At 41.6% G+C, this 144,179-nt stretch overlaps 2 protein-coding genes across 2 annotated transcripts in view; one reads left to right on the top strand and one right to left on the bottom strand.

Moving 5' to 3' along the window:
* TXLNB (taxilin beta) overlaps nt 1–53,507 on the top strand; it is a 57,761-nt gene extending 4,254 nt beyond the window's left edge. Inside the window, exons 3-10 of the mRNA XM_055432961.2 lie at nt 9,612–9,703; nt 15,052–15,222; nt 23,178–23,372; nt 25,199–25,318; nt 31,463–31,537; nt 43,471–43,563; nt 48,080–48,175; nt 49,773–53,507. Of these exons, the coding sequence (XP_055288936.2) occupies nt 9,612–9,703; nt 15,052–15,222; nt 23,178–23,372; nt 25,199–25,318; nt 31,463–31,537; nt 43,471–43,563; nt 48,080–48,175; nt 49,773–50,711 (1,781 nt within the window). The 3' untranslated portion in view covers nt 50,712–53,507. The remainder of the gene's footprint in view (nt 1–9,611; nt 9,704–15,051; nt 15,223–23,177; nt 23,373–25,198; nt 25,319–31,462; nt 31,538–43,470; nt 43,564–48,079; nt 48,176–49,772) is intronic.
* Nucleotides 53,508–78,387: 24,880 nt separating this feature from the next.
* On the bottom strand, nt 78,388–121,321 carry HECA (HECA ribonucleoprotein granule regulator). The gene is made up of 4 exons (XM_055433072.2): nt 120,906–121,321; nt 92,415–93,458; nt 84,660–84,814; nt 78,388–81,870 (listed from the first exon to the last, which is right to left on the bottom strand). Exons 1-4 carry the CDS (start codon nt 121,174–121,176, stop codon nt 81,706–81,708), a joined length of 1,635 nt encoding a protein of 544 aa, XP_055289047.1. The 5' UTR covers nt 121,177–121,321; the 3' UTR covers nt 78,388–81,705.
* Between the last annotated feature and the right edge of the window lie 22,858 nt (nt 121,322–144,179).

The following is a 144,179-nucleotide window of genomic DNA, read 5'->3' as shown; positions in this document are numbered from 1 at the left end:
ATATATAAAATATTTTTTATTTTAATAAAACTTCAGAAATATATTAATTATAGAATGTTGAAAATTGCAGAAAATACTTTCACTCTCATTAGTTCACTGGTTCAGCAAATATTTACTAATGCCTAGTCTTTATGAGCTTCAGTTCAGTTCAGTCGCTCAGTCGTCTCCGACTCTTTGCAACCCCATGAATCACAGCATGCTGGCCTCCCTGTCCATCACCAACTCCCGGTGTTCATTCAAACTCACGTCCATCGAGTCAGTGATGCCATACAGCCATCTCATTCTCTGTCATCCCCTTCTCCTCCTGCCCCCAATCCCTCCCAGCATCAGACTCTTTTCCAGTGAGTCAACTCTTTGCATGAGGTGGCCAAAGTATTGGAGTTTCAGCTTTAGCATCAGTCCTTGCAATGAACACTCAGGATTGATCTCCTTTAGAATGGACTGGTTGGATCTCCTTGCAGTACAAGGTACTAGCAAGAGTCTTCTCCAACATCACAGTTCAAAAGCATCAATTCTTCAGCAATCAGCTTTCTTCACAGTCCAACTCTCACATCCATACATGACCACGGGAAAAACCATAGCCTTGACTAGACGGACCTTGGTTGGCAAAGTAATGTCTCTGCTTTTTAACATGCTATCTAGGTTGGTCATAACTTTCCTTCCAAGGAGTAAGCGTCTTTTAATTTCATGGCTGCAATCAGCATCTGCAATGATTTTGGAGCCCCCAAAAATAAAGTCTGACACTGTTTCCACTGTTTCCCCATCTATTTCCCATGAAGTGATGGGACCAGATGCCATGATCTTAGTTTTCTGAATGTTGAGCTTTAAGCCAACTTTTTCACTCTCCTCTTTCACTTTCATCAAGAGGCTTTTTAGTTCCTCTTCACTTTCTGCCATCAGGGTGGTGTCATCTGCATATCTGAGGTTATTGATATTTCTCCCAGCAATCTTAATTCCAGCTTGTGCTTCTTCCAGCCCAGCATTTCTCATGATGTACACAAAGATTAAAAAAAAGATCTTTGGTTAAGGACTCTAAGTCTAGAGAGAAAGTAGACATGTACACTAATTGCTATATAGGATAAGTGCTAGAACTGGCACAGGAAATTGTTAGGAGAGCAGGGGGTAGGGGGGTTGGTAAGACCAAAAATGGCTATACAAGAAGGGTGAGAGAGTTAATTTTTTAGCTATGAGTGAGGGCATGTTACTACACATGAGTGTCCTCTGCCTGTCTTCCTTGGTGAAATTTCACTAATACACTCACTACAATCACCACCTCCTATGTGATACATTCCCTAACATGCCCAGGTAGAGTTAGCATCATCTTCTGTACTTTTCCATTAAATTTTCTGCAGCAATTATCTGTTTATATACCTATATCCCAAGCTGGAGGGAGAATCTATTGAGACAGTGCTAATTGAGACATCTTGCTAATTCTGGAAGCCAGTGTGGCGAAGTGAAAGATCAAGGGCACTGGAGTCAGAACTGGGTTCAGGTTATGTGCAAACCCCAAAGTATGTCTGTGCTGACACAGGACCTCACTATGAGGCCTGAAACCACTGCTGGCAATGCTTTCAAGAAGGGCTAAAAGACACATTCAAACAGCTACTTTACCTACTCAGCATAAAGACTAACTCAGATAATACCAAGTGGAATCACTCTAGTGTTTTGGAACTTTGGGAAAGAGAATAAAGTTGCTCTGTGTTATAGAGGTATTTTTTGTTCTCTATCCAAGGCATCTCAGAAATAAGCTTTTGCATTAGTCATTGTTAAATTTTCCATAAGATAATTTAAAATCACATTGCAAAGGTGAATGATTTCAAGCATTACTAACCAGGAAAGATCTTTGGCTTTATCACTCTAAAACTACTTCTACATAGGAATTTGTATGTGTTATAATGGGCGATAGGTATGAGGAAAGTAGGGGTAAAGTTAAAGATAACCAATTTTGGTTTCTACTCTGTCTTCCACGAGTTATTTAAAAATCTTTATTAACCTCATGTGCTGCTGTGTTCAGTAGCTCAGTCGTGTCCAATTCTGCAACCCCATGGACTGTAGCCCTGCCAGACTCCTGTGTCCATGGCATTTTCCAGGTAAGAATACTGGAGTGGGTTGCCATTTCCTACTCCAGGGGATCTTTCCGACCCAGGCATTGAACCTGGGTCTCCCGTACTAGCAGGATTCTTTACCTAATTCTTTACTGCACAGATGCACCTGGGAAGCGTATTAACCACATACTTTCTTCCCTGGTGGCTCAGAGGGTAAAGCGTCTGCCTTCAATGCAGGAGAACTGGGTTCAATCCCTGGGTTGGGAAGATCTCCTGGAAAAGGAAATGGCAACCCACTCCAGTATTCGTCCCTGGAAAATCCCATGGACGGAGGAGCCTAGCAGGGTTACAGTCCACGGGGTCGCAAAGAGTCGGACATGACTGAGTGACTTCACACTTTCCTTTACCAAATAATCAAAAAATTTTAGAGAAAGAAAAAAATGTCACAACTAATTCTGCCATTATATATAAATTAACAAAATTCAATTGAATATGTTCATCAGGATCAATGTTTGTGATCAGAGTGCCCACATGGGTGCACTCTAATTACATGTGTATAAGCCGCTGATACTTTCAAGCTGTTCCTCTGAAGACTGTTGGTATATTCTCTAAACATTGTACTATTTCAGCTACATTATGAGTTAAACAATATTTTTAGGCTAATTTAAATATGCAACCACCTTTTTAAACATCATTTCAATTGCCTGCAAGTGGCTTCAACAAACCGCTTGACTATTTATCAATTAAATGACATTACTATGTTATTTAAACTATGATATAGACCAATGATTTCAAACTTAACTGTGCATTGGAATCAAATACAGAATTTGTCAAAATTGCCATTCCTGAGCAAAGAGATTCAGAATTGGTAGGTCTGGATTGGGGCCACGGCACTCTGGGTAATTTTGACACAAACAGATCATGGAAGCAATGGTTTTATGTTTCAGAAAATGCTTCCTCTACCTTTCTGGAAAAAATATAAAGTGCCAGCTGTGGTCTTCTTTTATAAACTACTCAGAACTTTTACAGAATTTTAGTATGTCATTCAATCCATATCTAAGACATAGCCTTAGTCTTTGCTTATATATTTGATTAAAGACCAATCTTTAATTATTGTATGTTTGTCAGATAACATTTGCTTTATTGATATTTTTGATATACTGAAATGTTCTGACTCTCTAACTCAAAATTTTCCAAAGTATATGCTTTGGGATGTTTGAAATTTCAGACCAAGATAGTTTCCCAACTGCCAGAATTCTCTGACCTTTAACATACACAACAGTGAAAATCTCCAATAGTAATGGGCATAGTTTACAATGTTTCCTAAATTTACTGGACCAAAAACATCCATCTTTCACAGAGCACTGATTAATATCTGGGAAATGTCTCTACAATCCAAGCACCCAGGACTTGTTTTTCCTTTACAGGCTGCATATCCTCTCACAAGTAACACACTGTATGCCAGAGCAGTTGAGGGAACACTAAAATCTCTTTAGTTGGTGGAGTCACTTTCTCCTTGGCACTGAACAAAATTCAAACAGATTCCCCACTAGACAGCACCATGACCTGTCCTGTTAATGTCTAAGTACGTCCCTTCCTCCCCTCACCCCATCCTCCAGCTCACAGGTCTTATTCATCTCTTCTCTATCAACATTATGTAAGTGGCACAAGTACCACATAGTAAGAAGCACAAAACAATGATAAATGTAATATCCCTTTTGATATTCATGTTGATAACCGATTGAGTAGGAAATCATGGGTCTGAAGCATAAATCTGGGAGAAAAACAAAGCTGACCCACAGGTCTATTATGAGCTCAGAATTTGTCAATGTATCAATTTCTAGATAGGAAAATTAAAGCCTAGAGAGATTTAAAGTCTGCCCCAAAAAAGTTACTCAACTAATTGATGTGATTGTGCGATTAGTCATAAAGAAAGCAAAGTGCAGACCTAAAGTCACTGATGTTCAGGGCCAAAGATAGACAAAAATCATTGGCATGTCAGTTGAAAAGCATTTAGCTGAGCCATAGTTCAGTTTAATGGGTTTCATCTTTCCAGTTACAGGGGAGTTTCAGTTCTACCTTCTGAGTAGCATCTTGACTAGGACACTGGTTTTCTAAAGTCTTTTCAGCTATTGACTTACTCTGCCTTAGAACGGTCACCTTCCCAGGTGGTCTATTTTATAAGATTTTAGCTTGATTTCTAGTTTCACTCTGAGAAGGAAACAAACTGTAGCTTTGAAACACATGCTAAATTTTCTGGAAGAAATGGTAGAAGACCAGATGAATTTAGGGGAGAGAGGAATCCACAGAGACTGAAGGGTTCATGAATAGATTCGTTGGGATGCTCAAACTTAGGTCAGATGCTGAAAAGAGAGGAGGGTTTAGAGGAGTAAGTGAAGTAAGGGAAAAATAATTGTTTGGAGTAAAATGATTAGTACTTTCTTCTGACCCAAGTTGGAAATGGATATATTTATTTCTTACTGCTTTTTCTGATATTTTTCTTTTTTATTGTAAGGTTCCGTTTTATTTTGTTTTCCCTGGAATAATCTCATTATTCAGTTCAGTCACTCAGTTGTGTCCAAATCTTTGCAACCCCATGGACTGCAGCATGCCAGCCCTCCCTGTCCATCACCAACTCCCAGAGATTTCTCAAACTCATGTCCATTGAGTCAGTGATGCTATCCAATCATCCCATCCTTTGTCATCCCCATCTCCTCCTGCCTTCAACCTTTCCCAGCATCAGGGTCTTCCAATGAGTCAGTTCTTCACATCAGGTGGCCAAACTACTGGAGCTTCAGCTTCAGCATCAGTCCCTCCAATGAATATTTAGGACATATTTCCTTTAGGATGGACTGGTTGTATCTCCTTTAAGTCCAAGGGACTCTCAAGAGTCTTCAACACCACAGTTCAAAAGCATAGTACTTTGGTGTTCAGCTTTCTTTATGGTCCAACTCTCACATCGACACATAATTACTGGAAAAACCACAGCTTTGACTACATGGACTTTTCTCGGCAGAGTAAGGCCTCTGCTTTTTAATATGCTGTCTAGGTTGGTCATAGCTTTTCTTCCAAGGAACAAGCATCTTTTAATTTCATGGCTACAGCCACCATCTACAGTGATTTTGGAGCCCAAGAAAATAAAGTCTATCACTGTTTTCATTGTTTCCCCATCTATTTGCCATGAAGTGATGGGACTGGATGCCATGATCTTAGTTTTTTGAATGTTGAGGTTTTTTAATATTTATTTTTATTTATTTGGCTGCACAGGGTCTTAGTTTTGGCATGTGGGATCTAGCTCCCCAACCAGGGATCAAACTCAGGGCCCCAGCACTGAGAGCGCAGAGTCTTAGCCACTGGACCACCAGGGGAGTCCCGAATGTTGAGTTGTAAGCCAGTTTTTTCACTCTCCTCTTTCGCTTTCAAGAGGCTCTTTAGTTCCTCATTGCTTTCTGCAATAAGGGTGGTGTCATATGCATATCTGAGGTTATTGATATTTCTCCAAGCAATCTTGATTCCAACTTGTGCCAGCATTTCGCACACCCTGCATATAAGTTAAATAAGCAGGGAGACAATATACAGCCTTGATGTACTCCTTTCCTGATTTGGAGCCAGTCTCTTGTGCCATGTTCAGTTCTAACTCTTGTTTCTTGACCTGCATACAGATTTCTCAAGAAGGAGGTCAGGTGGTCTGGTATGCCCATCTCTTTAAGAATTTTCCACAGTTTCTTGTGATCCATGATCAACACGATCAAAGGCTTTGGCATAGTCAATAAAGCAGCATTTTTTCTGGAACTCTCTCCCTTTTTCAATGATGCAACAGATGTTGGCAATTTGATCTCTGGTTCCTCTGCCTTTTCTAAATCCAGTTTGAACATCTGGAAGTTCACAGTTCATATCCTGTTGAAGCCTGGCTTGGAGAATTTTGAGCATTACTTTGCTAGCATGTGAAATGAGTGCAATTGTGCAATAGTTTCAGCATTCTTTGGCATTGACTTTCTTTGGGATTGGAATGAAAACTGACCTTTTCCAGTCCTGTGGCCACTGCTGAGTTTTCCAAATTTGCTGGCATACTGAGTGCAACACTTTCACAGCATCATCTTTTAGGATTTGTAACAGCTCAGCTGGAATTCCATCACCTCAAGCTTTGTTTTTAGTGATGCTAAGGCCCACTTGATTTCGCATTCCAGGATGTCTGGCTCTACGTCAGTGATCATACCGTCGTGATTATCTGAGTCATAAAGATCTTTTTTGTACAGTTCTTCTGTGTATTCTTGCCTCCTCTTCTTAATATCTTCTGCTTCTGTTGCATCCATACCGTTTCTTCCTTTACTGTGCCCATCTTTGAATGAAATGTTTCCTTGGTGTCTCTAATTTTCTTGAAGAGATCTGTAGCCTTTCCCATTCTATTGTTTTCCTCTATTTGCACTGATCACTGAGGAAGACTTTCTTATCTCTTCTTGCTAATCTCATTATTAGGCTCAGTGTTTTTTTTTTCTTTTTAGGAAAGCTTTCTTTATAGTTAGAGCTAAGAAACTGCTAGTAGTTTAAACACATAAAGCTGATTTTTCTTCTTGTGTCTGACACTGTCACCTAATGACCCCATTTCCTGAAATTGTAATCACAGCCTTTCTTACAAGATGATTGGTCTAATCTCTCTTCCACACGATCGCACACAGCACTTTAATCCAGCAAAATTTTAATGGACGTGTAAAAACTAAGCTCTCTCATGTTACAAAGTTATGGATTATATACATGTTTTTCTCCAATTTCTTGGATTTTTTTTGTAGAAATCATTTTTGAAGGGTGGATTGATGCATCTGAGTGTTAAACTTCTATACAATATAAGAGAATATGAGAGCAGAAAAAGACCTCAGCAAGTGTGACAATTAAAAAAAAAACAACTGTTCTCATTGTTAGAAAAACTAAAGGGAGAGAAGATACTGAACATAGAAAAAGAGACCCACTGGCCTCACTCAAGCGTTTCTATCTTTCCCAAGAGAAACATGATATGGTTTTCTGGTTGATACTCACATTGAGAGCTATGCTAAGCATACATTAAAGGTCACAAGTTAGAGGAAGACCTGTCTTTCCTCCAGTTGATCACAAAGTTGTTTTCTAGACAGTGTTTATTTGATTTACATGATATTAGTGTATACAGGTTGGCTCTGTTTAGTTCTATTATTACCAAGATTCACTAAACACTTACCATGGACCAAACACTATACGGGGTTCTGGGCCAGACATGATCAACAGTACAGTCTCCTGCCTTTAATGGAGGAGATCCTCCATTTAATGATCCTCTTGAATCCCTGGGTAGGGAAGATCCCCTGGAGAAGGAAACAGTAACCCACTCCAGTATTCTTGCCTGGAGAATCCCATGGATGGAGAAGCCTGGTAGGCTACAGTCCACGGGGTCGCATAGAGTCAGACACGACTGAGCGACGGAACAGAACAGAACAGAATCCAGGACAGCAGTCATCATGTGACCACCTTCCACAAACTGAAGACAAGGGTGAAGGGATGGCCAGACCAACACAAGCCATCCCTGCTGCTACAGAAATCACTCAAAGCCAGGCCTAGTTGGGGTGGTTCAGCAGAATTATCAGTTTAAAGGCAGTGTTATGCCATAAGCCATAATTGGGTTGCTGGTCGGGCACCATTCACCCCCATCCTCTCCCCCCGTCTCAGACCATGTCTCTGAACTGACTCACTCAGCAAAGATAGATGAAACAAGCTGTTAGGAATGAGGTCATTCTTTTTTTTTTCTTTTTTCAAAAGAAGTTTCTTTTTTATTTCTCTAGGTTTCCCTGGCATCAAAATTCCACATGGGAGTGGAGTGATTTAGAACAAATAGACAAACCCTGGATCCAAGCCTTGGCTCTGCCAGTGCTAATTACATAACTTTGGGCTTCTCTGGGCTTTCTGTTCTTAATCTATAAAATTAACCAGTTGTCTGGGTGTTCTTTGAAGTTCCTTCTAAACCTAAAATTCTTTGATGCCATTAGAGTTACCAGATTTAGCAAGTATGAAAATACAAGCCACCCAAGGAACACTAAATTTCAGAGACACCATTATTTTTAGTATAAGAGTGTCCCATGTCCTATATTTCACCTGGAAATCCTAATTCCATGATATATTTGCCTCTCCAGGATGAAAGCAAAAATTCCAGCAAAGGAGAAAAGCCTGTTCTTGTGGGAAAGGTTGTCAAAATTGTTAACATTCTCAAGCAGGTTGGAAACATAGGCTCCACTGGGTGGCTTGACCTCTCTACTCAGATTAGACAGGTAGGTGAGGATGAGGGAGCTGCTCCACCTTGACCCTACTGTTGGCAAAGATACGTTCAGTGGTATGTGTGTGTAAGCCTCAGGGTCCAGCTCCTGCCTGCAACCCTCAACCCTGTGGCTACTGAAAGATCTACAGGTATCCCTGTGGATACCAAAGATTCAGGCGTCTCAGGAAGGCTAACTGGGAGGCTGAGCTCAAAAGACAAAAGGAAGAACAATGGGGAAAGAAAAGAAAGAATCTAAGGCTCACTATCAAATAATCATGAACAGATGAGTTTTTAAACATAACACAAACTCCAACTGGGAACAGAAAACAAAACTGACAACAGAGATTAAGACCTAGTGGGAGAAGGGAAGACCCAGAGAGGCTAAACTTGTAACCAAAGAGACACAAAAAGGCCTGGGGAAAAGGCCCTGCATGTCTTGGGTCCATTTTCTCTATATACTGACTTTATTTTCTGATAGGGAATACGATCAGAGTCATTCCCACCCAAACTGCATGAAATAGGCTCACACACAGAAACAAGACAATTGGTTTCCCTCCCCAAAATAGAGGCACTAAAAGAACAAAACCAAAAACATGGGCAGACTAAACTGTCAAGTTTCTCTGCTTTGGGCTGAAATTTTTTACAGTTCCAGGTGTTAATGCCGGCTATTTCATCGTATTCAGATATAGGCTGGTTTGCTTCTTTTTTTTTTTTAATAATTAACATGGGGAAGTAGATGATTTACTCTTCCATAAAGTCAGTGTTTTTTTATTCTTTTGAATATTTTCAGAATGTTCACAATTCCCTGGAACATTTAGAATATAAGGGGAAGTAACTAAGAACGAATTTGGGGACTACTCTTATAGTCAACATTTATTGAGAATCTACCATGAACCTGACACTGTACCACACATTTTTATAAACTTCTCAATTAATCACTGATTTTCCAAAGTAGGTGTCATTCCTTTTCAAAGGGGAAAAAAAAAATTACATCTGCATCTCAGACAGGTTAAGTGACTTGCCCAAGGCTGGATAGCAGCTAACAAGTAGACATAGGTTCAATCCCTGGGTTGGAAAGATCCCATGAAGAAGGGCATAGCAACCCACTCCACCATTCTTGCCTTAAGAATCCCATGGACAGAGGAGCCTGGCAGTTCACAGTTCATAGGGTCACAAAGAGTCGGACATGACCAAAGCAACTTAGCACAAGGAGACCACCTGAGATTCCAGTCCTTATCATCTGACTTCAACTCTTAATTTTTAAAATGTCTTTATGGTTTTTGTTTTCTTTTAAGGCAAAGAAGCCAACCTGCTAATGCAAAATCTGAACAAGTTGCAAACTCCTGAGGAAAAGTTTGATTTTTTATTCAAGAAATATGCTGAATTGGTAAGTTCTTTGATTAGCCCTTTTGCCAGAAAGATTTAAGCTCTGGTTAGAGCTGAGAAAAGGAGGCTGTTAGCTTTTCAGGTACATCATTATAGACTATGGCTGGTTACCTCAGGCAAGTCAAAATCAGAATTCACAAAGGCAGAGTTTTTAAAAAGGAAAGAAAGAAACACAAAAACTGAGGAATAAAAGCAAAAGGAAGAAAGAGAACAGAGTTGGAATCACTCCACCTTCAATTATGTGCATAATTTGAGAGATGGAAGAGCGAATCAGAGATAATTAAAAGTTGTGAAAATTTAAAAGTTCTTTTTGGCTTTGCAATGAAACAGAAGTACACTAGAAATAAAAAGTACTTTCAACTGTTTCTTAAGCACAGGTTTTTTGAGGGAATGGTCTTCTCAAATTAGGCAGCTGCCTGGAGAATCCCAGGGACGGGACAGCCTGGTGGGCTGCGGTCTATGGGGTCGCACAGAGTCGGACACGACTAAAGCGACTTAGCAGCAGCAGCAGCAGCAGCAAGTCACTTCAGTCTTGTCCGACTCTGTGTGACCCCATAGACGGCAGCCCACCAGGCTTCCCCGACCCTGGGATTCTCCAGGCAAGAACACTGGAGTGGGTTGCCATTTCCTTCTCCAATGTGTGAAAGTGAAAAGTGAAAGTGAAGTCGCTCAGTCGTGTCCGACCCTTAGCGACCCCACGGATTGCAGCCCACCAGGCTTCTCCATCCATGGGATTTTCTAGGCAAGAGTACTGGAGTGGCTTGCCATTGCCTTCTCCGCAAATAAGGCAGAGGTTTACTTAATGTTTGTGAAACATTCTCATTTATTCCTGATGAATACATTCATTCATTCTCCATGGTCTACATTCTTCTCCTGTCCCCCACAATGGCAAAGCACTTGACATGGATTTTGTTTCCAGTTATAGATCCTCCACATGCAGTCTCCCTCTCAACAAGTTAGGGCCAGTGGCAGGAAGAGAAGCCACTCCCAGACTTCCGAGAATCTGTGAAGTGGATGGTCTCCTCACCAGTACTCTTACAATAGTCCACTTGGAAGAAAAAAAGGGCTCAGCAAAGGCAGCACCGCTAGTTTCAGTGAGGCCTCACAAAACCTGACTAAAGGTCCATGCACCAGCCTCGAGGCGTACAAGACCCACTGTGGAGATGAGGCTGGGCAATACGCCACCTCGCTCTCATTTCTGCTTCTTTTCCTCATTTTTTTTCACTTACTTATTTCTTTCAGAGAAGGAGTGACAACCCCTCCACCCAACAAAACAATTCCTCCTGGCAGTAGCTTGGACTGCCCCTGAAGGCAGACTTCCATTCCGTTCCATCACTCAGTCGTGTCCGACTCTTTGCGACCCCGTGGACTGTAGCCTACCAGGCTTCTCTGTCCATGGGATTCTCCAGGCAAGAATACTGGAGTGGGTTACCGTTTCCTTCTCCAGGGGATCTTCCCAACCCAGGGATTGAACCCAGGTCTCCCGCATTGGAGGCAGAAGCTTTAACGTCTCACATCAAAAAAGCTTAAGAATTAGGGCCTCTCACTTGCATCGGCCCCTGTGAAGCCCTGAAGATAATTCTTTTTTTTTAATCTTCTTTTTTTAAAGAAGGTATCCAAAACTGAGACCCACAAACCACTCAGGTCTCTGGTTGCATCTTAGCCCTATTGATGGAGTAGTTTATGAGTGGCTTGTTTACCTTCTTTTTCACTCTGATTTTAGTCCTGTGATCCCTGTGTAGTTTTTCCTTTCTTCCTTGTACATTCATGTACACCGTTATGCTGAATTGTCATACATCAGATCCAAAGAAGGGGCTTTCCAGGTGGCGCTACTGGTAAAGAACCCACCTGCCAATGCAGAAGACATAAGAGACTCAGGTTCAATCCTTGGGTCAGCAAGATTCCCTTAAGCAGGGCACAGCAATCCACTCCAGTATTCTTGCCTGGAGAATCCAATGGACAGAAGAGCCTGGCAGGCTACAGTCCATAGGGTCACAAAGAGTCAGATACAACTGAATCGACTTAGCACAGCACAGCACAGCCTCAAAGAAATTCTGAAACCCTGAATGACTAGTGACTGTTTAACTCTGCCAATGATGCTTTTATTTTTTAATCACATAAACTACATCACAATGATATAAGGAAAATGTTGAATACACAAGTAAAAATATCTCTAATCCTACAATCTAAAACATGAATGGTGACTTATCTGTCTTCCTTTTCAGTTCTACTATACAAAGATACCTTTTGTATAGCTATCATCATTAGGTGCATAGAATTTAGTATCTGTTTTTTGGCTCATGTGACAATCATTTTCACATGTATTCTTCATAATTATATTTTGTCAAAGCTATGAAATTTTCCATTAATTGACTCTATTCTACTGGTTCTCTAGTTTGGGGACATTTATATTCCTTCCACTGTTTGTTTTACCAAATATTGGTGCAGTGAACATCATCATGCATGAGATTTGTTCCTTCTCGAATTTTATGATCCTAGGGAAAAGTTCCAGAATTGGGATTACTAAATCAAGCAGTATAAATGTTTTTAATGGTCATATTGTTTTCCAAAAGAATGGTATAAATTTCTAAAGCAAATATTACTGTATCAATTTTATTGCAACTTGTTTAATATTGGCTGTTAACCACGCATGAACAGTTGCTGCGTCATAAAATAGTAGGTGTCAAAAATAATATTTTTCCCCCAAATCTGACCCCATCCTCACTGGTCCATCCCTGCTCTTTTCAATAATTACTACATTGATTTCCCTTTAATTTACCCTTCAATTTACTTATTCACACCAAGGCCTTTCATATTTAGTTTCTAGCACCATGTCCCATGCTTAGATGAACTGGGCATCTTTCAGACTACTACTCTTTATGTTGCTGTAATCACTTATCCAGTCTGCCCAAGATCTTTCTTATGAGCCAGGGCTGTTCACCCTGGTCTCCAAGAATTCCCAAACCCACTCACCCTACTAGCTAAGCAGTCAATCCCACGGAGGTTATTTTTTCCAGAAATTCTACTCAGCTCAGTCTTACTATACTTTGGCATTTGTATCATATCCTGTAATAAACTTTTAAGCTCAAAAGATCATTCTAGAAAAAATAAATAGGAGAAAATTGACCTCAAAACCTATTATATATCCTTTTCAGAAAGTAAAAATTATGAAGAATTTCAATCTTTTATTTGGAGACTAAAAGCTATTTCCCTACTCACTGATTCAGAAATTAATATAGAGAATGTCTGGAATTTAAGTGTTAACATAGAATAAATTGTTAAATTCAAAAGCTGTGAATCACATTGCTACTCAAGATCACTCACCCTTACAGATTCAAAATCCTGTAATATCAACAACTGTATTTTATTAATAAATAAGAATAAGTTCATAAATAAATAAGGACACCTCATGACTAAAAATGACCTGGAAGAAATATTTTTGCAAATTTCCTCAATTTATAAGTAGTTACAACATCACAAACTACTTGGCATTAATTTCACTTTTTTTCCAATACTTTGGCCACCTCATGCGACGAGTTGACTCACTGGAAAAGACTCTGATGCTAGGAGGAATTGGGGGTGGGAGGAGACGGGGATGACAGAGAATGAGATGGCTGGATGGCATCACCGACTCGATGGACATGAGTTTGAGTGAACTCCGGGAGTTGGTGATGGACAGGGAGGCCTGGCGTGCTGTGATTCATGGGGTCGCAAAGAGTTGGACACGACTGAGCGACTGAACTGAACTGAACTTAATAATAAAAAAAAGAGAGAACGAGAAACTGCAGATAAAAATCCTATATACCTGATAGAATTGGACAGAAGGCATACATCTAAATGGATTATTAAATCACAAAGCCAGCATCTGACTGAAGTTGACTCAGTTGTAATGTTTGCTTTCATCCATTATGAAACACCATATGCAATCACATAAACTTGAAGTAGTTGAACAAAATTAGTCACACTCTAAAAAAAATTGTCAGAAAGTTAAGCGGTTTTATTTAGAGCAAAGCAAGATAGACTTAGCTATGTGTCAAATGTGTATGATCCTTCCGTAAAACTAGAACATTTAAATGGTCAGTGAGCAAGCACAAATCATCTCTTCCAACTTATGAAACAAGCAAAGTATCTTCTCCTGATGCTCAGATAAATCCACATAGGGCAGTGTTTGGGACAACATGCAATGTCTCTGGAGATATTTTGGATATCACAGTTGGGGATGCTACTGGTCTCCAGTGGGTAGGGGTCATCCGCTAAATAGCCTACAACGCACAGGACAACCCCCCCAACAAAGAACTGTCACCAAATATCGATGGTGCTAAGGCTGAGAAACCGTGACAAACTGTTTAATCTTCCAAAGGAAAAGTATAAACCAAAATGGCAATAGCAGCAGTAATAATAACATATAAATTTCAAGAAAGGACAACAGTTCATTTAAAGTCCACACACAAGGACAAGAAGTTTCATCCATATCTAAAAACTATGGTGCAAAATGAAGTTAGCATGATAAATATATTATAAAATATCATTGATTTTCCAATTGAACCTCAAGAAAGATACCAATTTCAATTAATATTTATAATAATATGGATAATATGGACCTAGTTTTTCCTGATGCTAACGCTCACTAGTAAGTAAAAACATACGTAAGTATGAAGATAGAATATCATGAATGAATATCCCCAGCTTAATCTGGCAAAGATTTATCATGGACATTTCAGTGTAATGGGGGGAGGGGGGGAAGAAAGGATTAAAATAAGATGTGAACTGAAGAAAGTGTGACAATCCTGTTCATCTAGCTCAGAAAGAAAAAATGCTTTTTCAAGATAAGGTAACTAAGACACATATCAGGGCTTACAGTGTGTGTGTGTGTGTATCCATTTGTATCTGGCTCTAAGAGGCACCAGGGACACCTGCAATCCAAAGAACCTAGGAGCTTCCAAGCCTTTTCCTCATTAGCCAACAAGATAATTATCACAGCGAGTACCTACCATTTTCCTAAGGTAAGGCATTATCATGAATTCTGAAACATGCCTTTCTATACTGACTGGCTTCATTAGACTAAAAAAAGATAAAACTGTTTCTAGACTACTGAAAAGATCAAAGTAAAAGAGGTCAATAATAATAATAATGAAGGAAAAACCTATAAACGTTATGCTTTTAAATCATATCTACAAGTATTGCCATGGTAACACTCATGAAGTTCATTTGACTCCAGAGGGGGCAGTGATGATAGCAACAAATTTTCCAAACAACCAGAGGGTGGTCTTTAGGCATTTCCTCTTCTGCTCCTATCAACTCAACAGAGATTCCTGCCATTTTCTTTCACATTTGCACCCCCACATCTAGCTGGATGAACATCGCACTGAGCAAAGGAAGTTAAAACTCCTACAAAAGAAACAGGCACAGATCCAAAAAGAAAAGGACCAGCTACAAAGCGAACACAGCAGAGCTATCCTCGCGAGAAGCAAACTGGAGAGTCTGTGCCGGGAGCTGCAGAGACACAACAAGACACTTAAGGTATGTGTCACCAAGGCCCCAAATAACACAGTTTCTTGCACGCTTTGTAGGCAAAGGCTTCTGCCATTCGTGGTATGAGTTTTAGAATCAGAGAGATTTGGGTTCAAATATTAGCCCTGCCACTTGCTCACTTGTGACCTGCAATAAATTATTTTACCACCCAAGCCTGTTACCTCATCCATAAAATGGGGATTAACCACCAGTCCAGGTTCAATGCATGATACAGGATGCTCGGAGTTGGTACACTGGGATGAACCAGAGGGATGGGATAGGGAGGGAGGTGGGAGAGGGGGTTCAAGATGGGGAACAAATGAACACCCGGGGCAGATTCATGTCAATGTATGGAAAACCATACAATAATGTAAAGTAATTAGCCTCCAATTAAAATAAATAAATTAAAAAAAATTTAAATGGGGATTATACCAATGTCACTGTGTGGTCAGGAAAAAATTAAATGAGACCACATGTGTAAGGTGCTCATGTAGTATTCAATGAATAGTAGAATTTTAGTAAAATGTGTGTTATTCCTCTTTATGTTGAGTTTGCTCTGTTTTGTTTTTTAAGGTAGGCCTTAGTTCCACTCTTTAAAATACAAATTTATAAAAATTCAACATTTTTTGTCTGAAAATGAAATCTGCGTGACATGAAACAAGTTGACACAAAGCTAACTGACAGAAAAAGGGAAGATTGAGAGCTAAAACGTCAACAGTCATCTGAAAAAAGAAGTTACTCGAAAAAACACTGAAGCTCTTTAAGCTTAATTATTCAATCTAAAAATAATAGACTGATCACTTCAGTCAGTTTGCATGGGCTTCATTAATCACAGCGGAAGCCTCTAGCAGTGTGGTTAATCTGATTACACACAGACTAGCTCCATTCAATGACACAAAATGCAGAGTTCTCCAAGATAGTACTGCATGCAGCCACAATCCCCCTTCCAGCTGAAGACCCTAAAGCTTTTGACAAACTAGAATTAGACAGCAATATTCCTGTGATATAGTTATTATTACCTGTGTTTAAAAGGAGATACTTTAAGAAACAGAGAGATTAATATCATTGCTGAGTTTGTACAATGGAATTAGGAAGAAAAATAGAGTTGTATAATGGCTCCTCATATTCCAAAATTGGGGGCTTTCTGAAGTAGAAAAAGAAAATTATTCATTTTGATATCAGCTTTCAGAGGTGCAGTCTCCCTGCCTCCAGTCTTGCTTTCTTCAATCCATCTGCCACAATGATCCTTCTAAAATGCCAATCTAGCCATCTTCCTGCGTAAACATTTCAGTGGCTCTTCATTATCCTTAGTGTGGTGTATGAGGTCCTATGTGGCCCTTGATTACCTCTCTGACTTTAGCTCTTACCACCTCCACTGCTTTCTCTGCTTTGGTCACTAAAAGTTTGCTGCTGCTGCTGCTGCTGCTAAGTCACTTCAGTCGTGTCCGACTCTGTGTGACCCCATAGACGGAAGCCCACCAGGTTCCCCCGTCCCTGGGATTCTCCAGGCAAGAACACTGGAGTGGGTTGCCATTTCCTTCTCCAATGTGTGAAAGTGAAAAGTGAAAGTGAATTTGCTCAGTCGTGTCCGACCCTTAGCAACCCCACGGACTGCAGCCCACCAGGCTCCTCCATCCATGGGATTTTCTAGGCAAGAGTACTGGAGTGGCTTGCCACACTAAAAGCTTAGGTCACTAAAATTTCAAACAGTTCTTGACATAGTCCATTAATCTCTCACATTTTTTTAATTGGAGGATAATTGCTTTACAATGTTGTGTTGGTTTCTGCCATATAACATCATGAATCAGTCTTAACTGATCACAGCCTCATCGTGATAAAGGGGTTTGCATAACTTAATGAAGCTATGAGCCATGCCATGCAGGGCCACCCAAGATGGACGGGACACAGTGGAGAGTTCTGACAAAACCAGCTCAGTGGACATGAATCTGAGCAAACTCCAGGAGATAGTGAAGGACAGGGAAGCCTGATGTGCTACAGTCCATGGGGTTGCAAAGAGTTGGACACGACTTAGGAACTGAACACACACACACACACACACACACACACACACATATATCCCCTCCTTCTTGAGCCTCTTCCCACCCCCACAGTCAGTTTTTTATATTTGGGAAATGAAATGCTAGGGTGCTTTAACTCTCAAATTAAAAGTTGTAGAAGATGGACTTCTGGCATCTCTTTAATCATTGCTCTGGGACCATCAAAACCCAGGTTAGATGGGAATGCGGGCATTATCCTCAACTTCAGATATGTAATCAAGTAATAGCACTCTGTACCTACATAAATCTCCCAGCTTTCAGTAGTGTTGTAGCATAAGGAGGTAAAAGTTAAATCTCCTTTGATGATGTGGATGGAATGATGTGGTGTAGTTTCTTTGGATAGCATTCAAAGACAGAATGATGGAAGTGGCAGGAGACCCTGTACATATATCTGCACACCCTCAGTAATGACTTCCAGTTGGGGACAATGGAATTAAGTAGTATTACTATGACAGGACTTGTGCTGAGTGCTTTATATATGTTATTTTGTCCAATCGTTACAAAAACCATGAATTAGTATCTCCATTTTATTCAAGAAACTGAGACTGAGCAATCAAAATCAGTTGTCTAAGGTCATGAATATTTTGTCAAAATCAGAACTCAAATTCAAAACATTTTATGATTTCCCTCCTGATTGTTTCTTTGACCCATGGGTTACTTAGAAGCATTGTTTAATTTTTATGGTCCCTTTATATGGTCTATCTTGATGAACATACTAAATGCACTTGGAAAGAATGTCTGTTTTTCAGAAGTTAGGTGTAATGCTACATAAGTAATAATTAACTCTAGAGTATTTATGTCTTTACTGGATTTTTGACTTGTTCCTCTATCAATTGCTGAGGGATGGGTGTAAAAAATCTCCAACTTTAATTGTGAAATTGCCTACTTCTTTCAAGTATGTCAATTTTTGATTCATGTATTAATATTTTGAAACATTAGTACAACATGTGTATACTATTGTGATTTCTAAGTCTCCTTGATAAAGTGACTTTCATCAATACAAATGTCTACATTATCTGATATCAATCTAGCCACTGTAGCTTTCTTACTCATTGCTTGCATGGTATATCTTTTTCCATCCACTTATTTTCAACCTGGGTTTTTCTATGTTTTTCTATTTAAAATGCATCTTTTAGAGTTAGGCCTTCTTTCTTTTGATTCTTACAATATCTGCCACTAACTGGAGTGATCACTGTTGTTGTTTAGTTGCTAAATCATATCTGACTCTTTTGCAACCTTATGGACTGTAGCCCACCAAGCTCCTCTGTCCACGGGATTTCCCAGGCAAGAATACTGGAGTTGGTTGCCAGTTCCTTCTCCAGGGGGGTCTTCCTGACCCAGGGATGGAATCTAGGACTCCTGCATTGACAGGTGGATTCTTTATCACTGAGCCACCAGGGAAGCCCCTTAACTGGAGTAGTAGTAGTACATTAATATAATGTAATTATTGGAGTGGTTGGATATGTCTTCCATTTTACTATTTACTGTTTGTCATATCTGTTTTTTCTTCCTCTGCTCTTATGCTGCCTTATTTGGATTACTGGAAATTTAACTTTTTTATTTTATCTCATCTCTTGGATTTTAAATTATATCTCTTTCCATTTTTAGTGGTTGTTCTGATTGCTATAGATATTTTTGTCACAGTCTACCTGGAGTTAAAACTGTATCACTTCATATAATATGTAGAAACATTACAAATAGAAGGTCCCTTTCTTGCTCCCTATCTTTATATTTATATAATTTATAAAACTCTTGAGGCAATGCCATAATTTTTACTTTAAACAATTTCATACAGTCCTTTAAAAATTCAAGCAAAACTGTCTTTTTTCAAACCCAGATTTTAGCATTTCTGATGCATTTTATTTCTTCTGAAGCTTTACATTTCCTTTTGGTGTCACTCCCTTCAGCCTGAAGAACTTCCTTTAGTATTTCTTATAGTATAGGTCAATTCTCTTATTTTCTTTTTATCTTTAAAATGTCTTTATTTTGCTTTATGATTTAAGGCTATATTCATTGGACAAAGAATTCTGGCTTGACAAGAATTTTTTTCCTTTTCTTTCTCTTACTCAGTCTTCTATAGATTCTGTATTCTGGCCTCCACAATTTCTGATGAAAATCAATAATAATTTGAATTATTGTTCTCCTGATGTGATATGTCATTTATCTCTGACTACTTTGAAGATTTTTCTATGGATTTTTGGCTTTTGGAATTTTGTTTTATGCCCAAGTATGGCTTTCTTCATATTTATCCTACTTAGGATTTGTTGAGCTTCTTATACCTGTATCCCTGATAGCTCAGTTGGTAAAGAATCCGCCTACAATGCAGGAGACCCCAGTTCAATTCCTGGGTTGGGAAGATCCACTGGAGAAGGGATAGGCTACCCATTCCAGTATTCTGGCCTAGAGAATTCCAAGGACTGTATAGTTCATGGGGTCACAAAGAATTGGATGCGACTGAGCATCTTTCACTTTATATCTGTAATTTATGTCTTTCACCAAGTTTCAGGAAGTTTCAGTCATTATTTCTTCAAATATTTTTTTCTGCCCCATTCTCTCTCTCTCTCTCCCATTCCCCTTCTAAGATTTTAACTCCATGTGGGTTAGACCTTTTGATATTGTCCCACAGGTCCTTGAGTCTCATTTCATATTCGTCATCAATCTTTCTTCTCCTTGATCTTTAAATTAGCTACTTCACACTGACCTATCTTCATATTCACTGACTCTGTCCTCTGTCATCTCTATTCTACCGTAGCCCACCCAGTGGTTTTTGCATTTCATATTTTGTAAGTTTTAACTCTAGAATTTCTACTTTGTTCTTTCTTATAGATTATTTTTCTCTTGACAGTGCCTATCTTTTTATTGAGATATTTTTCTTTTTATCAACAAACATAGTATTTTGAGCCTCAAATTATACCAAAAGACCCACCTTGTAGGAAATTAGTGTCTCAGGCAATATGACTTTAGTAAAGAAATAAGCAAGTTTTTTTTTATCAGAATATCACTGAATTTTAATGTGGAAAAGACTATAGGAATCATCTAGTCCAATCTATTCATATGTCTATATGTAAATAAATGAAACTTTTTGACTCGTTAAATAAACATTTACGGAATACCTGTGGATTGTGTGCCAGGCACAGCACTGGTTTTAAGATGCACAGTGATTCCTGAAAAGTTGTTTTCTTAGTTATTTCAGATTTTGTCCCTCAATTTTCTTTTTGCATTATTAATTTTCACTTTGAATTTTGTGCATGATAAAGAAAATTTTACCTCAGACATTGCCCAAATGATTGTGTTTTCTTTATTAGTGGAATCAAATTTTATGATTTCAGTAGACTTATTTTTCTCTCATTGAAAAACAGTGGAATGTAAAATCCAAGATGCCATTCTATGGGCCAGGATTGGGTGCTATGATGGTTTGACATGTGTTTAATGCCATGTTAACAGCTATACCCTCTTCTTCTAGCCAGTGAAAAACCCAGACTTTCTGGGTAGCATGGGATGGTCCTTTCATTTACTCTTTCATTCATGGATGGAATAGTTATAAATGCAAATAATGTCCAAATCATGGACTATAATTCTAACTAGGAGGTTTTTGACTTCTAAGTTAATCAGGAACAATAAGGAGAGAATCACTATCATATTATATTCAACAGCTCTTTAACAGATGGCTGTAATCACTTCTAGTGAAATACATATAGTAAGTGTTAGCATTCAAAGTTCAAGGAAATAACATCTCCAATATTTAATTTCTCCAGATTAGGAAGTGTAGATTTCTTCTAAGTATCCCTAAGAAATTTCCTAAGAAATATACCTCAGAAAGTGAAGAAGCACTAAAGAGCCTCTTGATGAAAGTGAAAGAGGAGAGTGAAAAAGTTGGCTTAAAACCCACCATTCAAAAAACTAAGATCATGGGATCTGGTCCCATGACTTATAGCAAATAGATGGGAAAACAGTGGAAACAGTGACAGATTTTATTTTCTTGGGCTCCAAAATCACTGCAGATGGTGACTGCAGCCATGAAATCAAAAGACATTTGCTCCTTGGAAGAAAAGCTATGACAAACCTAGACAGCATATTAAAAAGCAGAGACATTACTTTGTCAACAAAGGTCTGTCTAGTCAAAGCTATGGTTTTCCCAGTAGTCATGTATGGATGTGAGAGTGGACCATAAAGAAAGCTGAGCACTGAAGAATTGATGATTTTGAACTATGGTGTTGGAGAAGACTCTTGAGAGTCCCTTGGACTGCAAGGAGATCAAACCAGTCAATCCTAAAGGAAATCAGTCCCGAATATTCATCGGAAGGACTGATGCTGAAGCTGAAGCCAATACTTTGGCCACCTGATGTGAAGCGCTGACTCGTTTGAAAAGACTCCAATGCTGGGAAAGATTGAGGGCAGGAGGAGAAGGGGATAACAAAAGATGAGATGGTTGGATGGCATCACTGACTCGACGGACATGAGTTTGAGCAAGCTCCAGGAGTTGGAGATGGACAGGGAAGCCTGGCATGCTGCAGTCCATGGGGTCTCAAAGAGTCGGATACAACTGAGCGACTGAACTAAAGAAATTTCCACTCAATAAATGTTTATACCATGAATAAATTGTGATTCTGATATCAGAAGTCAGAGTTAGAAAATATATCAATATTGTAGAAGAAAGGGGATATCTAATGATAAATTAAAATATTTCCAGAGCATGTATTTCTAGCATCAGCTTTTATTTTGATCACATTATTCTACTATGATAATAAAGACTTGCACAATTACTTGTTTCAATCAGTATTTCTTTTTAAAAATCCTGTTACATAATTTGATCATGATAGGCAACTAAATGCAGTATAATTTTACTTGCCAACAATGAAGAAAGCTTTCATAATAAAATTAATCAGAACTAAAGGGATCCTAAAATGTCTGTATCACTTGTCAGCAGAGTCTCTATCTTTGGTGTATGTAGAAGATTAAACCCTTTTATTCTAAAAGAATGACAGGAATAAGCACAAAGCAAATAATTCTCAATATAGATATGGGGGAAATTTGGGTACATTGTAAGTAGCTAGCAATGAAAGGGGAATTTTGATTTAGGAGAAAAGAGAACAGAAATGATATAAAAGTTAATTTTCAATTCTTCAGTGTTAACAAAGTGGAAGAGGGGAAAATTAGATGTTTCATTTTAGAGTTAAAGAAGATTTGAAACGTCATATTGCTTTCAGATTTAAAATTTACACTGAATATTTCAATTACTCTGTGTGACTTATGGGATGATTGTTCCTTCGAAAAATACCCAGCATATTTTCTAAAATTTTTTGATACTTTTGAATTGCTATAATTCATATATGGCAATCTTAGTTTTCTTTACAAGCTTTTAGATGACGTTTATTTTTAATAAGAAAAATATATATATTGTAATCACTTATAGTTTTGTATTCTTACAAAACTTTGAGAATACAATTACATGATCAATATGCCATCCTTTTTACAGAGGAACATAAGATCTGCTGTTCCTCTTTCTGTACCAAACTAAGGGAACATGTGATCTATCCCATCAATCAGTAAGACTGAGTATCCTTTTTTCTAGGCCACAACCAAGAGATAGAACCTTCAGGCCGCATGTTTGTTAGGAAACACTGCCGTTTATTCACTCAGCAGGGGACCTGTTGTCTTTAAAACAAGTCTATTTATCACCAGCTATCAAATTCAAGGCCCCTGCTGCACCTGCTCTGAGTGACCGTGTATTCACAGTTGAAATCTTTGCTCATTTATGTTGGGGCTGAGCAATGTTACCTCTAGAGAACGGAGGAAATGTATCCTACTTACCCTGCACACTGTTCTCCCTTCATCGACCAAACTCTGAGTTCTGTAAACCTAGGGGCTTATAAACCAGCATAACGAGAGCGCGCATTCTCTCTACAGGAGGAAACACTTCAGCGGGCACGTGAGGAAGAGGAGAAGAGGAAGGAGATCACGAGTCATTTCCAGAACACCCTGACGGACATCCAGGCCCAGATCGAGCAGCAGAGTGAGCGAAACATGAAGCTCTGTCAGGAGAACACAGAGCTCGCAGAGAAACTAAAAAGCATCATTGATCAGTACGAGCTCAGAGAGGAGGTAAGAACCACATCGGACAACTGACAAACACTGCATATAGATCTGGGTCTGGTTTGTGAAGGTTGGGAAGTCGGTTAATAACAAAGTTATGGCCAGCCTTCTCAACTGATTAATATTTAGGTTTGGACTTCTTTTACTAGCCAAAATTAAAACAGATGATATTACAAAATACCTGGCTGAAAGTCATAGAGGATTTCTTCAAAACTAGAATCACTGCAAAGCAGAGGCAATAAACAATCGGTGGGACATGAATGGATTTATCCTTGAAAATAAAAAAATAATATTTCTCAGCCTTTTTTAAACTCTCTCTACAGAACCAAGAAATACCTCATAAGAAATACCCTCTTAAGAATTACCATGTCATTGAAATTAAAAGTCTGCATTGTATATACCCCACAAATAATAATATATATACTATTATTATATAGTATATATATAATAGTTATAGTAATAATGGTATTGTTATTTATACTTAGTTTGTGCCAGTAAATGTGCTAAGTATTATACTTTACATACAGCATGTCATTTAACTGTCTCAACAATCTTATGTACTAGATAATAATGTATTATCCACATTTTATAGATGTGAAGCAGAAGCTACAAGATTAAATCACATATTCACAGTCACAATAGCCAAAAGAGTTTGCTATCGATAGTGTCCATTGGGGGACTATAAAGACTTTTCATTATTCCAAGATTATACTTTAATATTTAACATGTTTTGAAGATTCCAGATGACCCCCTCTGAATTTTGATATGTCCTATCCCTTTCCCCATCTCACTTAAAATTTTAAATCTCTGCCTTAAAATGTAATATAACATAGTCAAAGTAGCTCTGCTGGCAACATGCTAAGCTTTAATCAAGAAAAACAAAAAACTGACATAGCAGTTTGGTAAATCAAGAAACTTCTCTCAGTCGGCCATAATTCCATGCTACCATTTTATCTTGTCACAAAGATCAATCCTGCTCCAAAGTGGAGGTTCAAGAAAAAACAAAAGGGAAGGAGCTTAAAAAAAAAAAAAAAAGATACCCAAACTCTGCCGAGAGATCATGTATGGGAATGACCTGGTAGACCAGTTGTATATTCCTAGGATTGGTTCTAGATAAGGCCCAAAGATATAATTCTATATGTCCTCTTGCTAATGGGACTCTCTAATGACCAAGAAATTCTCCACACTGAGGTGGAGTTGGAAGCTTCATTTTCCCAAGGTAGTCAACAGGTCAAAAGGTGTGGAGGAGGCAGTAGCACATTTGCATATCAATTCATGTGCAAACCTGAGCCTTGCTTGCCCACCCGAACAGAGTTGATGTCAGGGGGCTCGTGCCTCAGTCCCAGACAAAGGGCCACAGGCTGTTACCTCAGGGCTTCCCCACACCCTTGAGGCAAGCATGTGGAGAATTCACCATGATAAACTGAATTAATATTGTGATTAAATGTGATTTTGTATTCACAGAAAGAGCCGAAATACCAAATGATAGTGCTACAGCCCTTGTGATATACATCACTGTCTTTGGAGCCTAGCATAATAACTAGTGCCATATCTAATAGTTGTCATATTTAGAAAAGTACTGTTGGGACCTTTTGGTGTTGCATTGCTGAACTCTGGCACCTCCACCTTTTGTAGCCACTTTCATGTAGTGCAAAATGCAGGAGACTCCACCAATTTATGACTTTCATATAAAACCATAAGTGACACCAATGCATTTATTCCCCCTCTTTTTAACTCTTAAAACCTAGAGAACACGTTTATATCAATATTACTTTTTTATACACGTTTTTCAGCACAATAACTCAACTTGATACGTGTACTTTATTTTTCCTCAGCACCTCGACAAAATATTTAAACACAGAGAACTGCAGCAGAAGCTAGTGGATGCAAAACTTGAGCAGGCACAAGAAATGATGAAGGAAGCAGAGGAGCGACACAAACGCGAAAAGGAATATGTATTTATCATATGCATCTATGTGCTTGTCTGGTCTGCCTTGGGGTCAGCGAACCCCTGAGAATGTTTTTGGTAACTGCCATAGAGTACTAGACTGATGGAGGAAGAGCCTAAGCTTCCCTGGAGAATGACACTGGCCAGCCCAGGAGGAAACACTACCTATCACTGTAACACTGTATCATGCATCCATTCACCAAACCTTTGGCAAGCACCTTTCATGAGCTATGCTCCATTCTAGGTGCTGGCATGTAGTGGTGAGCAAGATAGAGAAGCCCACATCCCAGAATGGAGACTAGAGTCTAACTTGGAAGAGAAAGGCAAGAAATAAGCAAGCAAACAAAGAAGGATAATTTCAGATAATAAGTGCTACTAGGGAAATAAGGAGGAACCTCAAAGGGGCAGAAGGAGGAGGCCTTATTTAGACTGGGTGACTAGGAGACTCCACCAATTTATGCTGCTGCTGCTGCTGCTGCTAAGTCACGTCAGTCGTGTCCAACTCTGTGTGACCCCATAGACGGAAGCCCACCAGGCTCCCCCGTCCCTGGGATTCTCCAAGCAAGAACACTGGAGTGGGTTGCCATTTCCTTCTCCAATGTGTGAAAGTGAAGTTGCTCAGTCGTGTCCGACCCTTAGCGACCCCACGGACTGCAGCCTACCATGCTCCTCCATCCATGGGATTTTCTAGGCAATAGTACTGACTTTCATATAAAACCATAAGTGACACAGATAAGTGGAACAGAGGATGCTTTAGCTGCTCTCTTCCTGATGACCAGGGAGTCAGAGAGGAGGTCCCCAGAAGCAGTGTCTGTAGCAGAGACAAAGGTCCTAATGCTGGAACCAGCTTGGCATCCTCCAGAAACAGAAGAAGGTCAGGGCAGCAAGAGTAGGTGCCCCAATGGGAGAAAATTTCAAAATGAAACCGTAGACGTAAGCAAGGGGCAAACTGCATTTCTTTGTAAGCTTGAAATGTACTTTGAATTTTATTCTAAATATAATGGGAAAGTACTGGGTAGTTTTAGCAAAGGAAGTGGCAGGATCTGCTTTGCATCTGTAAAAGGTGACTTTGGCTCATAGGTGGAAAGTGAACTAGAGAGGGGCAAGAGAGCTAGGCAGCAATCTGGGAAAGATCTGATGATGGCTTTGACTAGGGAGGTGGCAGTGGAGAAGGAGAGCTGGACATGGATAAAAGTTACGTTTTTAACATAAAACCAACAAGCCATGCTTTGAACTGGAAGATGGTGACAGTGAAGAAACGGAAGAATCAAGGATGACTCCTGATGTTGGTTTAAGAGACCAAGCGGCATCTTTTACTGATGTCTTATCAACCCTAAACAATCCAAAACAGATGAGAGAACTGAGGCCCATATAAGGATATGTGACTTGCTTAAGGTCACACATTGCTAAGTGACCGGGGTATACTGGCCACATCTCCAGTACATCTGTCCCCAAATCCCAAGCTCTGTGATAGTATATCACACTCAGAGGTGTGTTTCAGAGGCATGAGTTAAAGCATGTGTCTGCTGCTGGGGAGAGATAACAGACCAGTCATTCAGATTTGGCCATTTAACAACTGATCACGAGCTTTGCATTTACCTAAAATCAGACTGGAATCACTTCAGTTAGTCAGAATAGTAATTTTTAAAAAAAAAACTTTGGTTTTCAAACATGACAACAAAAGAATGAATTTTGGAAAACATAACCTGGTGGACACTGCATAATTTCAATCAGATGTCCATGTGCTCTTAAAGATTAATTTATTAAATCCATTTACAACCAGGCTCTCAAAGTAAGAAATAAAGCATTTATGTATTATTTAGATGTAATTATCCTCAGGTAAACTATGCTTCCTATAGAATATCAATACCTTTGGATTTAATATATGAGGCACAACAGAGGAACAACCAGGCAAAGATTCTTGTGAGAGAGACTAGGAGCCAGACATGGAGTAACTCAATCTTAGCAAGAAACTAAAAAGATGCCCTCTTTTCCTTCAGTGATTTAGCAGAACAGCAAATATAAGTCAAAGAAAGGTTCAGTTCAGACACTCAGTCGTGTCTGACTCTTTGTGACACCATGAACTGCAGCATGCCAGGCCTCCCTGTCCATCACCAACTCCTGGAGTTTATGCAAACTCATGTCCATTGAGTCAGTGATACCATCCAACCATCTCATCCTCTGTCATCCCCTTCTCCTCCTGCCCTCAATCTTTCCCAGCATCAGGGTCTTTTCAAATGAGTCATCTCTTCGCATCTGGTGGCCCAAGTATTGGCGTTTCAGCTTCAGCATCAGTCCTTCCAATGAACACCCAGCGCTGATCTCCTTTAGGATGGATTGGTTGGATCTCCTTGCAGTCCAAGGGACTCTCAAGAGTCTTCTCCAGCACCACACTTCAAAAGCATCAATTCTTTGGCTCTCAGCTTTCTTCACAGCCCAATTCTCACATCCATACATGACCACTGGAAAAACCATAGCCTTGAATAGATGGACCTTTGCTGACAAAGTAATGTCTCTACTTTTTAATATGCTATCTAGGTTGGTCATAACTTTCCTTCCAAGGAATAAGCGTCTTTTAATTTCATGGCTGCTATCACCATCTGCAGTGATTTTGGAGCCCCCCAAAAATAAAGTCTGACACTGTTTCCCCATCTATTTCCCACGAAGAGATGGGACCAGATGCCATGATCTTAGTTTTCTGAATGTTGAGCTTTAAGCCAACATTTTCACTCTCCTCTTTCGCTTTCATCAAGAGGCTTTTTAGTTCCTCTTCACTTTTTGCCATAAGGGTGGTGTCATCTGCATATCTGAGGTTATTGATATTTCTCCTGGCAATCTTGATTCCAGCTTGTGCTTCTTCCAGCCCAGCGTTTCTCATGATGTACTCTGCACATAAGTTAAATAAGCAGGGTGACAATATACAGCCTTGATGTACTCCTTTTCCTATTTGGAACCAGTCTATTATTCCATATCCAGTTCTAACTGTTGCTTCCTGACCTGCATACAGATTTCTCAAGAGGCAGGTCAGGTAGTCTGGTATTGCCATCTCTTTCAGAATTTTCCACAGTTTGTTGTGATCCACACAGTCAAGGCTTTGGCATAGTCAATAAAGCAGAAATAGATGTTTTTCTGAAACTCTCTTGCTTTTTCCATGATCCAGAGGATGTTGGCAATTTGATCTCTGGTTCCTCTGCCTTTTCTAAAACCAGCTTGAACATCTGGAAGTTCACGGTTCATGTATTGCTGAAGCCTGGCTTGGAGAATTTTGAGCATTACTTTACTAGCATGTAAGATGAGTGCAATTGTGCGGTAGTTTGAGCATTCTTTGGCATTGCCTTTCTTTGGGATTGGGATGAAGACTGACCTTTTCCAGTCCTGTGGCCACTGCTGAGTTTTCCAAATCTGCTGGCATGTTGAGTGCAGCACTTTCACAGCATCATCTTTCAGGATTTGAAATAGCTCAACTGGAATTCCATCACCTCCACTAGCTTTGTTCATAGTGATGCTTCCTAAGGCCCACTTGACTTCACATTCCAGGATGTCTGGCTGTAGGTGAGTGATCACACCATCATGATTATCTTGGTCGTGAAGATCTTTTTCGTACAGTTCTTCTGTGTATTCTTGCCACCTCTTCTTAATATCTTCTGCTTCTGTTATAAAAGAAAGGTAGTCCCCCTCAGTTCTTCCAAGCTGGTCATCTTCCTGGGTTCCGGCTCTGACATTTTGAAAGTGCTGAAACAACACGTCAGAGCTGGGGTGTGGGCTTCTTCATCCCAAGAACAGGCAGCCTCCTTCCTCCCTCTTCATCATAACTCATAGTAACAGGGCCACTGTGGGTCAAGCAGAGGCCCACCATGTATGTTGCTGCCACACAGCTCAGATGACCAGAAGGGATGCTGTGCAGGGCTTCTGCACTGCAGCTGCCTCAGCCGTCACTTACAGTGCACTTCTAGACTAACTAATCTTCACTGCTCACTAAGAGGCATGGAGAAACACATACAACCCCCTTTTATAAATGGAGAGGTCAAGACTAACTTGAATAAGGAAAAAGATGCCTCCAAGTTTTTTAAAATAATGATTTTATTATTTTTGGTTCTAATAACAAAAATGGACATTTTTTAAAAAAATATGGATTAACAAAAAGGAAAAAATTTCTATCAGCCTATCTTGAAATAAAATATCTATCTATCTTGAAATAAAATAGAAACTTCTTAACTGACATCCACCTGACTGACTGACTGGGTTATCCATGATGTTCACCATTCTCTGTAAGCATACTGACAGAGGCCCACAGCATGTTGGATCCTGGGGCAAGTTAGTCACTCTGCAGTATATAAACATGGCTGCCCAAGCTAAGACCAAGAGTCAGATCTTTGCTCCCAACTCTTTTCCCAGTTATCCTTGGTTTTGCATTATGTAAACCAACAGAATAACATATCAGCTCATGAAATAAGTGTCAAAAAGTTGTTTCTATAAAAACTATGCTTTAATGCTTCAAAAGCCTGCTGCTGCTGCTGCTGCTGCTAAGTCGCTTCAGTCGTGTCCGACTCTGTGCGACCCCATAGATGGCAGCCCACCAGGCTCCCCCGTCCCTGGGATTCTCCAGGCAAGAACACTGGAGTGGATTTCCATTTCCTTCTCCAATGTGTGAAAGTGAAAAGTAAAAATGAAGTTGCTCAGTCTTGTCCGACTAGTAGCGACCCCATGGACTGTAGCCCCCCAGGCTCCTCTGTCCATGGGATTTTCTAGGCAAGAGTACCGGAGTTGTTTGCCATTGCCTTCTCTGTTCAAAAGCCTAGATGTAGGCAAATAGGGGGAAAAAATGATTGTCAAGTTGGATGCAAGCAGATATAAAAGACTGGAAGAAATTTGTAAACCTAAGAGGATTATCCAATCAAGCTGCTTTACAAATTAAATATCTTAGGTCTTCTGGTTCTAGCACTATTGTTTTTTTTAAAAAAACTATAACTCTTATATGGCATATTAAGGATATAATTTTTGTAAAAAACAAAACCCCTCTGAATTCCAACTGGGAGATCCATATCCAAAACAAAGATTGAAGACCTACATCAAAATTGAGACATGAATATACATCTTACATTAAAATAACATGTCTTACATATGTGTGTGTCATTTTTATGCCAAAACAACTTTTTCAATTTAACCCATGAGTTCCAGTTCTGATCGTGTTTGACATAGTTGTATTTGAAGGGCTGCCTTACTGAAGAGGCATGAGACTTCTTTTGTAAACTTTATACAGAATTTGGACCAATAGGTCAAATTTCTAACCTAGTGTTTCTCAAAACAAAATCCATGGACTACCAGTATCCAAACCATCTTGGGTATTTGCTCCCTGTGCAGATTCTAAACACACCCTACACTTCCTATCTTATTCTCTGAGAAGGATCTGCATTTTAACATGCCCCTGAGGAGCTTCTGATGCATACAATGATGGGGCTGCTGCTGCTAAGTCACTTCAGTCCTGTCCGACTCTGTGTGACCCCATAGACGGCAGCCCACCAGGCTCCCCCGACCCTGGGATTCTCCAGGCAAGAACACTGGAATGGGTTGCCATTTCCTTCTCCAATGTGTGAAAGTGAAAAGTGAAAGTGAAGTCGCTCAGTCGTGTCCGACCCTTAGCGACCCCATGGACTGCAGCCCACCAGGCTCCTCCATCCATGGGATTTTCTAGGCAAGAGTAATGGAGTGGCTTGCCATTGCCTTCTCCGCAATGATGGGGAATAGTGTTCTAATATAAAGGAACAGTTAGGTTTAATACAAAGGAACAGTAGCTCACAACAATGCCACAGGTAGGGATAATCTGAAAATGTTCAAGCAGAGACTGAATGATAGCTGGGCAGAATTGCTACAGAGGGGTCCAGAATTTGGTGGGGGGTTGAATTTTGTGTGATTCATGCTTGAGTTGGAGACTTCCTTTCCTCTTTTTTTTCCCCATTAGAATCACTAAGTTTTAGCTGAGAATAAGACCTTTAAAACTAGTTTGTTTTGTTTTTTGAGATTCTTTATAAAGTTCCCCAAAAATTACTTAAGAAGATTATTTAGCAAGCAATTAAGTTTACACACAAGTTACAATAAATGGTAATTTAAAAGACAATTTGACAGTCTTTTCATGCATTCTCTCTCTTTACAGCTGCTGAACCAGGCAGCAGAGTGGAAACTTCAGGCTAAAGTGCTGAAGGAACAAGAGACAGTCCTGCAGGCTCAGGTGAAGGAGGGGTACAACAATGCATGCAGTGTGTCTTCCTTGCTGTGAACCAAAGGTAGTCTCCACAAGGCCTTCTACGTGGGAGGGGAAGTGGGGACAGGAGTTCGAAATAATGAATAACTTCATATTTACTATTTTTAAGTAAAAATAAAGGCACAATGTTATAATATACCTAAGAAAAATAAATGCTCTGCACCAACAACATCTGGTCAAAAGGTCTGCGGACATACAAATGAGGGTCAACCAGAATAGGCTGGTGACCGGGTCCTCACCCATCTGTTCACAGGTCCTCTCTCCCTCCTCCCCCATTAACCTATCAAGGTAAGGATTGATGGAACCTGTTCAAATGCTCCATCTATAATTCCCAATACTGAAAATGTCCTTGTTTGATATTATTGACAATAAAAGTAAATTAGAAAACTAGAGTCAGCAAAATAGAGTCATGCTGGCCTTGCCAGTGCTGAATGATTGGAAATGGTAGATAAGTCAGAAACCATTTTTATTTGGTTTCATGTTGTTATGAGTGTATTTTGATTAGACTGCAGGAATTCGTATTGCAGGCTCAAAAATAAAGCTTCATGCAACAGCTGGCTCTGGAGGAAAGCCAGACTTCTCCCATCTTTCTGGGGCCCTTGGGGTTCTGCTCATTGTGCCACAGGCTGGGCCACAGAGTCCTAGTTCCCCAGCTGAGAGAAACGCCCATGAGCTAAAGAGACTGTAAAATCACACAGTGAAAATTCACCAAAAGCGAGAAAATCAGAAGCCTTCCAAAACTGGGCAGCATTAAGATTTGAATAATTCACTTATAAATGATTATGTGCTGACTGTTGAATACTTGTCCATTGTAAATATTAAAAAATTATTCATTGTATGAGTGAACAAGTTCAATGAATATTTGTTCATTTTTTTAAAAGAAAATTTAAAAAATAAGCAAAATCACAAATTACATCACTGCATAGACAAAAACAAAAATAACATTTTGATTTCTAACCTTCCTAAAGAACACTTTTCCAATGTGTTTACCAAACACAATGATGACTTATTTACCCACTAATATACCAAAACAGTGTTTAAATATTAATTACATAGAAATTTGAACAATATATTTTTTCACTATTAATAGATTCAAAGGACTCAGAATTAAAAGATCAAACTATAAAGTTACAAACTCAAGACCATCCTTTAGGCAGTCACGGAGCACATCATTTCATGGTGTGGGGTGGGTGGCAGGTGGCGGCAGTTCCCGAGCCAGAAGTAGGCAGGGGGAAGGAGGTGTGACCTGACTCTGATGGGGCAGGGGTTGGTAGGAGGGGAGAATCCAGAGCATCAGGTCAGGGCTTCAGGCTCTATCTCTGTCCCATTCACAGCACAAAGCCTTGAGGTACACAACAGACAGTACTTGAAGCTATTCAGTGTTCACAACATCTGTTATAAGCAATCTCTACTCTTCTATGCTAAATGAAGAATACATTAATACCATTAGACTCTGGGCTAGAGAGTGGTTCATTCAGCTGGTATCAGAAAACAGGCCTTTAATAACCTGAAAGGTATGATTTAATTTCCCACCTATACTCCCTCAAGTTTGAAAAAGAAGAAACCAGGGTCTAGACTTGCCAGTGTTCCTTGTTCAATCCTCAAAACTGGGCTGAGTCCAGGGACCAGATGGCTCTTCTGCTGAGAACCTGTCTGATTCTATACAATTCAACTAAACCTCCCTGGACCTAAACATCCTGGTCCATAAAACAAGGATGCTGCAATGTATCTAAGATCCCAAGCTGGAGTCCTTTGACCTCTTGGAGGCCCATTACTTTTCAGTATTTCCAAAACATAACAGCATATGAGGCAGCAGCTGCTATCTAAGATGTAGTTGTTTTTGACATTATAACAGCTTCACTTAGTGGCATGGATGGTAGCTATTCGTATACTTGATTCAGTTTATAAAAGGAAAATGAGTTTATGTAATATATGCAGTTTGTTTTCAAGTTATGCATGCAAAGCACTTAATTCAGTGCCTGCTCCATAATAAGCATAATTAATTCAACTAATATTTAGTGAGCATCTAAGTGCTTAGCATGGCTCTACATGTTAGAGATATACTACTCAAGAAAAGAACAAAAAATGCCTGTCTAATTAAACTCACAATCTAGTGATAACAATGGTTTTAATTAAAATGCTAACGACTGATTAGTGTATGAGTTAATACTAGTGGTATCTCATGGGTTCAGTCCAGTTGAGTTCAGTCACTCAGTCGTGTCTGACTCTTTGTGAACCATGAATCACAGCACGCCAGGCCTTCCTGTCCATCACCAACTCCCGGAGTTCACCCAAACTCATGTGCATTGAGTCAGTGATGCCATCCAGCCATTTCATCCTCTGTCGTCCCCTTCTCCTCCTGCCCTTAATACCTCCAGCCATCAGAGTCTTTTCCAGTGAGTCAACTCTTTGCATGAGGTGGCCAAAGTATTGGAGTTTCAGCCTCAGCATCAGTCCTTCCAATGAACACCCAGGACTGATCCTTTAGGATGGACTGGTTGGATCTCCTTGCAGTCCAAGGGACTCAAGAGTCTTCTCCAACACCACAGTTCAAAAGCATCAATTCTTCGACGCTCAGCTTTCTTCACAGTCCAACTCTCACATGCATACATGACCACGGGAAAAACCATAGCCTTGACTAGACGGACCTTTGTTGGCAAAGCAATATCTCTGCTTTTTAATATGCTGTCTAGGTTGGCCATAACTTTCCTTCCAAGGAGTAAGTGTCTTTTAATTTCATGGCTGCAATCACCATGTGCTGTGATTTTGGAGCCCCCCAAAAATAAAGTCTGACACTGCTTCCCCATCTATTTGCCATGAAGTGATGGGACCAGATGCCATGATCTTAGTTTTCTGAATGTTGAACTTTAAGCCAACTTTTTCACTTTCCTCTTTCACTTTCATCAAGAGGCTTTTTAGTTCCTCTTCACTTTTTGCCCTAAGGGTGGTGTCATCTGCATATCTGAGGTTATTGATATTTCTCCTGGCAATCTTGATTCCAGCTTGTGCTTCCTCCAGCCCAGCATTTCTCATGATGTACTCTGCATATAAGTTAAATAAGCAGGGTGACAATATACACCCTTGATGTACTCCTTTTCCTATTTGGAACCAGTCTGTTGCTCCATGTCCACTTCTAACTGTTGCTTCCTGAGCTGCATACAGGTTTCTCAAGAGGCAAGTCAGGTGGTCTGATATTCCCATCTCTTTCAGAATTTTCCACAGTTTATTGTGATCCACACAGTCAAAGGCTTTGGCATAGTCAATAAAGCAGAAACAGCTGTTTTTCTGGAACTCTCTTGCTTTTTTGATGATCCAGCAGATGTTGGCAATTTGATCACTGGTTCCTCTGCCTTTTCTAAAACCATCTTGAACATCTGGAACTTCACAGTTCATATATTGCTGAAGCCTGGCTCGAAGAATTTTGAGCATTACTTTACTAGTGTGTGAGATGAGTGCAATTGTGCGGTAGTTTGAGCATTCTTTGGCATTGCCTTTCTTTGGGATTGGAATGAAGACTGACTTTTTCCAGTCCTGTAGCCACTGCTGAGTTTTCCAAATTTGCTGGCATATTGAGTGCAGCACTTTCACAGCATCATCTTTCAGGATTTGAAATAGCTCAACTGGAATTCCATCACCTCCACTAGCTTTGTTCATAGTGATGCTTTCTAAGGCCCACTTGACTTCACATTCCAGGATGTCTGGCTCTAGGTGAGTGATCACACCATCGTGATTATCTTGGTCGTGAAGATCTTTTTCGTACAGTTCTTCTGTGTATTCTTGCCACCTCTTATTAATAGCTTCTGCTTCTATTAGGTCCATACCATTTCTGTCCATTATCGAGCCCATCTTTGCATGAAATGTTCCCTTGGTATCTCTAATTTTCTTGAAGAGATCTCTAGTCTTTCCCATTCTGTTGTTTTCCTCTATTTCTTTGCACTGATCACTGAGGAAGGCTTTCTTATCTCATGAGTAAGGACACACATAGTTTTAGATGAGACAAAGAAGTACTTCAGTTGCCAAAAAGCTTCAGAACCACTGGAAAAGAGGATCCCAGGACCCTGTTCAGCTCTAGCTCATGAACATAGAGAATTTCCAGGGCTGTAGAAGCGTGGTACGAAACTGAGTTAACCCTGCCTCCTCCATCACTTTGCTTTCCATGGTGCTTGGCTCTCTCTGCAAGGACCCTCTCTTGTCTATCTCTTTTGTCTTCAAGGCATTCTCAAAACTTCAATAATTACCTAAACATCAAGAAGAATATGGAGGCCCCGAATCCCTACATGTAATAATGCTTAAACAAACTTCTATTGAAAAGTATCAGCACTCTATTTTTTAAAAGTTTAAACCTTGAAAAACAAAGTCTGTGTTGTTCAGTCACTAAGTTATATCCAGTTATTTGCCACCTCATGAACTGCAGCACCCCAAGCTTCCCTGTTGTTCACCATCTCCAGGAGTTTGCTCAAACTCATGTCCATTGAGTCCGTGATGCCATACAAACATCCCATCCTCTGTCATCCCCTTCTCCTCTTGTCCTCAATCTTTCCCAGCATCAGGGTCTTTTCCAGTAAGTTGGCTCTTCACATCAGTGGCCAAAGTACTAGAGCTCCAACTTCAGCATCAGTCATTCCAATGAATCTTCAGGATTGATTTCCTTTAGGATTGACTGGTTTGGTCTTCTTGCTGTCCAAGGAACTCTGAAGAGTCTGCTCCAGAACCACAGTTCCAAAGCACCAATTCTTCAGCACTCTTCTATGGGCTTCCCAGGTGGCACAGTGGTAAAGAATTACCTGCTAATGTAGAAGATGCAAGAGACACGGGTTCCATCCCTGGGTCGGGAAGATCCCCTCGAAGAGGAAATGGCAACCCATTCCAGTATTCTTGCCTGGAAAATTCCATGGAGAGAGGAGCCTGGCAGGCTACAGTCTATGGGGTCACAAAGAATTGGACACGATTGAGCTCACACATATGCATGCATGCATGCAGCCTTCTTTATGGTCCAACTCTTACATCCATACATGACTACTGGAAAAACAATAGTTTGACTAGATGGACCTTTGTCAGCAAAGTGATGTCTCTGCTTTTTAATACGCTGTCTAGGTTGGTCATAGCTTTTCTTCCAAGGAGCAAGCATCCTTTAATTTCATGCCTGGAGTCACCATCTGCAGTGATTTTGGATCCAAGAAAATAAAATCTACCACTGATTCCACTTTTTCCCCTTCTATTTGCTATGAAGTGATGGGACTGGATACCATGATTTTAGTTTTTAGAAATTGAGTTTTAAGCCAGCTTAAACAAAGTCCATCACAGGTGATTTTTCAAAGCACTGAAACACTTCCTTTGGTTTGACAATTAAAAGAGTGGGTTAGTAGGAGGGAGACGTCTTAGTCCCCATTTCTATGGTCTGAGCAAAGAAAATATAAAGGACAGATTGTGTTTTCCTAACTGGAAGTCACTTTTCAGTCCTAAAACAATAGCTTGCCAGTCTGGGGCATGATTCTCACTTAGGGAAGAGACGTCTGGCTTTCAATTATACAAAGCAAGGCAATAGAGTAAATGTCAGAGATGATCAATGGAATACAACTGTGGCTACAAATAGAGTGTTCATTGGATCAATAAGGCTGAAGATGGTGGTAGATGTGGAAAGTCAGCAATATCAACACAACACAGGATTGCAGACACAAAATACTACCCAAGGGGAAAGATCAGTGAGTCAACTCTTAAAGACAGGTAATCACAGTCTTTAATCTCAGAAGACCTCACTGTATCTATTTAAGATGAGAGGAGATTTCTCTGCAACTATAATAATAATTGGATTAGTTTCCAAGCCAAATCACCTAAGTTGGCAAAGACAATTCCTAGACAATTTTATGTTTCATATATGCTATGAATGTTTGTAATTAAAATTTCAGTCAGTTCAATTCAGTTGCTCAGTCATGTCCGACTCCTTGTGACCCCATGGACTGCAGCACACCAGGCTTCCCTGTCCATCACCAACTCCTGGAGCCTACTCAAACTCATGTCCATCGCGTCGGTGATGCCATCCAACCATCTCATCCTCTGTTGTCCCCTTCTCCTCCTGCCTTCAATTTTTCCCAGAATCAGGGTCTTTTCCAATGAGTCGTTGGCATTAAACGGCCAAAGTATTGGAGGTTCAGCTTCAGCATCTGTCCTTCCAATGAACACCCAGGACTGATCTCCTTTAGGATGGAATGGTTGGATCTCCTTGCAGTCCAAGGGACTCTCAAGAGTCTTCTCCAACACCACAGTTCAAAACCATCAATTCTTTCGCACTCAGCCTTCTTTATACTCCAACAATCACATCCATACATAACTACTGGAAAAATCATAGCCTTGACTAGACGGACCTTTGTTGGTAAAGTAATGTCTGCTTTTTAATATGCTGTCTAGGTTTGTCATAGTTTTTCTTCCAAGGAGCAAATGTCTTTTAATTTCATGGCTGCATTTACCATCTGCAGTGATTTTGGAGCCCCCAAAAATAAAGCCTCTCACTGCTTCCATTGTTTCCCCATCTATGTGCCATGAAGTGATAGGACTGTATGCCATAATCTCAATTTTTGGAATGTTGAATTTTAAGCCAACTTTTTCACTGTCCTCTTTCACTTTCATTAAGAGGCTCTTTAGTTCTTCACTTTCTGTCATAAGGATGGTGTCATCTGCATGTCTGAGGTTATTGATATTTCTCCCAGCAATCTTGATTCCAGCTTGTGCTTCATCCAGCCTGACATTTCACATGAGTACTCTGCACAGAAGTTAAATAAACAGGGTGACAATATACAGCCTTGACGTACTCCTTTCCAGATTTCGAACCAGTTTGTTGTTCCATGTCCAGTTCTAACTGTTGCTTCTTCACCTGCATACAGATTTCTCAAGAGGCAAGTCAAGTGGTCTGGGATTCCCATCTCCTGAAGAATTTTCCACAGTTTCTTGTGATCAACACAGTCAAAGGCTTTGGCATAGTCAATAAAGCAGATGTTTTTCTGGAACTCTCTTGCTTTTTCGATAATCCAGCGGATGTTGTCAATTTGATTTCTGGGTCCTCTGCCTTTTCTAAATCCAGCTTGAACATCTGGAAGTTCACAGTTCATGTACTATTGAAGCCTAGCTTGGAGAATTTTGAGCATGACTTTGCTAGCGTGTGAGATGAATGCAATTGTGGCAGTAGTTTGAACATTCTTTGGCATTACCTTTCTTTGGGATTAGAATGAAAACTGACCTTTTCCAGTCCTGTGACCACTGCTGAGTTTTTCAAATTTTCTGGCATTTTGAGTGCAGCATTTTCACAGCATCATCTTTCAGGATTTGAAATAGCTCAACTGGAATCCCATCACCTTCATTAGCTTTGTTTGTAGTGATGCTTCCTAAAGACCACTTGACTTCGCATTCCAGGATGTCTGGCTCCAGGTGAGTGATCACACCATCATGGCTATCTGAGTCATTAAGATCTCTTTTGTATAGTTCTTCAGTGTATCATTGCCACCTCTTCTTAAATATCTTCTGCTTCTGTTAGGTCCATACCATTTCTGTCCTTTATTGTGCCCATCTTTACATGAAATGTCTCTAATTTTCTTAAAGAGATCTCTAGTCTTTCCCATTCTATTATTTTCCTCTATTTCTTTGCACTGATCACTAAGGAAGGCTTTCTTATCTCTGCTTACTATTCTTTCAAACTCTGCATTCAGATAGTTATATCTTTCCTTTTCTCCTTTGCCTTTAGTTTCTCCTCTCTTCTCAGGTATTTGTAAGGCCTTCTCAGACAGCCATTTTGTCTTTTTGCGTTTCTTTTTCTTGTGGATGATCTTGATCACTGCCTCCTGTACAATGTCACGTACCTCCGTCCATAGTGCTTCAGGCACTTTACCCAATTTAATCCCTTGGATCTATTTCTCACTTCCACTGAATAATCGTAAGGGATTTGATTTAGGTCATACCTGAATGGTCTAGTGGTTTTCCCTACTTTCTTCAATTTAAGTCTGAATTTGGCAATAAGGAGTTCATGATCTGAGCCACAGTCAGCTCCCTGTCTTGTTTTTGCTGACTGTATAGAGCTTCTCCATCTTTGGCTGCAAAATATAATCAATCTGATTTCAGTATTGACCATCTGGTGATGTCCATGTGTAGAGTCTTCTCTTAAGCTGTTGGAATTAAAATTTGTGCTCAGTTAAAAGAATGCGTGTGCCACCCAGCCCATTTAAAAGTGAAATATTGGAGCAGGAGTTGTTGTTACTAACCCTAGAGTAGTTGGTTTCTATTTCTGCCTCTGGTAAGAATCCTGAGGATGACCTCTGGATGTTCTTTCCATGCTTCTCTGATATACCAAAGTGAAAGAGGGAATATGACACATCAGATACATATCATGTCAACATAATAGTGAGAAGGAAAATACAACCAAATATCCATGAAGGAAACAGGAAGGGTACATTTTTAGTTAGTATATAAGTAAAGGGTGTCAGAGTTGGTTACCTGAGAAAAGTATAGTTCACACAGATTTTACCACCTATGACAAAAAGGTCAAACAGGAAAAAAAGCAGAATATTAAAAAAAAACTCACTAGAAGGAAAGGAAGAAATGAAGAGCTATCGTTTAATGGGTTACAGAGTTTCAGTTTTGCATGTTGAAAAATTCTGGAAATCCATTTGCACAACAATGTGAATTTACTTAACAATATTGAACTGTATACTTAAAATGGTTAAGACAGTGAATGTTATGTGTATTTTACCCAATTTAAAAGATAAGAAAATTGAGGGTCACTAGAAAAAGGCCAAAGTGGTGAAAAAATGAGACACTAAACCCTCGAATTCTGGTGTATCTGTCTTCTCCATGACACAAGAAAACATAGAGGAGGAAAACAAAATCCGCCCAGTTTATACATCAAAACACTTAGCCCAAAGAATAAGATTGCTGCCCAGGAGGGTGTGGTTGCTCCCGCTGATCTTGTCAAGGTTGCATGCATGCATGGATGTTCAGTCACTTCAGTCATGTCCAACTCTTTGCGACCCCATGGACTGTATCCCACCAGGCTCCTCTGTCCATGGAATTCTCCAGGCAAGAATACTTGAGTGGGTTGCCATTCCCTTCTCCAGGGGATCTTTCTGACCCAGGGATCTCACTTATGTGTCCTGCGTCTCCTGTATTGCAGGCAGATTCTTTACTGCTGAGTCACCAGGGAAGTCCCGTCAAGGTTGCGCAGGTGAAATGGATCACACACATGGCCCCGCCTTCCCCTCTTGTCTGCAGCCTGCAGCTATATGACTGCAAGAGAGGGTTTGGGAGGATCAGCTCAGGAGACCATATCTATACAACCACTGTTATTCTAATGGAATTACTGAAAAGCTGGGAAGAGAAAGAGGAGAGTAAGGAAAAGAAGTTAACAGGAGACTTGGTCCAAAATGCAAATGAATGGATTTTGTGATAGGTGAAGATCAGCTAGGATTGTTGTTCCCACAGGCAGGCAGTCCCACAGGGGCTTATCCTCAAACTGAGGGACTTGACCTATTCATGCACCCTGAAATCAATTCAGTGAATCCTAGCCACTTGTCTGTGGAAAAAATGAAACAGATTCATTAAATTAAACAATATGTCGAGTGCATTGCACATAATGAGTTAGTTAATTTTGACCCTTGAACAACACACATTTGAACTGTGAAGATCTAATCATGCATGAATTTTTTTTTTTCCAATAGCAAATACTATAGTATTGCAGTATCTGACATTGGTTGAATCTATGGTTAGGGAACTGCGGAGATGAGGAACTTGGTATGCAGAGGGTTGACTATATATTATACACAGATTTTGCACTTCATGGAGGGTCAATGCCCCTAACCCCCTGCTTTGTTCAAGGGTTAACTGTGTTGTCCTTTGAACTATGTGATTAAAAGCTTTCCTGGCCGTGAATTCCCTGATGACACTGTACCCAGTCTTTTTCAGTCTGAATGGCAAGGAATCATGAGAAAACTTTTAAGCCACTAGAGTTACCCCAAATTTATCACCTATTCACATTGTTAATGACTGATTTCAAAATGTTGCTGAGCTGTTGTTTTGACTTTTCTTTGGAAAAGTCTGTTTCTTATGAAAGAATTAATGTTATTTTACTGTTCTTGTGTACTGCAGTAAAGTGAAAGTTGCTCAGCTCTTTGCAACCCCATGGACTGTATAGTCCATGGAATTCTCCAGGCCAGAATACTGGAGTGCCTTTTCCCTTCTCCAGGGGATCTTCCCAACGCAGGGATCGAACCCAGGTCTCCCACATTGAAGGCAGATTCTTTACCAGCTGAGCCACAAGGGAAGCCCATGTACTACAGTAAAACCTCTGCTATTCTGAATCATGTAAGAATAAACCATTCTAGATGAGCTAATTTTCTTGTTTCTAGGAGGTGTTTGATTCCCACACAATCCCTCTGAAGTCCCATTCCCAAGACTGGGAACTCTCCAACCTACTGACTGTGACTATCACTCTTATATACTTTTGAAAAGACAGTCCTACAGGTCCTACCAGTCAGTTGGTGCCCAACTGAGGACTTCAGGCTATTTCAGACATTCAAGAATACCAAAGTCTCATTTGAATATGGAAGAGTTCCATGTCAGTAAACTAGAATCATCCATATTAAATCTCCACTCATTCCAAACATGCTATCCTAAAATCATTTTCAAAAGTAAGATTTTATTATTACATCACTGTCAATAACCATCAAGTATTTATACAATCTCCTTCCCAATCTTGCCCTACTCCTACCCCAAATACAAGCCTTGAAATGTGGAAGTACAGAGGCTCTTCTCAATACCTGCATGCTAACCCATAAGATATTTTTTGGTGCAAATGAGAAAAAGGCACTTCTTCCTCATTATTTCCATTAAAATTGGTATTGTCATCATCATTGTTCAGCTGCTAAATCGTGTCTGACTCTGCAATCCCATGGACTGCAGCATGCCAGACTTTCCTGAACTTCACTATCTCCAGGAGTTTGCTCAGATTCAATGTCCATTGACTCGGTGATGCTATCTAACCATGTCATTCTCTGCTGCCTTCTTCTCCTTTTGCCTTCAATCTTCCCCAGCATCAGGGTCTTTTCCAATGAGCTGGTTCTTTGCATTGGGTGGCCAAACTCTTGGAGTTTCAGCTTTAGCATCAGTCCTTCCAATGAACTGGTATAATTTCTATTAAAAATTGGTATAATAAACTCATTTCCTTGAAAAGGAACATTTAACTGCTATTGGCTAGAACACTGTATTCAAAAACACATAAAACCACAATGTCAAAAAGGGAAATGACAAGTGCTTATAATGGCACAACCACATAATGGCAGTATCCCTAGACCATATCTGGTCCATACTTGTCTGCATTCTCCCTTCCCTCAAGACCAAGCCCAAGGCTCACCTTCTCTACAAAAATGTGGCTTATATGATCACCTGCCACATTCATCTCATTCTTTGATCAGTACTTAACTAATTTGGTACTTTGTGTTCACTGTTCTGTAATCAAGTTGTCTTTGGGATTATCTTCCTATCAGGAGTACAGGTCCCTCAAAAACAGGAGATACAGGTTAAATGCTTCTGTACATAACAGTCCTTTCTATGTTCAGTCAGAGCTCAATAAATGTTTGTTGGTAAAAGTTATGATAGAATGAAATGGTGATGATATATTTTATTATGTCAGTTTTCTTTAAAGAAGTACTTCAGTCATACTCACTGACCTAGGCTGATCTCAAAGTAAAAAGAATTGATTTCAAAGTAAAAAGAATTGAACATATCACTAACATTGTATTGAGAATTCTTTTAAATCATTTTCCTTTTCAAATAACAAACAATGACAGGTGGTTTTGTTTTGAAAGCATTCCTAAAACAGGAAAGCAGGCCTAAAACAGATCTACTCTTTCCCCTGTTTACAGCTAACTCTCTACTCTGGAAGGTTTGAAGAGTTTCAGAGCACCCTGACAAAAAGCAATGAGGTGTTTGCCACTTTCAAACAAGAAATGGATAAAGTGAGTATTGCTTATCTCCCACGAAATACTGACATTTTCTATTTTGACAGGCAATTTTCCTTTGGGTTCATTTTCCTCTTGCTAAGATATTTCAGTGCATTTCGTGAAGTAATGAAACATTTATACATGCAAATGAGATCTGGGCTGTATTTTATCAGTTAAATAGCTGGTGGATTAATTTTAGGAAGAATCCAAAAACACCAGGATACATTTTCACCCTGAGGAAGAATATTTTCTTTTTCTAGTCCATGGAGAGGTCTAAAAAGAAAAGAGCTAGCAATATAATATTATGTTGTTTATGTTGAAATAAAAATATCAAATCTTATTATGATTTAAAAAAACAACTTTCATACAAATATGCAAGAGCAGAATGTTAAAGTAGAAAATACCATTTCATAGAATCCTTCTCAGAAGAGAATATATATAATATAACTGAGATAATCTTTAATGAGAAGTCTGAATTCAAATTCTGGGCATGCTCTTACTCATCAAGTAGCAGTAAACAATTCACTTAACTTCTCCCTTATTAAAATGCTATTTTTCTTGCCTATATCACAAGATTGTGAAGTTCAAATAAGTTAATGTATTTTTAAGGATTTTAAACTTTTTAAAAGTCTTTTACAAATTGTATTGTTTGTTATTGTTTTAGTCGCTAAGTCATGTCAGACTCTTTTGCAACCCCATGAACTGTAGCCCACCAGGCTTCTCTGTCCACAGATTTTCCAGGCAAGAATACTGTTGTGGGTAGTCATTTCCTCCTCCAGGGAATCTTCTTGACCTAGGGATCAAACCCATGTCTCCTCAATTGGTAGGCAGATTCTTTACCACTGAGCCACCAGGGAAGTCCACTTTTACAAATATAAGTTGCTATTTTATTATTGGACATAATGTTTAAATTTAATTCATTGTTTTCCCAAAACAAAATCAGCATCAGAACTGTTTTTCTGAACAGGCACTAGCATTAACCTCTTTTAAGTGTAGAAAACATTCTTCAAAAAAAAATTTCACAAACATATATGATAAATTTCACCATTCACAAGCAAACTTAATAGGTCAACATTTCTTAAAAGTTACAACTTTCCACTCCAGAAAGGATTCATCCATTTAAGGAATATTTTTTTAATTACAGAGTTTTAATTTAGAATAAATATTAGAGTAGGAAAAATGTTATTTATTTCAAAATTAAATAGTTTTAAGATTTGGTTAAATATTAGAGCAAGAATTTTTATCTGAAGTTCAATTATAGACTTTAGAATTAGCAAAAAAAAAAAAAATTGATATGCATACTGCATTTCTTTAGGTGTAGTCCCATCAGTTCAGGTCCATTGCTCAGTCATGTCCGACTCTTTGCCACCGAATGGACTGTAGCATGCCAGGCTTCCCTGCCCATCACCAACTCCCAGAGCTTGCTCAAACTCATGCCCATCGAGTCAGTGATGCCATCCAACCATCTCATCCTCTGTTGTATTCCTGCCTTCAATCTTTCCCACCATCACGGTCTTTGCCAATGAGTCAGTTCTTTGCATCAGGTGACTAAAGTATTGGAGCTTCAGCTTCAGCATTAGTCCTTTCAATGAATATTCAGGACTGATATCCTTCAGGATTGACTGGTTTGATCTCCTTGCAGTCCAAGGGATACTCGAGAGTCTTCTCCAACAGCACAATTCAAAAGCATCAATTCTTTAGTGCTAGCTTTCTTTATGATCCAACTCTCACATCCATACATGACTACTGGAAAAATCATAGCTTTGACTAGACAGATCTTTGTTGGCAAAGTAATATCTCTGCTTTTTAATATACTGTCTAGGTTGGTCATAGCTTTGCTTCCAAGGAGCAAGTGTCTTAATTTCATGGCTGCACTCACCATCTGCAGTAATTTTAGAGCCCAAGAAGATAAAGTCTGACACTGTTTCCATTGATTACTCATCTATTTGTCATGAAGAGATAGGACTGGATGCCATGATCTTTGTTTTTTGAATGTTGAGTTTTAAGCCAGCTTTTTCACTTTCCTCTTTCACTTTCATCAAGAGGCTTTTGAGTTCCTCTTCACTTTCTGCTATAAGGGTGGTGTCATCTGCATATCTGAGGTTACTGATATTTCTCCCAGCAATCTTGATTCCAGCTTGTGCTTCATCCAGCCCAGCCATTTAACATGATGTACTCCACATAGAAGTTAAATAAGCAAGGTGACAATATACAGCCTTGATGTACTCCTTTCTCAATTTGGAACGAGTCTGTTGTTCCATGTCCAGTTCTAATTGGTGCTTCTTCACCTGCAAACAGATTTCTCAGGAAGCAGGTAAGGTGGTCTGGTATGCCCATCTCTTTCAGAATTTTCCACAGTTTATTGTGATCCACATAGTCAAAGGCTTTAGTGTAGTCAATGAAACAAAAATAATGTTCTTCTGGAATTCCCCTGCTTTCTCAATGATCCAACAGATGTTGGCAATTTGATCTCTGGTTCCTCTGCCTTTTCTAAATCCAGTTTGAGCATCTGGAAGTACTCAGTTCATGTTCTGTTGAAGTCTGGCTTAGAGAATTTTGAGCATGACTTTGCTAGTGTGTGAGATGAGTGCAATTGTGAGGTAGTTTGAACATTTTTTGGCATTGTCTTTCTTTGGGATTAGAATGAAAACTGACCTTTTCCAGTCCTGTGGCCACTACTGATTTTTCCAGATTTGCTGGCATAGAGTGCAACACTTCAGCATCTTTTAGAATTTGAAATAGCTCAACTGGAATCCCATCACCTCCATTAGCTTTGCTTGTAGTGATGCTTCCTAAAGCCCACTTGACTTCGCATTCCAGGATGTTTGCCTCCAGGTGAGTGATCACACCATCATGGCTATCTGAGTCATTAAGATCTCTTTTGTATAGTTCTTCTGTGTATCCTTGCCACCTATTCTTAATATCTTCTGCTTCTGTTAGGTCCATACCATTTCTGTCCTTTATTGTGCCCATCTTTATATGAAATGCTCCCTTGGTGTCTCTAATTTTCTTGAAGAGATCTCTAGTCTTTCCCATTCTATTGTTTTCCTCTACTTCTTTTCAATGATCACTGAGGAAGGTTTTCTCATCTCTCCTTGCTATTCTTTCAAACTCTGCATTCAGATGGGTATATTTTTCCTTTTCTCCTTTGCCTTTAGCTTCTCTTCTCTTCTCAGCTATTTGTAAGTCCTTGTGAGACAACCATTTTGTCTTTTTGCATTTCTTCTTGGGAATGGTTTTGATCACCGCCTCCTATACAGTGTTACCAACCTCCATCCGTTGTTCTTCAGGCACTCTTATCTATCAGATCTAATCCCTTGGAATCTATGTATCACTTCCACTTTCCATGCTGCTGCTGTTGCTAAGTTGCTCCAGTCGTATCCGACTCTGCACGACCCCATAGACAGCAGCCCTCCAGGCTCCCCTGTCTCTGGGATTCTCCAGGCAAGAATACTGGAGTGGGTTGCCATTTCCTTCTCCTCCACTTTCCATAGATTTCATCAAATTCCTAAAGGGGCTGATGACACTTAAAAAGTTAATAAACTATTAACTCAGTTAAGAAATGATAAAAATAAAAAAGCACTGGAGGCTCATGTAACTTCTCTACAGAGCCCAGAAGCCAATAGCCTGGGCCTCCAAGCAGACCCAACCTTAGCCTTTTTGGCACGAAGCAACCAGTGCCCATGTGTAGTTAACCCAGGGTAATTGTACCTGAATACAAGCCCTCTCCTTCACATCATCCAAGCAGAGAGGAGATCCTATAACCAGGAATGGAGAGAAGTTTCAGATTTGCAAAAGCTAGGCTGCATTTTATTTATTTCTGGATACCCTACATCCAGCCCCTGCCTAGCCACCAGCAGGCACTCTGCACATGTTGCATTAAATGGAAATGACTCCAGCCCTACTCCTCTGAAAACTCACCTGAATCATTACTCCATCTCTCTGAACTTTAGTTTCCCCATTTATAAAGTAGAAGTGAAAACAGAATCTTCCTTGGGGGACTGTCTCAAGGATGAAATGAACAATGCATGTAATCACATTCTGTGAATCTTACTGCACTCTACAAATACGAAGGCTGGGAAAACTGAAAGTTGCCTTTTTGTGGCTATTTCTCAGATGTGCCCAGATATTATCAACATTTTAATAGCAAAAAAGCTAGGCAAACTTTCTCATTAACAGTCTTGCATTCAATATAGTAAATAATCTAAATTTCAAGCTTATTCTTGGAACTCAGTAAAGTTATTTTTACTTTTAAACAAAAGAAAACACAATGACAAAAAAGAAAGGACCTAAGTAGTTTTCCTCTCCTGAACTGGCTCTGGTGCAAATAAGTTTGTTCACCACTGACCTAGATGATTTAGAAATAAATCATGACTCTTTCCACTCAATCTTCATTCCTTGACATTGGATTTTTGCTTGCTTCAGCACCTAGTAATGAAAGGACTGTTTCTTGATGTCACATATGGAACTGATAGTTTCTCTGATATATTAACTGTTCAGAATTAACATCAAAACACTATAATTTCTGTAGACCACTAAGAAAATGAAGAAGCTGGAAAAGGACACAGCCACATGGAAAGCTCGGTTTGAGAACTGTAACAAAGCTCTGTTGGACATGATTGAAGAGGTGAGGAAGTTTTTCCCTTTGTTCATCTTCCCTTATCTAGTCAATATACTTATACTCAGAAAATAATTATGCCCTAATAGCACAAATGATGACCTCTGAAGAGCTGAATTTTTTCTAGGGTATGGTATATGATACTCTAACAAAAAATAATCAGAGCAAAAGTAATTTAGAGTTGGGTCCAGACTCATAAAGAGCATTGTGACCCTAAGTCACATGCCTACTTGTTGATTCCAAAGCTGTGCCCAAGACAGCACCACACCTGCTGGACTGTGAATTCTTCAAACGCAGGATGAGTGTTTTACCTGTCTTTGAATTTCCCCGGTGCCGGACACATAACAGGTGGAGAATAAATCTATTAGATGATTCAAGCATACTGAGAGAAAACACCAGCCCAAGCACCCAGGGTATGTGCTAATTTACAGACAGATGTGCATGTATATTGTTTAATTCCTCTAACAGGCATTTAAATACTGATATTACATCACGCTCTGGAGGTTTTGAGATCATAAAAAGCAAAGATACATGACCCTTAACGTGAGAGGCAGGGCTTACAGGTGAAGGTCTCTCCATGTAAACAAATGAGAAAAAAAAGTCTTAAAAGGTACAGAGTAGCACAAAGCAGGAGGGTGGGGGAGGGTGGGGGGTAGAGAAGTAAGATGACTCCATGCACAAACACACCAACATTTCTAGAGAAAAGGAGAACTGAATAGTTTGAGCAGCATCATGAAAGAGTGTGGTTACTTTCTCTGGATATAATTACTGTTTTAACAATTCATCCCAAACTGCAACCAATTCCAAAGAGATGAGTTTATTATTCATAAACAGAAATCAAACAGTTGCTGGATTAGCATATAGCAGTTTATCTATAGGACAGATAAGGCATTCAGTTCAGTTCAGTTCAGTTGCTCAGTCGTGTCCAACTCTCCGCGACCCCATGAATCACAGCACGCCAGGCCTCCCTGTCCATCACCAACTCCCGGAGTTCACTCAAACTCACGTCCACAGAGTCGGTGATGCCATCCAGCCATCTCATTCTCTGTCTTCCCCTTCTCCTCCCACCCCCAACCTTTCCCAGCATCAGAGTCTTTTCCAGTGAGTCAACTCGTCGCATGAGTTGGCCAAAGTATTGCAGTTTCAGCTTTAGCATCAGTCCTTCCAATGAACACCCAGGATTGATCTCCCTTAGAATGGACTGGTTGGATCTCCTTCGCTGACCGCCAGATCCCAGTCCATCTCTGTCATTTTGCCGCAAGCCTCTGCTTATTCCTTCTAAGTCTTAGGAGCAGAAAATGCATCTATTTTAAGATTTTTAGAAGGCCTAGACTGAAGCAGAGAGAAGCTTTTCTTTCTTTCCTTTAAAAAAAAAAAAAGTGGATTAAAATTCTACCAAAGTCTCCAACATAATGCAAAAATAGAAGTGATGTCCCTGACCAAGTATCTCTTCAGCCATCACCCTGTGGTCAGAGCCTAACAGATAAATTCACGAATTAATGATTTTGATTGTCTCCAGAAAGCATTTTACTTTACTCCAGTAAAACCTGGCAGTTTTACTTTTCACACCGTTTTGTTTGTTTGTATGTGTGTGTTTAAATCACAGAAAGCATTGAGAGCTAAAGAATATGAGTGCTTCGTGATGAAAATTGGAAGGTTAGAGAACCTCTGTCGAGCTTTACAAGAAGAGAGAAATGAACTCTATAAAAAAATTAGAGAAGCAAAAATGCCTGAAAAGGATGACCAAGGTCAGCACACCTCTGATGACGAGCCAAACACCTCTGTTAATGAAGAGGTTGACGCAGAGGAAGCCAACAGCGTTCACAAGGCTGTGCAAAATCTCGCGGCGGCCTTCATGATAATGCATTGTCCAGAGTCAACCCTCGACGTGTCCAGAGAAATCCACCCAGAAATCGACAGTCCTCCAGGGGGCTGCGACACGGCCCTCAGGGGGCTGGAACAAGCTCCTCTGAGTCCCGCATGCCATTCAGAAATCCCCCTGCCTCCCCCAAATCCTCAGGCTGAGGACAAGGGAGTCAGTGAGACAGAAGCTACTCTCCGAGCAGAGACAGGAGCTGAGGCCCAAGGCGATGGTCTCCCTAGTGCAGCACCGGCTGATCGGCAGAACCGGAAGCCAGAGGCAGCAGCTTCCAGTCAGGCCCCGAAAGCCCCAGCCAAGCCCTCCCTACCGGTGGTGAAGGCCAACGAGCAGCCCCGGAAGCCAGAGGCAGCAGCTTCCACCCAGGCCCAGGAGCCTTCAGCTGAGGCCTTGCTACCGGTGATGGAAGTGAACGGGCAGCCCGGGAAGCCTGAGGCAGCGACTTCCGGTCAAGCCCTGGAGCCCCCAGCTGAGACCTTCTCATGTGTGATGGAGGCCAAATGTTCCGCCCCATCACCTGCAGTGGGAGCACACCTGCCAGCTAGGGAGTCTGGATGTGAGCCCATGAGACAGCCCCCACCAGCAGCAGAGGGGCTGCCAGGAGGGGCCTCAGGTGGACCCCCACTGCCCAAAGTGGCCGACACCAATCTGGAAGGAGTAGACTAAGCCTCCTCTGCCTTTGGAGGCTGTTCTTCCTGACTTTCCATCATCGTGGTGACGGATTATCTCCTGAAGGAGGCATTAAGGGCTAGGGAGGTCTAATGGAAGAGGCTTAATTAGAATCAATACATTTTTTAATGTTATGTAAAGTATCTTCAGCCTCTGCTATTTGTTCTCAATTTATAATTGATTTGGAGCTTTTCTGTTTAACATTGGTTGATAGTATAATTTTCCCAAATGACAACAAAACATACAGCGTAGCAAATCTATATTAATTTGCCATTAAGATGGTACTTAATTCAATTTCTTAATCAACAGTAAGATTTGGTGTTTAAAGACTTCCACTACATAAGTACTGAAAATGTAATGCTTTATTTCCATAGAGTTTAATAAGTTCCACAGTAAGTTAAATGGATGATCAGTTTCCAGTTAGACATTATATACATATAATAATATATGCATTTGTATATATGCTTATCATGTATGCTGCTGCTGCTAAGTCACTTCAGTTGTGTCCGACTCTGTGCAACCCCATAGACGGCAGCCCACCAGGCTCCCCCGTCCCTGGGATTCTCCAGGCGAGAACACTGGAGTGGGTTGCCATTTCCTTCTCCAATGCATGACAGTGAAAAGTGAAAGTGCAGTCGCTCAGTCGTGTCTGACTCTTCTCGATCCCATGGACTGCAGCCTACCAGGCTCCTCCATCCATGGGATTTTCCAGGCAAGAGTACTGGAGTGGGTTGCCATTGCCTTCTCCGTTATCGTGTATATGTGTGAATATATACATATATGTGTCTATGCACATATATGCATGCATATTTTATATACATGTACCCAAGCATATATTGAATACACATTTCTCTTACCTCTTTTTGGCTTTTTCTCATGCAAAATATTTAGATGCTTATCAAAAAAATTATCTCTTACTTGCACTTGAGACTACAGTAAATTAATGTTCTGTGAATCAGAAATAGGTTCAGAACACAAATATTAGGCCATATAATGTTGGGTAAAAATAAGCAACCCAATGGCAGGTCAATAAATTCAGCCAACGGATTAAGTGACAGAACAGCAGTTGAGTTAGACTGCAAGGCTATAGAGGGTGCATGCACACAAAGATAGCCAAAAGAGGCCCTGAAAAGGGGGGGGGAACAATCACAGCAGGGGACTGCTAACCTCTTCCAGCTGCTTCTCCTACACAACTCAGGCCATTGCTTTGCAACCCACTCATATGGTGAGGCAGCTTCCTGCAAGGAAAGAGTTGGAAGTGGGAAAGGGAACTAGCGGGTGGAGGCATTGAGGGCCCTCAGACTGAGAGGCTATGCTCTGATCCCCCACCTCTGAGCTAGAGGTCTCAAGAGACCATATTCACCTGGCCCTGCCGACTCGTCAGTTGCCTCCCTGAGAGAGTGTCTACCACTCTCTCCAGAGGGTTCCCCACTACCTCCTGCTGTCACTTTCATGGTCTAAATTCTCAAAGCTTCTGCTCCTTCTTTCCAATCCTCTCCTTTGCAGCAGAAAATTACACTCAGCCCTCATCTTAATTATGGCTTAGTAAAAGCTATTATTCTTCTGAAACAGAAATCTACACAGGGTCTCAATATGAGTGATGAGGTGTACAAGCTAACACATTTTCTGCTTTAATGAATGCTTACAGCCAGAAGTACAAAGCAAAGGACAAATGGATTCCTACTCAAAATGATTTGAAAAATAGGTGAAGATTCAGGAGATGCAAAAGCTAGAAATACCTGGGGTTGTCTACGTGAGTATTACATTATCATTGCATAATAAGAACCTCTAATAATACTGACAGCATGAATTACTGTATCTGTAGTAAAGAGAGACTGCAACAGAGAAACAGGAAAAGAAGAGAGGGAGGTAGGAAAAGGGAAGAGAGAAAGGGAGGAAGAGGAAAAAACATCTAACCCAGTCCTACCTTGAAAGCAGAAAAATGGATAGAAGCAAGATTCTCTACTACTCATCCAAGAAATCATTCTTCAGTGTTACACGCGGCTGTCTGCTAAGGCACACAGAGCACTTCTAGGTGGCAACCGTATGCTATAAGCATTGTAAACTGCATAAAATTTGTTTGATGTAGACAGTGAGAGTCATAACAAAATGCTAGTTGGGAAAAAATCAGGAAAAAAGCATATTGCTATTTGAGAACCCATGTATTTTTAAAGGTTTAAGATGTAATAACCACAGGGTATCCAGCCAAATTCAACATTAACTGAAAATCTTAGAGATTTAAATGTTCATTTAATTCAGAGCCAAATATGCACTAGAACAATCTAGGAGGGTCTCCTTCCTCTTTATTTTCAGCAACTGAACTTCCAAGAACGGGTAAGATTAGCTAAGCATAGTAAAGTCTCAGTCTGAATGTTTAGCAAGAGGAACAGGCAGGAGAGGAGCCAAAATCTAGTAAATCAAATATTCTAATACCCTAAGTTCATTTTTTAAATCCAGAAGCTTTCATGGCAACATATTACTCACGACAGTGTATATCTTGGGCAAAATTTCAAATACAATAACTTGCCTAAAATTTGCAAGGCTTAATATAGGCTTTGAAAGAATTATTTTAATATTCAAAGAATGTTTTATTATAGTCCTTTGGCCTTACTAATTATAACAATAACTCATAAGACCCGAAAGAATAAGGAATTTCTCTTCTTTATCAAGGTCATATAACTGATTCTAGAGGTGTTAAGTCTGCTTTCCAGAAACACTGGAGTTACTGGTGGTTTCTAAATTAAATAACTATAATTTATGTATTTATTAAAAAGGTACCTCTCTTCCCACATGCTCCAGTAGTGGTTTTCTTTTCAAATTTTTGTTTATATTTATTTTTCCCTTTGTTACTCCTGTGTTTCGATATTACCTAACACAGATTGTGGTTATATTTTCTTGGTTGAATTTTTAGTCTATGAATAGGATGTACATGGAGTGAACACTTTGGAAATCTTGGTTTGTGTGTGTGTGTGAGAGAGAGAGAGAGGAAAGAGGGAGGGAGGGAGACCGAGAGAACATGACGACCCACGTCTAACGAGAGCAAAGAACCCAGTGGATGGCCATCACTGCCTCAGACCTGTCACACTTCAGCGCCAATCTCCCCTGAGACTAGGTTTCCACAGGTTTCTCTGTAAGGTGCCCTCTCTGAAATACCCTGAGGGAGGGAGTGTACAAAGGTGTCAGCTTATTTTCCTTTCTCTACCCAGTTCCTCTGACTGCCTTAAGCATTTTCTCTAGTAAGACCAGAAGAGGCCCATTGTTCTGCCTTTTGCTTATTCCCTCTCCCCAACCCATCTTGATCCAGGAGGGGCTTCTTGAACACTGCATTTCCTAGCACACTTGGAGAAGAGGATTGCTTAAGTAGAATGCAAAGAAAGATTAAACCTTGCCCTTTTGTATGGTATAGATACACACTTTTTAACTATCTCCTTTTTCTGAAATAATAAAAGTATTATGTGTTCAGAGGCTGCTTTTCAGTAAGGCTAAGATATACCATTAGGAGAGAGATCATTTCAGAAAAATTTCCTTAGCCCCTTCTCTAACCAGTAGTTACATCCAGTATTTAGAAAAAAATAAAAGTAATTAAAATGTAAAGAATTCTCTAAAAGAAGATATGAAATAAAAATGATAACTCTGGTCTCTAAAATTTGTTCCCATCATAAGCTGGCAAGCAGGATTTAGGAAGTAAATAACCAAGTAGAGTATATGGGTTAAATTTTCACAAGGCTTAAATAAGTGCCATTTCTGAACCTGAAAATTAAAAGTTGGCATTAGCTTATCCATGAGAGCATGCCATGAGAATAATAACATTCACAAATGATAGCATTAAAGGTTTTCCTTAGCACTGTTCAGTTGTATCCTCAATACCTGAAGTTGAGTCGCCTTGGTGGGATCCCCTGACAGAAGTTCCACAAATGCTAGTTACTGATGCAGATGTGTATGAGTACACACACACACACACAGCACACATATGTAAAGTTGACACAGATTTAATTCTATTCCTATGGGTGAGTCTTTGTACCTGTATTTTCAAAGGATACTTAGCATCATTTTTCCTGGACAAAGGATAAAAAGGAATCATTTCCTGCATGAATAAGGATATTTGATAGAAACATTTAACTAGCAAAAGAAACCTACAAATTCATTGATCCATGGCATAAAAACTATTCATAGAAGCTGTTTCACTCTATCAGGAGATGAGAAATGAGATAAATCATTTCAGCAGGACAATCAAGCTTGGTAAAATCCAAATGCAAGTCCTTCCTAGAGCCTCAGACTTTCCATTAACACCAACGTCCATCTCATTTATTTGCAATATGTAACAATATTTTTGAATGAATGAAAGAAGTGTTTATTATATGTTGAAATTTTATCTGATTCTTTTTTAACCCCAAATTAATTTTTTAATTAAGTCCACTAAAAAAATTTTTAAGGTGTTATACAATTTTTAGAGGTTTCTTTCCATTTACAGTTATGATAAAATATTGGCTGTTTTATATTTTAACTTTTAATTTTTTAAAGGTGATGTACATCTATTTCTGCTTCATTGACTATGCCAAAGCGTGTGGATCACAATAAACTGATGAAAATTCTGAAAGAGATGGGAATATCAGACCACCTGATCTGCCCCTTGAGAAACCTATGTACAGGTCAGGAAGCAACAGTTAGAACTGGACATCGAACAACAGACTGGTTCCAAATAGGAAAAGGAGTACGTCAAGGCTGTTTTTTGTCACCCTGCTTATTTAACTTATATGCAGAGTACATCATGAGAAATGGTGGGCTGGGATAAGCACAAGCCGGAATCAAGATTGCTGGGAGAAATATCAATAACCTAGATATGCAGATGATACCACCTTTTTGGCAGAAAGTGAAGAGGAACTAAAAAGCCTCTCAATGAAAGTGAAAGAGGAGAGTAAAAAGTTGGCTTAAAGCTCAACATTCAGAAAACAAAGATCACGGCATCTGATCCCATCACTTCATGGGAAATAGATGGGGAAACAGTGGAAACAGTGTCGGACTTTATTTTCTTGGGCTCCAAAATCACTGCAGATGGTGATTGTAGCCATGATTAAAAGACGCTTACTCCTTGGAAGGAAAGTTATGACCAACTTAGATAGCATATTAAAAAGCAGAGACATTACTTTGCCAACCAAGGTCCATCTAGTCAAGGCAATGGTTTTTCCAGTGGTCATGTGTGGATGTGAGAGTTGGACTGTGAAGAAAGCTGATTGCCGAAGAACTGATGCTTTTGAACTGTGGTGTTGAAAACTCTTGAGAGTCCCTTGGACTGCAAGGAGATCCAACCAGTCCATTCTAAAGGAGATCAGTCCTGGGTGTTCATTGGAAGGACTGATGCTGAAGCTGAAGCTCCAATACTTTGGCCATCTCATGCGAAGAGTTGACTCACTGGAAAAGACTCTGATGCTGGGAGGGATTGGGGGCAGGAGGAGAAGGGGACGACAGAGAATGAGATGGCTGGATGGCATCACCAACTCAATGCACATGAGTTTAGGTAGACTCTGGGAGGTGGTGATGGACAGGGAGGCCTAGCGTTCTGCGATTCAGTTCAGTTCAGTTCAGTTCAGTCGCTCAGTCGTGTCCGACTCTCCGCGACCCCATGAATCACAGCACGCCAGGCCTCCCTGTCCATCACCAACTCCCGGAGTACACTCAAACTCATGTCCACAGAGTCGGTGATGCCATCCAGCCATCTCATTCTCTGTCGTCCCCTTCTCCTCCCGCCCCCAACCTTTCCCAGCATCAGAGTCTTTTCCAGTGAGTCAACTCGTCGCATGAGGTGGCCAAAGTATTGCAGTTTCAGCTTTAGCATCAGTCCCTCCAATGAACATCCAGGATTGATCTCCTTTAGAATGGACTGGTTGGATCTCCTTGCAGTATAAGGAACTCTCAAGAGTCTGGGGCCGCAAAGAGTCGGACATGACTGAGCGATTGAACTGAACTGAACAGATCATAATGTTAAATTACCTCATATCATAATTAAAACATACCTTAGTGTATGTTATCTTATTATCTCAGAACTGATAGCCAGTGGATGACATCTTACAAAAATGACACAAAACCACCATAAGAAGCAAAGCAAGAAGCCATGTGTTAAGAGAGGGAAAAGGAGAGGAAAAAGCTATTATATAAAAGAAAAAATAAAAAGATAAAACTTTAAGACTGTGAAGAGCAGTAAAGGAAGTGACACGTCAATGGGTGGTCCCCTTTATGAAAACAGAACATCAGTAAAGGGCAAGTACCATAATGACATTCACACATCTCCACATGGTAACTTCAACTTGGGGAATTTTTACAAACGTGTTTCTCAGAATCGTGTTTTATTGTCTTCTCATTGGCTTTTCTTTTAAAATAATAAATGTGTTCTTTTTAGTATTAAAAAGTATAGAATATTTAGAAAACAGAAAAAATTCCCATGATTTTTATCACACTAACAACCACTGTCAGTATTCACTGTATCATGGTGTATTTTAAATTATCTTTTTTATTTAACACTGGGAGGGCACAGTAGTTCAAGTGAGAGTAATAGCTGTTAACAGCCACCAGATTTGTGCATTCATACTGTGTATTCAAATTTTATGTGCTTCAGTTCAGTTCAGTCGCTCAGTCGTGTCCGACACTTTGCAACCCCATGAATCACAGCACTCCAGGCCTCCCTGTCCATCACCAACTCCCGGACTGCTTACATGGAAGTTTATTATATTACTTATGGAATAAGCATGACTATGCAACAACACGGAGAAGGCAATGGCAAGCCACTCCAGTATTCTTGCCTAGAAAATCCCATGGATGGAGGAGCCTGGTAGGCTGCAGTCCGTGGGGTCGCTAAGGGTCGGACACGACTGAGCGACTTCACTTTCACTTTTCACTTTCACACATTGGAGAAGGAAATGGCAACCCACTCCTGTGTTCTTGCCTGGAGAATCCCAGGGACGGGGGAGCCTGGTGGGCTTCCGTCTGTGGGGTCACACAGAGTCGGATACGACTGAAGTGACTTAGCAGCAGCAGCAGCATGCAACAACAAATACACAGCACACTTATACGATGTTTGGAAAAGTTATGCAATGCAATTCATGTAAACATTCTACCATTTCCAAGTAAATCTACTGGACATAGGCTAGAGTGAGATGGTTAAACCTAACACAGCTCAAAAATTATATAAAAATCAGAAACCTACTCTAAAGAAATACAAATGCCTTAAATAACAAAATAAGGAAAAGTCAAACTCCAGTTGATGAAGTGACAGGAAACATATGATAATACCATCAGTCACTGCTAAATAAAGGTCAATGTTCTAAAGCAAATCTAATTTCTTCAAAGTTAATGAGACCGTTAGTGGTCTTGTTGCTCTAATGAAATGATGGTTGCCAGCACTAGCTATAGTATATCCATTAAGCTGGGCAAGGCTAAAAACCATTGTAAACCTGAGATCGCTCTAATATCTACCAGGCAGATGCAAACAGCCATGGAATAGTCAAGGATCTGATATGCTAAGAAAATCAGAGTCCAAATTTATAAAACTAGTATGTCAGAGATGCCTTTCATCACATCTGAAGTCATGTGGTTAAACAGGTATTAGTTGGAATACTACCAGTGTGATAGCATCAGTTCAGTTCAGTTCAGTCGCTCAGTCATGTCCGACTCTCCATGACCCCATGAATCACAGCACGCCAGGCCTCCCTGTCCATCACCAATTCCCGGAGTTCACTCAAACTCATGTCCACAGAGTCGGTGATGCCATCCAGCCATCTCATTCTCTGTCGTCCCCTTCTCCTCCCACCCCCAACCTTTCCCAGCATCAGAGTCTTTTCCAGTGAGTCAACTCGTCGCATGAGGTGGCCAAAGTATTGCAGTTTCAGCTTTAGCATCAGTCCTTCCAATGAACACCCAGGATTGATCTTCTTTAGAATGGACTGGTTAGATCTCCTTGCAGTCCAAGGGACTACCAAGAGTCTTCTCCAACACCACAGTTCAAAAGCATCAATTCTTTGGCGATCAGCTTTCTTCACAGTCCAACTCTCACATCCATACATGACCACGGGAAAAACCATAGCCTTGACTAGACAGACCTTGGTTGGCAAAGTAATGTCTCTGCTTTTTAATATACTATCAAGGTTGGTCATAACTTTCCTTCCAAGGAGTAAGCGTCTTTTAATTTCATGGCATAGGCAAGATTTAATAGAATACAGCAGTGCTCTACCCAAACCAGTGTAAGTCCTCATAGACTATTGTAATACAGTCTATATTACAACTAAGTCTTTGTTTTCTTAACATTCTTATCAAAAAGTCATTCCCTGCAATAAAATCACTCAAGTCCAATCAAAGTTAAAAATGTAGATAGCACTAATCCAGAAATCAGACTGTGGAGTCTCTTGTTCCTGTTCTGCTGCCCACTTGCTGTGTGACTTTGGAAAAACCACCTAACATCACAGGGCCTCAATTCACTCAACCATAAAATGATTACCTTGGACTAGATGATTTCTGAAGGTTTTGGCATCTCTGATTAAATTCTCAAAAGACTTCAGAAGTTATGTGTGTTTTCTGCTCTCCAGGGAGGTTTTAGTCTAAGAGATCTAGGAGCATTTTCATTACAAATGCCACCCAGATCTCCAGGTAGGAAAGTGTATGTTCCTGGTAGAGCAGGAAGATTATATGAAACATGTCTGTGGTTATTTGTGTGTGAATGTATATGTATATATACATATATATGTACATATGTGTGAATGTATATGTGTCTGAGTGCGTACTTGTGTGTGAGGGCATTTACAAGATTTGTGTGCTATATGTACCAGTGTATGTGTGCTGTTTTGTGCAGGTGTGTATCTCTATGTGAATGCTTATAGCTGAATGTAACTATACCACTGCATAGTAAGTTGACATGAGCCTACATAAGTGTGTGTAGTTGTGTATAGTTGTGGGTTTATGGCATGTGCATGATGTCTGGAACTGAAAAGCTGAAATGCTATACATGTGCTTTTAGGCATGTGGCTAGCTTGTTTTTATAGGATCATATCTTGTTACAGACTTCCGTTTACACAGCTAATCCTTTATTTTTTTGCTTGCAGTGTCACAAGGCTATTCATTTTTGGCTGACAATCTGCCTCTGAACAAACAGGCAGGTGTGTAAGGCTATAAGTGGTAGTGGCTGCTATTCCTGAAATACTTGCAAACACCACCAGCCCAAGGTGATGACCACCACTGACTCATGACTCCATCATCAAGCAAGGCTATGGGTATATCTGGGGTAATTTACACAGACCTTATGAGACCTTGTGAACAAGGAACATAAGCAGTGGCAGCAAAAAGGCCTGGTCTTTCTGTATGTAAAACAAGTTTCTCACATGGTCTCCTTTTCTAAAGGCAGGATCCTTGGAGGCAGCGTTTAATCTTCTCTATCTCTGCTAAACCAGTATCCAGCTGAAACCAACCCCCTGAATATCAAGAATGTTTCTCTGAACTTAAAGCCAAGGAGATAGTCCCCAATCCGTTTATGCCTTAATCAGTGAGTCAGAAGGGAACCAGAGTTGATTGCAGATGCTACCAGTCCACCAGTCATGCCCATGATTCATCCTTTGCATGGAGAGCTTTTTGGCTCTAATACAGTTCATCTCCCAAAAATACCTAGTATTGATGAGCTGTGCTGTCATAGCTGGACCATCTGGCTGTTCCCTTGTCCATTATTAGAAAACTGATTCAGAAGTCCTCCAATTCCATCTGGGAGTAATTCAAAGCAATACCCAAAGGAAGGAGAGTGAAACTTCTTTATAACAAATGAACTGCCTGTCATACAAGTTAACTGATGATCTTCAGAAATTAAGGGGAACAAAACAACTAACCGTAAATAAAATGAAAAGACAAGCACAGATTGGGAGAAATTAGTTATAATAAGTACAACAAAGCATTAACATGCAGAAAACAAACAGAAATCCTACAAAGCAATGTAAACTCAGAAGAGTTTTACACTGCTGGCATGGAACAGGATGGGAGTTCACAGAAGAAATGTAAATGACTGAAATACATCAGGCCACCAAAAAGTATAAAACGAAACAAAAGTACTATCACTTTTGTTCATCAGACTGACAAAAATTTAAATATTGGTAATGTAAATATTACCAATTTAACAGACACTTAAATTGGAGCAGATTGCCTTACCCAATCATAAATTGAAGTGATTTGAAGTTGGGCTTCTGACTTTTTAAAGAATCTTCTACTTCCTATGATATAGTAATTAGAGAGTCCCATCCCACAGCCTGAGTTTTTGCCAGGACCCTAGATCATTGCATGCTAAGTCACTTCAGTTGTGCCTGACTCTTTGTGACTTAAAGAGCCTGGGCTTCAGCCCACCGGGCTCCTCTGTCCGTGGGATTCTCCAGACAAGAGTACTGGAGTGGGTTGCCATTTCCTTCTCCAGGGGAATCTTCTTGACCCAGGGATCGAACCTGCATCGCTTAGGTCTCCTGCATTAGCAAGCGGGTTCTTTACAACTAGTGTCACCTGGGAAGCCTAGAACATCAACTCTCTAAACACCAATTCTGTTCTTGATGCCCCATAAAACCATAGGAAGCTTTGCTGAGCTTCTCAGCCTCTCAGCCACAGTTCAGATTTTTGCAAGTTCCTTGAGAGAGAAAACCAGTCCAAATGTCACTTCATTTCTGTTTTTTTCCTTTTCTTAAGGACCTTGTCCCTTCAAGTTTTTGCTGCCTGAGTAGCACTCCAGGGCCTTCACAGAGGCATTTTATGTATTTTCTTCATCTTTTCTAGTTGTTCTTGGAGTAAAGAACAACTGCAATGAGTGCTTCCTCCCTTACTGGAAGCAAAATTCCCACCCAGCTTGTCTTCTGAGCATCAGCTTCATCATCTTGAGATTCTGGAAATTCATCCCATTTCTTTTGAGCTCTAAAATTAAATGATTCCCTATGGCTCTCCTTAGAGTTTCTGTTTCTTTAAAGAACAAAGTTTAGGGGATCTGCTTTGTTGTTTCACCTAATATTTTGCTCTTTATTATTATCTAATACAATGAAAATATTAAAGATCAACCATAGTTGAAACCAAACAAATAAGTTTTTTTCCCAACTGCCAAAGACTCTGAGGCCACAACCAATCCAGCAGGAAAGTGTGCCATGATAAATGAATAGTGCCTACCCTCGAGAGGAGTGGTGGCCCATATTTGTTAGGCATTTGTCAGACACAAAGGAGATGCCCCACAAGTGGACTCATCTCTCTGAGAAGCTACTTTGTATCCATTCAGATTTTTAAAAGACACAGCTAATACCTCTCTTTGCAAGATGGGCAGGGGTTTGCTAACATGGCAGATATTCATCCCATAAACTAAGAGATTGTTGTTGTTCAGTTGCTAAGTCATGTCCGACGCTGCAACCCCATGGACTGCAGCATGCCAGGCTTCCCTGTCCTTCACTATCTCGCGGAGTTTGGTGAAACTCATGTCCACTGAATCAATGATGCTATTTAACCATCTCATCCTCTGCCACCCTCTTCTCCTTTTGCCTTCAATCTTTCCCAGCATCAAGGTCTTTTCCAATGAGTCAGTTCTTTGCATCAGGTGGCCAAAGTATTGGAGCTTCAGCTTCAGCATCAGTCCTTCCCATGAATATTTAGGATTGATTTCCTCTGGATTGACTGGTTTGATCTCCTTGCTGTCCAAGAGACTCTCAAGAATCTTCTCCAGCACCACAATTCAAGCATCAATTCTTCAGCACTCAGCCTTCTTTATGGTGCAACTCTCACATCTATACATGACGACTAGAAAAACCATAGCTTTGACTATATAACTCTTTGTCCACAAAGTGATGTCTTTGTTTTTAATACACTGTCTAGGTTTATCATAGCTTTCCTTCCAAGAAGAAAGTGTCTTTTAATTTCATGGCTGCAGTCACTGTTTACAGTGATTTTGGAGCCCAAGAAAAGAAAATATGTCACTGCTTCTACTTTTTCCCCTTCTATTTGCCAAGAATTGGAGAAGGAAATGGCAACCCACTCCAGTGTTCTTGCCTGGAGAATCCCAGGGTCGGGGGAGCCTGGTGCTTCCGTCTATGGGGTCACACATAGTCAGACACGACTGAAGTGACTTAGCAGCAGCAGCAGCAGCAGCTGAGACCTGATGCCATGATCTTAGTTTTTTGAATATTGTTTTCAGTCAGCTTTTTCGTTCTCCTCTTTCTAAAGAGGAACTAAAGAGGCTCTTTAGTTTCCCTTCAATTTGTGCCATTAGAGTAGTATCATCTGCATATGTAAGCTGTTGATACTACTCCTGGCAATCTTGATTCCAGCTTGGGATTCATCCAGCCCAACATGTCACATGATATATTCTGCATAGAAGTTAAATAAACAGGATGAAAATATACAACCTTATACTACTTTCCCAATTTTGAATCAGTCATTTGTTCCATGTAAGGTTCTAACTGTTGTTTCTTGACCCACATACAGGTTTGTCAGGAGACAAGTAAGGCGGTCTAAGTAGTCCCATTTCTTTGAGAGTTTTCCACAATTTGTTGTGATCCACACAGTCAAAGGTTTTAGCATAGTCAATGAAGCAGAAGTAAATGTTTTTCTGGAATTCCCTTGCTTTCCCTCTGATCCAATGAATGTTGGCCACTTGATCTCTGGTTCCTTTGCCTTTTCTAAACCCAGTTTGTACATCTGGAAGTTCTTGGTTCACCTAGTGCCGAAGCCTAGCTTTAGCATTACCTTACAGGCCTGTGAAATAAGCACAATTGTCCAGAAGTTGAACATTCTTTGGCACTGCCCTTCTTTGTGATTGGAATGAAAACTGACCTTTTCCAGTCCTGTGGCCACTGCTGAGTTTTCCAAATTTGCTGACATATTAAGTGCAGCACTTTAACAGCATCATCTTTTAGGATTTGGAATAGCTCAGCTGGAATTCTGTCACCTCCACTAGCTTTGTTCATAGTAATGCTTCCTAAGGCCCACTTCATTTCACACTCCAGGATGTCTGGCTCTAGGTGAATAACCACACCATTGTGGTTATCCAGGTCTTTAAGACCTTTCTCGTATAGTTCTGTGTATTTTTGCCACCTTGTCTCAATCTCTTCTGCCTCTGTTAGGTCCTTACCATTTCTGATATTTATCGTGCCCATCCTTGCCTGAAATGTTCCCTTGATATCTCCAATTTTCTTAAAGAGATCTTTAGTCCTTCCCATTCTATTGTTTTCTTATACTTCTTTGCATTGTTTATTAAAAGAGACTAAAGTGAAAATCACCCAATCACGTCTGACTCTTTGCAACTCCATGGACGGTACAGCTCATGGAATTCTGCAGGCCATAATACTGGAGTGGGTAGCGGTTCCCCTTTCCAGGGGATCTTTCCAACTCAGGGACCAAACCCAGGTCTCCCGCATGACAGGCCACCAGGGAAGTCCAAGAATACTGGAGTGGTAGCTTACCCCTTCTCCAGCAGATCTTCCCAACCCAGGAAATGAACCAGGATCTCCTGCATTGCAGGCAGATTCTTTACCAACTGAACTATCAGAGACGAGCAAAAACCAAATCCCAGCGACTCATGGTTTCCGTTTCCCATCACTTTGTTTATAAGAATTGAAGTTTGAATTAGAAATAGGGGGCATGTTGTTGACTGTCCTAGGCTTCATACTGCTATACTAAAATATCACAGACTGAGTGACTTGAAAACAATGTAAATTTGTTTCTCACAGTTCTGGAGGCTGGAAAGTCCAAGATCAAGGTGCAGGCAGATTCAGTGTCTGGTGAGAGCCTGCTTCCTGGTTCAGAGCTGGCCATCTTCTGTGTCTTCACCTGCTGGAGGGATGAGAAGTCTCTCTGGAACCTCTTTTCCAAGGGCATTCACCCCATTCATGAGGGTTCCACCCTTATGACTGAATCACCTCTCAACGGCCCCACATCATAATACCATCACATTAGTCGCTCACTGGTGTCTGACTCTTTGTCACCCCATGAGCCTGCCAGGCTCCTCTGTCCATGGAATTCTCCAGACAAGAATATTGGAATGGGTTGCCACGCCCTCCTCCAGGGGATCTCATCACATTGGGGATTACAATTTCAACATAGGAACTTCGAAGAACACAGTCGGTCATAACACTGCTTGAGACTCAGCTGTCAGAAGGAGAAGGCAATGGCGCCCCACTCCAGTACTCTTGCCTGGAAAATCCCATGGACGGAGGAGCCTGGTAGGCTCAGTCCATGGGGTCGCAAAGAGTGGGACACCACTGAGCGACTTCACTTTCACTTTTCACTTTCATGCATTGGAGAAGGAAATGGCAACACACTCCAGTGTTCTTACCTGGAGAATCCCAGGGATGGGGGAGCCTGGTGGGCTGCCGTCTATGGGGTCGCACAGAGTCGGACACAACTGAAGCGACTTAGCAGCAGCAGCAGCTGTCAGAAAGTGGTAATTATGGTGACTATATATTCTACACCCCCAAACAGAGGAGGCACTGAGGGCTACTGCTCTTACGTCAGTAATAAGATCGAATGCTGGAAATCAAGACTGAACAGGAGAAGCCAGCTCACAAGTATAAAAAGCATAATTCTGTCACTGGTGCAAAATATTCTTGATTTTCAGTAAATTGGCTCCAAAATGCGGCTTTAGAGAGCTGGCCACATTGATGAGATTTTTCCAGACCACAGTTACAGGACAGAAGGCCCTTCCTGGACTCCGGTCTCAACCTCCAAGCTGCTCCCGGACCCATCTGCAGGGAACCAGATAACAGACTCCTAACCTGCTTATTTCAAGTCAGCGGTTTTGCTTCTTACAGTGCCCAACCTCACAGATTCCAGAGGCCTTTACTCTGAACCTGCCTGCGAGCAAGGACGGTTAGCAGCAGCTGCCACCGCGCCGATAATGGGTTTATGCTGCTGCGGACCCAAGGAAGCCGCTTTGAGTTGACAATGTATCTGCATTCCTGCGGCCCAAACCCACACCCTCCGCGATGGCTGCGGCACAGAGAGAGCACGGGCGCCACCTACTGAGCACTGCAGGCCTAGCCGGCTTCGCAGCCAGCAAGACCTGCACGGCACCCAGGGCGGGCCTGAAAACCACCTTCGTACAGACATTAAGGAGGCCTCATCTTCTGCCAAGGTTAGCAATTGTTTTGAGGGTTACGCTGTAAAAAGTTACAAGGAAGTTCATTTTGCTCTGAAAACACTTTAAACTACAGTTGGGATCCAGGCTGTATTCCACTTAAGTGAGACGTGGGCAAGCCAGCAACTGCAGAGTTTACAGAACACAGTTTAGGACTCACCCTGAAGCAGGCAGTGGGTGTGGCACCAGGGACAGAGGAGCAATGATCTACGCTAGACCAACAACAGAAAGGTGGTAAAGCTGCGTCTGTGTTCCACAGCGGAGAAACTCACTCACTGAACTCGGCCGCGATTCACTCCCCAGAGTCTACCTCCAGGGGTGCAAGCTGGGGGAGCCGGCTTTCCCATCTTTCGCCGCGTCCTATCACCATCAGTAAGCTGGGAATGAGAAGTCACGATGGCTTCTTTATTGTTCTGTTCTGGTTTGATTTTTGAGTTGCCGATTGACAAATGATATGTTTGGAATTTTGTTCTCAAAATAGCTGCTTTGCAGATGCCCTAAGCCTGTCCTCTTGGCCAGCCTTTCTGAAAATACTGCCAGGAAAACTCTCGAAGTGTTCAATCCCTTCCCTGTATTCACAAATTCCTCCACGTATGCTAATAGCGCATTTCTGACAATGATCAATAAAATATGGTTTCAAATGTTTTTAGCACCTAATGACCCAAACTTACTTCCTCAATACATACAATCAATAGGTTAGTTAGTCAATAAACAATCTATTAAGTAAAAAACCCCAAACTGGGTGATGTGGTCACACACTTTTGCAGCTGGGCAGCAGAACCTGAACACCCCAGGGGACCCTTCCTGCTGAGAGATCCTGGTGCCCAGCCTCGGTCCACAGCCATCATCCAAGCATAATCCAATGAACTGCACAGGTGTGCTTCCTTTTCCAGGAAGAGACCAGGTAAACACAAATAATAGGAAATGGGCAAAGAAGTATCATGCTGGATGCAAGATACACAGATTGAAGGGAAAATTGATTATTCACAAACTAAACTTTCTTAGAGTTTCCCTGATAGCTAAGTTGGTAAAGAATCCACCTTCCAAGGCAGGAGACCCCAGTTCAAATCCTGGGTCGGGAAGATCCACTGGAGAAGGGATAGGCTACCCACTCCAGTATTCTTGGGCTTCCCTGGTGACTCAGCTGGTAAAGAATCTGCCTGCAATGTGGGAGATCTGGGTTCGATCACTGGGTTGGGAAGATTCTCTGAAGAAGGGAAAGGTTACCCGTTCCAGTATTCTGGCCTGGAGAATTCCATGGATGGTATAGTCCATGGCATCACAATGGGTCGGGCACAACTGAGTGACTTTCACATCACATCACAAACTTTCTTAAGCTACTACTGTGAGAACTGCATTTAAGGCCCCGACTCAATGGACATGAGTTTGAGTGAACTCCAGGAGTTTGGTGATGGACAGGGAGGCCTGGCTTGCTGTGATTCATGAGGTCGCAAAGAGTCGGACACGACTGAGTGACTGAACTGAACTGAAAGCTTCTGGTATTTTACTATGATTTTATTTTTGACTACAGGCCAGGTGGGCAATAACTTAAGGTATTAAATATTTATGTGAGCTCATCGTTTTACCCATAAAGATTCAATCATCATGTTTTCCATCCATTCCAGCCCCCTTCTTTTTGCAAGGTCCTGTGCAAAATAGTTTTGAAAACATGTTTCCAACCAATCATTCAACTGCTGACCTGGTGAGATTTCTTAGATGGCTTATTCTTTAATTCCTACAATTCAGTTCAAAGAGGGCACCTAAAGCAACTATCAGCTACTACAAATTCAAGTTTAACCATTAGGTGAGCTGCTGGGAGAAACTTCTGTCAGTACCTTGAAAGCTTACTTCCTTGGCCCACATTAGAAATCTGGTCCAGAAATGTATACTTTCAAAATGAGCACAGCTCCACAAGCAGACCATTTACTTTAAGGCCTTTCTGATTTTCTTTCTTTGGGGTTGAATTATAAATTTTGAAATCTTTACACTCATCATTAGTATCTTGTTAACTTAAATTATATTTAAACCAAGAAAGGGCTTACCCAGGTGATGCTAGAGGTAAAAGATCCACCTGCCAGTGTAGGAGACCTAAGAAACACAGGTTCAATCCCTGGATCAGGAAGATCCCCTGGAGAAGAGAATGGCAACCCACTCCAGTATTCTTGCCTGGAGAATCCCATGGACAAAGGAGCCTGGAAGGCTACAGTCCACAGGGTCGCAAAGAGTCGGACACGACTGAAGTGACTTAGCAGAGCACAGCACAAACCAAGAAAACTGAAAGTGACGAAGTACCCACTTCAATCTCAAAACAGAGACAGTTTTAAAAGAAAAAACTTCTGAACTATTTTAAACATCATTCTTCTTTGATAAAATTGTTTCTTTTGAATTTTAGAACTTAGTAATTTTGAAAACACTTTCTTCCACAGCTTCAATGATTTGCTAGAGATATTTTCTTAAAACTTTCAACTAATACAAACCCAAATATGAACATCAGCTTTAAGAGAAATCATAAAGTTTTTAGCAACAGAAAAAAAATTTGCCTGTTACCTCCTTTTTAATTTTTTCACCCCCAAAAGCTATAATAAAACATTAGTACCTCTTATACTAAACATCATATAAATCAGTTCAGTTCAGTTCAGTTCAGTCACTCAGTCGTGTCCGACTCTCTGCGACCCCATGAATCACAGCACACCAGGCCTCCCTGTCCATCACCAACTCCCGGAGTTCACTCAAACTCATGTCCCTAGAGTCGGTGATGCCATCCAGCCATCTCATTCTCTGTCGTCCCCTTCTCCTCCCGCCCCCAACCTTTCCCAGCATCAGAGTCTTTTCCAGTGAGTCAACTCGTCGCATGAGGTGGCCAAAGTATTGCAGTTTCAGCTTTAGCATCAGTCCTTCCAGTGAACACCCAGGATTGATCTCCTTTAGAATGGACTGGTTGGATCTCCTTGCAGTACAAGGGACTCTCAAGAAGAACTGATGCTTTTGAATCATATAAATACTTAATGTTAAAATCCCAATTTCAAAAGAGTAAGAACCAGAACCTACATCCCATCGACCTAGATGACAGATTAAAGACATCTGGAAAATGCTTGTGATTTCAACACAATTCTTCAAAAAAAACTCTTCCTTCCTTGCACACAATTTGGTATATATGCATTAATAAACGTGACAAAAATGAAAATGAAAGACATGCCAGGAGCGAAACTTCTCCTTCAGAATTTTTTCAATCTAGTAAAATTCTTCTTAATCAAAAAACACAAATCTTATAAGCCAAATGCTTTTTTAGAATTTCAACTCGTCATTTTAAGAAGGATCTATATTTAAAATTTCATTTCAGTGTCAGGGAAGATCACAGATGACACAGTAATTCTCAGCAAGAATATTTTAGGTGTACATACCTTGAGGAGTTTCATCCCCTCTCATGGAATGCCACCACTTCAGAAGTAGAATTCAGCAGTTTTTAAAAGCTGCACACAGCTATCAAATGTGACCAGTCTTCTGAACAATCATGGCTCCTTTTGGCTCCTACCCCTGCACATAATATGTGCTCAGTAAACACTGAATTGACTAGCGTTTAGCATGTCAAGCATGACATGTGAAAGACGAATTTTAGTGAGATAGTCAAAGCTGTTTAACACCAGAAGTCAACAGCATCTGCGATAGATGTTTTTGGTTTTTTTTTTTAAGTAGAAACAGAGTCATTACTAACTTGTTCATTTTAATAACCTCTTACGTCGTTTCTCAGTGAAGAGTTTATAAATTCATGAAGCTATTAATTCATTAAACTTCACTCTAAGAATATTAGAAAGTTAGTATTTGTGTTTTCCTGCGGTAACAGAAGGTGTGACCCAAAAGGTTAAGTGATATGCCTGAGTGTGTAGAAGGCAGAGTTTAAACCCAGGTTTCCTGCCTCCGAGTCCCTGCTTGGCTGAGAGTTCAGATGCCTGTTAGGGGTTACTGATCCTGCAGGTGCATCGCAACCTTGATGCCTCAAGCTGGACCGGGCCAGTAGAGGCAGATACCAACACCAGAGGACATCACCCTGGCCAGCACAGGGTGACCATGATCTGCTACTATCACACTCCAAGTGTTATCATTTGCAAGTGATGTTCATTGCACTAGTCAGGAGTATGGATGCCAGCCTTCACGGGCATACTTGAGATGAAAAATATAATCACTGTAGCACAACTGACAGGCCCCTGTCTGTTTTCACCATGAAGGGGAAAAAAATGGATCATTTCCCAGCCCAAGAAAGCACAGGTCTCAGTTTGAAGCTAAACCCAAAGAGGCATAATCAAACGTGGCTTTCACTAAATGTCTAACCCACCTTACTAAATCAGATGCCATCTGTTTATTAGTCCCACCACCTTCTCACCCCCTCTTTCCTTACTGCCTCACTGATTCTGGCTTTAGCTCGCTTCACACACCCACTGCTTTAGGCTGTGGGAAGGAATACTGACGCTTCAAGGGCAGAATTCGGCAAACGTCTTTTAAAAGATGTTCACAGCTATTGAAGATGATCCGCCTTCTGAACAAGTAAGCCTGCTCGCAAAAGCAGCTCTTTTATGAGTCTGACATAAGATGTGCAATTCCTCCCCTGGTATTAGAGAACTCTCCCTATCTTCAGGAGCCCCTTAGGAAGAAGCCTCTTGTGACGCACCCTTAGTATTACCCACTTTTGGCAAAATGCTTGCTAACGTGTGTGTTGTTGGGCCACTTTCCTCATCTGTAAAATAAATGGGTTGATTCCATTTCTAAGGTCCTTCCTGCCCTAATATTATAAAAATGCTTTCTGAAATAACATACATGATCAAAATAGGGTGCATTTTTTAGCACTTATTACCTGCCAGGGTATGTACTAATGCATTTTATTGCACTAAGCACTTTATTTACATTACTTCATTTAAACCTTAATAATAATATCCTTACCCCCAGGCAGACACTCTTACTATTTACTGCTGATGAAAGACAGTATGAGTGCTTGAGCAGGAGAATCGTCCTCAACCAATCTTTCCTTGGCCAATCTAGCAAGTACACTGACTCCAGTTCATTTTGTAATCTACACTGTGATGAACGACCTCAGTACTGTGGATGTTGGTAGCTGCTCTTAGGCAGGGTCTCCATACAGCTTACCCCTGCAAAGCTGTGTCCTTACCAAGAGTTGGTCATGTTTGTCCCCAAACTTGTTTGTGCCAGATATACTTGGCACTGCAAAAATGTAATTTAATAAAAATAGTACATAAGCCAATGACATATAATTAAATAAAGAAAACACCATTTCAGTAACTCAGTAAGATGCTTTGGAGTGACAGGACAGATCATATACACACAAAAGTGTTGTTGAGTATAATGCACACAAGAGATAATACAGTCAAAGATTAGGGGCCAGAAATCCCCAAAGTTGAGAGAGTTGGTAAATTTATATTGTTTCCCCTATGCCTTTAAGTTCTCATTCCATTTTGAAGAAAACCAAATGGGAGGTTTCTTAGAGAATGCATCACAAAAGGAGATTTTGCAAGAAAGGCAGCCTGGTCCTACAAGTGCCAGACTCAGACGTTAAAACAAGCAAAAGAACCACATCTGATGAATGTGTAGGTCTTATATAATTTTTTTTAATTGACAGTATATAAGTCACTGGGAGTGGGACTTTTCTGCTTTATGGAGGTATAATTCACATAATAAACTACACATATTTAAAGTATACAGTAAGTTTTGACATATATATAAGAAGTCATCATCAAAATCAAGATTATGAACACATCTATCACTGCCAACGGAGAAGGAAATGGCAACGAACTCCAGTATTCTTGCCTGGAAAATTCCATGGACAGAGGAGCCTGGCAGGCTACAGTCCACGGGGTCACAAAGAGTTGGACACGACTGAGTGACTTCACTCACTCATGCATCACCCCCAAAAGGTTCTCATGCCTCTTTGTAATCATTTTGTCTACCCTCCCCCTCGAGGACCTTTTGGGGGTGATGCGTGAGTGAGTGAAGTTGCTCAGTCATGTCCGACTCTTCGCGACCCCGTGGCCTGTAGCCTGCCAGGCTCCTCTGTCCATGGGGATTCTCCATGCAAGAATACTAGAGTGGGTTGCCAGGCCCTCCTCCAAGGATTCTTCCCAACACAGGGATAGCACCCAGGTCTCCCACATTATAGGCGGAAATTTTACCGTCTGAGCCACCAGAGAAGCCCTTCCCCATTCATCCCCAGGCGAAATGGATCTGCCAGGACAGGCTCATTTGCACTTTCTAAAATTCTACATAAATGGAGTCGTGTAGTATATGCTTTCCTCCTCCTGACCTCTCTTCAGTGTAATTATTTTGAGACTCAGCCATGTTGCATGCATCAAGTTTGTTCGCTTTTATTGTGGAGTACTATTCTATGGTGTAGGTAGCCCCCATTTTGTTCATCTGTTCTCCTGTTGATACAGACATTTGTATCTGTTAGGAGCTATTACCAATTAAGCTGCCAGAAACTTCTAAACAAGTCTTTTTGTGGACATGCTTTCACTTCTCTTGGGTAAATGCATAGAAGTGGAATAGCCAGGACACAGAATAGGTATATGTTTAACTTTTAAAGAAACTACCGGCTATTTTCCATCAGCAGCATGAGTGTTTTTTATGTCCCATTTTTGGCCAACAATTGGTATTCTTTTTTTAAAAGTCATTCCAGCGGGTGTGTAGTGGTATTTCATGATGGTTTTAACTTGCATATCCCTAATGACTAATGATGTTGAGTATCTTATCATATGTTTGTCATTTTTTTTTGGCAAAGCGTTCAAATATTTTGCACTTTTTTTAAAGTGGCTTATTTGTTTTATTACTACATTTTGGAGTTATTCATTATTTTCCAGATCCAAGTCCTTTTCTTCCAGTTTGTGGCCTTTTTTTTAACAATGTCTTTTGAGAAGCTCTTAATTTTAGTAAAATACAACTAATCATTTTTAGATTTTACACTTATGATCCACTTTTAAATTTTTTTAATAAGGTAAGAGTCTTAATTCAAGTTTGGTTTTTCACATATGGCTATCAAATATTCTAGCTCCATTTGTTACATTATCTTCTCTTCACTGAATTATTTTTATGCCTTTGGCAAAAATTAATTGCCCATCTATGTAAGTGTGGTTTCCTTTTGGACTCTATCCTTCCATTGATCAAATTGCCCACATCTGTGCAAGCTTTCCTGGTGGCTCAGATGGTAAAGAATCTGCCTGCAATGCAGAAGACATGGGTTCAATCCCTGAATTGGAAAGACCCCATGGAGTCACAAATGGCAACCCACTCTAGTATTCTTGCCTGGAGAAATCCATGGACAGAGGAGGCTGGCGGGCTGAAGTCCATGGGATCCCAAAGAGTCAGACACGACTAAGCGACAACACTTTCACTTTCCCACTTCTGTGCCAACTGTAGCAATCTCTTCTTTTTAACTTTCTTGATTTACCAACCAGCTCATATCTAGGTTTGTCCGGGGGCTTTTACTGTATTCCTGCAATGTGGGAGACCTGGGTTCAATCCCTGGGTTGGGAAGATCCCCTGGAGACGAGAATGGCTACCCACTCCAGTATTCTGGCCTGGAGACATCCATGAACAGAGAAGCCTGGTGGGCTACAAACCATGGGGTTGCAGAGTCAGACACAACTGAGCCACCTTCACTTTACTATATTCCAGTGGTTAAGAAAACTGACAGGGAAGGGAAGGCAGAAAAAATGACAAGATGGGCAGGTAGAAAAAAAAAAAGCAAAAGTATCACAACAGGTAATAGGACAAAGATTAGAAAAAGCTGACACTTCCATTAATAAAAAGTGGCTTTTTCTCAACTCTGCCATCAACAAAGCCCACCCCCACCTAACAGAACTCTTATCTTGTTTTGAAAGGTTATATCTATAAAATAAACAGCATTAGATATTAATTCATGTTCTCATCTATTATTCATCAAAGGTATATAACATTGTTTCTGAGCAGTATGGGATAACCAAGGTTGCTGTAACTCATACCAAAAATAAACTGACCTTTTCAATATCCTGTGCAGTCTTGTGACAGGCAACGTTCTGATCCCCATTAAGTTTTGTGAAATAGTCACAGACGCCCCTGGGACTGCCACCATCTTACTCTTGACCCAAACCACTCTCTTCTGAGAGCCATAGGGTTCTTCTAGAGCTTCAGACAAACTCCAGCCCAGGGGCTTCACCTGGCTTTACTTTCTCCATCAACCACTTGCAGTGTCATCAGAGCCCCAGAAAAATATGTGATTCATTGATGTGATAAAAAATAACAAGAAAGTGTAAGGCACTGATTGTCAATCCATGGTTTTACAGTAATTAGGAATGCCACTAATGATTAGCTCAAGAGATAACCCCTACACCATGAAAAAATTTATTTCTCTCAGCACTACAAATAAACAGTGATCAGGTAGAGCAACTCAAAAAAGTCTGAAATACTAGAGCTTCAGACAAAGAGTACTGAAGAGAAACAACATGAAACACACCAAGAGCAACTGTTTGAAAACTTAGTCAAAAAGCAAAACTCTGTCCCAGTTGGGGAGACCAAAGCTATCAAATCTGACAGCCTGACATGTTTGAATCCAGAAACATCTTAAAGTCAGATCCCGAGTGAAGAGTGACGGATTCTTAGTGTAGACTGTTACGATGTCACCCGACACTCAGAAACAGCTTTCCTCAAGCAATGATTGATTTTAACAAAAGAACAGCAGTCAACAAATGAATGCACAAAAAAATGACAGAAAAGACACAATTATTCTGATTTCAAATATTATTTCTCCTCTTTAGAAGTTAGAAGTGTTCCCATTTGTTTCCTTCTTTCTAAAAATAGGACATGCCTTCCCATGTGCTTGTCACCCTCACACAGAGGGCTCAGCAAGCCTCTCAGAATTACTTCCATTTTAGCACCACTGCTGCTAAAGTGGCCTGGAAAATCCCATGGATGGAGGAGCCTGGTAGGCTGCCGTCCATGGGGTCGCTACGAGTCAGACATGACTGAGCGACTTCACTTTCACTTTTCACTTTCACACATTGGAGAAGGAAATGGCAACCCACTCCAGTGTTCTTGCCTGGAGAATCACAGGGACGGGGGAGCCTGGTGGGCTGCCGTCAATGGGGTCACACAGAGTCGGACACGACTGAAGTGACTTAGCAGCAGCAGCTGCTAAAGTGAGGGCTACTGTACCTTTGAAATCCAGCACCTTGTCATAGGGCTTCCCCATGGCTCAGTGGGTGAAGAATCTGCCTGTGATGCAGGAGACACAGGAAACAGGGGTTTGGTCCCTGGGTCAGGAAGATAGGCTGGAGGAGAAAATGGTAACCCACTTCAGTATTCTCAAAAATCTCATGGACAGAGGAGCCTGGCGGGCTACAGTCCACAGGGTTGCAAAGAGTCAGAGGTGACTAAGCACACAAATGCTTGTCAAAACAAATCCAAAGCTCTCTTTCAACTGAAAACAAACTACACACTCACTGATGTCATTTTGAGAAACAGGAGAGGAAATCCAGACTTAATTCCCAGTCGGCCATTAACTGTGCAGACTTATGTAGATTTAAGTTCTCTGGGCCTCAGTTCAGTTCAGTTCAGTCGCTCAGTCGTGTCTGACTCTTTGCGACCCCATGAATCACAGCATGCCAGGCCTCTGTGTCCATCACCAACTCCCAGAGTTCACTCAAACTCATGTCCATCGAGTTGGTGATGCCATCCAGCCATCAGTTTAAGATGAATGTAATAGTCAATAAGATTGAAATGAACAAATGAAAATAACAGAGAACAAAACTACTGGTTACCAATGGGGAGAGGGAAGTGGGGAAGGGCATGATAGAAGGGATTCAGTTCAGTTCAGTTCAGTCGCTCAGTCATGTCCGACTCTCTGCGACCCCATGAATCACAGCACGCCAGGCCTCCCTGTCCATCACCAATTCCCGGAGTTCACCCAAACTCATGTCCATAGAGTCAGTGATGCCATCCAGCCATCTCATTCTCTGTCGTCCCCTTCTCCTCCCGCCCCCAACCTTTCCCAGCATCAGAGTCTTTTCCAATGAGTCAACTCGTTGCATGAGGTGGCCAAAGTATTGCAGTTTCAGCTTTAGCATCAGTCCCTCCAATGAACACCCAGGACTGATCTCCTCTAGAATGGACTGGTTGGATCTCCTTGCAGTACAAGGGACTCTCAAGAGTCTTCTCCACCACCACAGTTCAAAAGCATCAATTCTTCGGCAATCAGCCTTCTTCATAGTCCAACTCTCACATCCATACATGACCACGGGAAAAACCATAGCCTTGACTAGACGGACCTTGGTTGCAAAGTAATGTCTCTGCTTTTTAATATACTATCTAGGTTGCTCATAACTTTCCTTCCAAGGAGTAAGCGTCTTTTAATTTCATGGCTGCAATCAGCATCTGCAGTGATTTTGGAGCCCCAAAAAATAAAGTCTGACACTGTCTCCACTGTTTTTCCATCTATTTCCCATGAAGGGATTAAGAGGTACAAATTACTATGCATAAAATATATAAGCTTTAAGGATATATGGTACAGCACAGGGAATATAGCCAATCTTTTACAATTGTAAATGGAATATAATCTATAAAAACATAGAATCACTGTTGCATGTGAAACTAATATTGTAAATCAACTATACTTCAATTAAATGTATGTGTGTGTATGCTCAGTTGTGTCCAACTCTTTGCAGCCCTAGCCTGCCAGGCTCTCTGTTCATAGAATTTTCAAGGCAAGAATACTGGAGCAGGTTGCCATTTCATCCTCGAGATCTTCCCCATCCAGGGATCAAACCCGTGTCTCTTGCAGTCCTGCACTGGCAGGCAGATTCTTTACCACTGAGCCACCTGGGAAGCCCACATACGCACACACACACACAATGAACATGACAAAAAACACAGTCCTTGCTCTAAATCCTGGGATCTCTAGTTCTATGACTGTTACAGCTATGAATTTTCTACTCTTAGGCTTATGGGGAATGTAATTAGATAATTCCAAACTTGATTTTAGTTATAATCTAAACTTTCAAACAACTGTATCAGAACCGCTGGCATGGTGTCCATCACCAGGAAATGGTGCTGTGGGGCCAGATTCCACTTGGATTCCACTTGGATACTGAAAATGTAATCAGTGTTTTTACTGAATACCATGAGACAAAGTTCTTTGTTTATTTTTGCTGTCCCTGAAACAATACCAAATGGAGCTTATATGAATTAATTATCACAGTGTCAAAGACTGTCATTAGAATAAAAATATTCTTTAAAAATACATTATTTCTAGTGTATCTTTATGGCACTTTACTATCTTCAAAGATATTTCATATTCATTAGATAAGGTTTATCCCAGGTATAGAGAACTGAAAAAACATAAAAATAAAAGTTCAAGCAAAGTTTTTTTTTCTTCCAAAATTTAACTCTTACTCAATAGCAACCCACTCCAGTACTCTTGCCTGGAAAATCACATGGACAGAGGAGCCTGGTAGGCTGCAGTCCATGGAGTCGCTAAGAGTCGGACACGACTGAGCAACTTCACTTTCACTTTTCACTTTCATGCATTGGAGAAGGAAATGGCAACCCACTCCAGTGTTCTTGCCTGGAGAATCCCAGGGACGGGGGAGCCTGGTGACCTGCCATCTCTGGGGTCACACAGAGTGAGTTGGACATGACTGAAGCAACTTAGCAGCAGCAACAGAGAAACAGCCTATAAAATTAGCAATCTAACTGCTGCTAAATTTAAGTCAAAGCTACATAAGCAAGATTTAAAGAAATGGAAACTACTAAGAATAATATTTTCCTCCATTAAACATAATACTTAATAATCAGTTTAATTTTTCTTTCTACCATAGTAAGAACTATATGTTCCTTACAATTGCAAAGGAATTTTGTTGAAATAAATTACACTAGTAGCAATCATGATATCCCAAGTCATTAAGGCTTTGAATAAAATTTATATCTCAGATGTCTGTAGGAAATAATGGTAAACAAGGTTGGAATACCCTGGAGACTCTTTCCTCACCCTCCTTTCCACATGTTTTTATGTACTCTAATGATTTTGTGGATTTCAATTCTTTGGTTAAAAATAACATGTGAAATAAAGAGAACAAGGAAATTTGAAACATAATCTAAACTAGATCAAAGTGCCTCAAGTCAGTAGAAAGTTTAACAACTCAGTTCTCATTTTCTTATAACAAAGAAGGATATAATCTAGTCTTTTCATTATGCAAATTGTTATGGGCCTAGAAACAACAACAACAAATTGTAGAATAGGATTATCTAATTAGTCAAATATAATTCCCTATAACCAGAACAATAATTGTGGATCATCCACATGGAACCAACTCTGTTATACAGAATGCTTCTTTTGTTGTAAAGGGAATTTGTATGTGAGTTCTGAGTCTTTATTAGCTGCAATAGGGACTTTGAAATAGCTACATGAATAGTGACCAAACCATAGGAAAGTCTTCTCTATTGTCTTTTCTGACCAAACAATCCCACGCTCAAAAACCTAAAATCCCAACAGAAAATAAAGTGGCACACTAAAGAGGGAATACAATATTAGTTTCTGAAATTTTATTTTTAATACATACATTTCACAAACAGAAACCTTCTAACACCACACAATTCCAAATGTTTCAATTTTATCAACATTCTTTAACTATTTACACTGTCTTCTCTCAACAAAAGTGCAATCCAAGACATCTTGACAAGAAATCTTTACTGACAAGAATGTATTTTTGAGCTGGTGTTAATGACGCCCATCCATAATGTTTTCTTTCAATGATCTGGAATAATAATAAAGTCAACAGGACACAGAGATGAGTTGGGTTAGGCAGCATCCTTTTACAGGAACCAAAACACTGAACAAGAACATTTTCTCCTCACCTCCTCCCCAACCTCTGACTGCAATGACCCAGCAGCTGAGACTTTACCATGAGACTAAAGAGAAGAGCAACCTGGAGTGACTGACCCGAGCACAGGAGCAGAGACTGCGTGTTAAGCACTGATCTTACAGGACAAAACGACTGATTTCAGCAAGTTAGTCTGGGTGACCTAAGAAGTTACATTAAAAGTTTATCTGTTAGTTTTAGGATTTAAACACCTAGGAATATTCTTTCCCGAGGAGTTAATTTCCCCCCAGACAGATATGAATATACTTTTACTCCCAAAATGAATACACTTCTTTTACAAAAACTGGAAATTAAAAACTGTTTGGAGAAAGCTCTTTCTTAATTACAGTGGGATAATTCAGCCCACTCCCTAACTTCATGGCCATAGGTGTATCAATTGCTTCAAATGCAACCAGAAAACAGAAGACAGTGAAGAACTGATTTAGCCTGAAGAGAAGATGACAGTACGATCGGAAATAGTCATCCCACTAAACTAAGGCAGGTAATTTTATTTGTTCAAGGTTTAACTCTTAAAAATAATGATAAAACAAGTTAAAGTAGATAAAAAATTACCTATAAGCGAGTTCATGTCTTTGAACACTACTAGAAAAACAGAAAATGGACCTCTTGGGTGACTAATATCCTTTAACATCTGAACATCAACCAAAATAATCATCTTTTTTGGTACATTCCAATTCCTATCAAGGTACTCAGAGCAAAGTACTTCTAGAAAGTATGATGAAAATATTAAGGTCTGCAGATTCCAAAATAAAATTTATTCTTCACATGGTGGCATATTCAATGATATTTTATTCTCAAATCTGCCAAATTTTCCATTTTAGACAAGCAATGCCATAAAGGCATTATCAATTTAGCACCCACAGAATCCTAACAGAACCATCAAAATAAAGGCCACAAGCAAATTTTACTTAATTACAGTGAAACCTCCGCACACTTATTTCTCCAAGAGTAGACAACAACATAAGGGGAAAATACTGAATGCATCTATACTTGCAATAGTTTTGGGCTGAGGGGCATGTAGGTGATCTACATGTAAGCTTTTAAGCTTCAGAACAACAATACAAGCAGGTTTCTCTTTAGAAATTTAGGTGGGTTAAAGAACATCATTACAAATATTTTACTACTCATTTGAAATTCAGAAATAAAATCCAATGGTATGCTGAAGACAAGAGAAACTCCTCAATTTTTTTATACCTGGTACATGACAGAGAATCAATAGGGAAACAGCTGATTCAGTTACAGTTTTGTGTATCAAAGGCAGATTTGCAAGGGCTATGTCCTATAGACCTCTTTTCCTTGCATCAAACACTGTCAGACCAATAACAACTTGCTGTGTCTTATGAGCATTGAGCATTTCCCCCCACTGTGAAATATTCTTCAGATCATCAAACATCAAACTAGATGTGGTCAGCCAAATTATTATCATCCAAACCGAAAGACGAAGCTTATTAGTCAAACTCTCACAGTCAGCTGTGTTCTTTCAAACAAAACATCAAATATTTCATGTAGCAGAACTGAAACTCATATGCAATGATGCCTAAACACTTCTGAGAGGAAAAACAACTGTTTTTTCTGGGGAGGGGTGAGAGGGGGAAATGATATAAACTAAATAATAGAAAATATCCACATAACCCCAAATTTAGTTACCCATAAAAGGATATTCTCAGCATCCTCATAACACATATTGTATTATAGCTGAAATTACCAAATTCATTTTTTGAGAAATCATATTCCAATTCCAGTTTTATAAAGATATGGGGTGTCAGTCTATTTAAATCAGGAAACTCTAATAAACAGAGGCTGTATTTTAGAAAGCTCAATACTCTGACTAACAAAGTTCTATAAATTACCATCTTTTTCACCAGTGGTAAGGTATCATGGAGATCTTCAGAATAATCTATTCTCAAACATATTGTTATGCATTATAATTGGTGATCTTCCAAAATGAAACACTTTAAAAACTGAAGGTCAAATCTTTGATTTTGGAAACTCAGCACTAACAGAGTAAAATGCAGCCATAAGCAGTTTGGGGGGAAGGTAAGTGTGGCAATGACTGCTTGTGAAACTCACCAGTTAGGGTCTGTGGCTGTGAGATTTACCTGTGAGAAGGATCTGACATCAAATGACACTTTGACAGTGTGAACCTATATAAATCAGTACCGCCAAAATCATGTTATTCATGGAATTCTCCTTACAAGCTTGTTTGACCAACCTCAAAGATACAATTCAAATGACAGGGTTCTGCCCTTCTGCCCTCTGAGTCGGTGTGCATCATTTCCAAATTCTTTTAGCATATTTTCTTTGTTACGGGTCAGTTTTACCTAAAAACATGTGCAACACCCACTGTTTTCATATGTCTTATAATTTGGATATTATTTTCAGTATGAAAACTGGCTGCTAGGATACAACAAGGATAGAATCAGGGCTCATGTCCACTTCCCAATGATCTGTCAGTGAGGGGAAGCTGCAGGTCAGTGTGTGCTGCAGAATGCCAAACCAAAGCGGACAAACACACCATCAGCTCTCCAGGCACAGGTTACATTCACTTGTCACATGTTTTTCCCAAGGCCCAGAGAAGACTTAAAAGTGGATCTTTAGACAGTTAACACCTTAGTAAGGGTTTCTTCCCAACTCCTTCCATGCTCTCAGTTTATGACCATGTAATCCCTTTCCTAAATTCACCCCATCCTCCCCACCACCCTAAAAGCTGCCTGAGAGACTCTTAGTGATAGCGAACCATTCCCCCAAGCTCACGGGAGTACCTGGCTGGGTGCTGGTCATGACCACAGACTAACACGTGAGAGTCAAGAGAGGGCAAGGGGCAGGGCCCCTTTAAGTGGCACACATACACAAAGGAACTCTCCTTTCAATTAGAAAAGAAATGAATGCCACAGAAGGCTTCCCTAGAAAAGATATGTAACAAAGTAATATCAATAAAATAGCTATTACTAAAGCAAAGCTTTCATCAATAAGCTTCAAGAACTTTGAAGGAGGAAAATGGCTTCACGAAATGGTAGTCCAGGTTGCCACAGTGTGGACACTGCTGGACATTGCTGTACTCGGAGAAGTACTGCATGCCAATCCGCACGTCGATCACCGGCTTCCCGCAGTGCTTACAGTTCAGGCGGGCCTGCGGGGGGAAAACAAGATGCTGTGAGCCACACTACCCCTCTGCCCCCCAGCATTGCCAACCAACACTCAAGACTGCTTACCTGGGAAACTGATCAAGAGTTTAATAAAGCATCCCTTTATTACCCCAAACAGAGTGGGCAGAGCATCAGAGAAGCATAAGATATTATACACGCAAATATTTACCCATCAGCCTCAAAGATTAACGATTCTTCATTTCTCTCCTGATGTGCAGCACTGCTTGTAATTACTCCACAGATGGAAAGAAAATTCTCAACCTGTACTGCCTAAACTTCTCCAGTAAAACTCCTAACAACCGAAAATCTCTTCCCTGTGGATTTTAAAAAGTGGCTGAAACCAACCTCTCTCATCCAAACCAGCATGAAATTTCTTTGAAGATTGTTTTTGAGTTTATTTCTTAAATGTATATACATTTTTCATTCTTCTCCTAACTAGATTTCTGCTTTCTTTGAGGTAAAAATAAAATTTCCCTCAAATATTCTAGTAAAATTGAGGATCTGGAAATAAGGGCCATGTTTACGCTGAGGCTTCTGGAACCTGCAAGAACACTGTACTTTCATTCATGCCCTGGCCTCCCTCTAGTAGCACCAGACCTAAGCTTTCAGCAATAGGTCCAAGGACTTCAGTGAATAATAGGAAATTATAAAATACAACGGGCTCTCAATTTAGATGCATTCTAAAACCACTTCATCCTCAAAACGCTCCCATAGGTAGGTAGTAGTATATGAATTTTAGATGATCATACTGAAGCACATGGTGATAAAGCAGAAAGGCTGAGATCTGAACCCCAGTAGCTTACCCAGAGCCTACCCTCTTAGTCACTACAGTCTACCTGAGATAAACTCCCTTTTAACTGACTAATCTCTCTGAACAGTATTAAAAGTGAGATTCTAAGCACACCTCTCTCTTTAACCTGTTACTCCTTTCTAATAACGAATTCCTGCTTATTTTGGCCTCAAACTCTTCCTGAAGACACTCCTTGATGACTTTGTAGCATCGAACATTTGTACCTTTCTCAGTGAATATAGTTAATTGATATTTTTTAAGTCAAAAAATTGATTTTTTTTAAGTCCATTTCAGTAAGGAGCCAAGAAAAAAAAAAGGTGTCTGGGATTAAATTGATTTAAATTGTTTTAAAGAAGAAATACATGGTGAGTAACAACACGCGGGGTGTGGCATGGTACCACTCTGCTTTTCTCCCTGAAGATAAGACAGCAACCCCAGGGCCTGTCAGTGCTGAAGTAGAAAGAGCGGCAGGCTGGGAGTGACAGAGGTTTGTGGTCATGCTGTGATACATGTGGGCAGACCTGGGGGGAAAGTTCTAATTGTTCAGGCCTCCACAGTATGTGAAAAATAAAGAGTCCTTTCCAGTGCTAGCACTCTTACGAGTTATAGGCCCACCCATTCTTTCACTTCCCCATCTCTTTAAAAGGTAACTCTCTGGTGTGTGTGGGAGAGAACTCTTCCTTTGTTTCTCTCATCTCAAGAGCAGGCATCATGGTACACTGGGTATTTTAAAACGCTACAGTGAATAACTATTAGTAAAAGACAATGATATCTCATTTCCAAGACTAAGTTTTAAATTGGAAATGTGGTCTGTATATGAGAATAGCATAAAAGGAATCAATTATATCTCGAATCAAATGACAGGCTACGAATGACCATTCAGGGCTCTCACGACCACATTTCTCTTTTAAGATCAGTAGTACAGACACAGAAAGGCTGAAATCCCAACCCCACCAACCTCTTCATTCAACCAACACAGCTTATCTACTGAATAAATTGCTAATGGTAAGGATGTTCTCTTTATAAAAATCAAATCATAATGCTAAAGATATAAAACTATTAATAAACTACTGAAATGTTTATCAGGTGTTTATATTAAAGGCTTAGCCACTTAACAGGAAAGGAAAATAATCTCTCCAGCCTGTAAATATCAAGGAATTATACAAAAAGCCTTTTCTTTTCCAAAGCACTTGGAAACAAATCAAGATATTTCCAAGGATTTTGTTTTGTCTCCTGTTTCTATGGACTTATTTAATGCATTTTCACATGTTAATACTTCCCTCTTTTCCTCATGACAGCTAAATTTCAGATGCTTTCTTAGCATCAGAATATGCCTCCCCTTAGCAGAGCTTTAAGGATTACAAATCTTTCAAGTCAGCCTCAGACACATTCCATGGCAGGCAGATCCTGTATAAATCGCACTGTCCCACACAAAGGAAACAAAAAGAAAATCCTGTCTACGAGAGGAAGTGAGACTTTCTTCTTTCCTTTTAAATGACAGCTTTTTCTTACATCTAAAGCTTTAAAAACTCTAAGTAAGCAAGAAGAAAACTGAAGGAACCACTGAGCATCCCATCCCATCCCACCATCCAGAGACAATCTCTGGTAACAGGCTAGCAGAGTCCTTTTCAGGTTCTCTTTTTACAAATGAAAGTGTGCTATTCTGCCATTTAAGATGTGCTTTTTTTTTTTTTTTTTTTTTACTTAAAAGACTCAAACTATTTCCCACAGAATTATACATTATCCTGCAAGATCCTGTTTAATGACTGCCAAGCACTCCAGGAACAGCGGCACCATGCTGTAGTTAATCAACCGTCACTGCCGGACTCCTGGGAGGCCCTTGGCCGCTCTTCCTACGGCACGTTCTCCACGCCTTCCCACCTCCTCCAGCATCACCCCAGGGCCGCCCCTGACTCTTCAATATTCACTTGGGGACAGAAGCCTGAGGTCTCCCACTGTTTGCTCTGCAGGGTCAACACCAACCTGACAGCATGGAGAGGCGGCCAGGATGTCGTAGGTGTACATGGTGCCCAGCTGGTGCCAGCTGCCGTCCCACCGCGACTTACACTTGATGCAGATGATCTTGTGAACACCTTCCAGGCAGTCCACGCACACCGCATACAGGTGCATGAGCCTCCCTGTGCACAGAAGACACGAGGCTGAGAGCGGCTGGCAAAGAAGTCACCTTTGGTCACCAAAGGGGATTAACACAATCGCTTATTTATCAGTTACAAGCCAACAGTTTTTCATCTGAACAAATATAAAAAGCAAAATAGATGATACATATCATATATCCCCAAGTTGTCCTTTTAGAATAATGATGGATTACCAACTACTGTCAATGAGACACGTACTTTAAGTTCAAGCTTATTAAACACTGGTTTCAATTCACTTTTCTGAAAAATGCTGCCAGGTTTACAGTACGTATATCCAAACTCACATGAGCAAGTCACAGAGGCTCATAACCAACCTGGGATCATGCAGGGCTTTCTGCTCAGAGATCTACTGTGGAATATGGGGGCTGAACCAGAAATGCTGGTCTGTGCTCAGGGGCTCTCATCGTCCCCTCATAAAAAGCCCAGAGTCTGTCTTGGTATTGATAGCCCAGAATTATGCCATAGCCAAAATTACTACGTTAACTGTTCTTGCCTCCAAAATTGCTCAGCCATCACCACATCCAATTTAGGAACCAGAATTATATCTTACTTGTCTTTTTTTCCGAAAGGAGTTCCATGTCTTGTTATTTACTAGGCTCTTAAAAGTCACTAGCTCATCCCTCTACTATTTATCGATATCTAATGCTCATCCCTCTACTATTTATCGATATCTAATGCTTTTTAAAGGAAAGACATCACTCTAGTTTATATGGAAGGGTTTAGGTTCAAATCAGGAAGAGTTAGAATGTCCAGCATCAGGCAACAGGTAGCAGCAACAACGTGCTGTCTACGTGGGGATCGGGGTTCCACTGAGCTAAAAACTATCATTAGCAGGACACATACTCCTATGCGGTTTCTTATTCAGAATGTGCTGCCCACTGCCATCTTTTCAGTGGTTAAGGGCCAGCCTGCTCCTTACCCATTGGTAAGGGAGATACAGTACTTATAAAGAAAGCTTTCATTTCATTCGCTTACAAGACTCTCTCCACCTCTGTGAGAACTATGCCCTCCTTGAAGGTGCAATGTCTAGCAAAGTATCTGGAACGTGGAAAGCACTCCATAATTGTATGCTGCATGAACGGATGGAATATGTTAACAGCCAAAGACATTTTAACCTTGGGGGCCTCTGCCAAAAATGGGATGGGTGACAAGAGTTTCTTGCAATACTGCCTGCCCACCTCTGCTCTGCAGTGTTCTGAAAATAAAATGATCTCACATGTCATGCCCACTCAGAGTGGCCTAGGGCACTTCAGGATGTCAGTTCAGTATCCAGCTGCCACTGGAACAGGCTTCATTTCCAATCTCCCTCCTAGACTTACTCACTGCAGTTCTCCAACACTCAAAGACACCCAGGTGGCTGGCTGGGGCAGGGACAGATGGAGAAGTCACATGTTGGTAGCAATAACCACTATGATGAAGCTGACAGTGAACCTCACTGAGTGCTTACCCAGGACTTGCCACTGTGCTTGGAGGCTACGTGACCCATTTTACTTAACTCTCATGACAACCCTATAAAGTAGGCATTATTGTAAAAAGCAGAGACATTACTTTGCCAACCAAGGTCCGTCAAGTCAAGGCTATGGTTTTTCCTGTGGTCATGTATGGATGTGAGAGTTGGACTGTGAAGAAAGCTGATCGCCGAAGAATTGATGCTTTTGAACTGTGGTGTTGGAGAAGACTCTTGAGAGTCCCTTGGACTGCAAGGAGATCCAACCAGTCCATTCTAAAGGAGATCAATCCTGGGTGTTCATTGGAAGGACTGATGCTAAAGCTGAAACTGGCCACCTCATGCGACAAGTTGACTCACTGGAAAAGACTCTGATGCTGGGAAAGGCTGGGGGCGGGAGGAGAAGGGGACGACAGAGAATGAGATGGCTGGATGGCATCACCGACTCTGTGGACATGGGTTTGAGTGAGCTCCGGGAGTTGGTGATGGACAGGGAGGCCTGGCGTGCTGTGATTCATGGGGTCGCAGAGAGTCGCGGAGAGTCGGACATGACTAAGCGACTGAACTGAACTGAACTGATTGTTACTCCCACTTCAGATAGGAGGAAGTAGCTTGCTCAAGTTAAAAAAGATAGTAGCAAAGTCCAGACTTAAATTTCTGTCTGACTCTTAACCTCCACTCTACATCATGGGAATTCCTGGCCTGGACTGAGTCTCTGGATTTGTTTCAATTCCTGTTTACACCTTGTCCTAAATACTGAGAATTTAAAATTTCTAAATCTATTCTAGGATTGTGAATTCAAACAAATAGCAGATTTCTGTGGTTCTAAGTGGTAAAGAAGCACCAAAAGAAATTCTTAATTCCAACTGTCTCAGTAAATTAATAAATTATTAAACCTTAATAAATGATCACAACCAAGCAAAAGCATCTTCATCTGGAAAAGTCAGGGAAGAGGAGCTGGAAGCTAGGGAAGACAGTAACGGGGACAGGGCCCCAGGGCAAGGGCGTGACAATCCACAGGGTCCACCACTGGAAATAACTCAATATTTCAGGAGTGTATCACCAACTGCAGCCTGGAATAGGCCTTTCTACTGGAACTGAAAATGCTTTAAGGAATACATGGATGAAACTCTGGAATGGAAGAAATGGCTTGACACTGGCTTGTTATACAAAAGATTGCACGTACTTCTCCTAGATGTGGCAATAAAAACACAGATACAGAGCATAGCAAGGCCCCACTTGTGGCGCTGACTTGTCAGGTACTGATAAAATACCCAGATCCTCAGATTTTTATTATCAACAATCAAACTGCTCAAGACCGTTGTCGTATGCACCTAATGCATTGTCTGTGGCTGTATATGTACGTCAGGTGCGTACACACACACGGAATTTTCAGGCTGTCTAATTTTTGCCCTTCTCATCCACTCTCTGCTGGGTATCCAAGGTCAGTGCTGGGCTCGGTCATACACTCCTGCTTTTCCTTCTCTTTTCTTCCCATTCAAGAACTCTTTCACTCTTTTAGCCACTAACATTATAAATAAGCTTCAGTGTTCATCTTAGATGTTTTTTTCTCATAGCACTTGTGAGAGACATCTCTACACAAAAGTCCCAACGTCTCTTCAAACCCAGTTTACACAAATGCCTCATCTTCTTTCATCTAAGGCCTGGTCCCTTCCTCAACTTTCTCCACTCCTGTTCATGATAATACCATTTACTTTGTCTAGACTAAGAGTGAGCCAACAAGGACACATCTTTATCCTCCACAGTCAAGCTGTCTCCAAAGCTGTAATCTTCCCTTTAACATAATCTCTTACAGCTATTCCCATCTTTCAATCTCCACTGTCACCACTCAGCTGGTCCCTTTTCTCCTTGCATCTAGAATGGAGATTTAAGTTACAACTGCATAGCTTCCACCCCTTGCAAACAATTTTTCTCCCAAGCAACCACTGGCTTTTTAAAAAAAAATTGCTAAATTCTTCAATTTATCAACATGGCAAAGCTCTTTGTTATGACTTGAAAGGACATCTATAATCTGTTCTCCACGTACTCTACTCATTTTCCACTCGAGAATCTCTGCTCCAGCCAAATGGTTCTCTTAATTCTCTGTCTCCTGATCTTTTTATGAACCACAATTCCTTTGCTCACATTACTCCTTATCAACAAACACCTGATGTAGCAGTTAGACCCTGAGCTTATCAAAGTCCAACGCACCTCCTGATATCTGTCTTCACACTGCCTCCTTTGACTACCCAGGTCAAAGTGCCCTTTTCCTCCTTGGAAATGATAAGATGCTGCTTTATGTACATAATAGCCAGGTGATACCAGTTCCACAGGTGAGACTAGTCCCTTAGGCCTGGTAAAGTTAGTTACAGTTTTATAAATGCATCTTACATCCTAAGATTACAGATTGATGAGTAGCGAGAACTGATAGTACCCAGTACAAGTATGCAATGTGTAAGTCTGACTGGTTGGTGAACTGATTAAATGAAAGGAATCTGTCTATCATGAATAGAAAAAGGACAACTATCCTCTCTTGTACCCTGTACCCTTGTACCCTCATTCATTTTCATAAATACTTCCAGTCATGAAATGATGAAGATATTTCCATCTTCTTTCCTCTATAATTATCCCCACACAGTAGAAAGATCATGTAACAAAATACAAATTCCATCTTCCATGAAACAATGACATACTTGTAATTGTGAACCAAAATATGAGGTCAGAAATAAAATGGAGAAATAGTATATGGTGCAGCTCTGAAACCGGACAAAAAGCACAGGGGAGGTTGAGATGAAGTGCTGAAAGAGAGAGTAATTTATTACTAAATAAACACACATTCTATACAACTTTCATCAAGAAGCAGAGTCTACTGAATGATCCCCTGAATTTGGGATAGCCTGACAGCTTATTTTGAAGAACAGAATGTGACTGAAGTGAGTTACTCAGTCCTAAGCTTAAGTCTCAAGAGAGAAGGGCCATGCAGCTCCATTCTCGCCATCTTTACTGCCATCCTGAAAACAGCATGTGAAAAAACCCCGGCTAGTCTACTGGCACACGAAAGGATGTATAAACAGGGATAAGCCATTCTGGCCAAAGCTACCAAGGCCAACCAGTCTGCCAAGTGAGAGACGTGTAAGATGCCATCCTAACCAACCAACTCAGAACTGTGAGAAATTATGAATCATCACTGTTTCACACCACTAAGTTTCAGAGTGGTTTGCCCAATAACAAAGGCACAAAGACAGAGGAGTAGGTGAAATTCCAGAAAACAAGTAAGACCAAATTCAGCTCACTTTCCCTGCTGAGAAAAATAAAATAGAAATAGCATCCATGAAATAAGAACAGGATGCGATTAAAAAGAACTTTAGGAAATTATAAATACAACACAGAACAGAAAACCTTAAACTCAGTAAAAATATTGGAGTATAAAATCACAGAAATCTTCCAGAGAAAAAATGATAAAGAGATGAACAACAGGACCAAAAACATACATAATGAAGCATCTCCTCCACCTCAAAAAAAAAAAAATCAGTCTAAGAGGTCCAACATCTGATTAACTGTTTTACAGAGTTAAAAAAAAAGGAAGAAAACGAAAATGTGAGTAAACCATCAAAGAAATAAATCAAAAGAAAATTTCCCCAAACTGAAGACTCTTAAGTTTACAAAATCATAAAGCTAAGAAAGTATCTTGCACATTGAATGGAAAAAGAGACTCACATCATGGTGAAACTTCAGAATACTAGAAAGAGAAAATCTAAAAACCTTTGGAGGATTGGAAGGGGTGATAAAGGAACAGGAGTAAGAATAATATTAGATTTCTCAGTAGCAACATGGGAAGACAGGAGTCAGTGAAGAAAAGCCTTCAAAATTCCAAAGGGAAAATAATTATAACTTGGAAGACTATATTCATCCAACTACCAATCAAGTGTGAAGACAGAATCAAGCTACTATCAGACTTTCAACATCTCAAAACATTTATTCCCAAGCCTCCTTTCTCAGAAAGCTCCTAAAGGATGCTTCTTAACAAACAGGAAATTAACCAAGAATAAAAAAAAAAAGTATGAGATAAAGGAAGCAGAAGATAAAAATAGCAAAGAGATGAAGGAATTCCTAGGACACCTAAGTAGTACAGCTAGGAAGTATTTAAGTGCACCAGGATGGACAGGAGCAGGAAGGTGAAAGTGTCCACGAAAAAAATTTCTAGAAAAAAACTCATAAAATGTTTGACAGGTATGAGGAAATGCTTTTGAAAGGTGGTTTGTAGAGTTGCTGGAGAGTTAGAACTACCAACCAAAGCTTCAGTAAAGGTTAAGCAATTATTAACTCTGATAAAAACAAAAGGTGTCCTAGATCATATGACTCTCCTTACAGGAAATATATCTATACTTGCTGGCTCAGGATTAAATATTTACATACTCATAATAGCAAAATCATTAAGGATTCAACTAAGAATTGTGATGTATTCAACTAAGAATTCTGATGCATTATCCTGAGAGAAAGGGGAAGATACAAGAAAGCATAAATCATCATCCACCTTAAAAATAAATCAATACTTTACTTCCCTGGTGGGTAGCGGTAAAGAATCCACCTGCCAATACAGGAGACACAGGTTTGATCCCTGGTCCAGGAAGACCCCACATACTGCAGAGCAACTAAGCCCGTGAGCCCAACTATTGAGCCTGTGCTCTAGAGTTGGGAGCTGAAACTACTGAGCCCAAATGTCCTAACGACTGAAGCCCTAGCGCCCTGGAGCCCAGGCTCCACATTAAGAGAAGCCACCACAAGAAGCCTGCCCACGGCAACTACAGACTAGCCCCCACTCACAGCAACTAGAGAAAAGCCTGTGCAGTAATGAAGACCCAACACAGCCAAGGTTTAAAAATTTTTAAAGGTAAATCAATAGGTAATACCTAAAATTGGAGAATGAAGTTAGCGGTTTTAAAATTATGATGGTAAAAATCTGAAGTTAGTTAAGATTTGAGAGTGTCTCTGAGAAGTGAGACAGCAGGAGCTGGTAGGAAGAAGTTAAGTGGGGATATATCCTTCTTACAATAGGCTTTCTCAGCACAGTTTTAAAGTTATAAACAGCCTATATGTCATATATCCCATATTTATATAAATTCAATAGTTTTACATGAGTTGACAGAGTTCTCTGTCAACTGACCCACCCCATCATTCATTTTTCGGCTGAAATGTCCCAGTCTCTGTATGTTAACCACAGCACTAGTAAGCTCCCCACCTCTTACTCTCGCATGTGTGTGCTTAGTCGCTCAGTCGTCTCTGACTTTGTGTGACCCCATGAACTGCAGCCTCCTCTGTCCATAGGGATTCTCCAGGCAAGAATACTGGAGTGGGTTGCCACAGCCTCCTCCAGGTGATCGTCCCAACCCAGGGATCAAACCCAGGTCTTCAGCATTGCAGGCAGATTCTTTACCTCCTGAGCCACCAAGGAAGCCCAAGAATACTGGAGCGGGTAGCCTATCCCTCCTCCAGGGGATCTTCCCGACCCCAGGAATCAAACCTGTGCCGTCTCCTGCACTGCAGGCAGGTTCTTTACCAGCTAAGCTCCCAGGGAAACCACCCCTCACTACCAGAATAATATCTGACTTTTCCTTTTGCTGTGATCAAGAAAGTCTCGCCTTTCACAAATTTTATGATTAATTCAACTAATCTAAAAACTCACTGACTGTCTCTGACTCCTCCTTTTCCTTCACTGTGTTATGTTTACAAGGATCAAAGAGAATATACTATAGCTTGCTGAGTATATTAACATAAATTTCAAAGGCAACTATTTTATAGCAAGTAAAACATTTTTATGCAATTCCTTCTCTAACTTTCTTCCCAATTACTAAACACTACATATCCGAATCCTCTCTTCAAATTAGAGCAAGACAAAAACATAAAATTACCCACCAGGACCACTGTATACTTGGTATAGTATGACACCAGACTGAAGGATACCACCTCCACCACCTCACTGGGCAGAGCTGAAATATTCAAACGCTAGCTAGTCAGTTCCTGGCTAGAACAAAAACACACCAGCAGTTAAAATGAAGCCCGAACACAGCCAGCCCTTCTCGTTGGCTTTTCACTTCTCACACACAGAAAACCGGCAAGGTGAGTGAACACCTGTACCTTGAAGGTGACAGGGAACATCGTATTCGATCTCATCGTGTCTCGAGGGGCTTAAGAACAGAGTTCCGTCCACCAACGGGAACTGCTCGAACACCGGGAGCGCCCGGTGGCACAGGGCGCAGTTCACCACGTTCCTGTGGCTGGCGCTCAGGGCTGCCAGGATGAACTTGCGCAGGTCCTCGCCCTGGCCCATCTGGGCATCGTCCTCCATCCGCACATGGAAAGTGTTCAGCTTGTGCCGGGGGATGTGAGTCAGGAGCTCGGACAGGTCCAGGCGCCGGAGGAACTGCACAGGCGCATCGAAGTGGCCCCCCCTATGAACTGACAACCCCGCCGGACTGTAGTCAAAGTGGGCGTTGCGGAAGACGTGGCCCCCGGCCAGGGCCTTTTTGTGAGGCTCCAGGTGGATGGCGTTCTTGAGGAACTCCCCGAGGTACCTGGAGGAGCGCGGGCCGCTGAAGTGGGCAGGGGAGAGGATGGAGTAGCCGGTGGGCGGGGACTGGCCCGGGGAGCCGCAGGGCGAGCGCGCCCCGTAGGCTGCCGCGCCGGCGCCGCCCTTCTCCTGCGAGTTCTGCCGGTCCATGGAGTGCCGGCGGGGCAGGTCGTGGCTCAGGCCTTTCTGGGGCTTGGAGGGCGGCCTGCACTTCTTGGCCTCCTCCCCCGCCTCGCCGGGGGGCCTCCCGGTGTTCTTCTCCGACCCCGACTTCTTCTTCTTCTCATCCTGCATCCGCTTCACCTGGTACCAGTCCGTGTCCTTCTTCAGGTGGCCCTGGCCGCAGCGGCAGGAGCAGAAGCGGAAGGCCAGGTCGTAGCCCTTCTTGGTCCACATGTTCTGGCGGCACTGCTTCTCGTTCCAGCTCCGGGCCCGGCCGATGCAGTTGAACTGGACCAGGATGCTGCTCTCCCACTCGTAGAAGCACTGCAGGTGCATCCAGCTGCTGTGCGGGCAGTGCTCGTTGTTGCACACCACCTTCTGGTAGTCGTCTTTCTCCAGGTCCACCGGCCTCCCGAAGCTGCAGATCAGGGGCGTCGCACAAGGGGCTTCTGGGGAGAAGCACAGAGAGAGAGATTCAGCTGGCGCGCTGTGCGATTCCAGCCGACGCCAAGAGTGAGACCAAAGCTCACTCACCATCCCGCCTGAGCCCATTCAGGCCAAAGGTACCGCACGTTTCTGGTGCGGAGATTCCCACTACTGGAATAACACCAGACCGGGTTAGAAAACGTTCCCCGCTTTCTTTTGGTGGGATGTTGTGCCAAAGGAATTTATTCTGTGATATTCGTTATCAGCTTAAAAAACCATTAAGCTTCAAAAAGCCCAAATCCTTCACAGTGCAATTGGCTGTACATCAGTACTTCCAATAGTGTAGTATGAGGTCTTCCTGAGACATGAGTGTAATGACAGGCAGTTTCAGAGTTCTTTTAAAAATGAATCATTCCGCTGAACTCGAAAATACGATGCAGCTATGGAACCAACAAGAGGGCTTCCCTGGTGGCTCAACCGTAAAGAATCTGCCAGCCAAGCAGGACATATGGGTTCCACCCCTGGGTCGGGAAGATCCCCTGGAGGAGGATGTGGCAACTCACTCCAGTATTCTTGCCTGGAAAATCCCATGGACAGAGGAGCCTGATGGGCTACAGTTCATGAAGTCACAAAGAGTTGGACACGACTTAGCAACTAAATAACAAGAACAACTGAACCAACAGGTTCAGATGGTAGCTCCAAGAGGGCTCTCAAACCCTTTTTCATAGGGTTGGGTAATCCTGAATACCATGGAGAAAAGAAAACAGACTTGCCTCATCCCCAGCACTCTAGAAGGGTCTGATACCTAATAGCGGGATGTTTGATTAAACTAACTGTTGGTCTACAGAGAATTACACTGCCAGTTCATGAAGAAAAAAAACAATTCTCCTTAAGCTATGAGGACAGCAAGCAGGAACACCAAGGTATCTCTACCCACAGGGTGTACAAAAGGCCAACCAGGTTCCCAGAAGGGAGGTAAACTTGGTAACACAGAGCTGACCCCATTTCTTAAGAAGTAAATAAGATTTATGAACATCTGGAAGCTATGCAATTTCCCTAAACCTTCCCAGCATCCCCGCTGCCCACCGATGACAAGTACGACATGCCACCAAATGAAGCAACGCCAATGATGGGGCCCACAAAGCCGATGGCCCTCTAGGGTACAATCATCCCCTTCAGTGTGGGATCCCAGAAACTCGGCAAAATGGCCCAAACTGACTTATCCACCTCCATGATTACCACGGCTTCCCCATCTACCTCCTGGGAGTCACACTTCATCTTCACTTGTCCAAACCCCAAGTGACCAGTGTAGCAATTCGTAGCATGAACTCTGCAGACTGACTGCCTGGGTGAGAACTCCAGCAGTACCACCGATGAGCTGTGTGCTCGCGGACAGGTTACAACTTCTCTTTGTGTCAGCTTCCTCTGTATAAAATGCAGGTGTCAACTGAATGGACCTTATATGGTTCTTAAAAGGATGAAATATATGAATACACAGGTGGTGCTTAGAGCAGAGCCTGGCATGCAGTCAACCACCTCCGCTTCCTCCCATTCTTCAAGGCCCGCCTCTGGACACCAGGACCCCCCTCTTCCCTTGCATCCTGATCTCCCCACTCCCAGGAAGGTTCTGATCTGAACCTTATCTGAGTCCACACTGTGGTCTCATCAGGTGATGACTTAGGTGAGGATGCCTATTACACTTATCTGATTTCCTGGCACTGCTGGGCTCAGGTCTTGCACACACCCAGTGCTGCAGAAAGGCTCACTAAAAAGACACTGGCACATGAAACCCACACATGGTAAGCATAGCAGAAGGAAGAGAGAAGGCTGTGATCCCAGCATAAAGACTAGGGTAGGGAAGCACCCTGAAAGAAGAGTTGTGTGTACACTGGGTAAATTCACTGTAGTCACCTAGGCTCCAGATGACATTTCAAAACATAGTTTTAAAATGTTAATTAGTCAATTAAACAAAGTTCAATGGCTTTTATCATCAATCCTGCGGAGGAACAGCTTTGAAGGGAGCAACTCTGAAATGTACCAGCAAAAACCTAAATGATATTAACCCAGGACTAAGGAAATCAAATTTAAGAATGACCCAGGAGTACCTCCGCATTCACAATATCCAAAACTTTAAATTTTAAATGTTGAGATTAGCTTGATGTTTCTTTTAAAAGTATTTTTCACATTAAACAAAGGTAGGCTAAAAGGAGAAAAATTATTTTTACATCTTTAAGTTCCAAATGCATATCATTCAACCAATCCTGAGCAGTTCCTACATATCATGTCTTTGGACTTGGAAAGATTGGCAAGCCGTGTTAAGAGCTCTAAAGACGTTCGTGCCTGGACCACATGCACAGAGGAGGGAACACAGCTCCACGTCCCTGTCCCTCTAACACTGTCTGTCTTCATCACAGCCGTTCCCATCTGTTTCTCCAGGTGGGACTCCACAACAAAGTGTCTCCACTCCAACCTGCCAGCTCTGCTGGTTCACACGGCAGTCACTTTGATGTGGCCTTATGGTTAGACCTCAAAAACATATATAAAGCCAAGTGTATGCATGCTGAGACGCTTCAGTCATGTCCAACTCTCTGCAACCCTATGGACTGTAGCCCACTAGGCTCCTCTGTCCATGGGATTCTCCAGGCAAGAATACTGGACTGGGGTTGCCATTTCCTTCTCCAGGAGATCTTCCCGACCCAGGGATCGAACCCGGGTATCTTGTGTCTCTTGCATTGGCAGGCAGGTTCTTTACCACTAGCGCCACCTGGGAAGCGCTAAATATAGCATTAACATGCATGCATGCATGCGAAGATATAAAGCCAGGGCTTGTTTAACACCAAACATATTCAATAGACACCTCGCCCTGTTACATACCTCCAGCCTTAGGGCGAGGCTCTGAGAAACAGGGTGAGGAACAGGGGAACCTTGGGAAAGGGCCTCTGACAGAGCTTTTATATCTACACAGCCTTCTTTTTCTTCCCCCCTTTTCTTTTTCTTACACAGGCTTCCAGCGAAGCCATGGAGGGCTTGCCTTTCTGCTCAAAGACATGATTTCCTTCAGGATTTGTTTGGAAAGGCAGCTGGGAAGAATGAAAGGGGTGTGGGCACCAGTTCCACTACTGACTAGTTGTCTGACTTGGAGTAGTTTCCTCATCTATAAAGTAAGGATACAAATGCTTGCGCTCACTCACCTCAAATACAGGTGGAAGCGCTTCGTGACTGTAAAGTTCCATAAAAACTCTTCTAAATTTAGTGCTCCCCCACTAAATGCAAGCTGCTCCAAGACATTTAGAAAGTAAGTCAATAAATGAATAATGTCATGCCTTTTTTTCAGTTTCCTAAGTTTTGCAATTTACTGAAACATATAGCAAACGTTCTTTTAACTGTAAAAAACAGCACTAGTGGCATTCAAATATCACACCTATAACAAAGCTTGCCACATTATAGAACGTATTTGATTGTTTCCTGAAAGCTACTTCTAAATTTAGAAAATTCCTAACTATTAAGAATAGTAGTCCCACAGAGGTATAAGTGAGGGGAAGTGAGGAGCAGGGAGCCCTCGCTTCAGTGAGGGCCTCTGTTACGCACAACTCTCGGGACTTTAGTCTGAGCTGTGCTGCCTGACTAACAAGCAAACTGAGAAAAGCTTCCTTTATAGGAAGACAGTATGGTTTAGAAAACACATCGGAACTCTCCAGTGCACGTTCTCACGGCTTCACCATCAAATGCCTCACCTCAGTCTCTACTTCTCCCCGCCCAAGTGAAAATACCCAGGGCTCACCTCCTTCTGCTCCCTGAGAGCTCAGTTGGTAACGAATCCGCCTGCAATGCAGGAGACCCCAGTTCGATTCCTAGGTCGGGTAGATCCCCTGGAGAAGGGATAGACTACCCACTCCAGTATTCTTGGGCTTCCCTTGTGGCTCGGCTGGTAAAGAATCCACCTGCAACCTACGCAGGAGACCTAGGTTCGATCCCTGGGTTGGGAAGATGCCCTGGAGAAGGGAAAGGCTACCCACTCCAGTATTCTGGCCTGGATTCGGACACGACTGAGCGACCTTCACTTCCACTTTCACCTCCTTCTGGGCAAAAATCTCAAGTCATTTCCAGTCTGGACAATAAGATAAGGAGGCTGACATCACTTGGGCAACATATGTCCCTCTCCATCTCATCCTGTATCCTTCCTCCCACCTCAGGCCTTGGTGTCCCCCTCCCCAACCCTACCCCTGGCACCTAATGAAAGGGAAGGATCTGACAGAGGCCATTTACACACTGTCTGTCCAACCAACCCAAAACTCTTGATGATAAACACATTCACGCTGACAGGAACCCCCAAACTAGACACTGCCATTTTCAGCTTCTTAACTGTGAAATTAACTGTTCTCACAGCTCTTAAAATAATTTCAAGCATCACAGGCAGGTGGGGAGTTTGGCGGGGTGGAGAGGCTTCTGAAGTCATATGAGGTTTTCCAGACAAAGCCTAAGGTAGGGACTCGGTCACATTCATCCTTGCAAACCCACTACGGTGAAAACTGTGTCACGTGTCCAATGCATGTCTCGTGGAAGGCAACTAGGGCCCAGTTAGATTTAGGAGTCTGCAGTGATGGAGTGCTGGAGGAGGAAGGCAGGGGAAGGTGGCCCCCGGGGAGCTCAGACCCCTGTTCAGCAGTCTCCCTAGGCCTTCGAGACTCAGCCAGGAGCCCCTGTCAGGCAGCGCCTGGCCCTCACACTCTCTTCCTCAAACTTACCACAATCTATTCTACCCTCCTCCAGCATCCAGGTACCAAATGCAAACTTTTAAGGTTTCTGAACAACTGTTTTATGATACGGCTCTGTTCCATACAGTAATTCCTCTTAGTGGGAACACACCCTCTTGTCTGAAGAGCAAGTTCCCCTGGGGGGAACTCTGACCTGAGGATGCTCATCTATCTCCAAGCTTCCTGAGGGGCCGGAGCATGGTGATTGAGGATATGGACTCTGGAGCCAGCCAACCAGCCTGGATTGACTTGCAGCTCTAAACCTAGCAGTTTTAAGACCTCTGACTAGTCACTTCAACCTTCCGGGGCTTCTTTCTTCTCACCTGTAAAATGTCAGCAACAAGAGTGAGCACCTACCTCAAAGGGTTGCCGTGAATATCAAAGGAGTTATTAAGGCAGTTTGAATGGTGCCAGGCCCATAATGAGCACCATTTAAATACAAGCAATTATTATTAAAAGCCCTATCACTTTATATTACTTGACGTAGAAACAAAAGGACCGCATTTAGAGCAAAGCTACAACCAGGAAGTGACCATCCTCCTTTCTCCACCTGTAAGTAAGTGCAAAAATGAAGTGCTCTCCCCCCACAAACAAAGCAGGGTGGCATGCATAAAATAAGTCACTAAATATGTACTGACTGACAAGTTTTAAAGAAGCAGAAGGAAAATTCTGTTCTCCTAGCCCCTTAAAGATCTTCTCAGTGTCAGCCAAGTACCTTGCTATATGTAGTTTTCAACCTAAAAAGATCTTTTCCGAGCCTGGGTAACAGGGATTCACAAAAACCATGGCTGCCTTTGATTCATGAGATGTGTTCCTAAAGAACTTACATAATTTAAGACTGATTATCTCACAGTCTGCAGGCAGAGTATGGGGAATGCATCCTCGGAACGCATAAATCTGCAGCTCAGCCACTGTGCTGTGTTTGTGCTTTACTGCTGCTTTTTAATATCAGCATTATCTCTAATATTTCTCAGTTGTGCCTCATAAATTGACAGCATGGCATAGCATAGTGTTTTATCCTATTTCTGTTCCAAAGTTACAGATTTTCAGGATGCTTTCCAGCACGAGTATTATTAGCACAACTCGGATACTCTGAATGCTGGAATAAAGGTTTGAGTTATAAGCTAATTTGAAAATAATAACACAAATGTCACTTAAATCCATGAAGGATATCTGTAAGCAACAAGAATTCACATAATATTGCCAAGGGTTAGAAGGTATTTCTCTTAAAAAGAAAAGGATGTGACATTGGGTAACAAAGCATTTTTACCATTCAGTTGACCTGCTGGCTTTGAAAACATGAGATAGCCTGATGCACAATTTGGGGGAATGTGCCTGCCGAAATTTTGCACATAATGTTAAACTTTTATTATCATTTATGTGTCATTAGTTGAAATTTGCATAATTAAATTTGCATACAATGGGATCACGTGATACTAGGAAATAAATGAGCAGACTGCCTTTTCTCCTGCTTGGAGAGTTAGATCTTGAGGGCACTGAATCACAGAGAACTACACAGCACCCTGGCATTTCATGTACTGCACGCACTTACTCTGAAGACTGGTCCATGAGCTCTTGGAACCAAACCACAGTATCACAGGACGCAGACAGAACTCCAGGTTAAGTACAGGTGTATGTGCACGTGCGTCTGAATGTGTGCACATATAGAACGAGAGACTGCCCAGCTATTAAACCACCCCACTGCTGAGATGCCAGAAAAGACTTCATGTTATCCTCCAGTACTACAATCCAATTTCAAAGCATTTTCCTTGCTTCCCTGAAACACTAAAGAACCTGATTCTGATTATCCCTGTCAATGGCCTTCCCTTTGCGTGCATGAATATTCCAAATACAGCCATAATCAAAACTCCAAAATAATCTTTTTATTTGTCATTGGCATTTACCACCTAAGTTATAAGTACAGTGTCCTGAAAATGTTGGCTTACTTCTCTCTTGGTGCATCCAGAACGGTGCCTGAAGACCAAAGCCCACAGTGGAGTTGGGCCCTCTCCTTGCCTCTGGATTCCTGAAAGCCTCAGCTGAAAAGACAAATGGCTTCACCTCCCCCCAGTCTGTCCAACGAGTAAAACATCCAGCTGTGTGATCAACTGGCAACAGGGGTCATCTGCAGACAAGGCACCTGTCAGAAAATATACCCACGACTCACTGCTGTTCAATACCATCCAAACGTTCTACTGAGAGAAACAATTTTTAGGGAAAGATGTCACAGATGATGTCCACACTCTTCTAGATCTGAGCTCCAGTGGGGTGGTCTGGCCTGCAGTGTCTTAGTAAACCAGTACAGGGATTCTTGTTATGAAGTGTAAATGCCTTTTAGATGCATCGTGCCCTTTCTGGGTCATTCAGGTCTCCACTCCAGCCCTGTTCATGTACTTATTCATATGCCAGGACCCTGGAGGCATCTGAGTGTGTCAGCCTTGCACCAGGTAAAAGCTATCTCTTAGTAAAGCCAGGGGTCACAGGGCTGGTTACCTGGACCACACTGTTTTATTCCCAGACAGGCTGCTTTTAATGATGCACACGCATGCACGCTCAGTCATGTCTCACTCTTTGTGACCCCGTGGACTGTAGCCCGCCAGGCTCCTCTGTCCATGGGATTCTCCAGGCAAGAGTACTGCAGTGCGTTGCCATGCCCTCCTCCAAGGGATCTTCCTGACCCAGGGATTCGAACACGTGTCTCTCACAGTATGAAGGTATTACATGCATTGTCAGGTGAATTCTCTAACACTAGTGCCACCTGGGAAGCCCCTTAATGATATAAGCATGCCTAATAAATTTATTTATGAAAGGACATTGTCATGGACATCGCTCAGTATTTTATAACATTTTTGTAAAGTCACTGGTTTTGTTTTGTTTTTTTATCTGATGGACCCTGGAGTGCAGACCTCTGCTTCTGTTTGCCTCTTCCCTCCATGTACTAGAAATCTGAAAGCCACATTTGTGACCCACCTTTTGCAATGTCCAAGATATCCATTATTTTTCCTAACAGTATCATCCCTATTACTAATATTCTCACTTATTATTTCTTATAGTATTACATGTATTTTTGAAAGCCAGTTTATTTGTAGAAGGAGGAGGCTATAAATGACCAAAACAAAAATCCATTCCCCACCTTTTCCCGTAAATTTCAAACCAGCTTTGCCTAATTCATCAAACTGTGGACTTGGGGTGGGGGGCAGGTGCTCTCCTCCCTCCTCACTTTCTAAAGTCGGCCAGAAAAGGATGCAAACTGAGAGGAGAGGCCAGTGCTGACCCATGGAGCCCAGGAGCCCCACAAACACAGCCCCTTCGGGAAGGGCTGTCCCCTCTACCTGCCGCACCCCACCCCTGAGGAGCAGCTGCAGCATGAGTACTGAGTCCTGGAGCCGCTGTGCTCAGTAGCTCACACTCTCACTCCTTCCCCTGGGCTCTGCTGCTCATGCCCAGCCAGCCACCTGTTCCCAACCAGCCTGGTGTCTCTCAGACACATCCCAGGCCGACTCCTGCTGCTCAGAGCTCTGCCAGCCAATCCAGCCCCTCGGGCTCCTTGTCCCGCCTGGACCAGGCAGGTGCCTCCTCCGTCACCTGCTCCCAGCCTCACCGGTGAAGTCGAGACATGGTGAAGTGGGCTCTGGTGCCTGCCAACTCCACCCCACCTCGTCTTCTTCCGGGAAGAGCCCCTGTCTTCAGGGCTCTAATCCACAGAGCCTAGACTCTGTCGTCCCCGTGTGGGCCCAGTCTTGTCTCCACTCAGCTCTTCCCAACAGCTTTAGCTCCCCTTCCTCCCACTCCCCCCTCACCTATCAAACCCAGGAATTCATTTCCGACAAAAAGGCAAAGGACAGTCCCATGCTCACTGCAGAGATTAGCTCTAAGGGGAGAGGCAGACAAAAGAGCAATGAACCGCGAAATGGCAAGTATTACACATGTGGCCACACAATCTGAACCTGCCGCGAGGGGACATCACCACTGACAACTACAAGAGTCCAACCAACTTCACCTTCTAAGGATGAACGTGTTAGTCGCTCAGTTGTGTTTGGCTCTTTGCGACCCTATGGAGAGAGTAGCCATTCCCTTCTCCAAGGGATATTCCCCACCCAGGGATCAAACCCGGGTCTCCTGCATTGCAGGCAGATTCTTTACCATCTGAGCCCCTAGAGGATGGCAAGTGAAAAAAATGCCAATGTAAAACCTAACAGCAAGAATAGCAGGTTACTATAGCCGCCGAGCCTTTATTAATGGCATTAGCAATTTTAATGACAATTTGTTTTAATAATAAAAGTCATGTCCATTTGTACACTAGTTATAGATACATGTATTCACATATAAGAACATAAGAAAAAAACAAGTTTATAACATGCCAACTGAATAAGGCACACAGTCATACATGGGTGTACATGAGTGGATCTATGAATAACCAGATATCACCCTAACAGTGCAATTTCATACACACGCATGTTTGCACGCATACACACCTACTCTAGATGCAGTATTACTTCCACAGTGAACAACAACAAAAGACCCTGGCTTCTGCTAACCAAGTTCTTCAACAGTTAAATTTTAGCCTCAAGATCCACTGTAAACCCCAGACTTTTTGGCAATTACAATTGCCAGTAAACAACTATTAGCTTTATAGGTTGCTCCTTCTCGTGTCACTCTTTGAATATTGCCAGCCTAGCATTAGCCTCAGCAGGAATCTGTCAACACCTTTTGGAATTCTGACCACATTCTCTAAAATATTAATCTTCCCTTGCCTTCCTGCCTGGCATCAATGCAAATTCAGTGAGTATCTTCTCCTTGCAGTGACATGGGGTTTTGAAGCTTGCAGGTCCAGTAGATTTGCTTCATCTTTTCAGACACTGGAGCAGAAAAGAATGATGAAAAATATAGAAAAATATACATAAGTAAGTATCTGAAACCAGGATATACTGATAACTCTGTGCACTGATGTGATATCTTCAGCAGTTCCACTTTCCTCCTCTGTTCCTGGGATGAATCAGGGAATGTCAATACAGTACATAACAATCCTGAATTTCTGCCACCTTCAAGACTGATCATGAACACAGTAAAGGTTTATTTATCATCTGCAAATATTACGGATTTGAGGCCAGATTTGTTTTCCAGTTTTTTTTTTTAATAAGCATGTCCAGATATGTAGATGTAACACCGCTTTACTAGGTCTGACACACTAAAGTTTTGGAATCTTTACTATAAAGAAGTCAAATACTGGATAACATGAGCACTTGCTTACAGGTCTCTAGAGACCTGGTCATTTGCAAAACAGTACAATAATTATATTCTCAAAGTGCTGTAAAAACTCAAGCTATACAGGCAAATTTTACACAGGAAATATTTCAAACTAATCTGGTCTCTGAATGAGGCAGTTTTCTTAGCAGATTTATTATACTTAATTAATTAAAGAAAGAGCTTTTAAATTTTCCAGAATACTAATAAACACTCATTTGGGCAAATGTATGGCTTCTATTAATAGTTATCATTTAATAAAGACCCTGTTCCAGAGGACAAAATAAACACACCAGGGTTCGTCTCAGGGTTAAACATTTAATACAAAAGAAAAACACATAGGGTCTCTGAAAATCAGCTAATTACAAGTCAATTCAATAACACTTCTGAACACCTGTTGTGTGACCAGTGTAGAGCTTTATATAGGGGCTGCAAACGATGAATAAATTTGATAGCCACACTTTCCTGTGTCTTTGAGTATCTTATACTTTTTTGTTGAAAACTAGACACTCTTAATAACAGTGGCAACTCTGAAAATCAGATTTTCCCTCCTTCCAGTATGCTGCTGCTGTTGTTACTGCTGTTTGTTTGTTTAGTGACTAATTCTGTAAGGTCTCTATTTTTCCATCACATGTAGCCACCGAAGTTTCTGCTCAGTTAGTTTAGTGGTCAGCTAATAACTGGACGGAGACCTTCCTTAAACGCCCTGAACAGTAAGTGTCCCACCCTCCGCCAAGGGGCTCTGTGTGTGTTGAGTAAGTCTTCAATGCTTCAACAATTTACAACCTTACTGGCCTTTACTTTCGGCTTTTTTGGAGTCTCCAGATCAGCCAGAAGCAACAATGAGGGGCTCTTCAAGTCTTCCTTGGGCATGCTCTGAGCCCTGCCCACATGCACGGTCTTCTACAGCAGTGGTCCCCAACTTCTTTGGCACCAGGGATCAGTTTCATGGAAGACAATTTTTCCATAGGCCAGGAGTTGGGAGGATGGTTTCGGGATGGTTCAAGTGCATTCCATTTATTGTGCACATTACTTCTATTCTTACTGGACCAACTCCACCTCAGATCATTAGGAATCAGATCCTGGAGGCAGGGGACCCCTGCTCTCGGGCACCAGGAATGTGTCAGAGCTTCTCAAAACCCCTTATGGACTTCCCACTTTCAAGACATTCTTCTTAAGTGTTTTAACCCATTTCTTGTTTGCTGCGGCTGCTGGCTAGTATCATAATTACAATGACAAACAACTGCTGCTGAGTGTGTTCAGCAGACATCCTAAGAGGGCTTCTAACACTGGGTAACCTACGAGCAAGGTCAAATAAAGACCAGCCCTGTGAATGAGGTTTTACCAGGCAGCTTCCAGACACGTCGAACGGCGGTAGTTCTCTGGGACTAGAGTTTTGGGGGAAGCTTTAAATCTGTTCTTCCCTTTCCAAAGACTACTAGGCTGCTTGTTTTAAAGCTACTATGAATATTACAGGGCTTCCCTCGGGGCTGAGCTGGTAAAGAACCCATCAGCAATGCAGGAGACCTGGGTTCGATCCCTGGGTTGGGAAGATCCCCTGGAGAAGTTAACGGCTACCCACTAAAGTATTCTGGCCTGGAGAATTCCATCAACTGTATAGTCTATGGGGTCGCAAAGAGTCAGACACTACTTTTACAATGCATACTACTATGTATAAAATAAACAACAAGGCCTTACTGTATAGCACAGGAAATTACATTCAATATCTTATAACAACCAAAGAAAAAGAATCTGAAAAGTACACATATACATATATATACGCATGCATAAAACTAAATCATTTTGCTGTACAAAATACAGACACCAACACAACACTGTAAATCAACCATACTTCATACACACACACATATACATATATATAAATTTTTTATAAAACCAAGCTACCATGGAGCCAGGGAGAGGGAACCGGAATAGAGCAAGTTAAGAGAAAACAAAATTCATTGTTCCTACTATGACTCAGTCATTTCTCTTGAATAAAAACTCCAAGGATTATAGCAAGTCTTTTGTTAATTTCCAGAATTCTGAAAAGTTGCTTTTGATCTTTTTTTCCAGTGTTCACATTGTTTTTAAGGAGAGGCAGATATCCAGACATCCTTCTATCATTCCGGAAGTAGTTCTTAATATAAATTTAAGTTTAAAGACATATTTTGTTATAGAAAAATGACAAGATGATAAAAATAGAAAAAAATGTAAAATTTCTGACCATTATCTTTTAAATGACTATGGCTATCAAATTACTATGATATTTGGATTCTGTTTAAATACATCAAAATGACAAGATTTACAATAAACTGAAGACTGTACCCTCTACATTTAAACTTAAACAACAACAACAAAAAAAAAAAAAAAAAAACAGGGTGAAACAGTATTAAGTAAAAGGGACTTTGCTTTCTCAAATTCCTTTAGGGGATACACAAGCAAAAAGAGTATTTTTCAAGTATTTTGTCAATTTGTTTTAATTAGGATAGGAGCTATAGTAAAGCTCACTTAAGTATATGTCTTAAAAAAGTTTTATCAACACCTTCAAATCAGCCTTCTGAAAATTACACAATGATGACATCATACATGCATTCAGGAATCTCAGAAACTCCCAGCCCAAAGCCCCACGTTCCTCGGCTACGGTCAAACAGCGCCACAATTAGGTCGAGGACTGGATCTCCCACGAGGCCCTTGTGCCAGGCCCCTGCTTCGGTCACCAGCCCTCCCTATCGGGCAGAACTGAGCGCAGATCAGAGGAGGAGACTGGTGCCCAACCACACCTCAGACTCACCAGGGGGTTAAAAATCATTTCTTGACTGACTGGTATTTTCTCAAGTGAAAACTAAAAAAGTTTTTAAGTAAATTTTCTCAACTATTTCGAGACCTTTCTCTACTAAAACTTTTTAAAAGATACTAAGTCCTGTAACGAAGGAAAACGAATACTTTCAAAGTATTTTGTCAACTTGTCTTAATTAGTATGGGAGCTATAGTAAAGCTCACTTAAGCATATCCGTCTTAACCTCTGATTTAGTTTATCCTCTCTGATGTTATTTTAGTGTGTGAGACTGTTCCAAAGAGGGTAGCAAGTTGAGTACATGGAGATTAAATTCAGTTAAACATGTTTTCATGCTTTGAATAGGATTTAAACACAAGACTTTTACTCAAACAAACCACTCTACCCAAATAAACATGGAAGCCTCATATTTCCCCCACCAACCAAAAAAAAAAAAAAAAAAAACAGCAACAACAATGTGCTCTTCAACTATATTTAACAACTTGGGTTTTTAACATTGTCTCAATAGCTTCAGTTTATTCTCCTAGACTCACTCTTTCTTCAGTTCAGTTAAAATTCACAAGCCTACCTAGTCTGAAGTTAAAACTAAATAGAAAGCTACACACTTCTATTTTACTCATTTTTAAATTTCCATTCTGGCTCCAAAACCCTGATACCAGTAAGAAGTCTGTGTCAATAATGACTTTAAAGTAGAAAACTCACAGTTTTGTTGTCTACCAGTGATCATGTCAAGACCTAAAAGGACACAGACCCCAAATACGTCTGCTTTAGGTTGAGTATCAGGATGAAGATAATGGTTTCATAATTTTCCCTGAATGTTTCTTAAAAATACCAAAATTTCACACAATACAAATAAGACAATCCCTTGGTTCAGATTCTACAAACACGTCCTAAACCCACAAGAGGATCCTTTACTGCTCTGCCCAAGGTCATTCAGCTAGCAAGGCGTCTTCCTTCTTCCATACCCACTCATCCTGCACAGAGATCAATAAAGAGCACAGAGCCAGCTTATAAGGAGAGGCAGTGACCAATAATTCTGTGTAACAAGATATAGTAAGTTCTAGAATTTTAAATAGTATCTCATTCAAAATTATCGAACTACTTACTATGATCTGGTTACACAAGTTTATTCAGAATGGCCAATGCCCACATCAATCCAGAATTATTTAAAAACTAGGTCTACAGAAAGTCAAGTTAAAGAAACAAGTGCTTAAACCCAATTACAATATAAAGATTTCCTGATCCCAATCTTTGCACTCCTTAAAAACAAAGAAAGAGAGTGAGGTAAATCTACTCTAGCTAACAGAAGTGCTAATCTCAAAAAAAAAAAAAAAAGGCTTCCTTGTCAATGAGAATACAGCAACTTTTCTTGGAAAGAACATAAAGATTTGGTATTGTATCAGTAGACACTATAAAATGGGGCAGCAGAAAGAGCACTGGTGTTGAGAAGCAGAACCTCAACCTGCTTTGCCTAAACCCTGCTTGGGTCAACATGCCAACAATCCCCAAGAAGATTTTCAGGCTACTATTGTCATTAAATCAATAAATCTCCAGCACAACGTGGCTAAATTCATTTCCCTACTCTATCCACACTCCAAGCTAAATCAAATCTTACACTCCTTTGTTTTCCATATTCCTTTCCTATCCTGCTGAACTGCCTGAAAAAATACACTCTCAGTGCCCTTGCCTTCCCTTCAAAATAAACCTGGGAAAAAGCGTTATAGCATTCCCTTCCACCCCCGCAGTCACTCTGCTGTGAATCAGGGAGAGAAGACAAAGCTTTAGCCTGGGGGGCCACACTACTTGGCCTATTTCTGAAATGCTGCATCAGCAACCAACAAGCAAGTTATAGAATCTGTTGTAACAAGGAAAGACTTGTCAAAGCAGAGGGTGTGTCTAAGCCTTATACATACCTCAGTGAAAATGAAAACTAGACTCAAAAATAAATCATGTCTATGTCCAAACTCAGTAGTTCACCACATATACATACTCAATAAGGCTGCTATAATATGACTTTTCAGAAGAGTATGCCATAAAATTTCCTACTGCAAAGGAAGCTCAAAGTTTTTACCCCACTGATATATTAAGCCAAAGATATCATTATATTAATAACTAAACAATCCTTCTTTTCCCAGTTACTAACTTTTGTGGAACACAAAATATAATTTTATAGTATGATTATTTTCAAAGGCTCAAAACTATTCATTTCTAAACTAGAGGGGAAATATACCATTGATAAAAGAGCAAAAATATCTAGAAATTTCTCTTTTGTCATAAAAGAATTTGTCCAGTTAAATACAATTTTATTAAAATATATAAACATATACAAAGTATATATGATTATACTCCATATAAATCCTAATCAGTATTTCCAAATCTGTCAAGAGAAAAAAATTCAAATTAATTCTTCAAAAACTCTTCCAAGTCATCTTCAGATCACACATCTCATGGAACATTAAAAAATAAATTATGAGGAAAACTGATACAAAGTCAAAAATTTCAAATCTGAATATCTCAAAGAGAAGGCTTGTTTTTAATCAACCAAATCCCAAGAAAAAACAATGATTTAAAAAAACACATCCATCCATTTATATAAACACACTGACACAGATTCATACCAAGTGTCATATGCCTGTAGAAGTTATCTTGTTAAAATCCATAATACAATTTGACACATTCACAATTCTTTAATCTTATTTAAGATGTAAAATCTGAAAGGGAGGTAAGGAAACAACCCAAAGTGTTATGACCTGCAGGAGGAAATGGCAACCCACTCCAGTATTCTTGCCTGGAGAACCCCATGGACAGAGGAGCTAGTCCATAGGGTCGCACAGAGTCGGACACGACTGAAGCGACATAAGCACGCATGCACGAAAGTGTTATGAAAGTATCCCAAATGCTTTTACAACACAAACTCCACCGAATCCCAGAGGTTGGTAAAGAACAGGGAGCACAAAGGCCTGAAGTGAGTGGACACAAACTAAAGAAGGCATGATTACAGACACAGGCACACCAGTGCAAATCACGCAGTACAACAGGCCAAAAGCAAGGCTCTGCTAATCAAATGGTTAAAACCACAGCACAGTTTGTGGTTATAATGAAACCTGGGGACAGATGATTCACAGATCACAACGAAACAATCCACAAGTCAGCTCTACCCAGGCTGGGTGAAAGCACCCGCCCCATGGCTTCAGCCTCCACAGGCCCTCCCCTCAGTGGGTCAGAAACCCTAGAAGAGCCCACTCAAGGAGGGCGCTCACCCTGAGACCAGCAGGTAAACACTGCAGATTCCTTGGGAAAACCCATACAGCAAGAGCTGCCAGACCTGAACCTGCAGAGAAATGAAAGGCTCTCCAAAGGAAGCATTTTGGAAGAGCAACATTCACTGCAAGCTGTGGGGCAAAGCCCAGGTTGGCCCCAGGTTCTTCCAACAAATCAGAGCATGCATCCACCGCTAGGGGAAGCAGACAAACAACCACATCACAAACAGAAAACCAAACACCAACTAGAAAACACCCAAAACCCCAAAGCATGACACAACCATGGGCTTTTTCAGATAGCATACAGTTTCTTGCAAGGAGTTAGTCACACACAATATCATGTTATTCTGCTTCCCACAGATAAGAATAGTTGGCCTCAGAAAGCTCCATCAGCCTTGCAAAATGGCAGACCTCAAGCTAGGACCTGGGTCTCTCAAATCTCACACTCTAAAAAAAGCAGTGAGTTTGGGAATCTCCTGCAAGTCACAGACATTTGAGAAGCACAGGGCAGACGGGATCAGCATGATGAACAGGGCACAAATAAACTCTTGGTCCAGGTGAGTTCTGTGTTCTCACTTTCTTAACACAGAAATGTAATTTCAATGCAAATGCCAGAATGAAAAAAGTAAGAACTTCCCTATAATTCAGCATTTAAGTTTATGATCACAGGGAATTTACGGGTAACTACACGACTGAGCGACTGAACTGAACTGAACTGAACTAGCTGTAAGAGGCCCTCAGTTTGTAGCAAAGGTGATAAGTAAATAGTAAGCCTTTATCTCCAAGTTTCAAAGTCCTTGGAACTGGCTGGAATAAAAACTGCAGGGGACTTCAAGAATGTGCAGGAAACAACAGGTGTTGAGCATGGGAGCTCAGCTCCCATGGACAGGAGTGGTCAGGGAGAAGGTGAAGGAGGGTGACAGGAACTATAATCAATCCTGTGAAACAAAGCCTCGCAAATTAAATACAAACAGGACCTCAGGAACCTCACAAACCTAACAGTGTTACTATGCGCTGATACCGAAATAAATTCAGTCACTGGCCTGACGCCAGGCCTGAACCGCTTCTCCTACAAGTAATCTTACAGACAACTTTCCCCACTCTCTCTTGTCTTTCTCTCGAGTTTCTATCTCTATGTGGATTTTCTGGGATCATACAAATCTATAACATTTCTAACCAGCCAGGATGCTTCAAACAAGGGAAGAAGATAAACAATAAGCCAGGAGAAATGTATGTCAAAAAGTATCCTGAATATACAAAGACCTTGAGCAGATCAATGCCCATTAGTTAAATGGACAAAAAACACAAACAGGAAAAAACAACAAATGAACAGTATACACATAAAAAGACATTCACTCAGCTGGCAGTTCAATAAATGGAAATGAAAATTACAATGGGATGTGACTGTTCACCTATCTGATTGGCATAGGTGAAAGTGGTTAACAAACTCCCAGTGGAGGAGTGTGGAGAATGGAGCACTCCATGCAGTGCCAGAGTCAGTGGAAAGAGGGAAACCCTTTCTGGACAGCAGTTTGGCAACATGTATCAAAACCTTGAAAATCACATGCCTAGTGACCAGTGATCTCACTTCTAGGACTTTGGCCTAAAGAAGATAATCGCGTTCTCACTATGAACTGTGATCCATTAAGAACTGGAAGTGTCCATTCAGATGTCCTGTTTCCACCATCCCAAGACCAGGAAGTTCTTCTATCATGAGAAGGATCAAATTAACATGAGTGTACAATGTGTTCGCTAAGTGCTTCCTTGGTCAAATGTTTTCTTGTTTCACAAATTTAATCTAAGTTCAAGTACCAGTAAGATAAACATGAGGTCTTTTAAAAGTAATTTAAATGGCCCTATTGCTTTTTTGGGATTCCCTGGTGGCTCAGCGGCAGAGAATCTACCTGCAATGCAGGAGGCCCAAATTCAAGTCCTGGATCGGCAAGATCCCATGGAAAAGAGAATGGCTACCCACTCCAGTATTTTTGCCTAGGAAACCCCATAGACAGAGGAGCCTAGCAGGCTAGAGTCCATGGGGTCTTTTGAGTTGAACACAACTTAGTGACTAAGCAACAATAACAATGATTGCTTCCCCTAGTGTTTTTATACTAAATTTAAGCCCTCTACTTAAAAACTTATTCATTATTCGTACAAGTTTGCATATCAGTCAAAACAGACCCAGTATCATGTAAGATCTGACTGCAACATCAGGGTCCAGCACACCTCTCCAACACCAGTGTGCCTTTTCCTCAAAAAGAGAGGGAGGCCATCTCTGGAGCTTGGTGTCCCTGTCCTCCAATGCACACTGCAGACAGCAGGGGGTCCTACCTGGCTCCTGGTCAGCGCTCCATAAAGGGAGTGATCATTGTTCCTGTTGCCAGCAATAGCTGCTCCTGCTTTCTGTGCGTTCCAGGGGTTCTACAGCCCCAACATAACTACCATCCAGGCATTTTACCTAATTTGCTACTGAACCACAACACATCATCAGCATTTGTAAAACTAATCATATCATTACAGGATTAACAATACTCCAACTTGCAAGCACTGCCCAGGAAGAACAGATCTGAGGAGGTAAAGTGGGAGAATTCTCCAAGCTGCCCTGTGCATCAGACATGCTCGTTTCTGCCTCCACCACAGAAGAACACCTTCTGTCTTCCAACACCAGGCTCTCTCGTGGCCTCTGGCAGTGCTGTGACTGTTCCTAACAACCGTCACCAAGCATCCCCCGTTCAGCCTCTCAGAGGACAGGTTGCACCTGCTGCCAATCAAAAACAGCCAGACCCTGATTCCCTCCATTCCCCATTCCCCCCATGTCTGTCCAGGCACTGAGGTCTGCCAGGCATAACAAGTAATGTGTCACTTTAATAAATTCTACAGCTCAGCTAAATATTATATTGATGTAATCGTCACATTCAGGAGTGCTCATTTAGAAACCTAAAATAGTCTGTGATTTAGTTTCAATACTAGTGTCAAAAGACTCCTGAGATGCTTTTATGATTTAAAGGGACATGATCTAAGGTATCAAACCTATACTAACCCCTGGGAAAAACATCCATTTGAAATTTGACGAGTATATCTTCTTTACTTATAGGAGCAAGCTGACATCTTCCTAACTTTTGCCTAATTTACCCTCTCAGTTTATAAAGGCATATGCCTTAAGGCCATCTATTTCTAATAAATTTCCAATAAAATGAAAAATAGAAATCCAGAATTATAGCACTATCTTTTGTAACTGCTATTATGAAGGTGATACTGAACTTCAACAAGTTTTGAAGCGGTTCAGAATCTGCCACTGTGGCCTAAAAATTATCTTAAGCTGAAGGCATTTGAGTTCCTAAAATCTCTGCCTAAAAACAGAGCCTCTCAAAAGAATTCAATTGTCATAAATCCCCTTTCAAAAGCAACCTGAGAAGATTGGCTTTTACCATCAGAAATAAGTCTCCACACCACACCTAAACACACACTGTCACAAAATGATTATCACCCATGTATTCTTTTAGGGCCCACTGAGCTCTTCAAAAATTCATTTGTTTTCTATAGGCGCCCTTTCTCCCTCTCCCCTACTCTTACTAAGAAGCCACTTGCCTTCCTAGAAGAACCCTTCTCCCCTCCCCATCTCTTATTAAGATAGTATATAAGCCACAAATTCTAACCAACCCTCTGAGTCACATTTTTGTCTCTAAGTAAATCTGTCTTTTCTCTTGCTACTCTGTCGGTTTAATTTGCAAGCCCCAAAATCATGAGGAGAGAGGAAAAGTTTTTCCTCCTTGACAATTTAAGTCAGTGAAGTATCAATACACTGCACTATATGTACATATGAGAACCATGCAAACATCCTTATTATTCTAAACAATGATATGATTAACATTTAACACTTCCTTTTTAAGTTCTCCCTCACTTTTCTTTAAACTTCCTCTTAATATCTTTCTTGTTTCTAACTTTTAGATTGCTTTCAAGTACTATTCTCCTAAGTATAATTTAGCAGAAATAATTTGTTCTTCTATCCACTTCTGATAAATCAGAACATACAATTAAGAATTAGAAATGCTACTTATTTTTTGCCAGTTTACAAAAACTTCTCAAGTACAATTGAGCTAAAGCATCCTGTTGATTAAATAAAGCAAGCTACTATTTCACCAACCACTGAGAAATGGAAGCTTTCTGAAACACAGATTTAAAAACACAGTCACTTTGTATAAAATAATGACATCTCCCTCACCAGACTTTATTGTCTGAAAACTGATTCGATGAGGATAAAAAATAAAATGACAAATATAATTTGTCCGAAGGAAATGGCAACCCACTCCAGTGTTCTTGCCTGGAGAATCCCAGGGACGGGGGAGCCTGGTGGGCTTCCGTCTATGGGGTCACACAGAGTCGGACACGACTGAAGTGACTTAGCAGCAGCAGCAGTACAGAGATAGACACTTTGTATCAAGATGTGAAAAATAAACCATAGCGACAACCCCTCCATCCAGAGGAAGCCTTCGGCTCATATGGTACCCAGCCCTCCCTTGGCGTGAGGTTCTCTGAAGTTCACCTCAATTAGCTAACCTCCCATGGCTAACAGAGCATCAGGATGCTGGTGCCCACAATTAAGAGAGATTTTTCCTTGGGGCTGTCACACTTTCATCTTGCTGTGCAGAAAAGCAGTGTGTCCTGTGTGCACACTACTTTACTAAAAAAATCACAATCAACGGTCAGTGGCAGGCTGGACCACCAAAGCATGATGATCTTTAAAAAAAGAAAGACTGCCAAAAGATACCCATGATGTTAAAATAAACAACAACTTTACAAGCTTGCCAACCTATGATCATTCCCCTTTGCAGGTTCAACCAATCATGTCTTTGCTTATAAACCTCAGGGCTGGTTCTGTACTGGTGACAAAGCATCCAGATTTGACTGTCTGGACCCATTTCCTTTCCACCACCGAACCTCACACCAGCCACAAACTACTACAGCAGCAACCAGAACTCAAGGCTATTGCCCACCTCCCCCAGCCACCGGCAAAACATCCTTCGTCTGCTTTCAGAGCTAACTGCTTCTCCTCCTGCAAGACTCAGCTCAAAGGTCCCCCTTTTGCAGGAAACAAATCCTTTCTTGTACTGGGCACCTATGATCATTACCCCTGATGTGTACATGTCTCTCTCCCAGGGTCCATGAGCTATGCAGCTTCTGATGTCTCCATGTATAATTCAATGTTACACTTCCGGTCACAGAAGACAGCGGGCACATATAGAAGACAGCGCGGGCACATAATAAATGTTTAGCAAATGCATGAGTGCACAGATGAACAAAATAGTAAACGAGCAAACAAACACAGGAGCTAATGAATGAACTTTCAAGCTGCTGCTTGGAGAGAGGAAAGGGTCTTTTAATTCTTAATAACATTAAGCCCCAGATGATCCCCAAAGAACGCCTGGAGCGCCTCACCTCCTCTGAATTACTCTTCACTTCTATGCACTCAGTTCATTTGCGCATGTCCTCAGACACAATGTCCCCAGCTTTCATCCAATACGTGACCACCTCACAAGTTCCCGTTCCTTATTCCACAGCTGCCTTTGTGTAGTACATGCAATAACCTATTCATTCATTTCCATAAAGACTCCCAACTAAGACATAAGCCCCCAGGGCCTGATTCTTTTGTCCTTGTAATCCCAGAGCCTAACACGGTGCCTGACAAATAGCAGGCGCTCAATACGTATTGGGCTTTCCTGGTGGCTCAGACGGTAAAGCGTCTGCCTACAATGCGGGAGACCCGGGTTCGATCCCTGGGTCGCAAAGATCCCCTGGAGAAGGAAATGGTAACCCACTCCAGTATTCTTGCCTGGAAAATCCCATGGACCAAGGAGGCTTGTAGGCTACAGTCCATGGGGTCACACAGAGTCGGACACGACTGAGCGACTTCACTTCCTTCACTTCAGTACATATTAGATGGGTAAACGAATGAATGTAGAAAGGAAGGGGAAACCACTTTCACAGTTTGCGTTTTACTTTTTTCTTTTGGCTAAATCTTCTGATTTTTCCAGGTAAACTATGGAAAAAGAGAGATGATGAGGGAAGAATAGAAAATCGTGTACAGTCAAATCAATGCCTGAATAAAAATCTGCGTGATACCACAGTCTTTTTCTACATTAAGAAATCAGCTTACTGTCTCTCAGTGTCTGTTCGCAACAGAATAGTTAAACAAGTTTTGTAACTGGATAAGGCTGAACAAATTACAAAACTTATAAAAGACATTGTTAATAGTGTTCATATCTGCCAGGCCCTATGCCAAGATCTTTCACATATACCGTTTTTCTTAATCTGCAGAAATACTCCAAAGGGCTGTGTTCAGAAAACAGAGGCTGAGAGAGGTTAGGTCACTTTGCCCTTAAGTTGTGGCACCTTGGGTTACACCCAGGATGGTTCAAACACCAGGTTTTGACTAAAAGTTACAAAAAATTCTAGGGCTTATTTTTTAAGATTAGAATAACAGTGTAGAAAGAATTTCAAAAGCTTATGTTTGCATCCTCACTAACGATCGTGCATGCATGTTCAATCTCTGAGTCATGTCTGACTCTTCGTGATCCCATGGACTATCACCAGTTAATAAGATACCATTTACCATTATTAGGTATTTTGTTGAATCCTTGTTAGCCACCAGATCACTAAAGAGCACAGGAGAAATAAATGCAGCCTTGGAAAATACCCCCAAGTATGGCAGCATCTGCTCCAGGCTCTGAATCTAAACAGGGCCTCCCTACTGCTGATACGTTTGGGGAGTACCAGCAATTCTTCAGTACACCTTTAAAACAGTACGAACCAGAATCTGAAGAGGCCGTGGGGAAAGGGCACTCTGACCACAGTGAAGTTAAAATGGAACAACCTTTCCACAGGGCAATCTCTAGGCATGTATTAAAAGTCATAATAAAGTGCACATTCTTGGACATAGCAAGTCTACAGGTAATAGTTTATCTTAAAGAAGTAACTGAATAATGCTTAGAGATGTACAAATAAGAACTGAAAGATCAAACAAGAGCAGAATGATCAGTTTATCCAAGATACAGACACACAACGGTATATTATATGCAATCATTAAAAACAGTGACGTATCTATACTTACTGCTCTGCTGAAATGTCCACAGAAGCTCTACAGCTAACAGCTGTCACCCCCCTCCCAGATCATTCCCTCTTCCTGGGGGTACCCCATGTCCAATGTGTATGTGGGGGTGGGGGTGGGGGGTAGTTAAGGCCCCACCCACATGCCTCAAGGTAAGATAACTCAGAAGGGCCAGCGGAGCTCCAGAGCTCCCTCTGCATCACAGCTCAGCTCCTCCCTCTGCTCAGTCTTGCTTCCCTCACTCCCTGACCAGTAATGATGCAAAGAGCACATCCAGTAAACATCTGGCAGGTAAATCTTTGTCTCAAAGACTATTTCCAGAATCTAACATGAGTGGCTTACCCTTAGTAGGCTCATATCATGTAAGTCAGCCACTGTATACATATATATATTATATATTGCTGTTGTTGTTCAGTTGCTAAGTCATGTCTGACTCTTTGGAACCCAGTGGACTTCAGTACGTCAGGTTCCTCTGTCCTCCACTATCTCCTGGAGTTTGCTCAAATTCATGTCCATTGAGTCAGTGATGCTACCTAACCAACTCATCCTGTCACCCTCTTCTCCTCCTGCCTTCGTCTTTCCCAGCATCAGGGTCTTTTCCAATGAATCGGCTCTTCGTATCAGGTCACCAAAGTTTTGGACCTTAAGTATCAGCTTAATATTATGTATAATATTATACATAATATTATAATAAATGTAAGATGAATCACTGGATAAACTAACCCAATCTACTACAAAGAACAGTGAATGAATGGTTGAATGAATGAAGGCAAACTCAGCAGCCCAGAGGTTCTGGCGGTAGTCAGGAATGAATGGAATGGTGAACCATGGTCATCCATAAAACAAAAATTTGTAAAAAGGATTTGAGATCCAGGCCCATTAAAAAGTAGATACTATGACCAAGGGCTCATATATTTTCAGGCCTCAAGCAAAACCAGTGGCCTTACAGAACCAGAATTCCAGAGTGAAACTATACATGGGTATAATCCACTGCATGATTACTAGATCCTAAAAATAATCACTGCAAATCTTGTCCATCTACAATCAAAATGTTGCAATACGTGCAGACAGATGTTTACTATGTAGAAAGAGGACAGCGCTTTCTCATCTTTTACTCCAATCCCCACAAAAACTTCATAAACCAGTATGTGAAAATGTACTAATTAATTTCTTCTTAGGGGCCCAAAGTCCTTACAATTAATATTGAACTTAACCAAGAAGTCTAACTTCAAGTAGTTTAACTTCAACTATAACCCAGCCATGGCTTCCTCAAGGTTTCCCTAACCACCAAATCTTTTTTTGTAGAATCAGTAGTTATAAATAACTACTGACTAACAGTGAAAAACTAAGAACAATATTACCCTGCCCTGGTGTCCACACTGCCAAGGAAGCACAAGACAGAAAACCATTCTATGAACTCCAAACAACTACAATAAATACTATTAACTTTAGGTGAAGTCATAAAGTTTGAATGCTTGCAGATGTAGATCACAACTGACTTGAACAGTGAGAGCAAATCATTTAAAAGTTTAATAATATAAATGTACTACACTCTTGAAATAACTGATGTGTAATATTTATAATTATGAAATTTAATGTCACAGCTAAATAGAAAATTGACTTAGAAATACTATGAGTTCAATTAATGTCATCCTGAAATTTAAAAATAAGTGAGTTTCATCAGTTGATTGAGAGGCTGCACGTAAATTCACCAAAGCCACCTCTCCCACATCCACATTTAAAAACACATCTTTAAATGATAAAAAAGAACAAAAAAGCATTTATAATTTCCTTATTTATCAATTTTGCACACAGGAGACCTCAGCACTCATATGCAATTATCATCAACTGCAGTGAGAGATTCTTCACATTAAGGTGGATCACTCACGGAGACTTCACACCACGTCAGAATCAAGAATTTGGCATCATGAAATTCAACTCACTGGGGACTCCTTGGTGGTTCAGTGGCTAAGACTCCACCCGTGCTCCCAGTGCAGGGGGCCCAGATTCAATCCCTGGCCAGAGGACTAGATCCCACATGCCGCAACTAAAGACCCTGCATGCCCAACTGAGACACAAAGCAGCCAAACAAATAAATAAACAAACATTAAAAACAAAAAAATTGCAACCCACTGCTCTAACAGAAGTTTGTACCTTCTCTAAGTGTGATTATTGCAATGTTTGGCCCATTTCTTCCTTTTTTCCCCCATTCATGTAATAAAACAAGCTCCAAATCACAAATACATACCTTAACACAGATATACACAGAACTGCTAAATATACCTGAGATTGCCACTTCAGTGGAAAGCAGTAACAGGGGCACCATAACTGTATCCTAACGAAAACGTTCCCTCACACCACCTTTATGAGATCTTATCTTTTGAAGAAAGAAGAAAAGCGAACAGTCAACCTGAAACTTTCAAGCAGATGCAGGGTAAGCCCTCCAAACCATCCCCAGGAATGCAAGCTCTGGTGAGGACCAGGTCCTTTCTTGACTGCCACCTGTCCTTTAACACTTAACACAGTACTTGTAACATGGTAAATGCTTAGTATCTTTTGAATGAGTGAATGGCAGCTGTCATTCACTGATCACTTACTCTCCTTGACAAACTTGACTAAGCTTGTTACAAATGTAACCAGCCTCTAAAACAACAAGCACTGGGGACTGGGTAGAGAAGGGACACTCTGAGCCTCATGATAAGTTCCTGAGGGAGCCAATACAATCAGTATAATTCTTTTTCCCGATTTTACAGGGTAGGAAAGTGAGGTTCAAACAGCTGTCCTTCCCAATATGACAAAACTGAATGGCTGAGCAAGGAGTCTCTTCTTTCTCCTCTGCCACATCAATACCAAGATGAAGTTTAGTACAAAAAAAGGGAGAGGGATCCATTAAAGTGACTCAGAGAATCTGCTTGCAAGGTGGAGACCCAGGTTTGATTCCTGGGTCAGGAAGATCCCCTGGAGAAGGGACCTGTAACCCACTCAGTATTCTTGCCTGGAGAATTTCACAGAGGAGCCTGGCGGGCTACAGACCATGGGGTGGCAAAGAGTCAGACACAGACAAGCAACTACACGCTCCTACATGGGGAAAAAAAAGAAAAAGAACATACCAAAGACAGTCTGGCCAAAATTTGACTTTTCAAACATTCACAAATGGGATGTTTGTTCCTGGGGGGAAAAAAAAACTTCCTATTTCAAAATTGCAGAGATATAGCCAACGGGGCCTAAGGTTCTGTTTCTAATAGGCTAATCTTCAGCCTCCTCTGCTCTGATCACCGTGGGTGTTCTTCTAAGTGCAGTTCACCTGTTTAAAAAGTAAGTGATCTACATAAAGGAGGGCTTTGGAAGCTGAAACCTACAAGTTAAAAGTCAGATATTAGGAACCCAATCTCTCCTCATTAAAATATACCTATATTCCCTGCCCTGAAAACCTGCTTGACCAGAGGAATTCAAAGAACTGCCCAAGTCCGAAAAAGTGTCTGCCCAGCACCCTATAAGACTGTGTCTCTGCAGTGACAACGGCAATCCTGTGGCATCTTCACTGTTCCTTAAATGCTCCCTCAAAAGGTGCATTCAGATTATTAAGCTTCCTCCTAAAATGTGAAGTAAAATTAAATAATGATTTTTTTCTAAACTCCGGGCTGAGAACGGAAGTCAAGTTCAGATTCTCTTCCTTCCTCAAGCGAGCAGAATTAAAGCACACACCCCCGCCCCCTCAGTCCAGCGACACACACACGACACACACACACACACACCCTACAGTAAAAACGTCTCGGGGACTCTTCACCTGTGGCAATCGACACAGCAAGCCCCGCTCGGCCGGGATTTGCGGCTCCCCTTCACTCAGGGGAGGGGACGGCGGGTGGGTGAGGGGAGCACAGAGAAGAAGGAACTGGTGCCTAAGTTTTCAATCGGACCATTCTTCTCAACTTGAGCAGCTCTTTCTTTCCTTCCTTCCTTCCTCCCGCCTGGTCGAGGGCACACACTCAGCTTTGCCAGCGCGGGCACAACGGGCAGGGCCCGAGGGGAGCGCCGCCCCGACCGGGGACCCGAAAGCCCCTCGGAGTTTGGGGCGCAGGCGGCCCGGGGCGCGCGGCCGCAGAGCCGCGCGGACACCGAACCGGGGCCGCCGATCGATCGCCGCCGCCGCGCGTGGGGACCGGGAAGGGGCGGCCGCGGCGGGGCGGAGGGGCGGGGTGAGCACTTCCTGACTCTCGCATTGTCCACGCATCGCCCGCGCCACCCCGGGCCCCGCCGCCGCCGCGCCGTCCCCGTCGGTGAGGAAGTTGGCGCTCGCCCGACCGGACCCGACTTACCGTTCTTGGCGTCGCCCGCGGCCGCAGCCCCCGCGGCGGCCGCGGCGTTGGCGGCGCCCGGCCCCGCGCCTCCCGCGCCCGCCGCGCCCCCGGCGCCGGGAGCGCCCGCCGCCGCCGCTCCGCAGCCGGCCGCCGCCGCCAGGGCCCCCCCGGCCGCCGCGCCCGCCGCGCCCGCCACGGCCAGGGCCCCGGCTCCATTTTCCTGCTCGTCCCCGCTGCTGTTGGCGCGCTTGTTTTTGCGGCCGCCTTTACTGTTTTTGGGGTTGGGCATCTCGCGAGCGTCCAGGTGCCCCGCGTCGGCGAAGGCGGCTCCCAGCGGCGCGACGCCGGGGTCGGGAGGCCGGGAACGGAGGGCGCGGGCCGGCGGCTCCGCTGGCGCCCGTCTAGCCGCGCGGCCCGCGCCGCGCCATCCCGGCTGCCGCGCCCTCCCCGGCTTCCTGGAGCCGGCGCGCGGTCACCCGAGGCTCGCGGGCGCCGCGGGCTCGGGGCGCGAGCAAGACTCTCTCCGGCCGGAGGGAAAAGGCGGGTCTCGGGCTTGTTTTGATTCGGCTTCGCTGACACGCTCTGGCCCCGCCCCCTCCCGTGACGACACTGGGGATTCGGCCTGGCCGCACCCACCAGGTGACCTCATGGTGGCCTGGCCCGCCCGCATGACGTCACGCCCCGCGCTGAACCAGCAGCCTTGGAGTGACGTCATCGGGGCGCCCGCACTCCGGATCTCCAGCTGCACCTGGGCGCCTGCGGACCTACCTTCCTGAAATGGTCCTAAACGCCAATCCAGTCGGAAAAAGCAATGGCAACCCACTCCAGTACTCTTGCCTGGAGAATCCCAGGGACAGAGGAGCCTAGTGGGCTGCCGTCTATGGGGTCGCACAGAGTCGGACACGACTGAAGCGACTTAGCAGCAGCAGCTTCCCATCCAGTGGCATTAGTCGGAGGCCTTCTTACCTTCATGTAATTGAGGCTTAGAACAATATGAATGATCGGGGGGAAATGGGGGGGTGACCAGAACAGAATTGGAAAACAGAGGGTTTCTAATTAATCATCCCTCAAAAGGCTCTGCCATTCAGAAACAATTGTAGATTCACCAATTAAAGAAATCGAGTCAAGTTCCTAGACAATGAGAAAGGACAGAAGAGTCCCTGAATGGAAGGCCGTCACACTCTAGTGGTGAAACCGCTGGTTCAAACAGAACCCACCATCCAGGGATGATACTAAACGTCTCCTGGGACGGAGAAGCAGGCCCTTCCAGCAGGGGAAACCCAATCCCCGTGGACTGAGTTGTCCTGAAAGATCGACGGCCACTGTTGTGAGCAGGTGGAGAGCAGAGGGTGACACCAGTGATAAGGCAGTGACTTGAGGGGCAGGGAACCCCAGGAACAGATTCACGTGGTCTCTTTTTCTGCAACTCTTTTTCGGCTTCTTTGAAGACCAGCTCCTTCCCACCCTTCAGGTGTCAGCTCAAACACATCGCTTCCTTCACAATGATAGAACTGACACCATCCCCCAGAAGGGCTATCAGAAGTACCGCCTTGCTGCTGCTGCTGCTAAGTCACTTCAGTCGTGTCCGACTCTGTGCGACCCCATAGACAGCAGCCAACCAGGCTCCCCCGTCCCTGGGACTTATGTTGTCAATGTATACATGTTTACTTATTTCCTGTCTATCTGCTTCTCAAATGAAAGTTCAACATGTAGGAGATTTTATCTGTCTTGGGCACCTCAGCAGGACAGCTGGCATGTATTTGTTGAATGTATACCTTAAGTTCTTTAGCCATGAACTGTGGAGGGAAAATTATGTTAACTGACAATTTACAGTTATCCCTTTCTATACAGCGTGATCTTCTTTAATTAACCCAGCTCTCCAGTGAAGAATCTTGGAACTCTGCTCAATGTTATGTGGCAGTCTGGATGGGAGGGGAGTACGGGGGAGAATGGATTTATCTATATGTATGGCTGAGTCCCTTTGCTGTCTACCTGAAACTACCACAACATTTTTAATTGGCTATGGTCGAATACAAAATAAAAAGGTTTTTTTTTTTATCTTTTTAAAAAATCTTTAGTTGTGTTCTGAAACATAAAGAGGTAGATAGGGAAGTACTTGCCCTGTGTTCACATAATGGGGAGACTGCCTGGGAATATTTGGCATTCATAACAGAGCCAGGAGCTGCAAGAGAACACACTCAGGAGCAATTGCAGGTTGGACTTTTCAGTAGGAAAGTGATGCATCTTTTAATCCCTAACTTTGCCAGAGGAGAGTTGATTTCCAAGGAAATCAACCCTGAATATTCATTGGAAGGACTGATGCTGAAGGTTAAGCTGCAATATTTTGGCCACCTAATCTGAAGAGCCGACTCATTGGAAAAGACTCTGATGCTGGGAAAGATTGAGGGCAGGAGGAGAACAGGATGACAGAGGATGAGATGGTTGGATGGCATCACCGACTCAGTGGACACGAGTTTGAGCAAACTCTGGAAGACAATGAAGGACAGGGAAGCGTGGCATGCTGCAGTCCATAGGGTCGCAAAGAGTCGGACACCACTTAGTAACTGAACAACAACAATTTTCATGTTTATGTCTCCCTCACCCTGACTCCTCCAAGCAGTCGGAGAGGCAGGATTGTCTATCTTTCTAACTGCAGAGTCTAGCATAAAGCCTGACCCACAGTTAGCATTGGATAAAATTTTGTAGAATGGATAATGCCTAAAGCATTCCTCTTCTGGCTACATTCTTCTGAACCTTTCAGTCTCAGCTAAATCGTCAGTTCTCTGTGATCCCAATGTACTCCCTGTACCTTGCCCACAAAAGCTTTCACACAGTGTGGAAAGTGCTTGTTTACTTGTCTCTTGCCTGGGCCCCCCGTCCAGACGATAAGCTGTGTGATGGCAGAAGATATCTCTCTGAGGTGTCACTGTACCCCATGGTGCCTAACATAGTGCACTGTACACAGTAGGTATTTAGTAAGTGCACGACAAATACATGAGTATGTAAATGGACAAATGCTTTGAAGGTAGATGCAGCAGGATTTGGTGGCCATTTGGATGTGAGGGATGAAGGAGAGAGGTTAGAAATTCTGAAAATTGAGAGAAAGATGGTAGGTAGTGAAATGAAGACTTCAAGGGGAGGCTATGGGAGCTGGGAGGAAGATAGTAGTTAATGTGGGCCATTACACTTAGATTAATTTCATTACTTATATCCCTCCCTAGAGGTGGCTGAGAGATCTCAAAATATTTTGGTGACTTCAGCTTTGACTTTTTTTTCTCTTTAAGGCTTTTTGGGTTTTTATTTTTAAGTGGTGAGGATAAAGATGCTTTAAAGTACAGGGAAATTGAGACCATTACTTTTTTGAATAAGCGCATTGCTGCCATACCATATTGGATCAGAGTAATCATGCATGTACCCTGCAGACAGACATTCACACCAGCTGCCTCCCACCTCTACATAACTGAGACTTCAGAATTGGAAACTTTCCCACAAAAATATCATAATTGGCTGAAAGAACACAGACACCCAGCCACTTGCTGTTCTTGTTCATTGTGTGAGCCACCTCCTTCTCATTCAAACTGAAACAAAATGAACGGGAGGAAGGAGAAGCTGGGCCACTTCTTTCAAGCTCAACCTAGCTAGCCTATTTTTAGCCTTAGGCAAATTTGACACACAGGCAATAGTTCCGATTTTATTGCAACAACAACAACAAAAAAAAACAGGTGCTAAAATCAAAATGTTAAAAATAAAACTTAAGTAGGGTTAAAGGATTCCATTTTTTACTTCCATGCAACATGTGGAATTTTACAGGTCTCCTACTGTTCTAGCCCTTTTATCTTTCCCTTTTCCCCATATTTCTGAAGGTGTGGAAAGAGAGGGAGAGACAGAACAAAGCAGGGAGGGAGGAAAGGAAGGAAAGACACTACCAGGCTAAAAAGCCCAAGATGGCAGAGGTGACACAAAACCCTGTCCTCAGGACTTCCAGAGGAAACATGAAGAGCTCTAAGAAACCAGGAAAGCTACTGTGTTCTGCTCATCCACCCATGGCTTCTTTTTCTTTAATTTCCCTGATCAACTCATGTGCTCTGAAATAAACTTCAAAAAATTGTACCTCTACCTAAGGTTTCCTTCCCCCAAACTTCATCACCCAATCCATCACTCAGGTCTTCGTACAATTAAATAAAACATAGCAACAAACCAAGGACACTAATCTAAACAATTTACAACCTTGAGAAAAGGGGCAACAAGCTAATCTTCAGGGCTGGATGAGAATAAGTGGTCATTGTTTCAATGTGGCTGTTCTGTTTGGCTTCCTGTTTGAAATTTGTGCTTGTCTTCTGAACTCTCAGGTTTCCCTGTGGCTCAGATGGTAAAGAATTTGTCTGCAATGCAGGAGACCTGGGTTCGATCCCTGGGTTGAGAAGATACCCTGGAGAAGGAAACAGCTACCCACTCCAGTATTCTGGCCTGGAAAATTCCGTGGACAGAGGAGCCTGGCAGGCTAAATCCCTGGGGTCACAAAGAGTCAGACATGACTGAGCGACTTTCACTTTCACTTTCTGAATTCTCAGAGTGAACTGATTCATTTGATTCATTTGGGCCAGAGTTAACCTGCAAATCATTCAATATAATGGGGTTCTCAAGGCAAGTATACTGAAGTGGTTTGCCATTCCCTTCTCCAGTGGACCACATTCTGTCAGACCTCTCCACCATGACCTGCCCATCTTGGGTGGCCCCACACGGCATGGCTTAGTTTCATTGAGTTAGACAGGGCTGTGGCCCGTGTGATCAAATCGACTAGTTTTCTGTGATTATGATTTCAGTGTGTCTGCCCTCTGATGCCCCCTGGCAATACCTACCATCTTATTTGGGTTTCTCTTACCTTGGTCGTGGGGTGTCTCTTCACAGCTGCTCCAGCGGAGCACAGCTGCTGCACCTTACCTTGGACGAGGGGTATCTCCTCAAGGCCATCCTTCCTGACCTTAGGAAAAGGAGTACGTGAAGGTTGTATATTGTCACCCTGCTTATTTAACTTATATGCAGAGTACATCATGAGGAACGCTAGGCTGGAAGACGCACAAGCTGGAATCAAGATTGCCGGGGGAAATATCAATAACCTCATATATGCAGATGACACCACCCTTATGGCAGAAAGTGAAGAGGAACTCAAAGGCCTCTTGTTGAAAGTGAAAGAGGAGAGTGAAAAGGTTGGCTTGAAGCTCAACATTCAGAAAACAAAGATCATGGCATCTGGTCCCATCACTTCATGGGAAATGGATGGGGAAACAGTGGAAACAGTGTCAGACTTTATTTTGGGGGGCTCCAAAATCACTGCAGATGCTGATTGCAGCCATGAAATTAAAAGACGCTTACTCCTCCGGGAGTTGGTGATGGACAGGGAGGCCTGGCGTGCTGTGATTCATGGGGTCGCGGAGAGTCAGACACAACTGAGCGACTGAACTGAACTGAACTCCTTGGAAGGAAAGTTATGACCAACCAAGATAGTATATTATAAAGCAGAGACTTACTTTGCCAACAAAGGTCCATCTAGTCAAGGCTATGGTTTTTCCAGTGGTCATGTATGGATGTGAGAGTTGGACTGTGAAGAAAGCTGAGCGCCAAAGAATTGATGCTTTTGAACTGTGGTGCTGAAGAAGACTCTTGAGAGTCCCTTGGACTGCAAAGAGATCCAACCAGTCCATTCTGAAGGAGATCGATCCTGGGTGTTCATTGGAAGGACTGATGCTAAAGCTGAAACTCTAATACTTCGGCCACCTCATGCAAAGAGTTGACTCACTGGAAAAGACTCTGATGCTGGGAAGGATTGGGGGTGGGAGGAGAAGGGGACGACAGAAAATGAGATGGCTGGATGGCATCACCGACTCGATGGACATGAGTTTAAGTGAACTCCGGGAGTTGGTGATGGACAGGGAGGCCTGGCGTGCTGTGATTCATGGGGTCGCAAAGAGTCGGTCACGACTGAGCGACTGAACTGAACTGATTCAATATCATGGTAATACAAGCCTATGCCCCAGCCATTAACGCTGAAGAAGCTGAAGTTGAATGGTTCTGTGAATATCTACAAGACCTTTTAGAACTAACAGCCAAAAGAGATGTCCCTTTCATTATAGGAGACTGGAGTGCGAAAATAGAAAGTCAAGAAACACCTGGAGTAACAGGCAAATTTGGCCTTGGAGTACAGAATAAAGCAGGGTAAAGGCTAATAGAGTTTTGCCAAGAGAACGCACTAGTCATAGCAAACACCCTCTTCCAACAACACAAAAGAAGACTCTACACATGGACATCACCAGATGGTCAACACCAAAATCAGACTAATTATATTCTTTGCAGCCAAAGATGGAGACGCTCTATACAGTCAGCAAAAACAAGACTGGAAGCTGACTGTGGCTCAGATCATGAACTCCTTATTCCCAAATTCAGACTTAAATTGAAGAAAGTAGGGAAAACCACTAGAAACCATTCAGGTATGACCCAAATCAAATCTCTTATGATTAAACAGTGGAAGTGAGAAATAGATTTAAGGGACTAGATCTGATAGAGTGTCTGATGAACTCTGGATGGAGGTTTGTGACATTGTACAGGACACAGGGATCAAGACCATCGCCATGGAAAAGAAATGCAAAATGGCTGTCTGAGGAGGCCTTACAAATAGTGAAAAGAAGAGAAGCGAAAAGCAAAGGAGAAAAGGAAACATTACCCATTTGAATGCAGAGTTCCAAAGAATAGCAAGGAGCGATAAGAAAGCCTTCCTCAGCAATCAATGCAAAGAAATAGAGGAAAACAACAGAATGGGAAAGACTAGACATTTCTTCAAGAAAATTAGAACTATCAAGGGAACATTTCATGCAAAGATGGGCTCAATAAAGGACAGAAATGGTATGGACCTAACAGAAGCAGAAGATATTTTTTTTTAATTGGAGGCTAATTATTTTACAATATTATTTTGGTTGGTTTTGCCATACATTGACATGAATCTGCCCTGGGTGTACATGAGTTACCCTTCCTGAACCCCCCTCCCGAACCCCCCTCCCATCTCCCTCCTCCCCTTATCCTCCCTCTGGGTCATCCCCGCACACCAGCCCCAAGCATCCTGAAGCAGAAGATATTAAGAAGAGGTGGCAAGAATACACAAGAGAACTATACAAAAAAGAGCTACACGACCCAGATAACCATGATGGTGTGATCACTCACCTAGAGCCAGACATCCTGGAATGTGAAGTCAAGTAGGCCTTAGAAAACATCACTACAAACAAAGCTAGTGGAGGTGATGGAATTCCAGTTGAGCTATTTCAAATCCTGAAAGATGATGCTGTGAAAGTGCTGCACTCAATATGCCAGCAAATTTGGAAAACTTAGCAGTGGCCACAGGACTGGAAAAGGTCAGTTTTCATTCCAATCCCAAAGAAAGAAAATGCCAAAGAATGCTCAAACTACCGCACAATTGCACTCAGCTCACACGCTAGTTAAAGTAATGCTCAAAATTCTCCAAGCCTGGCTTCAGCAATATGTGAACCGTGAACTTCTAGATGTTCAAGCTGGTTTTAGAAAAGGCAGAGGAACCAGAGATCAAATTGCTAACATCCGCTGGATCATTGAAAAAGCAAGAGAGTTCCAGAAAAACATCTACTTCTGTTTTATTGACTATGCCAAAGTCTTTGACTGTGTGGATCACAATAAACTGTGGAAAATTCTTCAAAAGATGGGAATACCAGACCACTCGACCTGCCTCTTGAGAAACCTATATGCAGGTCAGGAAGCAACAGTTAGAACTGGACATGGAACAACAGACTGGTTCCAAATAGGAAAAGAAGTACATCAAGGCTGTATATTGTCACCCTGCTTATTTAACTTCTATGCAGAGTACATCATGAGGAACGCTGGGCTAGAAGAAGCACAAGCTGGAATCAAGATTGCCGGGAGAAATATCAATAACCTCAGATATGCAGATGACACCACCCTTATGGCAGAAAGTGAACAGGAACTAAAGAGCCTCTTGTTGAAAGTGAAAGAGGAGAGTAAAAAAGTTGACTTAAACCTCAACATTCAAACAACTAAGATCATGGCATCTGGTCCCATCACTTCATGGGAAATAGATGGGGAAATAGTGGAAACAACGTCAGACTTTATTTTGGGGGGCTCCAAAATCACTGCAGATGCTGATTTCAGCCATGAAATTAAAAGACGCTTACTCCTTGGTGAAAAGTTATGAGCAGCCTATGTACCATATTCAGAGAAGGCAATGGCAAGCCACTCCAGTACTCTTGCCTAGAAAATCCCATGGATGGAGGAGCCTGGTGGGCTACAGTCCGTGGGGTCGCTAAGGGTCGGACACGACTGAGCGACTTCACTTTCACTTTTCACTTTCACACATTGGAGAAGGAAATGGCAACCCACTCCAGTGTTCTTGCCTGGAGAATCCCAGGGACGGGGGACCCTGGTGGGCTTCTGTCTATGGGGTCGCACAGAGTTGGACACGACTGAAGTGACGCAGCATGTACCATATTAAAAAGCAGAGACATCACTTTGCCAACAAAGGTCCGTGTAGTCAAGGCTATAGTTTTTCCAGTGGTCATGTATGGATGTGAGAGTTGGACTGTGAAGAAAGTTGAGTGCCTAAGAATTGATGCTTTTGAACTGTGGTGTTGGAGAAGACTCTTCAGAGTCCCTTGGACTGCAAGGAGGTCCAACCAGTCCATCCTAAAGGAGATCAGTCCTGGGTGTTCATTGGAAGGACTGATTTTGAAGCTGAAACTCCAATACTTTGCCCACCTGATGCGAAGAGTTGACTCATTTGAAAAGACCTTGATGCTGGGCAAGATTGAGGGCAGGAGGAGAAGGGGACAACAGAGAATGAGATAGTTGGATGGTATCACCAATTCAATGGACATGAGTTTGGGAGACTCCGGCAGCTAGTGATGGACAGGGAGGCCTGGCGTGCTGTGATTCATGGGGTTGCAAAGAGTCGGACACAACTGAGCAACTGAACTGACCTGAACTGAACTAGCCTGATCTGCTAATATCACTTCAAGTAAAGATACCTTGAACAATGTATATTATCTCTTCGCACCAGTTTTTTCCTCTGGAAATAGCTTCTCCTTTACCCTGGTTGGATACTAAAATCACGCATGCCATGTGGTCAATAATAAGAACAGAGCATCCAAAGGGAGAGAGAAAGCCTTAGAGACTCTGGTGGTTTGTCAGGTTGAACTGGAATACAGTCAGATTACAATGGGCCCAGTGTAGCAGTGGACAAGCAGCTGGTTAGATCCCAGACCTTGATAACTGGTAAGAAAACTAGAACTCCCTCCCTCTCTCCTTTTCTTGCTTTTTCCCCAGTAGTACTGAATTACTCATGCGATGAGTTGACTCACTGGAAAAGACTCTGATGCTGGGAAAGGTTGGGGGCAGGAGGAGAAGGGGACGACAGAGAAGGAGATTGCTGGATGGCATTGCCAACTCTATGGACATGAGTTTGAGTGAACTCCGGGAGTTGGTGATGGACAGGGAGGCCTGGCATGCTGTGATTCATGGGGTCGCGGAAAGTCGGACACGACTGAGCGACTGAACTGAACTGAACTGAATAATTATACTTCTTGTTTTTTCTTTTTGTTCTTATACGTCAATGTTTATTTACTTTGTTTACTGTCTTTCCTCACTAGAAGGTAGATTTCAAGAGGGTGAGGATTTCTTCATGGAATCCTCAGTGCCTAAAACAGTGCCAAGCAGACAGTAAGTATTTGATACAGATTTGTGGAATAAAACAACATATAGAAGAACATCTAAAAGGAACAGTCCAAACCTGAGGTCACAGTGAGGGGACAGGAAGGAGAAGAACCTTCCTGTAAAGAATCCAGCTGCCAATGCAGGAGACACGGGTTCAACCCTTATCTGGGAAGGTCCCACGTGCTGCAAACTGATAAGCCCATGAGCAACAACTATTGAGCTTGTGCTCTAGAGGCCGGGAGCCTCAACTGCTGAAGCCCACCCGCTTAGAGTTCCACAGAGAAGTCACCACAGTGAGAAGACCATGCACCATCAGGAAAAGTAGCTCCTGCTTGCTACAACTGCAGAAAAGCCCACGCAGCACACAGACCCAGCACAGCCAAAAATAAATAAGTAAGCCGTATTACTGTGTTCTTGGTAGCCCTAACATCCTTCCCCTGTAACTAGCATAATAGTTAAACCAAAAGGTGATCTCTTGGAGGCTAGTTTTGTATAACAAGGAGCCCTATGTCAACCATATCTTCTTCAGCAATTGCAGTGACCACACTATTATCACTTTCTACACCCTCTATGTCCTCCTGAACTGGCACAGAAAATTTCGAGACTCTTCTCACCTAGATTTCATCTTCAAGATCCTCTTTGTTTCTCCCAATTAAATCAGGATTTTTCTACACTGCCACTCTAAAGCACGATTTCACCACAATGCTTTAGTCTTTTCTTCCGCTATCTGCAAGGTTTGACTCAGATAAAACAGCACTGGTCTTCTCTAAACACCTCTCTTAACACTGCACTAGTAGTATTGCTGCCTTCCGAACTGCCCCACCAGTTAGTAGGTCAGAACAACAAACACATTGTTTCACAGCCTCTGCATCAGGAATCTAGGCATGGCTTAGCAGGGTCCTCGGGCTCAGGGTCTCTCACAAGGCCAGGTTCAGGTGACAACAGGGATGCAGGCCTATCAACTCAAAGCTTAACTGGGGGATGATCCGCTTCCAGATTCACTCCTGAGGCTGTTGCAGGATTCAGCTCTTCAGAGCTGCTGGCCTGAGGACTCCCTCAATTCCCTATCATGTGAGCCTCCTCACAGAGGGCAGCAGCCTCATCTGAGTGTGTCAGAGAGCAGGAAAGAGTAAGCAAGACAGAAGCCAGTCACTTGCAACCTAATCTCAGAAGTAATACCCATCACCTTTGCTGCACTCTGCTCCTTAGAAGAAACTCACTAAGCTCAGCCTACAGTCAGGAGGAGAAGATCATACAAGACATGAATACCAGGATATGGGCATCATTGAAAACTATCTGAGAAGTTCCGCACAAGTATGTTACTATACTGCTTGTCATCCAAATTCTAATTCCTAATGCTTCAAATTTAGTGTATAAGAAGGGTGGAGTGTGGTAATCATTTCATCATGTTTACATATATCCAAACATTGATCTCTATACACCATAAACAACTTTTCTCTGTCAGTGTGACAAAAAAGAGTGAGAAAAGATACAAACTTGTTCCGGTTCTTTCTTTCTGAAATACTGTTTCAACGAAAACTTTGAGAACTAAATTTCATGAATGTAAAATAACTTTTGCAAAATGATTTTTAAACTGTTTCAGTCCTCTGTGTTCAAAACACTACTGATGTTTAGAACAAACACAGTATAGTACATTATTGGATTCAAGTGCCTGCTTCAAGGACAGGTTTTTTTAAGTGCTAAGGCTACTGCTCTGCCTGTTTGGGGAGTAAATTTTGATTGATCTTAAATAGAATTCTCAAGACTTTTCTTCCTCCTTTATTTTCATCCAGTATAATTTCTACCAGGGGTATCCTGAGGAACACTAGTTATGTAAGATGTGCCTCTACTTCTATGGTTAAATAAGTCTAAGAAACACTGTATATTTTATGAGTTATAATATACACTACTATAGTAAACACCCTAAGAAATCCAGCAGTAAAGAAACCTGCTTACTCCTAACTTAGAATTTCCTGAGCTTATACAACCTATAAATTCCTCTATGTGTAATAACCATTAACATTCTGTGAAACTAGAGTTCTGCTTTTTTGGGAAAATAGTGCCTTAGAGTGGAGAAGGAAATGGCAACCCACTCCAGTACTCTTGCCTGGAAAATCCCATGGTTGGAGGAGCCTGGTGGGCTGCTGTCTATGGGGTCACACAGTGTCGGACACGACTGAAGCGACTTAGCAGCAGCAGCAGCAGCATCAGTGCCTTAGAGCAAAAAAATACCTACTCCTAGCATTAGCATTCTAGTGAAAAGATACAAAGGTGAAAATTCAGATGAAAATAGACACTGATCCCTCTTGTAAACAACCAGTTCTTTAGAAAACATCTTGGGAAAGATCCTTAAAAACTCTATAAACTCTAACTGTTATAATGACAAGGATGCATAAAACATTAATTCTAAATTATATAAAACAGTCAAACATTCACAATACTGCTTCCACTTTCAGGAACATCTTTTTGGCTATCATTATTCCATTGAAGAACAAAAAATTAGTATCAGCAACCTACTAAGGACTACTTATTTTTCCAGTGGGAAAATGTCTTTGCCAATATTGCAACCAGAAGTGGCATCCAACTTGTTCAGAACCTTTGATATAATAAATACAATAGAATCTGAAAATAAACACCTGTACCCTCAGAGTATAGTAGCACTTCCTTTCTTTGCCATCTCATGAATAATCAGGTTCACCTTTAGTCCACTTATAAGGGCCGTTATGTATATTTCTGGAGTTAATTTTGACTGATCCTGAATACCGTTGTCTCTCAATATTTCCTTTCCTTCTGCAGAGTATTCACTCGTGAGTACTTGTAAATGTAAATATGGTACCACATGGATTAAAGATGATTCGTTTACTACTCCGCTCTTCAAGACGTGGAGTCTATTTCCCCTCCCCTCCTATCTGACCTGGACTTGTGACTTGCTTTGACCAATTAAAAATACAGTGGAAGTGATGTTGCTCCAGTTAGCATTTGCTCTTATTGTCTTTAAGCTAGACACTCTGCTGTGAAGCAACTTGAACTAGACTGCAGAATGATGAGAGTCCACACAGGTGATAAAGACTCTTTTGTTGGCCAAAGTTGAGTCAGACTCCTCAGAGTCCTCTTGCTGATTGGACTCTAATCTCAGGTTCTGTCCTTGGTCTGCTTAGTTTAGTTTTAGTAAGAATCATGCTGAGTCAGTTTATCAAGAATATTCCATGCTTGGTCTTTTATTGCCCAGGCTGCCTTCAGCAAGAATCCTATCAAGTTGGTTTAACCAGTGTCTCGACCCCTGATGTTTCCTCTCAGTAATTTTCCATCCACTGACCCTGCAACCCTGCTCTGTGGTTATAAATTCCTACATTTCTTGCTGTATTTGGAGTTGAGCCCAATCTCTCTCCCTATGTAGTAGTCCCCCTGAATAAAGTCTCCTAACCATCTTATAGGGCTTCCCTGGTGGCTCAGATGGTAAAGAATCGCCTGCAATACAGAAGACCTGCGTTCAATCCCTAGGTTTGGAAGATCCCCTGGAGAAGGGAACAGCTACCCATTCCTGTATTCCTGCCTGGGAAATTCCATGGACGAGGAACCTGGCATGCTACAGTCCAAGGGGATGCAAAGAGTCGGACATGACTGAGCCACTAACATAGCCATCTTAGACAAGTTTCAGGAATACATTTTCCTTTAGCAAAGGATCCTTGACAACTGGAAGAAAAGGAACAATCTTTGATGTTTCAGCCTCAACCAAGCTCCTGGGTCAATGGTTCTCAGCCTGAGCAATTTTACCCAGCATTTTTGGTGGTCCTTTCTAGCACTGAGTAGATAGAGGCCAAAGATGCAGCTAAAATCCTGCAATGTACAGGATAACCTCCACCACAAAGAATTATCTAGCTCCAAATGTAATGCCAAACTTGAGAAATCCTATCCTAGCTGCAGGAAGCCGTAGAAGTCACCATAGCATCACCGTATAAAGCAGATTGCCCAGATGAGCCCAGTCAACTCACAGAATTGTAAGAAGTAGCACACAGTTGCTGTTCTAGGGGGAGGTACTTTTGTTAAACCACTGAAGAGGGGAAGGGAAGGAGTCACAACTTGTAGTGTTTGCACCTGCCCAAGGTGCTTCTACCATGGCCAAGTTTAGGCTACCAACATGAGCCACTGGATACGAGGCTAGGAAGAAGTGTGACAACTGGCTCTTTGAGTCACTAGGACTTGATTACACTGTAATAGGCAACTGAGACAACATCTCCTGTCCAATGTCTCTTTAGATCGGAATTCTCGGCATAGGCTTTCCCACATTCCGTTGACTGTCTAGTCAGTTCTCTCTACTCAGATACAATCTGTGATCACATTTCTGTTGGAAGCATCTTTAAATGGGAGACACTGATTCTAGTCTTTCTGACTTGAGCCTTTATTGTGCCATTAAAACTGTCAAAGTGGGTTTAATCAAGAGGCTCTCACAGAGGATCACAGCATGGACTTTACTACAGAGTAATCCCACTGCACTCTAATCTGTAGTACTGAGGCGAATGGTCTGATTTGGAATAAAACACTGTGCTCTCTAAACTGTGGGTTTTCTTTGTGAAATACGTCTCCTGAACAGTAACGGGAGGAACCAGACAAAAATGGAAGCAAAGTGGGGAGATGACCATCTAGGCTGGCTTTGGGCCCATGATAAATCACGATTTTGTTTAAAAAATAAAAATAAAAATCTTTTGCCGGATAGATGGTGCTTCTTCTACAACATAAGCCCAAAATATTATTTCCTAGAGCAGCCATTTCTCGGGTTTCAGGGTGGATACTGAATTTAGGTTCTATTAAGAGTTATTACAGGGCTTCCCTAATGGCTCACAGTAAAGAATATGGATGCAATGGAGGAGACGCAGGTTCAATCCCTGAGTCAGGAAGATCTGGAGAAGGAAACGGCAACCCACTCCATTATTCTCACCTGGGAAATTTCATGGCCAGAGAAGCCTGGCGGGCTACAGTTCATGGAATCGCTAGAGTCAGACACAACTTAGCGACTAAACCACCACCACCAAGCATTGTTATAGCTGTGTGGTCAGGAGACTATTCCTGCAGCCAAATTTCCCAGATTTCAGGCTTGGCTTACTGTCTGACCTTGGACAACGTATTTGTGAAATAGAGATAATAATGGTGTCTATTTCAGAGTTAAGGTGGATAACATCTGTGTAGTGCCTAGCACATAGTAAGTTCTCAATACATAATAGCCATCATCATTTTTATTAGCAGAAGCATTTAAAGTGTGTGTTCATTGTTGCTACTCAAACACCCTCCTTTTAACTGAAAATGCTATTTAACTTTTCACTTCACTTGTAAACAAGTTTTTTTTCTAAAAGCAGCACTGGTTCTAGGTCAAGGATAAACTGTTTTCAGAACACAACTTCAGTCTCATCCAAGAAGAAACCACACCCTACTTCCTGTTGTGTGCAAATACGGGTACTTTAAAAGGGACAGTCAAAACCAGGGACCCATGCGGATGCTAAGATTGCAACAGAGCGCACTCTGGTGTACACAGCTGGAAACCAGAATGGAGATTATAAGAAGCAACGCTTTCTTTGCCCAAAAGTTTGAAGTTGATTTGTGTGGGTATAAGAAGTTATAACAAGTTACTAGATAAAAAATAATACGATGAAAATAGTATTTTTGGAAGAATAGTCTGACAGTAACATTCAGGACTGACAGTATAGAAAAAGTGGTGACTCAGAAGCCAGAAGAAAATCTACTGCACCATTTCGGGAATGAGATCATGAGAGTTTGGGATTAGGAGGTCAACAGCAGGACCCAGAGGAAAGGATGTACATGATAGACATTTTGAAGGAAGAAATCATAGATCCTAAAGACAAAAGTCTTTGATCTTAAAGAAAGGCAATCTCATCAATATCTTATTTGGTTTAGATTGATATCATGAATTCCAACACTCATTAATAAATTGGTAGCATATTCTACTCTGGGAAAGCCCATAAGGGTAAAAAAGAACCATATTACCATATGGATATGGTTTTGTTTGCTTTTAAAGATCAAAATTATTTTATTACTAATCAAGATTTGAAAGTTCTCTGTAATGTTGGGCATTTTGCCATTAAAAGACACAGCTCAGTGAGCTAGATGTCTTTTGTACCAATTCTGGATTAAATCAATAATCCCAATTTCTCAAGACATTTTTACATTTCAGTCTGAGATGAAACAAGTGCCAGACACTTCCTGCTCAGCCTTCTAGGTGATTCCATTTCTCAACCTAGTGTCCAGAGAAGTAGATCTAACTATTCAACATGTATTTTTATGGTACCAATTTTATGCAAAGCCCTGTCATAGATGGATAGCAAGACCATTCATTTATAAGTCACAAAAGTGTCATCACCATGGTATGAACAGGTAAAACAGAAGGAACTTTGGATTTAGTTCATCTAATTTATCTTTGATTCATATACAGTATATCTTCTGCCTTTTGTCTATAGGTGATAATTGATTCACAGTCTTTTCCCTTCATCTTACCACACGGCTGTTTGGCCATGGAACAAATTACCAGGCAATTCTTTTCTATAATGGCAACTTAATTTGCTTTATTTTAAAAATATTTACTGGACATATAATGAAGGTTTGTGCCAGATCCAAGTGCTGTGATAAAGAAACAAACCCAGTCCACTCTCAGGGAGCTCAGAGCTTGGTGAGATATCTACAGATACTGTCTTCATTCTTATATTTTTCTTTAAAAGGTCTTACAGAGAACAAAGAGATGTGCAACAAAAGAAAATTAAGTATATCAGTAGAAAATGAGATGACGCAAAGGGAAAGAAATGATGGAATCATACAAAAGAGGTGGACTAATACACAAAACAAATACAATGAAGGCCTACAAGTGTTTGCTAAGGATCCACCAGAATTTGGCTCTAAGTTTTTTGACAACCTCTGTAAAAGAAGAAACACAGTGTGTTGGTTCCACCAGATAAAAGCAACCAACTACTCAGGAAAAATATAGCTAATCCTGATATAAGGCCAAACAAAAAAAACCTCAGTTCAGTTCAGTTCAGTCACTCAGTCGTGTCCAATTCTTTGTGACCACATGAATCACAGCACGCCAGGCCTCCCTGTCCATCACCAATTCCTGGAGTTCACTCAAACTCATGTCCATCGAGTCGGTGATGCCATCCAGCCATCTCATTCTCTGTCGTCCCCTTCTTCTCCTCCTGCCCCCAATCCCTCCCAGCATCAGAGTCTTTTCCAGTGAGTCAACTCTTCCATGAGGTGGCCAAGGTATTGGAATTTCGGCTTTAGCATCAGTCCTTCCAACGAACACCCAGGACTGATCTCCTTTAGAATGGACTGGTTGGATCTCCTTGCAGTCCAAGGGACTCTCAAGAGTCTTCTCCAACACCACAGTTCAAAAGCATCAATTCTTCGAATGCAACACTGCTGATATCCTAAAGAGCATCCTCAATAATATCCTTACAGCAAAGGAGTAGGTCTATTTCTTACAGCAATACTCAGTGTGTGCTGTTGGCTTATCCTCAAAGTCCAGTTCAGTAAAAGCAATTTTGCAGGGGTTCACTTAAGCAGAAAAATTCATTATAATGTGATAGAAATATGCGTAAAGTGCTATAGAAGACGGAGAAGGCAATGGCAAGCCACTCCAGTACTCTTGCCTAGAAAATCCTATGGACGGAAGAGCCTGGTGGGCTGCAGTCCATGGGGTCGCTAGGAGTCAGACATGACCGAGTGACTTCACTTTCACTTTTCACTTTCACACATTGGAGAAGGAAATGGCAATCCACTCCAGTGTTCTTGCCTGGAGAATCCCAGGGACAGGGGAGCCTGGTGGGCTGCCGTCCATGGGGTCACACAGAGTCGGACACAACTGAAGTGACTTAGCAGCAGCAGCAGCAGCTATAGAAGAACAGAGGGGACACAACTGCAATTTCATTATTCAAACTATTGGAGCAGTTTGAGGAGGAATCGCTCTCATCATTGAGGAGAGATTCTGGGAACTTCAATTTCCAAAGGAAATATGCAAGTATTTTGCAAATATTTAACCTTCTTAACCTTCATTATGGATGGAATATTGTTTTAAAAGGCCATTCTCATTATGGTAAAATTCACATTAAAAAAATCAAAACACTGGAACTTCCCTGGTGGTCTAGTAGTTAAGAATCAGCCTTCCAATGCAGGGGATGCAGGTTCAGTCCCTAGTCAGGGAACTAAGATCCCACATGCCATGGGGCTACTGAGTCCACGCACCACACCAAGACCTGATGCGGCCAAAAATAAATAAATAAATGTTTTCAAAAATCAAAACACACCTTCAATTGAAAGATTCTCATTTTCTCTGCAGTGCACATACCTCAGTTCACCTGGAATATTAAATATAATGAATAATAAATTTAGAATAAAGGAGTCTACTAGTATGAGATGTGAATGCCCACAGAATCAATGAGAGGTTAGAGTTATATCAAGTTTATAGTAGGCTCCTTCAGAAATCCAAGATCACAGAGCAAAAGGAGTTTGGGAGGTAAGTTCTGATTCCATGCTAACCTGCATTTTTTAAAAAATGATAGGGTCATGAGTTTGATTTCCACCTGATACTAGAAAAAGAAAGAGCAAACAGAAAAGGAAGTTGTCAATATAAAAGAAAGAATTAATACATCTGGTATCAAAGAGTCTTAAATTCTAAGCAAATTCAATAACAAGGGGTGACAAGATTTATCTTGAAGGGGAAGGAAAGCAAAAAGAATGCAAAAGCTTTTATGGTTGTTTTTATGAAGATAGTATTTCTCTTCAGTATTCAAACCTGTGTGAAAGGGAAGTATATTTTCCAGCTCTTTGTACCAAGACTAGCTTCATCATCAACAGACACAGGGCAGCCTAGGGGAACCAGACAAGTGAGTGGCAGAAAGACCTCCATAGCAAGGTGATTGGGACTAACATAACAAAAAGTAAAGTGAAAGTGAAAATTGCTCAGTCATGTCCGACTCTTTGTGACCCAACGGACTATACAGCCCATGGAATTCTCCAGGCCAGAATAGTGGAGTGGGTAGCCTTTCCCAAATCTCTGAAGATAAAAATAAGCAAAACAATAAAGATTGGCACAGATGAGAAATCTACTTGCCCACCACCAGTCAGAGAGCACTGGGAACCATTTACATTGATTCTATTATTTCCCAGTACCTTTGATTGGCTGCCGAGATTACAAAATGATATTTAAGATCTGCACGCAACAGTGCTTTTAGATACTAAGGTTGACAAATTTTTGTGTGTGACAGAAATAAAAATTGAGTATTTCAAATCCATCTGGCACCCTGTAAAGAGGGTGGATCCTTAAGATCCTTAAGGATCTTTTGTTTATTGAGCACAAATGAAGTTGTCCTTGGTACTACAGGCACTTGGAGATTGTATTAAGTGAGGGTGAGGAAGTGGGGTGATGAGATATATTTCTGTGCAGAGGGAGGGGAAAGCTGGGTGGGGAGGAAACCAAGAAGGGGAGGAAGATGGAGGTGTTATGCAAGGGAGAGAAGAGGAAAGTCAGGGAGCCGGAGACGCATCAGCTGTGGGGACAGAAAGGGGAGAAACAAACTTTGAAGGAGAAGACTTGCCTCTTACAAGGAAATGACTTGTCCTGTAACAATCTGCCCCAGTCTCCATATACACACAAGACACAATATAAAACCTCCTGTACAGTATCAGCCTCTAAACACTGGCTTCTGGGGTGGATTTCCTTTGGGGGAACCAATAGTCCTGTTTGATCCTACTTCACAGCTGGAGAGGGGCAAGAACAGAAGTGGCCCTGAGAGGACAGGCACATCCATTTCCTAACTCTGTGACGGACCAGTAAAAATCACTGAAAAGTTTCAGCCATCTTGGTCTCCCCCTCACTCGCCCCACTTCATCCATGGAGAGTCCAGATGCTGTGAATTCTGCCTCTCCAGTCTCGCATAAGTAAACGCCCTTCCTTTCTATTCCCACCGCCATTTCCGGTGTCTGACCTGCGCTGACTTCCGGAAGGGTGGTCTCTCCCAGCCCTCAATACCCGCCACACTTTGCTATAATTCACTTATCCCTTAAATCTGTTATAAATTATTTTTTTAATTATCTGTGAACATACAGACTCCCTGAGTGCAGTGGCAGCTCTATGAGGGCTGCTTTCTCCTCGACTTTATAGATTTGACAATTTTAGGAAATCTTTGTTAAAGCAAAGGAGAGAGAAGGAAAAGGGAATGAAGAGGGCAGTGGAAGGGGATGGAATAAAACGAAAGGAGAGAGAAGGAAGGATTTGGAAGAAATTCAGGAGCATCTTTTTACCTGGAGTGTATGATAGGTCTTCGGTACTAGTTTAATTTTCTTTCTTCTCAAAATAATCTTTTTCATACTTTTTCTTTTTTTCATAACAGCATCCCTATTTTATTTGGAATTGGTAAATCACACAACATTTGTACATATTCAAGTATCAGTGTTTACCCCATATTTTCCTCTTACTCCAAAACCTCTTCTACTTTGATTTTCTTTACAATCAATATTCTTTATTCTTAAGATAGTAGGGTGGGTGGTTTAATCACTAAGTCATGTCCGACTCTTGCGACCCCACAGACTGTGTGTAGCCTGCCAGGCTCTTCTGTTCATGGAATTTTCCAGGCAAGAATACTGGAATGGGTTGCTGTTTCCTTCTCCAGGAGAACTTCCTGATCCGGGGATCCAACGGAATCTCCTGAATTGCAGGCAGGTTCCTTACCGACTGAGCCACCAGTAGAAAAATAGACTAAATATTTTAGAAACTGTTCAAAATAATTTTACAATGTACTTCATTTATTTTTCCTGAGTATTGGAGGTATTTCATGAGGGCCAGTATGTTATATATTTCTAAGATGATTATTTTTCTCATTTCTGTGGCTCAGAAAAATATGACAAGAACCTGCAGCTGCACTGGTTATAGTCTCAGACTGTAATTCCCCAGCCAGGTGCCAGGACAATGGCTATGTATTAATATCCTATGCCAGCTGTTATCTCAACATGTAGGATGCCCAGGCATTGGGGAGAAAGCCTCAATTCTATCTGCGGCCTCCCCTTACATTCTTGGTAAGAAATAAACTTTGCTATCAGTTTTGAAATAGCTTCTAATAAGTTAAAAGGAATAAATTATGTTTTATGCAATGTATTTTTCATCTGAAGCACCAATGATAGATCTTTTTGGCCATCCTAGTGTCTGCAGTAGACACAGGACACAGAATGCAAAAGTTATTTGTGAAATGATGTATATGGTTTCACTCTAGTCTGCCATGGAAATCAATCTACCATTAAAATACCCGCGTCTTCAGGTATAATTGAACATAATGAATAGGTAAAACATGAAACGGAAGAATATATTGGCAGCTAAGATATAAGAGGACCAAGGGAATATGTGTAAAAGGAATCCGAGACAATAAATATGAGTGATACTTCAGTTTTTAAAACTAAGAAACTCCTAGAATATAGCAAGAGGGTCTCCAGTTTGCAAATAGGCCATATTCACCATTCTCTCAGTTGTGAGTTAATGCCTTATTCATAAAAGTTTGATGAATTACCATCTAAAATCAGAAAGGTGGCAGAAACCGAAGTATTCTGTGTCAAATTTATTTTATCCAAAGTCATATAATCTTTTAATAAATGTATATTAATATTTTAAATTATTTATTTGTCTTTTTGCTTTGTGCAGGCTTTCTCTAGTTGTGGAGAGCAGGGGCTACTTATTGTTGTAATTCAGAGGCTTCTCATTGTTGTGGCTTCTCTTGTTGCTAAGCACAGGCTCTAGGCATTGCTGGCTTCAGTAGTTGCAGCATGCAGACTCAGTAGTTGTAGCGCATGGACTTCGTTGCTCCGAGGGATGTGGAATCTTCCCTAATCAGAGATCAAACCCCTATCTTCTGCATTAGCAGAGTGATTCTTACCACTGCTCCACCAGGGAAGTCCCCAAATCATATAATCTTATATTGGGAGGAGACTTTGCAATCTAAGCTCTTACTGAGCCCTGGAATTCCTTCTACTGTGTCCTGAAGCAGACAATCATTTAGCCTTAGGCCAACTCCAAACTTGCTTCATTATTTAACCTTAACTTGAAATCTTCCCAGGACAGTGAGCGAAGGCAGACTCCTTATTGGATACTTTTGTTTCCCAGAAAGTTCCTTTGTATGTTGTTTCCCAGAAAGTTCCTTTGTATGTTGTGGTGAATCTTGCATACTTATAATTTTTCTCCATTGATCAGAGTTTTGTTGTCTGAAAGATTCTATGTTATAATTTGTGGAGAAATCTTTGAGAAGCTAGAGTGACAATTTAAGATATCCTAGGCCTGAAGAGTAGAGAATTAAGACAGGTGAAACAAAATACATACATATCCAATAGTGCCTTTTGAATCAAAGTAAATAGCATAATTCATTATTCCAACTTACATTCAAGGCATATAGTGTATGGAGTTAAAATTTAAGTGTCGACTCAATGGTAAAGAATCCACCTGCAATGTAGGAGATGAGGGACTGATCCCTGGGTTGGGAAGATCCCCTGGAGAAGGAAATGGCAACCCACTCCAGTATTCTTGCCTGGAAAGTCCTATGGACAGAGGAGCCTGATGGGCTACAGTCCATGTGGTTCCAAGAGTCAGACCCAACTTTGTGACTAAACTACCACCACTACCCCCAAGTACAGTGCTACACTCTAACTCAATTCAACTGTCATCACTCGATTTCTTATACTGTTCCAATTTCTGTAATCTCCCCAGCTTAAAACCAAGCAGATGAAAGGCTTTGGGAATAGGAGACAAAGGGAAATAATTTTTCCAAGAATTTTTTTTCCTTAAAAAAATATTAGGGAATGGCATTTATTTTTGTTTAATTCTTAGACCAATAAACTTGATGTTAAAATTTGTCGCATAAAATCAGAGAGGACTTGGGAGACATCTGCATCACTTAAGCCTCAGGCAAAACTTTACAAACAACACCCTGAAACTCTACCACTTCCCCTACATCTGAGGTTAAAAGCAAGTGCTTGCCCTCATTTCTCTAGTTAAGATGTTATCTTCTGTTGTTTTTCTTCCTCTGATAGGCTGCCCTGGGCGTAAGAGAAAAGAGCTTTGATATTTGCTTTCCTCCAGGCTCAAACTAAAAGAAGACCATCAGGAAAATACAGTCACACACACACACACACACACACAGTAGTCTACTGCATTTCTAACAGTCCTTTCTCATTTGTGATGGGTTTGGGTTTTTATAACCAAAACTTCATAAAGAAGTTTGTTTACTTCAAATAATTAATTTTTTCTTCCTCTAAACAAATTTTGGAAGGGATATATTTTCAACACTGTAGCTTAGTTCTCTCATAGATTACTAATACGATAAACTCCTTTTGAACAACAATGGGGCGTATATTTCTATCACATGCTTCAAAGAATAGAGCAGACTGAGTTCTAGAAAGCTGGAATACTTTCTAGAAATGGACACTTTTTTGAAACCAAAAGGCCAAAAAGCCCAGGTTATGCTGGGAAACTTTGAGATGTTTAAAAATCATTAGAATTGGCAGAATAAA

Source organism: Moschus berezovskii, chromosome 10, assembly GCF_049115385.1.
Source record: "Moschus berezovskii isolate FMDL1 chromosome 10, NW_MosBer_1.0, whole genome shotgun sequence".
Lineage (NCBI taxonomy): Eukaryota > Metazoa > Chordata > Mammalia > Artiodactyla > Moschidae > Moschus > Moschus berezovskii.
This window is presented reverse-complemented; position numbering and strand designations above follow the sequence as displayed.

Excerpts from the sequence above, each read along its gene's own strand:
- HECA (XM_055433072.2), bottom strand. The coding sequence starts at position 121,176 with ATGCCCAACCCCAAAAACAGTAAAGGCGGCCGCAAAAACAAGCGCGCC. Across the intron at positions 93,459-120,905 it reads CGCGGGCGACGCCAAGAACG|AAGCCCCTTGTGCGACGCCC; the intron begins GTAAGTCGGGTC and ends GCTTCTCCCCAG. Across the intron at positions 84,815-92,414 it reads TGTTCCCTGTCACCTTCAAG|GGAGGCTCATGCACCTGTAT; the intron begins GTACAGGTGTTC and ends TTCTGTGCACAG.